The sequence below is a fragment of the Salarias fasciatus genome (assembly GCF_902148845.1).
Source record: "Salarias fasciatus chromosome 7 unlocalized genomic scaffold, fSalaFa1.1 super_scaffold_4, whole genome shotgun sequence".
Classification (NCBI taxonomy): domain Eukaryota; kingdom Metazoa; phylum Chordata; class Actinopteri; order Blenniiformes; family Blenniidae; genus Salarias; species Salarias fasciatus.
The window spans coordinates 4,939,226-5,081,690 of record NW_021941229.1 but is presented as its reverse complement, the minus strand read 5'-3'; the positions used below and the strand labels follow the sequence as shown (position 1 = coordinate 5,081,690).

At 46.2% G+C, this 142,465-nt stretch overlaps 5 protein-coding genes across 7 annotated transcripts; 2 read left to right on the top strand and 3 right to left on the bottom strand.

Moving 5' to 3' along the window:
* The first annotated feature begins 21,980 nt into the window (after positions 1 to 21,980).
* Positions 21,981 to 32,125, top strand: akna (AT-hook transcription factor). Its single transcript, XM_030085581.1, has 21 exons — positions 21,981 to 22,260; positions 22,707 to 23,370; positions 23,446 to 23,731; positions 24,616 to 24,705; positions 26,379 to 26,529; positions 26,571 to 26,680; positions 26,766 to 26,825; positions 26,900 to 27,018; positions 27,098 to 27,263; positions 27,337 to 27,484; positions 27,564 to 27,741; positions 27,856 to 28,090; positions 28,732 to 28,838; positions 29,020 to 29,141; positions 29,214 to 29,370; positions 30,287 to 30,430; positions 30,512 to 30,618; positions 30,889 to 30,998; positions 31,401 to 31,581; positions 31,681 to 31,801; positions 31,888 to 32,125. The coding sequence occupies exons 1-21, from the start codon at positions 22,041 to 22,043 to the stop codon at positions 32,123 to 32,125; spliced, it is 3,714 nt and encodes a 1,237-aa protein (XP_029941441.1). The 5' UTR covers positions 21,981 to 22,040.
* Positions 32,126 to 34,593: 2,468 nt separating this feature from the next.
* Positions 34,594 to 62,059, bottom strand: stxbp1a (syntaxin binding protein 1a). Of its 3 annotated transcripts, none has more exons than XM_030084713.1 (20): positions 61,922 to 62,059; positions 49,499 to 49,548; positions 49,265 to 49,346; positions 49,098 to 49,174; positions 48,808 to 48,886; positions 48,016 to 48,122; positions 45,458 to 45,603; positions 45,293 to 45,377; positions 45,081 to 45,211; positions 44,833 to 44,940; positions 44,679 to 44,739; positions 44,069 to 44,134; positions 43,863 to 43,943; positions 43,515 to 43,653; positions 42,449 to 42,558; positions 42,060 to 42,161; positions 41,504 to 41,589; positions 41,241 to 41,395; positions 39,528 to 39,685; positions 34,594 to 34,824 (listed from the first exon to the last, which is right to left on the bottom strand). In XM_030084713.1, the coding sequence occupies exons 1-19, from the start codon at positions 61,956 to 61,958 to the stop codon at positions 39,576 to 39,578; spliced, it is 1,812 nt and encodes a 603-aa protein (XP_029940573.1). In that variant the 5' UTR covers positions 61,959 to 62,059; the 3' UTR covers positions 34,594 to 34,824; positions 39,528 to 39,575. The 3 variants fall into 3 exon arrangements, with proteins under 3 accessions (XP_029940573.1, XP_029940572.1, XP_029940574.1); XM_030084712.1 differs by having other exon boundaries at positions 45,458 to 45,606; positions 48,019 to 48,122; XM_030084714.1 differs by lacking the exon at positions 39,528 to 39,685 and having other exon boundaries at positions 45,458 to 45,606; positions 48,019 to 48,122.
* Positions 62,060 to 64,163: 2,104 nt separating this feature from the next.
* Positions 64,164 to 92,566, top strand: niban2a (niban apoptosis regulator 2a). The gene is made up of 14 exons (XM_030084696.1): positions 64,164 to 64,387; positions 71,916 to 72,046; positions 73,518 to 73,646; positions 73,720 to 73,825; positions 73,995 to 74,162; positions 82,786 to 82,904; positions 84,905 to 85,009; positions 85,093 to 85,255; positions 87,156 to 87,343; positions 87,451 to 87,606; positions 87,712 to 87,825; positions 88,296 to 88,403; positions 88,561 to 88,672; positions 88,815 to 92,566. The coding sequence occupies exons 1-14, from the start codon at positions 64,333 to 64,335 to the stop codon at positions 90,107 to 90,109; spliced, it is 2,949 nt and encodes a 982-aa protein (XP_029940556.1). The 5' UTR covers positions 64,164 to 64,332; the 3' UTR covers positions 90,110 to 92,566.
* Positions 92,218 to 99,036, bottom strand: slc31a2 (solute carrier family 31 member 2). The gene is made up of 4 exons (XM_030084752.1): positions 98,695 to 99,036; positions 95,443 to 95,509; positions 94,011 to 94,239; positions 92,218 to 93,297 (listed from the first exon to the last, which is right to left on the bottom strand). Exons 1-4 carry the CDS (start codon positions 98,698 to 98,700, stop codon positions 93,117 to 93,119), a joined length of 483 nt encoding a protein of 160 aa, XP_029940612.1. The 5' UTR covers positions 98,701 to 99,036; the 3' UTR covers positions 92,218 to 93,116.
* A 1,595-nt stretch (positions 99,037 to 100,631) lies between these two features.
* Positions 100,632 to 128,485, bottom strand: arrdc1b (arrestin domain containing 1b). The gene is made up of 8 exons (XM_030084727.1): positions 128,317 to 128,485; positions 112,958 to 113,068; positions 108,246 to 108,296; positions 105,633 to 105,787; positions 105,341 to 105,523; positions 104,975 to 105,151; positions 104,379 to 104,823; positions 100,632 to 103,605 (listed from the first exon to the last, which is right to left on the bottom strand). The coding sequence occupies exons 1-8, from the start codon at positions 128,432 to 128,434 to the stop codon at positions 103,541 to 103,543; spliced, it is 1,305 nt and encodes a 434-aa protein (XP_029940587.1). The 5' UTR covers positions 128,435 to 128,485; the 3' UTR covers positions 100,632 to 103,540.
* Positions 128,486 to 142,465: the final 13,980 nt, after the last annotated feature.

Genomic DNA, 142,465 nt, shown 5'->3' with positions numbered 1-142,465 from the left:
AGCCTTCCTCTGCCACGGGCCCCTCGGAGGCTGCGCTCCCGGCGGGGCCTGGGGTGCAGGCTGAGGTTTGGGCACCCTGGGGATCTTGAAAGCGGGTGGTGGTGGCTGAGCCACTGCCTTGGCATAGGATTGGCGGGGAGCTGGAGGCGTGGAGGACGGCACCCTCCTCGGCTCCTCCCACTTTTTCTCCTCACACCTCTTCTGCATGGAGGCTACTGCCGAGCCGAAGAGACCCTGGGGCGAAATAGGAGTATCGAGGAGATCTTCCTTCTCCTTTGTCGTCAGGGTGGTGAGGTTTAGCCAGCGCGCCCTCTCCTGCAGAACCATCAGCCCCATTGCTCTGCCCTGTGCCTGGATCGCCACCTTCTGCAGGTGGAGGCAGTGGTCGGTGATGATGCACAGTGTCGGGTCTGGCGCGGCTGTCTTCTCCTCCTCCAGCTCCGCTTGATAAGCCGAGCTGAGGTTGCATTAGCAGCCCGGGCTGTCAGTGCCGCCGCTCTGTACGCCTTCTCTGTGAGGCTGGACTGGAAGCGGTCTGCACTGTTTGGGAGTGTGCACCCCGGCGAGGACAGTGATGTTCGGGTGGAGATGAGCCACCACGACGGGCTCCACCGGAGGGATGTTACGGAGACCGTGACTCTCCATTCCCTCGCAGTCGAGCACGGAGCTGCCTGCCATGGGGTGTTTCTCCCTGTACGGCTTGTTGCGCCACGAGACAGTGAGTTCATCCAGCATCTCTGGAAAAATCAGCAGCAGCTGCTTGCCTGACCTTTTCACCTTCGGCAACCTTTTCCCATCAAAACGGGAGCGCGTCACCTCAGGCTGCACTTCAGGCCACTGGATGTGGAGCTTAGCCGCGCCGCGTTTGCACATGTCCTGCAGGTCCAAGTCCATCACCGGGGAAGTGGAATCCCCGTCTCCTGCCGGAGCTGTCATCATGGTTTGGGGTTTTGCAACCCGGCCCGACAGAGCCAGTGAGGAATCGTCCTCTTCCTCATCTGTCACGAGGAGATCCGATCCTACGTCTGAGCCGCTGTCTGCCGCTTCAACGACGTAACCCAGCAGACCTGCCGTGAGGTTGGAGTTGTCAATGGGCAGTGGATCTATAAAGTCGAGCTGGTCCCCCCAGCTGGGTCCAGCCTCAGCTTCGGGGGCCACCTCCATGAGATCCGTCGGCTCTTGCCCTGCTGCGGTGGAAGCCATTACCAGGTCGCTACCGGACAAATTCGTTAAACGAGCGAGGCGGCGACGAAGCACTTTGAGGGGGAGGCGAACACAGTGGATGCACTCTTCCGAGGACTCAAAGGTGGCTTGGGCATGTTTGAAGCCAAGACACACAACACACATCGGGTGAGTGTCCCAGCTCGATATTTTATTACCGCAGGGGCAGGCTTGCGCCTTTGGTTTAGCCTCGGCTTCCGTGGCGGCTAAGGCATTAGCCATTCTCACCTGCAGCTGCAAAGCTGTGAAGCGGGCTATGCTGCACCGGCTAACGCTAACCTGGCTAGGCTAGTGGGTAGCTGGAGCAAGCTGGAAGTGTTGTGACTTCCAGGGGCTTATAGCGGGAGTGTTGCTACTCTTCGCCAGCGTCAGCTGGTAAAGCTAATGCCCCTGAATATTGCTACTCGGGAGTGTTGCCACTCGGTTGTTTTTGCCATTGAAAATATTGCTATTTTCGTCAGCCAGCGACTCAGACTACTGTTTGGAGACAGGCTAGTCTGAGCAGTATCACTCGGCTTCTGTGTCAGGCCGAGAACCCAGCGCCCAGCGACCGAGTCTTTCGCTCATGTCTGTGGACTGTTAAGCTAGGTCCTGGTGAAATAGCTAGCGCAAGTGAGGAGGTACGGAACTTCTGCTCTTAGCAAGAAGATGTTTTAGAATGACGGAAAGTGCAGTGTCAGGACTATTTATAGGGGGAGGGTCTACACCCTCTCTGACACTGACGTGCTTGACTCCAGCCAATGGTGGCTGGCGGAGTGCAAGAGGAGCTTCTGATGAGATCACACTGCAGGCGTTCCCAGTGTGAGACACGAAACGAATGCTATGAAAGAGAACCTTCTATTGTGGCCCCCGAACCCTCGTGCGCTCTCCCACAGCTCCCCCCTGCTGAACAACAGTCCATCATTGTATTTTTGTATTTTAGAATTTCATAGTTTTAATTATACTCGCCCCCGGGGGGGCCGCGCTCAGCGTGGCAATTACACCCAAGGAGGGGAGTAATGAGACATTTAGAGGGCGACACTGCCACAGAGTTTTGAAACGCTCCTTCTGCACGTGGGACTCGTGCTCACGCACACTCCCGCCTCATCCATTTATAGAAAAGCAATTAAGAGATAAGCGGCGAGGAGGAGGGAGAGAACGGGTGAGAGGGAACGGCAGTGACTGGAAACGGGCTGCGATGGCTGAGGTGGAGATGCTGAGAGATGCAGGAACACACTCGTCAGAGTGAGTAGGTTCATTAATGGAAGCTCGGCGTGAGCGGAGTGCATCTGAGAAGGTTCAGAGCAAATAAAGACGAATGTGAACGTCTTCAAGGGAGGGATGAGTTGTGTGGAGGTGCAGCTCTGAGAGGAATCACCATCAAAGACTCCTGAATCATCCGGCTGACAAGCGGGAGAAGAAAAGCGCCGCGTCCCGACTTTGTTTTTACAGCAAACCCACTGCTGCCGCCTCCTGCCAAAATGTCAACCTCTAATAAAGAAAACAGAAATGCCGGGGAGGGAGGTTTGGTTTTTTGTTTTCGTCTTTTTCTTCTTCCTATTAAAGGTCAGACCCATACCTGGTGTGTTTGGATCGCTGATGTCCACTTGTGGTCTAAAACACACAGTGAAGAATGAGAAACCTCATTCATGTGTTTCATCTTTCATTTGTTGAAGAAAGCTTGTTTGCATTATGATTTATTTATTCATTCATTCATTCATTTAGAGCTGTATGAATACATTAGTCACAGACAAGTGAAAATCTTTCTTATTAATACTCCATTGATGATTTTGTCTGCCTGTATCTCATCGAGTTGCAGGTACCATACCCTGAATTTTCATATCTTTCAAGATTTTATTGTTAATTTGAAAAGCAGAGTGCAGCAGCACCATATCCTGAAATGCTTCAAACTTTACACCTCGAATGAATGCCGATCGTCGTTTGGCTGCCGCTGTTGGCACAGTGTTTTGTGATCCGCTGTTTGTTTCCCGATACGACCCTCAGTTCGTCCACCTCTCTTCCACATCGCTGCATCCAGTCCACCGTCTGGAGTGTGAGGGAGAACATGCATATTCACACACAGAAAGTCCAACCTGGACTCAAATTGAAAGCATCCTTGCTTTTAAGAGGCAGGAGTGTGAACTACTAAACCATTGTTCCACTGTGACGTCTCCTGGATCTGCTCCTGGATACAGATTCCCGCGCTGAAGCAGAAAGCGGATGTTTCTGCCGGCAGGAAGCTGGACTGGGCGACCCGTCTTTGAGGACGGTGGCGAGGATTTAAGTTGACTCCATCACGCCTGTCAGTCACAGGAAGAGGAGCCGACGCCGCCTCTCCAGCTCGTCAGATCAGGGCTGCCAGATCCGAGCACCGGACGGACGAAAGTCGGATTTATCTGTTGTAAAACACATCATGGAGATGACTGACCCTGACAGAGACCGGCGATGGCCGTCCCGAGACGGATCGGATGAAATCAAAACACCACGGCAGTTAGAAGCCTCTGCTCGTGATTAAACTGGAGGGGGTGGGAGGGGCTGGCATCGATTATCATGACCTTCATCTTATCTCCCTATGAAGTCCTGGACGCTCTGGATCAGCCTGGTAAGCAGCTCAGAGGTAGTGAGATACTTTAACATTTTAACAACATCGTCCACTGTCCATTGGCTTCAGCACCCCTGAACAGGATTAAAGGGTTACAGAAGATGGACAGAAGCATGTGGAAGAAGCATCTTGTACACACTAGAGAAGACAGCATGCATCTGTGGGTTCAAACAATAACTCTCTCTCTCTCTCTCTCTCTCTCTCTCTCTCTCTCTCTCTCTCTCTCTCTCTCTCCCTCTCTCTCTCTCTCTCTCTCTCTCTCTCTCTCTCTCTGTGACAGTGGAATTGGAAGTAAGTCCGGGGTCTGAGCCTCCATCACGTCTGGATTTATAGCTGTTTTCCTGTCGCTCTCTGTCTCTGTCCTCTCCTTCTCCCTCCTTCTGTCACCTAATTCCAACCAGAAAGACAGAGATTCTCCCCTTCTGAGTCTGGTTCTGCAGGCGCCGCCTGTTTAAAGGATTTTTATCTTTCCACTGTCTCGTCTGCTTGTTGATTTTTCTCTGTTAAAGAATCTTGAAGTGACTTTGTTGTTTTGGACACGAGGAATAAATTGAACTGACCTAAAAGATGAAGAAATGCAGTTTTTTTCAGATCAGTGTTTAGTCGCATGTATGGATAGTTTCTGTGTTAAATTGTGAATATCATGAAGTTAAAAACCAAAAAGGAAAACAACACATGACTGATTCATTTGCATTTTTTTGACTCGCTTTCCCCTCATTGATAGACGACACAATCCCAGTAAAATCACATTTCCTGCAAGATACAGAAGCTGTTATTAGTGTGTAGTTTGCAGGTAACAGACTTGCCTTTGAGCACAGTTATTTATCTCATTAAGATGGAATTACTGATCCATGCAGCCTAAAGCTGGACAAACTCTGCAGACGTGCTATTTCCTGCTCGCCATATGAGAATTATGAATGCTGTTGAGCTGAGCATTCATCATTTTTCCTGTGACGCCTTTAATGTTCAGCAGCCTCGAAGCAATGCGGTGCCGGAAACAGCAGAATCATTTTAGAGGTGGGTTTTCTCTATGTTGTTTTTTTGCAGATATGTATGTTGTACTTTGAAATGATTTTCACTTTTAAATTGACTCCCACTGTTTTGACCTTTATTTGCCACAGCAGCACCAAAAACAACCCAGAAAGAAGATCAGTGTTTGCGATTTCTTTCCTTCTCCGTTGTGACGTCTGTGTGTTCGGATCACTGCTGCCATCAGGTCTCTGGAGTTTCTGTCTCAGAGACGATTCAGTCTTGTTAATCCGCTCCGATTTAAGGTTACTCGCTCATAGAAACTCGTTATCGTCCTTTTTTTATTGCGATTGTCCAGAAGAAGAGCTCCATTTAAAGAAAAAAAAAAGAAAAGCTCTACTATTTCCCGTACCCTTTTCAAAAAGATAATGAGCTCCTAATGAAAGCCAGAAAATGAAGGTTAGCTTTTACCCCGGCGGTTAAACTTTCAGGAGGAGCGTTCTCCATTAAACCTCCAGCCCTCGTTATGCCTCCTGCTGTGTGTGGGCTCATCCGGGGCTGCTGGGAGAAAACCCATTACAGCCTGCCTCGGCGCGGCCCGCTGACATTAAAGATTTATCCCACAACACACGCCGGGGCGGGGGCCGTGGTCGGCGGCCGCTCGAGCCGCTCACGACGGCGTCCGTCTCCAGAAAAGCGATCGGGAGCCTCAGCTGGGACGGCCGTAATGCGGCCCTTTGCTCCTCTGTGATATTTAACTCTGAACGAAGCCGCTCGTATGTCGGCTGTCCTCCCTGGTCCGGGAACGTTTTAATTGTATTGATTAAAGGCTCCCTCGGAGGCCGTAGACATTTTAAAGAGATATAGTTAAACTACAGAAAGACGATCGGGACGACGAGACCGTAATGGAATCAACCGAATGAAACCGGATCAGTGAGCCAGACTCTTAAAAGTCGTGTTAGATGGGAACACAGTTCAATACCTATAAGCCAAAATGTATTTACTGAAAGCCTGAAATCCAGTTTTCTCATTGAGAACTTTCTCCAGAGCGACGCGGTGGTTAATCCACCACTGTGGACGGAGGAAATGGACCCTCTGGGAAAGTGATGCATCACTCTGTGTTCCTCCAGCGCCGTGCCAAACAACTTCAGCTCCACTCTCTGCACCGATCGCTGCGGCCAGGAGAGTGAGAGCAGTGGAATGAGTTCTCTCTTTGTCCGTGTGTGTGTGTGTGTGTGTGTGTGTGTGTCATCTTAAAAGAGGAAGGGGTCGAGCACACACGCCTGTCCCGGCTCTGCTGGCCATGAAGGAGAAGGCCGCCGTCGGAATGCTTTCATCCTGATTAAGTCGCATGAGGTGTAAAAGACAATCTCCTACGCTTAAAATTCAGACTGCATCTGTGCATGCGTGTGTGTGTGTGTGTGTGTGTGTGTGTGTGTGTGTGTGTGTGTGCCTGTGCACGGTGACACAGTGAGATAGAAGGGAAGACGGAGACGCGATGGAGAGAAATGAGGCAGATAAGAGCCGGAGAGTGTCGTCTCGGAGGAATTACTCTGTAAAACAATTGAATGTGGAAACAGTCACGGCGGCACAGATGACACCTCACGTCAGGAGGAGGAGGAGGAGGAGGAGGAGGAGGAGGAGAAGGAGAGTGTCCATTCCCAAAGGCTACAGAGAAATCCAGCTGTTTCTCACCATAAATGTTTCCTTGAATTGGATTTTTATGACTGATTTTATTGCATTTATTAAATTAAATAAGCTTTAGTGTAAAAACTTAACACTTCTTTGATGCATTTGATTTTTACCACTGCTTTAGCTCTGATGCTCGTGCTCCTCCAATCAGGTCCTCAGATTAATGTGACCCCTGACCCCTGCAGCTGCCTCTGCTGTCCAAAAATCCAACAAAACCTCAGTGCCTCTTCACAGATGGCACAACCAAGGTGCACATGTTGAATATTATCAATGATTCATAAAGTCAAATGAAAACTAGCTGAGTTTTGGGGATAAAAGAGTATTTCTGCTATGATATCTTTATTGACTCAGGATCATCACTGATGATATCTTTTGATGGGACTGCATGAGTAAATCCCATTTCCAGCCTAAAATTCATCGGGATTAGACAAAGGATGAGCAACATTAAGGCACATTTCAAGATTAATTCAAAGTTCTTTACATCAACAAACCTTTTCATCGTGATGAATGCAGAACAAACACTGATGGTCTCCGGTCTGCTCCGAAAACAAACTCATTTATCTGCAGTACATCATGTGATTCTATGGATTTTTTTTAAACAATATTAGCCGTCCTATTTGAAATGCTTGGATATATTAGATTAGATAAGTTCTTGAACCAAACCTTTGTATAAAAGTCTTGTTCATGTCAGGATTGAGGTTCATCTCATTCTTTGACCTCGTCGTCGTCAATAAATCCATGAAACACTGATTCCAGTCCACACTGTCAGTCAGGGACTACAGACCACTTTAAACAAGACAGGCAGGGAAATTTATTATTATACTACCTCTCATCTTACAGATATTATAATGGATTTCTATTCAAAAGACTTTGATTTTGAGAACCTCCGAGCAGAAAACGGCCCTGGTGTCCCTCCAGTGGGGTCTGGCACCACAGTATGAGAACCACTGGAGCACTATCCTCCATTATTCATCCTTTCATATGGGCTGTGTCACTTCCTGGAGTGAATTAACACAGACAGAAATGATTCAACTTCACATGTGAGTTAGCTGAATAACAGCAGCTATTGTCCAAATACAGTCACCCAAAATTCACCCACCGTGTCTTTTTTTCATGTTTTTGGCTTTCCTTGTGCTCTGAAAACTGAAAAATAGAATTCTATTCAGCTCATATTAAATGAGATTTTTCTGCCACACAGATAGGAGCTAATATATGAAGGGCACAACATAACATGCCAGAATGTAAAAATAATTGCAGGCGTGTGGAATTGTGAAGGTGGACAATGGCTGCGCTGCAACAAAAGCAAAGTCTGTTTTACAGACCTGCAGCCAGACAGAGCCTGAGTTCTAATAATGTTAACTCAGTTTTTTCAAAGTTAGCTTAGCAGAGGCGATCCGGAGATATTTGGTGAAAACTGCAGTCCCAATTATAATTTCTCATTCGTAAATCCGTACTTAATAGCAGACGTAAACAGTCTCCAGTGACTGAACGCTTGAAACAGCTGCTGTGAGTAATGCTGAACGTCGCTCAGATTAATCCGCCCTGCAGCCGGCAGGTGAAACGCAGATGGATGCAAATGTGTGCAGAAGTGGAAGCAGCTGAACGAAGCTCCCAGAGAACCGCTGCAGCCGGGATTCATCTGTCTGGACGGCTATAGAGCGCAGATCCGCCGCAGCACCGCTCCTCCTCGTCACAGAAACTCTCCGTGACTTGACTCCACGATGACCCCTGCCTCACCCGCCATCCAGCCTCCTCTTCGGTCAGGTATTAGCGGGCCGTCCGTGAGGGAGGGATGATGGAGCGGGACGACGGCGGCGGCTGACAGCCTCATTAATCAGGGGCTGAGACGGAGAGGTGCCGGCCTTGACTCTGACATGAGATGCTGCGGCTCCGACCTGTTGCTGGGCTCGTAGCGGCAGCGGAATGCCAACCTCGACGCGTCGTTCCGCCTTCTTCCTTCCCCCGCTGCAGACGAACGTCCACTTGTTGCTCAGACTGGAAGTGTGTTTATTTCAACCTAACTCAACATGCCGGCTTGTCAGAGGCTGGAATCATGACCGTTGTGTTGATGGATGAATAAAGTTATGCTGAGCTACGCTCCCAATAGTTTTCTCACTAACTCTTTAATGGGAGGAAACATTACAACAACAGCTGCACAAAAGGAGGGACGCCATGTTTTTTCGTATCACCACGAGTGGAAGACGTTATGAAAGGATTTCAGGCTAAACATGTGTCAGAGGTAATTGATGGCTGAAAGGCCCGAGAGTGTGTGTGCATGAGTTCCTCTGTGTTGGACTCCTCGTCTGTACAGGTTGTACCTTGTGGATGTGAAGCAACACTGAGATGGATTCCCTCATGATAGCTAGCTACCTTGTTGCTACCACGCTAGCACTAACCTCAAAGCCGTGCTGCATGCTGTCTGTCTGTGAAATGCAACCGTTTTTGGACCTTTCACTGTGTTCTGAATCATTACAACTGACCTAATGTTGAGATGCAGCAATTTTTGGCTCTAATTGTTCAGATTTTGATCAAGACTTTTTCATAACAAATGTTCTGTGCCACAGTTATAGCAGTCCGGTCCACTTTAAGATGACTTGTACTGTATGTGGCCTCTGAACTAAAGTGCATTAAACACCCCTGATCTTGATCTATGTCCTATAGAAGACGGATGGATTGATTAAACATTTTCTAGAGACTGGAGCAGACCTTTAAAGCTTTTTTTTTCCTTTTTAATTGTCTGATTTTGCTAACCTCCAAGCAGGCAAAGCCTCAGGCTCCCCGTCATCTTTTGCACTCCTCTCATGGGGTCGCAATATTCAGGTCCAGTCTAAAACCACTGAGCGCTCATCCAACACCGTCCAACACTCCCTCCACCTCCCCGAACAAATTCATCATGTTTCACCCACTCAAAATATGATTCTGTATTTGAATAAATAACCTTCTCTCTGACCTAAATCTATTACACCTCCTCTGTGTTGCTCAAAAAGGCGCAGAGAGAGCAGCAAATTGCTGGTCAGAATGATGTGAACCTGCTCCAGGCTCTGCTCTGAAGCTTCTCTCACCACCTCTTCTTTGACCTCCGGGTTATGAGACATAATTCCCTCTGTATTCATCAGCAAACCGCTCTCATTTATCAACTCATTTCACTTCAAAGTCCTCACTTATTGCTGTTATTAATTTTTCTCACTGTGGCAAAGCTGAGAAATCACCGAGGAAAACATAATTATCTGTGTAACGAGTGCCAGCAGGGTCAACAGCTCCGTCCTGTGATGCTTGTCCAGGAAAGCCCGGCTCACATGCTGTCACTGGAATATACTGTATTAAACTGCATGGATGCAAAAGAAACTCACAAAGTCTCTGACTGCATCTGATGAGTCCTCTAAGCTACAGGACAGCCTGCGCGATGCACTGGAGACCTCTTCAGGGCGTGCACTGCCTTCACCCATACTCAGCCGGGATCTGCACCGGTGCACTGCATGTTGTTATTTACAGATTCAAACAAACCCAAAAAACAAGAATATGGAAGCTGAGGTGACTAAAAACAGATGCGATTATGCAGGAATGAAGTTACTGCAAATGTTCCGGAGCTGCAACTCCACCATAAAAAAATGAGAAACTCGATAATACCGTAAATAAAATGTAGAAATGCTAAGCTGGTTTAGGGCGGAATGGCTGCAGAGTTTAGATAATTTGAGGAGATACTGAAGTTATGCTCCTCCGGGGTGTGACACAAATCCAATCCAGTGTCTGATTCAGAGTCATATGAGGGTTTTATTGCAAACATATTTGCTTTGTTTTGTTTTCTCTCCAGCAGAAATCACGTCACATAAACGACAAGGCCGAAAAACTGCAACAGATAATGAGAATCTTCAGCTCATCGGGCGGGACCGCTGTGCTCAGGAACACCTGCAGAGACCGTGAGCGCAGATGTGCAATGCATCCACAGTAATGCACCTCAGGAATCCCTTAATTTGCAAGAAATTACCAACAAATGGAGGTTAAAACTTACAGTAACGACTCAAAGAGAAAAGCAGATATGAACAACCTGCAGAAACACTGATGTTCTGACAGTGTCTGTTTTAACGTACTCTCAAGAAATGGGAAAGCTGCAGTCCGATTCCAGCCTCTGATTTCGACTCCTGTGGTTTTGATAAGATTTGATTTATATCATCTGAAGAACACAGTTTTACTGTAATTCAAGAGCATATAATTCAGAGAAATCATGAGAAGTGAAGAATTATGGGTTATTTTTGCATGTTCTCAACTCCCCAGTCTCATTCATTGTTGAAACTTCCATACATGACGTCTGACGGCAGCGTCGCCCTGGAAATGTTTCCAGCCCCACCAGTCATTTCGGAGGCTGCTCAGCTGATTGTGAGTCTCCTGACTCCATCCTGGTGTCAGCAGCTCGTCTGCCACCTGCTGAGGAGGCGATTACAGTCTTCTGACGCCATGTTTTTATTATAAGAATCCACACACATCGCCTGAAAGCAGTAAACATAGAGTAAATCCCTCTGAAGAATGAGCTGAATATGTGCCAGTGATCATTTCACTCTGAGCCATAGTCGGTTTTAGATTTTTCTTTTTAATCTACTGACTGTGGTTTGGCTTTTGTTGTTGCCTCTTACCTGAATGGATTACTGTTCCCTTTGTGAAAATAAGGTCTGAGTGAGACCAATTACTTTAGATCAGTGGTTTTCAAAATGTAGCGGCGGGACTCCTTTCAGTGAGCACCAGAATCCCTCAGCGGGGAATATAAATCTGTTGGTCCAGGGGAGGATTTTTTTGTTTTATTATTATTTCATTGGTGGGATCCAGCGTGGTTGAAGATCTGTGAGTTTCAAGATGTCAGTTCAGCCTCGTGGTTTCACTGATGCTGTTCACACAATATGCATAACAGCATCGCCAAATCATGCTTTGATGTATTCACCTCATCTTTTTCCAATGTGATGCAAAAGCCTCAACTTTGCATTACCGTGCAGCCCAGAATATTTCCTTAAATAACATTGTTATGAAAAGAAAGACAAGTCTTTCTATGCAGAGTTTCAATTTTCTCCCTTGTGTGTATGGGTTTTCCTCTCTCAGTCCAAAAACTTGTGTGTGAGGTTAATTGTTGACCCTAAGTTGCCTCTAGATGTGAAAGTGTGTGTGTGTGTGGTTGTCTGTCTGTCTCTCTCTGTTTGTCCTGTGTTGGACTGGAGCTCTGCCCTTGCCCAGAGGAAGCACGGATTGGCTCCAGCACCCGCAACCTCACACAGCAGCAGTATCTAGATGGACAGATAACTGGATAAAGTCACAAGGTTATTCAAAGTGCTTTCATATGCGAATGAATACATTGCGATAAAAAAATGATATTAATACATCAAGTTTAAATTACATTTAAAATGAATAAGACAATGCAGTAAGAGACACCAACATTAAACAACGAAAAATATCATCATATGCCATTTCATTGTTGGGGAACAATCAACAGGGATGTTTTCAGGGATATCATTAAGTAGATAGATAGATAGATAGATAGATAGATAGATAGATAGATATGTTCACACGTTCGCTATTGACAGAAACCTTGTGTTTTGGCGCCCTCTGGTGGACATCTGGTTGAACTACACCCACCGGGCACACCTACGTCACGCCCTCCAATAAGCGCCTTAACCAATCAGCGTCCGGAAATCCGATTCAAGCCGGTTATTAGTGTGGTTTCTTTTTAACCCTCTGTACAGTCTGTCAGGTAATAAAATCCTCACTAAGCTCCCGGAAAAAAAATAATTTTCATAATATTTATGTAAGTTATTTTTCCTGTCGTATTCACTTCAGATAAACTATTTAGAGTTGCACACGGTGGTGCAATGAGGCCTAAAAAAATGCCTGAAATACTAAACTCGGGACGCAATTTCGCCCACCAAATGACTCCCGCAGCCTGAATCAGTGCCACACACTCCTCAAGACGTGAAATTAACCTCCAAAACATGACGAACTGCGGCTTTATTTGGAGAAAACACCATGTGGAACAGCTTCGGGAAAAAGGTACCGTGTAGTAGATAGAATCCGGTGCTGTAAAAGTTTGTTTTAATGTTGATAAACTCAGTGAGAGCTCATAATGGTAAAGTTTTCAAAGTCGCTGCAGATGGCTTACAGCGAGTTACTTTAAACTGAGGAGAAACTGGGAAAAGGACGACACTTTCTGTGGAGTTTGGGGCTTTTTGAAGATGTTTTTGGGGCGGATTTGGTAAAGTGCTCCCTGTGGGAGGTTTGTTGTGGCGTGTGTGTCATGGTGACACGGGGGTGGGCCTTTCTTTCTGCCGCTTAGTTTAGTGGTTTTCAAGGCAACCGACCTCCCATTGAGACGTGTTCTGGGTCTGTGTGTCTGCTGCAGTCAGGGTGTGTGCATGTGGTTTAGGTAAGTCCTCTGCATCCAGGGTGTGCATGTGACTCAAGGTAAATCTGGTTCTTACCTGTCTTATCTGAGCTCCTTCTGATTCATGTGAGTCTCATCATCAGAAATGTAAAATTCCGCATGTCTCATCTTTCACCTTCACATCACCAGCATGACTGCTAAAAGTTGCAAGAGTCTAATGTTTGATTTCCTTGTTGCAAAGCAAGAAAGATGCAATGAAACTTTGCACACAATCTGCAGCAGTAGCTTCTCCTCCTACTTCTTGGATTGCTGGAAACTGTGGATCATAGAAAGTCTGTGAGTCTTTGATGATAATTTTATGAGTCCCAGATCCTGACATAGCTTTCATGTCATGAGAATATGTTTTTACACGGATCCGTGTAGGAAAAGGCTTCCCCAAAGGCTCGGCAGAACCATTTCCAGGACGCAGCGAAGAAGTCTGATGGATATTTAATGACCAGTAAAAGAGAGAGACAACTTGCTGTCAAAATGCATTTAGTGAACAGGCTTAGTGGAATTCCCCTCACAGCCGAGCAGTCGCTCTGTGATGCTGCAAACTTCTAATCCTGCTCCTACACCACAAGAAGAGGTTTGCTGTAATCCACTGTTTACATTTACTATTTGTTCTGGGGGAACTTGGAACTCTGGGTAGATACCAGCTGGACGTGTCATTTCCCAGGTGGAAATGAAGGACAGAAAAATGTATACAACAGTCATGCCTGATGTGAATCTGCAGAAAAATAGCAAATAATGTCTTTACCTGTGTTATACAGCAGATGAAATTATACTTACAAAGTCAATGATATTGACATTAAACACTTGTAGCAGTAGTATGCATATATTTACAAGCTTCTCGCGCCTGCATCTCACACTCTGCCCCTCAGTTTCCAAAAAATAGTCAAAGTTTGACAGGAATTGTTTTTCCAGTAAACAGATTTCAGCTGTTTTTCTCATGACTGATCTCAAGCTGTTGGTGGATACTTGAAAACAGGACTGCTGAATGTGAGCTTTAGCTCATTGTTTTGCTAAATAATCAAACGGTTTCATCTTTTCCTCGTCATTTGGAGACTTTCAGTCCCTCCAGTACCACAGACAGCGGTAAGGGAATGAACATCATTCATCAAAAGTTTGATTTGGCTTCTTCTTTCAGTGGAATCTTCAAGATTGACAGTTTGCTTTAGGCGTGCATCTTTAGATTCAATAATACCGACGTGGTTTTCAGGCATGTTATGAAACATTGTCTTCATTTCTGAATCATTTTCTGATGGAGATGTATTCTGCGTGGTGTAGAACGGCCTGTGAGAGATTCTTGGAGGCGTCGGGCCTGCGTAATGCACGGCGTGCGCTCAGCTCCTCACTCTCCTTCCTAAGGAGATTAGCTGTCATATCTGAGTCGCTGAGACTCGCTGGAGAGGTCGGTGCAGCTCTCGGACGCCGCTCCGGCTGCACCCTGTGAACACTCCGGTGGGCTCCCTTCCCTGAGCTCCGTCTCGAACATGACAGATTTGTGGCGAGTAGGAAATCTGTTTCTTCCTCTCTCGCTTCGTTTTCAAACCTGCAGCCCACCTGTCCGTTGCACACAGACTGCCTACCTGACAGTGAGCTGATTAGACTGCTGTCTGTCGTTGTGTGTGCTGGGAGTCCTCCGCAGACCACTGATCATTGTCTGTTTACTAATGCTGAAGCCCCCTGTGAGGGATTAAAAGAAGCCTAATTCTGTCCATCTGGTAAACCAGATAAAGCCGCAGTTCTCAGAGGAAGGAGCAGGACAACAGGTGAGACTCCTCTTTGCATTGTTCTGACTGACTTCAGCAAAATGCACAACATGCAAGGTCGTTAACTGTTAATTTGATGAGACACGTCCTGTGTGTTTGCTGGTTCGATCAGACTTCTAACGCAGCTGAAGGTAGCAGAGCTGAAACGGCTGCTTACGAGCTCCGACGAGCTCATAATCAGTTCTTCAGACAACAGTGCATTAGAAGAAAATAACTTTGCTCCAAAGCTGACAGAGCAAACTAACAATCCTCTCTAGGTAGTAGCATCCTCACCTCCCGCCTTTTTATTGGTTTTTATTGTCTTTTTATGAAGCATCTACTGGGAAAAATCATCCTGGAGGCAATATGCTAACGTTCTTTTGCCCAAGATTAGATTTTTGCAGATGGCTTTCCATTAGAAATGAGTCTTGCAGTGCCTACCGCCGGGGAATTTTACCTAGATAATCAGAAAATATGAAAACATTCACAACACAATATCTGCAAATCCACCCAGACTGTTCTTTTTTTAGGTAATTGTAGTCTTCATTTCTGGACTACGACTCAGCTACGATACTGCTCATCCCACAAATGCATGCTTACAGATATTACAGAGGAAATGAGCCAGTTTAGCCAACAGTGAGCAAGAGACAGTCCTAAAAACACTAACTCCTAACATCCTGTGCCATCTCCAGGGTATTTAGAGCGTTTATTTCAAACAGTTGTGACATGCTGCAGTATTTTTCAAGATTCTATTTTCACTTTCCCAGAGAAAGTTGAAGTTAATGGCTATAAATGTTACGATGCCATCCTCTCCTGTGTGATTTCTGCGACTCTGAGATATTTACCTCAAGACTGCCATAGTTATGTACTGTTCACCACTGGCTGCAATTTTTTATATATATTTTTTTAACCAGACACTTGTATTCACTGTGATCTGCTGGTAGAGTCCCTTGAAATTCCCGTGTCTCCTAAAGAAGGCAGTACCGCAGCGGTAAATTGCACGCTGTAAACTGCTGTTCTGGACTCATTGTTTCCTAACCCCGCCTCTCTGCACTCTCCTCCCTCGCCGCCTTGTTTTAATGCACGGTGCATCTGCCACGGAGGCCAGCACGGAGAATCGCTCCTCATTTGTATCTGAAAGGGCCCAACACGATGAGCACCGCTCTGAGCCCCACGTTTGTCTCTGACACACACACACACACACACATACACACACGGAAGTTGTCTGTGGTTGGATTGCGAGTGTGTCCATGCAGAAAAACATGCTACTGAGGGATGTGTGTGAGGATTGTTTGTGTCAGATAATCTACTTGTGGTAATCTGGGATATCGATGAAAGCAGCAAAGGGCCACTTTTCTTAATGAGAATCTGACCACTGTTCAATAGAAGTAACTCATAGTCTGATGGAGATTATCATTTCAGAGAGGTTAGTGAGAGTCGTTTTAATCTTGATGTTTGGAAATGTCTGCGTTCAGCTGGCTCCACAGATCAATACAATCAATAAAGGAAAGAGTTCAGAGACGACCTGAAGCAACTGTTGAATTCTTTGCACTTATTAATTTATGGAAACAATAAAAATTTAACACCACTTAGCTCAGGTCAAGAAATTTTTAGAAATTTCATGAGAAAAATAAAAATGTCATAATCATTTGGTCACCTGTCCCTTTGGACTTCTTAAAGCGATACTTCAACATTTTGGCAAATTGGCCCATTCAGCGCAATTCCTTAGTCATTTCGAACAGCATACTTACTTTTTTTGTGAGGGCGAGCTGTTGTTTATTCAGAGGTGAGTCGGGGAAGGTTTTCGGGATGGACACAATGGAAGTGGATGGTATTTTGGTTCCCCCTCGTCAAACTCATCAAATACACAATCCAACAACCCCAAAACACTTTGGTGGACACGTTATAATCCGCACATTCACTACGCTGTGGAACACCAACAAATAATATTGTAGCGTTACGACACTGAAGCAAATACTGGGAACTACTTTTTCTTTTGAAATCACTACGCCCAGACGCCATGTTTAGTAAGTAGTTCCGTCTTTGCAATCTTCGCATAAACAACTCAATCTGGTAATTTTGCATTAATATTTCACAGTGTAGTGAATGTGCGGATTATAACATGTCCACCAAAGTGTTTTGGGGTTGTTGGATTGTGTATTTGATGAGTTTGACGAGGAGGAACAAAAATGCCGTTCACCTCCATTGTGTCCATCCCGAAAACCTTCCCCGACTCACCTCTGAATAAACAACAGCTCGCCCTCACAAAAAAAGTAAGTATGCTGTTCGAAATGACTAAGGAATTGCGCTGAATGGGCCAATTTGCCAAAATGTTGAAGTATTGCTTCAATATGTGACCAATCCAACTTTTAACAATTCATCATTCTTCACTTGGCTTCCTAATCCGCAGGTTGCACCTCAGACGTTTTGACTTTTGCAACTACGTTTCCCTTCTCTTGGTAAACCTCCAGCGTTGCAGTTGGTCACAGAGACGTTGGTGTCTGCGTTGTGAAAGTCTTTCTGCTCTCCCAGTGCATGACTTGAACTTCACCCGTTCTATTTATCGGCTCACATGGGAAGGAATCATCAATACCGTAATTGGTGATCAGCTTTGTTACGGTCTCATTGATCTTAAGGCCCAGCATTACCCTCTGTTTCTCCAAAACTCCCTTCTTGTGCCTTATTTCATGGGATTATTTGTCTATTTGCATTCTGTAGCTACACCATATATTTCTAAGAGTTGCTTTGCAGAAGATTCATGATAAACTTTCATTGAACCCCCTCAGTCTTGAAATAATATCTTTTAAGTTTGAATTAGCTGTCGATGCCGTCCCTTCCTCCTGCTGTTGTGGCAGCAGTCAGATTTCAGGGTGAAACAGGACGCTGGGACTTGTCAGAGATGTTTTATTGCAGACGCAGCCTGACTCTGTGTTGTGGGGTTTCCATAGTGAGCAGCAGTTGCAGCTCTGGGTAAATACCCAGAGGACCCGGCGCTGCTTTGTGAACGGGCAGTTTAATCCCAGCCACTCGCGCTCTGTCCTGCTCAGAGCTGAGGTGGAGATATGAGAGCTGAATGCAGGGGCTGGATTACGAGCTGCTCTCCTCATTCAAGCTGGCTTTAATGAATGCGTGTTTGTCATTGGTGTTCGGGGTTGAGGTCACCCTGGAAACACGTCTCAACACGATGCCAAACCAAGTCTGGCACATCTGACTTACCGTGTTTCTTCTGGCAGACATTTTTTCTGTCTGAAATTTGAGATTCCTCCATGTTTTCTGTAATGTTGTGATTCTGTGAGGCTTCTGGTCTTTAACACACTGCAGGAAACTCATATTTAACCTTTTTAAGGTGGATCCCAGTTAAAAGCTTGATTATTGAACAAGGCAAGCTGCCCTGACTGCGTCTACAATGAGGATGAAATGAATTCATAATAATCCAGCCTTCAGCTTATTTTGAGAAATAACGCTGCATGGCAAACGTCCTTGGAATTATCTTGGTTGTTAAAACTGTTCTGTTAAAAAAAAAAAAAAAGGATCATTTTTTCTCCCCCTAGAACTGCCACCTTAACGTGGTGGGGGAGTTTGAGAGCCCGCATGATCCCAGGAGCTATGTTGCTGGGGGGCTTTATGCCCCCTAGTAGGGTCTCCCATGGCAAACAGGTCCTGGGTGACGGGCCAGACTGAGAGCAGTTCAAAACCCCCTATGAGTAGAAAAAGAACAAAGGTCGTTACGTCGCCCGGTATGGCGCAGCCGGGGCCCCACCCTGGAGCCAGGCCTGGGGTTGGGGCTCGTAAGCGAGCGCCTGGTGGCCGGGTCTTTGCCCACGGGGCCCGGCCGGGCTCAGCCCGAATGGACGACGTGGGCCTGACCTCCGGTGGGCTCACCACCCACCGAGGGAACCGTAGGGGCCGGGTGCAGTGTGGATTGGGTGGCAGCCGACGGCAGGGTGCCCGGCGACCCGATCCCCGGACACAGAGACTGGCTCTAGGGACATGGAATGTCACCTCGTTGGCGGGGAAGGAGCCCGAGCTTGTGAGGGAGGTTGAGAGGTACCGGCTAGATATAGTCGGGCTCACCTCCACACATAGCCTGGGCTCTGGAACCCAACCTCTCGAGAAGGGCTGGACTCTCCACTTCTCTGGCGTTGCCCGCGGTGAGAGGCGGCGGGCTGGTGTGGGTTTGCTTGTAGCCCCACAGCTCAGCCGCCATGTGTTGGAGTTCACCCCAGTGAACGAGAGGGTTGCATCCCTGTGCCTTCGGGTCGGGGATAGGTGCCTCACTGTTGTCTCGGCTTACGGGCCGAACAGCAGTGCAGAGTACCCGGCCTTCTTGGAGTCCCTGGGAGGGGTGCTGGACAGTGCTCCGACTGGGGACTCCATTGTTCTACTGGGGGACTTCAACGCCCACGTGGGCAGCGACAGTGAGACCTGGAAGGGGGTGATTGGATCGCACGGCCTCCCCGATCTGAACCCAAGTGGTGTTCTGTTATTGGACTTCTGTGCTAGTCACAGTTTGTCCATAACGAACACCATGTTCGAGCACAGGGGTGTCCATAAGTGCACTTGGCACCAGGACACCCTAGGTCGGAGGTCGATGATCGACTTTGTTGTCGTGTCATCTGACCTCCGGCCGCGTGTTTTGGACACTCGGGTGAAGAGAGGGGCAGAGCTGTCGACCGATCACCACCTGGTGGTGAGTTGGATTCGCTGGCGGAGGAGGAAACCGGACAGACTTGGCAGACCCAAACGTGTTGTGAGGGTCTGCTGGGAACGTCTGGCGGAACCCTCTGTCAGCATGGCTTTCAACTCCCACCTCCGGGAGAGCTTCTCTCATGTCCCGAGGGAGGCTGGGGACATTGAGTCCGAGTGGACCATGTTCTCCACCTCCATTGTCGAAGCAGCTGCTCGGAGCTGTGGTCGTAAGGTCTCTGGTGCCTGTCGTGGCGGCAACCCCCGAACCTGGTGGTGGACACCGGAAGTAAGGGCTGCCGTCAAGCTGAAGAAGGAGTCCTATCGAGCCTTGCTGGCTCATGGGACTCCCGAAGCAGCTGACGGGTACCGGCAGGCCAAGCGAACTGCAGCCTGAGCGGTTGTGGAGGCAAAAACTCGGGTCTGGGAGGAGTTCGGGGAGGCCATGGAGGAGGACTATCGGTCGGCCTCGAAGAAATTCTGGCAAACCGTCCAGCGCCTCAGGAGGGGAAAGCAGGTCTCCGCCAACACTGTTTACAGTGGAGGTGGGGAGCTGCTGACCTCAACTGGGGATATTGTTGGACGGTGGAAGGAATACTTTGAGGACCTCCTCAATCCCGTCGCCACGTCTTCCGTGGAGAAAGCAGAGGCTGAGGTCTCAGAGGTGGACTCGTCCATCACACAAGCTGAAGTCACTGAGGTGGTTGGCAAGCTCCTCGGTGGCAAGGCACCGGGGGTGGACAAGATTCGGTCTGAGTACCTTAAGTCTCTGGATGTGCAGGGACTGTCTTGGTTGACACGTCTCTGCAACATCGCGTGGCTGTCGGGGACGGTGCCTCTGGATTGGCAGACCGGGGTGGTGGTCCCCCTGTTTAAAAAGGGGGACCGGAGGGTGTGCTCCAACTATAGGGGGATTACACTCCTCAGCCTTCCCGGGAAAGTCTATTCCAGGGTACTGGAGAGGAGGATCCGACCGATAGTCGAACCTCAGATCCAGGAGGAACAATGCGGTTTTCGTCCTGGTCGTGGAACAGTGGACCAGCTCTATACCCTCCATAGGGTGCTCGAGGGTTCGTGGGAGTTTGCCCAACCAGTCCACATGTGTTTTGTGGATTTGGAGAAGGCATTCGACCGTGTCCCTCGTGGTGTCTTGTGGGGGGTGCTCCGGGAATGCGGAGTCCGGGGCCCCTTGTTAAGGGCCGTCCGGTCTTTGTATGACCGGAGTAGGAGTCTGGTCCGCATTGCCGGCAGTAAGTCGGACCTGTTCCCGGTGCATGTTGGACTCCGGCAGGGCTGCCCTTTGTCACCGGTTCTGTTCATAATCTTCATGGACAGAATTTCTAGGTGCAGCCAGGGGCCGGAGGGGGTCCGGTTTGGGAACCACAGGATTTCATCTCTGCTTTTTGCAGATGATGTTGTCCTGTTGACTTCATCGAACCCGGACCTACAGCATGCACTGGGGCGGTTCGCAGCCGAGTGTGAAACGGCAGGGATGAGGATCAGCACCTCCAAATCCGAGGCCATGGTCCTCGACCGGAGGAAGGTGGCTTGCCCCCTCCAGGTTGGTGGAGAGACCCTAGCCCAAGTGGAGGAGTTCAAGTATCTTGGGGTCTTGTTCACGAGTGGGGGACGGATGGAGCGTGACATTGACAGGCGGATCGGTGCAGCGGCTGCAGTGATGCAGTCGTTGTATCGGTCCGTCGTGGTGAAGAAGGAGCTGAGCCGAAAGGCGAAGCTCTCGATTTACCGGTCAATCTACGTTCCCACCCTCACCTATGGTCATGAGCTTTGGGTCATGACCGAAAGGACAAGATCCCGGATACAAGCGGCCGAAATGAGCTTCCTCCGTAGGGTGGCTGGGCGCTCCCTTAGAGACAGGGTGAGGAGCTCAGTCAAAAGGGAGGAGCTCGGAGTAGAGCCACTACTCCTCCACATCGAGAGGAACCAGCTGAGGTGGCTCGGACATCTGTTTAGGATGCCTCCTGGACGCCTCCCTAGGGAGGTGTTCCGGGCATGTCCCACTGGGAGGAGACCCCGGGGAAGACCTAGGACACGCTGGAGAGACTATGTCTCTCGGCTGGCCTGGGAACGCCTTGGAATCCTCCCAGAGGAGCTGGAGGAAGTGTCTGGGGACAGGGAAGTCTGGGCATCCCTGCTGAGACTGCTGCCCCTGCGACCCGGCCCCGGATAAGCGGTAGAAAATGGTTGGATGGATGGATGGATCATTTTTCACTTTAATCACTACGATCGCCCTTCCTTCAAATATTTAAGTGGAATAATTGCCCTCTCGAGACTAAACCCAGCAGAAAAACAATGATTAGAGATGCTGTGTGTGTGTGTGCGTGCGTGCGCGTGCGCGTGCGCCTGGGATATATAAACAGAGGATTGTGCAAACATCATCCACCCATAATACAGAAACCATCAAAAAGGGTCTCATCATTCTAAAACACAATACAGTGAAAACTAGAGTTCCATGGTTCTTCTCACTCATGTCTATATTCACCTTTTCTTCAGGTTATGCATCTCAAGGCTTCCTGTTCCTCCAGCGCTGCTGACTGACCGAGACGCTGGGAGCTCCTGCATGCTGGTTCTGCTCGGGACTTCAGGACATGTCCCGCTACCTGTAGCCTCTCTACGGCATGGCTTTGAAAATCCCCCTCGCTGCAGCACCAGGGAAACCGAAGAGCGTGCAGAAGGGTCCGGCGCCCGGCTGAGACCGTGACCGTTCGCCCCAGCTTCAATGGAAACCAGAAGGAACACCACAGCAGGGGTCCCGATCTGGACCCCGGCCCCAGTCCGCACCTCGCCCACCAGCACAGAAGCTTCCGACGACATCTGGGAGGAGGAAGAGGAGGAGGAGGAGGATAATGACGACTTTGAAAGCCAGATGGATGACAACGGCATCATTGGACTGGAGACGGTGGAGATGAGAGAAGCTCTCTCTGATGTGGATGTGGACGGTTTTCCTGGATCCGTCACACCGAGAGAGCGGTTGGAGGAAACGAGCTGCAAGCGTGTTAATTCACGAACAGCTGATCTACCAGCAGCGGCGTCGAGCTGTAAGTCAAACATCCAGGAAGCTTCTTGAACACATGACGAGCAGCTAACAGGTGTTTTATCATAACTGTCAATAATTTTAAAGTTTCCAAGACATACGTTAGGTCTGCTTCACTGAAGATAGATTCATTAATGTCATTGCTCAAGAGATTTTCTGTCAGTTTTACATGAAAAGAGAAGGTTATCTGCTTTCTGTGTTCACTAAAACACTGGAAACATTTCTTCTTCACTCTTCAAAGAAGTCAGATTATAGATTTTTCTTCCCTGTGCATCCCTAATATTTGCTTTACTGTTGAGCAGAAGCATGAAAATAGTTTTCCTGGATCCTCAAGATTCTCGTTTCTTCCAGGTAATAATATCGAAGCTGGCTTCAAATCTCAGTCTGAAGACGAGGACGTGAGGCAGAGGACGAAGCAGCTGGACATGACAGAGGAGGAGGAGGAGGAAGAGATCGAAACCAGTGGTACTTACAAAGATGAGCAATTCTGCACTTCCGGAGATCTCGGAGCTCCAGAGCGTGATGCGAGGATCGGCCTGACCCGGTCGTGTAGCGTCGTCCTGCCGGATGTGGAGCCTGCAGGTGTCCCAGAACACCAGCTGTCTCAGTCCGTCCCTGCTTTGACGCACCTGCTGCATTTCACCGCGGAAGAATTCGCTTCCGCCCCGGGAATAGATGCTGAAACGTTTCCAGAAATCAGCCTCCTAGAAAGTCTTCCTGACTCTCACAGCAGCCATAAAAGCTCCAGATCCTGCCGTCCCCGCCCAGAGCCAACGCCCAGGGCTTCTCCGCAGCCAGCTGCAATGTTTTCTGAGCGAGTTGCTTCAAATCGGGACAGCGAAGGCAGCAAAGGTCCTGGAAAAAGACCGGGAAACTCCAGTAGGCTTTACCAGCCGCCTCCTCTCACTGCCTCACCAAGAACCATGAAGACTTTCCACACCTCCACAGCCAGGACAGAGTCCGTCAAGTCCAGGCGGCACGCAGGCAGGTGTTCAGAGGAAGTGGATCCGTCCAGGTGAGCTGATTTCTCTTTTACATCCAGCCACGTTTCCGGTTTTACTTTAATAGGTCCTGATTTTCACACTTGTAGGAAAAGGAATGTGGCTCGCCACAATCCAGACCTGTCCAGGGTCGAGGCCAAGGTTCACTTCCCCAAAGCCGGGTACAAGCCCCCGAAGAGCCGGCTCCCCAAGAGGAAGGACTCCCTCGCTCCGGAGGCGCCGCTGGTCTTCAAATCTCCTGCTGACATCGTGAAAGAAGTTCTGCTGAACACCGCTGACGAGCCGGCCGCTCCAGCGGGCAGCGTCGCCGTCTCCACCACGCCTCAGGACTTCAGGAGCCGCCAGCAGGCCACCTCGCTGCTCCAGCAGCTCCAGGTACCCAGAGACACCTCTGATGCAGGTTGTTGCTGAAAGTACAACTTTTTGAAAACGCCTTCCAAGGTGGAACTTTTTGAAACAGGGGAAAATACTTTGCTCCCTGCAGGCATTCGTGTGGTTTTGTTACAAAAACAAGCAACTGCGCTAACTGGTGGTCTGGCATGCTACCTGGATCGCTTTACGCTGCTCTGCAGTTTCTGTGTGAACAAACATCGTCACAGTGTGAACGGGAAACTTTCTGAAACGCAAAACATTCCGTTCAATATTTATTGGATTTATTGACTGTTTCTGTAAAAAGTAAAATAGTGCAGGAATAAGTTAGCTTAAAGTATGAGTTTAAATGGGAAACAATCGCGCTCATAAGTTCAAATTTATCTTGTGAATTAGATCTTGAATAAGGAGTTGTGTTTTTACATCTGTTCTGCATCTATCACCCCACTGCACACACAGCAGGACTGAGTCTGTTTAAATCTGTGTGATGCTGTGAAGACACACAGGGATGTAAAAACCAACTGCCTCCTCTGAAAGCCACATATCTGACAGTTTTTCACTTCAGTCCAAAGAAAAAACTGAACCCAGCTAAAATACAGGTGCTGAAAAACTCAAATGTAAATACAGTGGCATTGCTTTCTGTGCTTTAGTAAAAACCTGTTTTTATTCCTCAAACAGTATCCGTTATTGAACCTGACTTAAGGGTTCATCCAACAACAGAACGCAAGTGAAGTGTGTGTAACATAAATAAACACAGATCACTTAATGAGACACAGATCATGTTAGATGACGTTTGAGTTTCCCTCTTTGTTTCGCTCTCGCAGTATAAACTAGTGAACCTTTTGTTTTCTTTCTCTCTTCACATTTCTTTTCCTCTCCTCTTCTCCTGCTCCCTCCGTCTGCAGGACGACTACAACAGACTGCTGACCAAGTACGCCGCTGCGGAGAACACCATCGATCGTCTCCGTTTGGAGGCCAAGGTAATTAATCTGGAGATCCAGCCGCGATTCATCACTCTCCAACGGCGAGCAGGAAAATAGCAGCCTCGTATTTATTGCCATTATAGCGAACAGTCACGTTAACATAGCTTGCCGGTATGTTAACGGGGAGCAGAGTGAAATCTAGGCTCTCTGGACGTGAAGCTCATATTCACCAATCAGCCGCGAGAGCGAAACCACCGGCAGGTGAAGTGAATAACTCTAATTACCTTCTAATGGCTCTGACAGTCAGCGGAGATGTATTAAGAGGAGAGCGAACTGCCAGTTGTTGGAGTTAATGAGCTGGAAGCTGGATAATGATCATCCCGGCAGACCTGAGTGACTTTGACAGACCCGTCCGTGAAGAGTGAATCGAATCCTCCCCAAAAAAAACTCCTCTGAAGCCTCGGAACCTTTCAAACACCCAGTGAACCCGGACCAGACTTGCGGTTCCCCAGGGGGCTGAAGTGACGTTAACAGCCCGATTCCCCAGAGAATCCGCTGTGGGAGTGTCGAAGGAGCTCTACACTGCTTTCACCGACTCCTCTTCATCTGGACTGCCAGCTGTGCCGAGCGCCCGGGGAGCCAGGCAGCTGGAGGCAGTCAAACGCTTTGGAGGAGCTCGAGAACCTTTTTAAAACGCTGGCCGGGCCTCCCAGTTCCCCAACTCTCTATCCAATGAAGCCTGTGTGAAACCTTAAAAACAAGTCTGATCCTCAGAAGCCCCCACCTCAGTCACAACTCACAGGACGCAGAGCTGCAGAATCTTAGAGAACGTTTACGTTATCGGGTGTTTAGCCAGATCTTGATGTTGTAGCTGATGTGAGGAAAACAGATCTGTAGAATGTGTGTGTTCATTTAGTAATCTTGACCGGCGTCAGTAATTCTCTGCAGCGTCGGCACACAGCCGGCAGAGCAGGACGAAGGTCTCACCTGAGAGGGAAGAGAAATAACTGGAAGAGATTGAGGAGGAGTGCTGGAGTGCCGCCTCTAAAGAGTAGTCGGGCCCCTTTACAATCACAGCCAATTAAAATCAGCTTATGGAGCGCCCTGCCTCTCCTCCTCTGAAGCACCATCTGTCTCCCCCCACGCCCGCCGCTCAGTCAAATCAAATCAAATCAAACTTTATTTGTGAAGCACTTTTTCATATTTATAAAAACAACACAAAGTGCTGAACAGTAAGAACAGTCATAAAAACAAAAGAATAAAAACCGTACCAACAGGGAGCTGCTGCTTCACACCGACACCGGACCACCGGAACGCTTCTTATCTTCTCTTGTCATTGTTCTTGTTGGTTATTTTATATATATTTTTATCAGTTCAGCCCAGAAACAGGGATAACTGAAGCCCTCGGTTGTCATGGTGAAGGATCTTATAAACCGGCTGCGTTGTTTTGATGATTGAGTCTCTGGTCTTTGATGTGATTCACTGCTGAAAACACTCAAATGGGACGGACGTCCATTTACTGTCATTACTGCTGAGAGTCCTCGAGGAGCGGAGCGCGCCTGACCTTATCCTCACGTGGTCCAGACACGCTTATAGCACAACCTCAGTATCAAGAGCGCTGGGATTTTTTTACCGATTCAGAATAAACCAAAAGAATTCAGACGAGCCAACGGTAAAGTTTGATAACAGCAGGAAAGACGGTTGATCTTCCGTCTCCCGTCTCTGACCAGGTGAGCCTGTACTCTGACCCGCCGAGCGCCGGCCGCTGTGTGCCGTCCGGACTGAACCACGACGCGCTGAAGCTCATCCAGCTGGAGTTTCCTCAGTCCAGCAGAGCCCAGATCGACTCGGCGTCTCCTGACGGACGCAGCACTCCTCAGGGTTTGTAATGTATTGAAATGTGTGTTTGTGTAAACGCACAGCTCCCTCACACACCTCATCTCTCCCGTGTCGACCAGGAGGTTCGGCTCCCTCCACCTCCCAGCAGCTCGCCGCCGTGCTCTTCAGCCAGGCCGACAGGTTCCTCCAGCAGGTGACCTCCGACCCCGCTGATTCTGCTGAGTGACGATGACGATGATGATGACAGTAATCCTAACAGTTCTGTTTTCTGTGCTCAGCTGCAGACTTTGGAGAATCTCCTCCGGAGTGGAAAACTCAAGCCTCTTGAAGAAGTCACGGTCAGCTGGTCTAGCGTATTATTTCGCTAACTCGCTGCCGGTTCTCGTTCTGACACGCCGACGCTTTCCTGCAGAGTCTCTCCCACCTCGCAGAGGGGCTGGACTCCCTGGAAAGAGGCTACCTGTTAGCAAGAGACGAGCACAGACTCCTGCAGCAGCCAGGAGCAGAGCTGAGCCGCTTCGACCCTGAACGGTAGGATCGGCCTCCAGGTTTCACCGCAGGCCTCAGCTGAGTGCCGATCGGTGCTGACCGGCTGGCTCTGCCTCGTCAGGGAGCTGGAGGGCCTGATCTTCCAGTGCGGCCTGCATTTAGACGAGATGAAGGAGCGGGTGGAGCAGAAGCTCCGGGAGGAGCCGGTCTGCGAGGCTCCTCCTCCTCCTCCTCCTCCTGAACCGGCACATTCAGCTGAGTGGAGAGGAACCCCGACCCCCCCACAGGTACTAACGGAGCACTTTAACCTGGCAGCAGAGACACAGAATGATAATTTAATGGATCTGGATCTTGGTCCAGACTTTACTGGTACCTTCTGTGGACGGTCCCGGTGAGGCAGCTGAGGGGGAGTCCAGCGCCGGCGGCGAAGAGAGCGACGAAGAGGAGGCACGGCGTGAAGAACCGTCCAGTTCGTTCTGCCTCAAACCTCCGGAAGACACAGACAGACGTACTGAAGCGGACTTCCTCCAGCCGTTTGATCCGTGAGGGGTGATCTATGTGAGAAACTCTCCCCCTCTTGATTCCAGGACGTCTCACTGCATGTTTTCCCTCGTGTCTGTCCAGGAACCAGAGCTTCAGGGAACTTCCCAGACTCCTCGTGCACGGCCTGAGGGAGCGAGTTCCTTTACAAAGAGACTTCCAGCCTGGAGACGAGGAAAGACAAGGACAGAGAAGCAAGGACGTCCAGAGCACTGTCCCTCAGAGGTTAGTCTTCAGAGGCATATCAACATGCTGTTTGTGTCTGATGAGTTAGTACACTGACCACCTGTCTTCTGTCATCAGGGAAGTCAGATCGGACCATGAGTCCTCTCCTATCAGGACCAGCAAACCGCACAGAGGAAGTCCTGCAGAGAGCTCGGCCCTCAGCCGGCCCTCCACGCCACCCCGGCCCGGAGCTCAGCCCGGCGGCAGCAGCAGCAGCAGCAGCAGCAGGAGGAGGCTGGAGCAGGGCGGAGCGCACAGCAGCAGCCTGAGCAGCCTGGGAGACGGGGCTGCATCGGAGAGGAGGAGGAGCTCCAAGACCGCAGCCGGGACCCGGAGACCGCTCCCCCAGGTCAGTTGTAGTTGACCCTGGAAATGTGGCGTGGAGCAGTCAAACCGCAAACTGTGAATATTGCTTGAAAACGAGTCAGACTGCAGCATGTTTGATTGTTTTTGATTCATTTTTCATCAGACCGGCTCTGAGCTGAAATGTGTACATTCGGCCGTTCGTTGGATAAATATTGCAGCTTTCTATATAAGTTTCAATAATTAGTAATTTAATGGACAATTAATTAAATAATATAATGCCTGCTTTAAAATTGAAAGACATTGATGGATTTAGGCATCTTAATTGTTTCCTGTAGGTCTCATTGTTCCGATCGAGCAGGGGCGTCAAACATAAGGCCCGTGGGCCAAAGACTGGCCCTCAAGAGGCTCCTAACTGACCGGCAATTAAAGAGCAAATTGATTTTTCTGCAAATTTTTTAAGAGTGTTGAACATAAAAACAGTAAAACAGGAATTGATTTATCTGTGATGCTGCCATGAAGGCTCTCCGCCTCACTGCTATCTAACTAGCAACCTTTAAATTCAAAGGTAATAATGTCACTGTTTTAGCGGTCCGGCCCACTCCAGATCAACTTGGACTGTTTGTGTGTTGTGAGTTAATTCCATACACGTGTCTGACTGTTGTGTGATCTGGACTGTGTTGGCAGGACGGGATTATTTCTCCGGAGACGGACAGCGGCTTCATCGGCTCGGAGAGCGGTCGTCCGACTGGCGCTGCAGCTCAGAGTCCCGTCCAGCAGAGGGCGCCAGAGAGGTGACGAGTCCTGCTCTGCATCTGTGATTTTTTTTTTTTTTTTTTAAACATTCACTGCACTTTATATTTACATGAAACGCACACACACACACACCGTCAGTGTTTCAGTGTCTCTGCTGGGAAACTCCGGCCGTCCACACGCAGCCTCCATCTTTACCTCCACTCCTTCCCGTGGCGGCAGCGCTCCACAGCCCGCCGCCGCCCGCCGCTTCGGCGTCCAGCCGCCCAGGAGGAGCGTGCAGGGACCCCGGCGGCGCTCTGACATCTCGCCGCAGCGCTGGACTCAGCGGACCGGGGTCAACAGTGAGTGTACCGAGACGCCGCCCGAGCCGAGCGTCCATTTCCTGACAGTCGCTGGTCGTTCTGCTCCCACAGCTCACGGCGAGTCTGACGGCGAGCGGAGCGAGCCGTACACACCGTCCGCCGACTCCCTCCACACCTCCCACATCAGCTCCTCCTCCTCCTCCTCGTCTCCAGCTGCACGCCGTCGCCATGGCGACTCACTGAGCTCCCCTCAGGTGGCGCACTGCAAGTGAGTGAGTGAGTGTGTGTGTGTGTGTGTGTGTGTGGCAGCAGCTGCCATGACGATGGCTGTGCAAACAGAGTGTGTGTCCCTGCAGAGGCTCCAGGAGGAATCCTGCCGCGGCGGTTCTCCTGCACAGCCTCGTTACCAGCTTCACTCTCATCGTCCTGTCATGTCATCCGTCACCCACCTTCCTTTTATTGGTGTTTGATTCCAGAGTCGCTGCAGCTCAGTGAGGGCGAGGTTCGGAGGTTTTCCCACGCGCTTCCTGCATGGAGTGGCGTTGCATGATGTGTGTGTGTGTAAACTCACACTCTCACTCTCTGATGGGTTCAGTGCAACAGCTCTGAGACCGATTCTGCAATAAAGATCATGTCAGAGAGATATTACTGCAACTGCATGGTTATTATTATGGGATGTCCCCCGGTTAATATAGGATGTGTTGAAATGCTCCAGCTACTGTGCTGCAGCCAGTGTCTCTGCCACTGCAACCTTTTGAAGAGTTTTTCTTCAACTATCAGGACTTTTGTGGCGCTAACAGATCTGCACAACTAGCAGATACTCAGGAAAGCTAATGCCTTGTCTCCTCCGTCCCTGATTGTCCTTCTGAGCTCTGATTAGACGTCATGCAGCTTCTCACAGGAACACGTTGCTCAGCACTTCACCAGTTTGTTTATTTGACCGTTCGGTTAAGTCTCTGCTCCTGATGCTGTTTCAGCACTCTGGATCCTCCCTCCTTCCTCTGGGAATATTTAAATGTTGTATGTGAAGAATGTTTGTGTGGGTTCTTTATATTTTGTACTTTGCACTAATTCCCTGACAGGGAATCTCGTTTCCTGGACTTGGCCTGAGTTTGAATTTGAACTTGGATTTGTTGTGATGGAGAAGCCGTTTGTGTTGGCTGACCTGTGTTTTCTGACCTCAGCGCCGCCATCCAGACGCTGCAGGCTGAAGTGTCCCGGCTGAGGGAGCGGCTGGAGAGCGAACTGAGGAGCCGGCAGCAGCCGGGCCCTCCGGCTGAGCCCCGCTCCTCCCGTCACAGCACGCCGGCGCCCACGCCGCGCATCAGGTGACTCGTCTTCACCGTGTCCAGAGCGGCGCGGAGGCAGGTACTCCGTGGTTGTTCTGATCTGATCGTCGCTCTGCTCAGGTCTGCAGAGCAGCAGGGGAGGACAGAGACGCCGACGCTGGACGAAGTGGACGAGTCTCCTCTGAGACCGACGGCCAGGAGGAAGTCTGCACTTAAACATGGCGTCTGTGAGTTCCCCTCAAAACTTTACATCAGGGTTGTCAAACGTAAGGTCCGTGGAACAAAAGCAGTCCGCCAGGGGCTGCAATGTGGCCAAACCACCAAATGAACTGAATGGAATTTTTCAACTCATTTGGGACGAATAGCCGACGCTAAACCCTGAACTAGTTTGAGTTTAACATGTAATAAATTCATTTGTCATTTTGAATCCTTCAGCAGTCCTGCAGCTGGGAGATCCGTCATGTTTGTCGCGTCTGATCGAATGTTTGTGTTTGCAGTGACCAGATCGGACCTGAGGTCGACCTCGGTTCAGTCTCAGACTCCGCAGACGCCTCACGTGTCCAGATACACTCAGACTCCGGCGGCGCCAGACGCCCTCTGCTCGCATGTGAGCGGCAGCAGGAGGAGGACGCACCGTAAGAACACCGCTCAGTGCCGTTTCTGACCTCCAGCGCCGTTCTGATGTGACAGCAGACGGTTGAAGACAGTTTAATGGAGCTTCAGGACAGTTTTCATGCAGCCTGCATGCTTGTATTTTATTGATTTGTTTTTTGTCGTGTGTGTGTTTTACTGTATGTTTATAGAGCGCTTCGTGTGTGTGTGTGTGTGTGTGTGTGTGTGTGTGTTGCAGGGCAGCCTCGTGTCGAGTCTGAAGCAGCAGATGAATCTGACGGCCGAAGCGTTGGAGTTCCTCCTCGCTCTCACCTTGTGTCTCGTCACAGACGGTCCGAACGTGAGAGCCCTCCTTTCATCCCCAGCGGCTCGTCTCAGCCCGTTTCCTGTCCTCCAGGTTAAATCCTGCTCAGCCGTCCCTCTGCAGCGGCTGACGTTCTCTTCTCTGTCCTGTCTGTACTCTCACGGCCAGATGGTGGCGACAGAGAGCCCGGCCGCGCCGCCGCTCCCTGTCCTCTCTGTGAAGGCCCTGAGCTGCAGCGGCGTCCTGAGCCAGGTCAGGGATCAGAAGCTGCTGTGTCATTCAGCGTCAGCAGTTTGACTCTGTGTTCTCATTCTGCAGTACAGGGACGGGTTTTAATTATCCGAAGTGTTAATGCGGCTCCTGCCTCTCTCAGACTGCCGCAGACACTCGCGCTCGGCCGTCCGCCAGCCCAGCCGATCCCCCGAGAAGGCGGCGAGGACCGCGGCGCCCCCTGCGCCGCTGCTCTGGCAGCCGGCGTGTCCGCATCAGCTGCTGTAAGGCGCCTCCTCCGGCCACACACACTCCCAAACGCCACAGCGACACGCTCTGCGTCTCACGGCCTCTCTGCCGCCCTCCTCAGGCTCTGCTCGTCGCCGCTCTACCTGACCCCTCCCGACAGCAGCTCCGGCGCACCGCCGGGGGTCAGAGGTCGCGTGGAGGCCAGGGCCAGGGCGAGGCGCTCCCCGTCCGTGGACGACTCCCTGGACCGAGCCATCCGGGCGGCTCGGCACATGAAGCAGACGTCCAGGCACATGGCCCGCTGTCTGTCCGCAGGCCTGCAGCACCAGGAGCTGCTGGCTCAGTCCTGCGGCTCCTAGACACCAGCAGGGGGCGCCGCCAAGCACGGATCTCTGGGTTTGAGGGAGAATCTGTCTGCTGATTCATTCAGTTTCTGTGTTTAAAGGTGATTTTTATGGATCTCAGGGATTCAAACATGAATTCTTTAGATATGTATACCAGAAGAGCTGCAATCCCGTCAGATGACTCTTAGATATTGAAGTACTGTAGATCACATTGATTGTCACCCTGGTACTGTGCAGAACTGTGCTCTTAAAGAATTGTTAGTTCTTTGATTGTCTGACTAGTTTTATAGCCGGGGTGTCAAACGCTCTTCAGTTCAGGGGCCACATACACACCGCAACGTCCTCCTGAGTGGGCCGGATCGGTAAAATAGCCTTTAAATTTAAATTGTAAGGATGAGTGATGAAAATGTTGATATTTTTGCAAAAAAAAAAAAACAGTTACTAGAGAAAATGACTAAAATCTCAACATGAATCCAATTTTCCCCGTTTGCCTGGTGGTTTGGATCGGAGCCTCCTGCGTGGTCATTTTGGTCCACTGGCCTTATGTTTGGCACCCTGGTCTATAGTTTCTAGAGATGTGAAAATGAAGTCCGGTGTGCTGCGGAAACCTTTGATCGGGCTGTAAATGAATTGCACCGACGATAACGGAGCGTCTGATCAGGAGGGAGATGACCCGAGACGCTGGATGAAGTCGCTCGGTTGTGTTTAGTGTGTGAAAAGCCGACAAGTGAGCCAAATATCCTCCAGACTGAACACAAAGGAAATCATGTTTTCCAAACTTAAACAGAGACGGAATCTGTTTCTGTTATTTCTAATGTTTTTTTTATTATTATTATTGTTTTCTACCATTTTGTCCTATTGAGCCAATTAAAACTGAAATGTTTATTTTAATAAACTGATGAAGCGTTCATCACTGCCAACCCAACTCTGTCTTTAATCTGTGTTTAGCTAAAACTTCCCAAACTCTTAAAACGCTGCTTACAAACAACGTGCGCAGCCTTTAACATAATGGAAGCCAATTTATTAGACAGCCTTAGTACATATTCGGTACACATGGAAGTATTGTTTGTGCTTCAACACTCGCAAACATACAATCCCAATAAGTTAAACAGGATCAGGACAGACTAATGTTGCAGTATTATTTTGCTCTTGATAAATAACTTTGATAGAAATCAAACGGGTCCGACGGAGGAAACTCTATACAACAGCAAATGATAATAGAAAAACTCGGTAAACACAAAGTCAAGCGTTTGCATCACAGAAAACGCGTCATAGTGCAATATACAACTTGTTTGGCCGGAAAAGAGGAAGGGAGGAAAGAAAAGTGGCTGCAGTTTGTCTTCAGTTTTTTTCTTCTTGTTTTTTGTTTTTTTTTTTGTCCCTTGCAAAGCCATTCACCATTTGAAGGGGTTTACATTGCACCAAAGGAGGAAACAGACAAAGAAAATATAGATATTAGTTCTTTTTTTCCAGTTGACCACTAACAGCTACGGCTAAAACATCACAAACACGGCGGCTTCACATTTTCAAAAGGAAAAAAAAAAAAAAAAAGATATATATATATAGATCACTACTTCACAGTCAGAAATATCACCAGTCAACAAGTGAGACGCTAAAACAGCAACGTATGGCAGATACACAACACTACTCAGTGCATGAAAAGTCCAATGAAACATCGTCACTAACCAATGAGGAGACTTAATCTGACAGGATACAATACTGAAATACAAGTGGCCCTTTTTAAGATTATCAGTAAATATCAGCAAGCAACGGCCTTTTCCACATTGAAACGTGAAGTCTCTCCAGAGAAAGGAAAAAAAAAGGAAATACTTTACAGTCAGTGCAGCCGGAGGAGGGACGACTCGGGCTTCTTTTGATTTTCATTTTTAACAGAGCTTATTCTCTTCTGCGCCTCAAAAAAACCGCAAAAGCACACACCACAGGGATCTCTGCACGTCACTCTCCTCGCCCGGCGGCGTCTTTGGGAGCGGATACACTCTGGATGTTGCATTCAGCACGTTTGATTGGATTGGATTGGATTTGATACTCGGCGTCGCTCTGCGGCTCTCGGGACACAAACACAGGAACAGTCCACACAAGTCCAAGCATGCATGAACACCAATGTAGGGGGGGGATAGATTTATACACACACACACATACACACACACACACACACACACACACACACACACACGTTGCATGGTGCCTGATGTATTGTACAGCGTGAAGCTCTCAGGCTGCTCGTCCCTCCTCCTGCCGCTTCCGGGAAAAACTCACACAGAGGAACAGATGAGAGAAAATTTCTACCTTTTACACATTCTAGCAGGTTTCAGAGCATACAGTGGTACATTTTGGTACTTTCCCTCGTAAATGGCCTTCTCTTCTCATATTTAAACCTTTCTTTTAAATAAGTTCATTTAGTTGCATCCATTGTAAAACATGAGAATACTTGCAACAGTTTTATTCTTTGATATAACATAGACTTTTTTTCTTTCATCTAATATTTTTTTATAACTTTTTTTTTTCTCAAGCAAGATGCATACACATTAATGGGGGGGTTAGCGGGGTGTGTGTGTGTGTGGGGGCGGGGCAGAGGTCAGGAGGAGAGAGAGACGTGACTGGAGGGGGTTTTTAGCTTGTCACTTCCTCGTCTGGTTTGTTCATGGCCTTGAGCTGCTCCAGCAGGCTGGTGGGAGTGAAGATGTGGGTCGATCCTGAATGCACGCACAGAGAAAACACACACACACACAGACAGCGTGTTAGATCTGCACTGTGTGAGACACACAGGTTTTTAAAAATGTGTTTTCAGCTCTTGCTATGGATGCGACTGCAGATGAGGACGGCCTGACGAGTAATGTGAGGTGGATGTGGAGACAACCCAGATGGGATCAGAATCGGTTAGTCAGCAGGTTAAAATGGATCACGAGTCAATAACTGAGAGCTTTTTTTTTTTTTTTTTTTACTGGACTGAGGTAGGAATTTCATGCTCAGATCATTTCCTATGTGAATCATCCGGACATCGGGGGAAGTTAGAGCCGAGTTTACAGATTGATGTTTTAGCTCCTGTAAATTCTCTCAGCTCGCTGTCAGATCATCAGAAGTCGAAACATCTTGGATTATTTCACTTTAGATTTTGACCCGTTGTCAATAATACCGCTCACGTACCCAAAAGCTACTGTTCAGTTCTCAGCTGGAGGCTGTTTTAGTTTAGCCGTCGTACAGCTTCCTCACTCGATAACCTCAGTCTTGGCTTTGCTTTCTCTTTGACTGGTTTACACGACAATATTTCAAATGGAAACACTGAAAATGGCGAAGTTTAAATGTTGGTTGAGTTTCTTTCAAACAATTCTTGCTAATCTAATGTATTCCTGTCCTTCCACCTCGTTCAAAGTATTTCTTGAGTTCTTTGTTCAGTTAAATTCGAGACTTCAATTGTTTTTAGAATTTTTATTTTATTGGTTTTGGTTGAGTTTTCTACGCACACAATTTGCTGATAAACCAGAGATCTGTTTTTGGTCAGCTCCAAATGACCAAACAGCTTGATCCAAACCATGGATTATAAACTAGGTTTACCTGAAGTTAACATATGCAAGTAAGTTTTCTTATTCTGAAGACCTGAAGTGGACTGACTAGACAGAATATCTTTTGAAATGTATCTTCTTTCTCCTTTATAATCGTCCTGAAGATCAGCGATATGTAACCTTTATTATCTTATTCTTGTGTATTTTCAAAATTGCAGGTTGCAAATGTTGATCTACAGATTTGATTAGTTTAAGGTACAAACTATACAGTTGATTCATTTAATGCACGGAACATGTTCAGTTTTTTGGCCTCACTGTCTTCATAACTCATAGTAATTTAAAGTTTCTTACATCTGATAACATTCTGAGTGACAGAATAAAAAATAGGATTTTCTACAGGTTTTAGCAGATTGTTTAAATTCACAATAACGTAACTTCAGTAGCTAAAGATATATGAATGTGTAAAAGGATCATCAAAGAGTCTGAAAAACAAAAGTTTTCTTCTTTTTTCCTTTAAATTGTTGCTCAGTAGCTGTTGGGTACATTTGCATGAAGAAGACGATCTGGCTGGAGGGTTCTGTTGAATTCTGGCAGACTGACGAGACTTTAATTGAAGCCGTAGTTTAGATTTCACTTCCACCGCTTGGTGTTTTAATCTGGACGAACCCATGCACCCTGTCGACTCCTGCATCTGGCTGACAGCCTTTCATTCCACAGACATCCAGTCGGGACTGCGCGTTCAGTCACATGCATCTGGCGTCATGGAAACACCGATCAGAGATGGTGGCACCACACAGCTGGTATGACCTGGAAGCAGTTAGGTGGGGGTGGCGGGAAAACCCGCCAAACACCGAAGCTGTACACACACAGCACAGCCATTCAGGGTGTGTGAGTCTGACGGGCATGCAAGCCTAGGAGGTACTACAGGAAAAACAAAAGAAGACAGAGGCGAGTCTCTACGGTGGTGAAACGCCAAACCGGGGTCTGTCGGTTCTCGTGTCGGTGTGAGTGGGAATGTAAAGCTTGTTAATCCTGGTGTGATGAGGAGGAGGATGAACTCTCGAGGCAGCTGAAGACACATTTCAGACATGGTAAACACTTGAAAGGCGGCGGACCGGAGTGAAGCAAACGCTCTGCCTCCTTTACGTCGCCACCTTACCCTGTTCGCCGACGACACCGCCGTGTTCGCTCCGGACCGTAAAGGAGGCAAAGAGCGGTTTGGTTCACTCCTCCGCACCTGTTCAACAGATCTCTACAGCATCGGACCTACAGAGGCTGGTTGGTTTCTGTTGCAAAGCTGCGTGTTTCTTCCAGTTTGGCTTGTTTGCTTTCGCCCACGATTCAGACCCGATCGTATGAGGAGGAAGGAGCCGGAGGCGACAACAGGAGAGAAAGAGGCGAGCCCATGGCGGGTCGGGGTGTCAAGGTGCTGAACGGTCAGTAGGGTGGAGGGTCTAGAGGGGTTAGTGGAGTTTTTTTGGAGAGGGACTGGCCTGGCCTGCTTTCTCTGCTGCTCCCCAAACACACAGCTTCGTGGGCTGCTGGAGCCCCAGAAACACAACGCGACGTCGGTCTCCTAAAGCACAAAACTACCCGATACATGACCAGGTTGGAGCAAAAACAAAGGCTTGTTTCAGTTAGTGATGGCCATTTTGCTCGGGAGGTGTTGAGCGCAGCAGTATGCGGGGAGGAGGCGGTCATACTGCTGCCGGTGAGAAAACCGCCGAGGAAACCACAGAGTTCGGCTCGTAAACGATATCGCTTTAGCAGATTAGTCAGGAATGAGATGGATGCCTGGGAGGGGGGGGGTCGCTTTACGTCACAGAAAGAGATTTGTTTTAAAAACATATCCTGTTATTATAGTCGTGTGTGTCTGAAAGACTTTTCAGACGGCTGATGAAAGCTAACTGCATTAAGGATGACATTTTCTCCAGTTTAGACGGTAAGTAAAAGAAAAAAAGAGTCTTTGGTAAATTTCTGAGGCACTTGGGTTTTTCAGTGGATTATAGCAGGAATGAAGCCTTAAATCTAAACTGAAACAAATTACTCAATTATACAATCATAGACTCACTGTGTTCATACATTTAGTTCAGAAATACGATTCTTAACCAAACTTGGCTTCACAAAGTCATCAGTTCATATTCTGTGTGAATAAAGACCCTGGTATAGATAACAAATATCATGCTTTAGCCAATGTTAACGTTTTATGTCTGTCAGTTGTTTTTCCAATTAAAAGATAAATGTTGTGTTGAATTAGATTTCTTTGGTGAGCAAATGAGTAATAGAAATGTCACAGGATTTATTGTAATTAGGCCTGAAAGGATGTGCTTTACTTGCAAAACACCAGCGATTGTGGTGCAAACCAATTATTTCATAAATTCCTACTTATACACAGATATTTGCCACACATTCTATTGCAGGGGTGTCAGACTCATTTTAGTCCAGGAACTACATCCAGTCCTGGGTTTTATCTAGAAATCTACTTAAAATTGGTACATCCAAGTTTGAAATCAATCCTTTCATTAACTTTACTACTACTTAAATGTTGTCAATAAACTGCTTTTTCAAAGGTTTTTCAAAGTTCATGAGGATGAATTTCACCTCACTGAACTTGTTTCAATTTCCTGACCAAACCTCAGGTTGAATATCATATTCATTATTTATTGTTTTCCTCATTAACAGATATTAGACATTAAAAAGCACAACTCTTCTCCTGATAGACGTTTCTAATATTTATATATAATCTGCAACAGCTGTGACTGATCTTATTTTACCTTATCAAACCATCAATCTCTCTACATTTTAAATGAGAAGTGTGTCAGGATCTGGAGTAAAGGGTGGAATCAGGAAGAAAGGGAGGATTAGTGTTTGTTTGAGGCGCAAGGCATCTTGGGTTTTTGGTTAGGTTGCTAAAGCATATCAGGTGGACCAATGCTACATTCTCAGACTGAGTCGGCACAGAGGAGGCGGTGATACAGAGGGCAGAGCTCTGCTGAATTTGTTCTTCTTCTTCTGTTGCTTCCTGCCGCGGCTCCTGCCCTCTGTGTCAGCAGCCCGGCAGCGCCGCCGCGGTGACGCTGCGTTCACGACCGGCGCCCTCTGCAGACGAGTCGTGAGCCATGTGAGCATGTGATGGTGGGCTGAGTGGAAAAAGTCAAAGGACCGGGAGGCCGAAAGCAAAGAATAATATTTAAAACACACAAAAAAAAAAAAAAAAAAGCTCGGGAAAAGAAAAAAAGAAACAAACAAAAAAGTATAAAATGTTTCTTTAAAATCCAACATTAACTCAAGGATCTGTCCTGAAAGAAACAAATCAAGGAGGCTGAGTTTTCAAAGAGCTGATCAGGAAGAAAAATAACCGACAGCAAAGAACGGATAAATAAGGATGTGTTGGAGGGGGGGGGGGGGTAGATTAAATCAGGAGTGAGTCTTACAATCTGGCTCAAAAGGGCCTTTTGGGTGGAGGCAAAACGGGGCGATTTAATCCACCCAGCGGGGATGATGGGAGGAGGCAGCAGGGATGGGGTCACGACCTCCTCAGGCATGGCCGCGGATCGGCACGGCGACAGGTGAAGCTTCGGGGGGAGGGGGGGCGGGGTTTCTTCTAATGTATCTTCTCATAGATTTACTGCTTGAATTATTGACCGTGGCAGGAGAACGACCTGCGGTTTGGATGTTTTCGGCTCTGAGGGCGGCCGGATGGAGCGGGCCATGCAGTGAGGAGAAGGTCGGGCTGTCCATCCCTGAAGGACACGGGGGGGGAGGGGGAGGAGGAGGAGGGTGGCGGAGTCACATAGAAACAGTACTGCGTGTTCAGAGAAGAAGAAGGAGGAGTGAGGAGGAAGCCCTTGTGCTGTGGAGGTTCAGAAAGGGCTTCTTTGTGCGGCTGCCTTTACTTTTTTCTGTGTGATTTCTCTCTCCCTCCCTCCCAATCTGCCTCTGCCTCACTCGGCTGAGGGGTCTGCGTCCTCAAAGGACACCCTAGTGGACTCTCGGAAGTCGGGGTGCTGGAGGTCCGATAAGAATTTGGTGGGGGTGAGCATGTGGGTGGAACCTGCGGAGGAACAGAAGTGGCTTCACCACTCGTCTCACAGCACATGCCACGCCCCCCACCTTCCCCCACTCGCTCCAAGAGAACAAAGGAAGAGGGTCAACACACACACACGCACACGCACACACACACACACACACACACACACACACACACACACGCTCGCCATGTTGCACAAACAGGGGAAAAGAAAAAGAGACGTGGACGCACAGATACAGAAAAAGACATGGCGTGGCTGCAATTTAAAGACAAGAGTTGTTTTTAAAGACAACAGCTGAAGCAGAGCACAACAGAAACTAACAGACACTTTTCCAGAGATAAGACAGACTGGCCGGCAAAGCTTTGACACGTCCGATCGACAGCACAGAGGGACAGAACACACAATAGGTAGGTTGGAACAGCTCGCTGTGAGCACACCTTCAAAATAAAAGGTTCACCTGCTGGTTGGACTGACGTCCTTCTGAATTACAACAAACTGGATGTATGTTGAAAGTTCTTGATTTGCAAGTTTTCACAGGGGAAAAGTTAAATGTCACTTAAAGAATGAAACTGCAGGCTTCACTGAGTTTCGTCACTCACTCAGGAAAAATGTGGGTAATTTGCATTCGAACCATTTCAACCTTTGGTAAAAATTGTTCTTATTTTTCTCTTTAAATACAAGCTAGACTCACTAAGCTACTGTGGCACAAAGTGGTATTATAAAGCTGGAATATACAGAATTCAGCACGTCAACATGTGCAGTCGTTGCGGTATCAATTCTCCATCCTGTGGTATGAAGTGGAAATGCCAGACTCCACAGAATGGAGCAAGCGCCTTAACTTTAATACATATATAAGCAATCAAGGTGTGCAAAGATCTTGAAGTTGTTGTTTACAAGCTGTCTGTTTGCAATTGGTAACTGAAAATGCCACTGCTAGAATATTTCCCAAACACAATAAGTTAACCAGAAAACTCTGGCTTCTCTATTTGTGTAATACCACTTGGTGCCACAAGGTGGCAGTGAGTCCTTCTACAGAAGAAGAAGCTACAGGTAGTCAATCAACAGAAGAGAAGCCAGCTGATTGTTTTTTTTCTGTTATGTCAGCCATTTTCTCCTGTAATTCCAGCTTTTGCCACAAGGTGGTACAAAGAGTCACTTTAGAGTGTCATCTGCTAAAAGAGTGAAGAAGACACAACACTGCAGGACTGAACAGTAAACAAAACTATAGCTGCTCAAAGGTAAAACCATCGAGTTAAAGAGACTCACCGTCACCACCTAGTGGATGGAAGAAGTATTACATACAATTTTATCAATTTTAAGCCGTGTCCTGATTCAGAAGCTTCAGAAAACCGGGAGGCTGGAATGAATTTGCAGCTCCAGCCTCCAGAAGTCTTCCTCACATCTTCCTGACGACGTGGCGCCTGAAGCAGGACGCCGGCTTCACGCCTCTTCTCGGACGTTTCCACTCAGAGACTCGCCCACGCCGCGTCCCGGCGGCCTCGGTCGGCGTGTATCTGAGTGGAAACGCCGGTTTCAGCCTCCCCGGCGAGTCCCCGCCCCCCCCGGGTCTCTACTCACCGATGACGGCCTCCCACTTCCCGTTGGCCTGCGTCACTTCGTAGGCGCAGCGCATCTCGCTGAACGACACGCCGCCGATGATGAAGACCATGACGCGGGGGCCGGTGCGGTACTCCCCGGGGGTCTTGTTCTTGTGCCAGTGGCCGTACCGAGCACTGTCCGGGGAGAGCGCACGGGGGGAGCGCACGGGGGGAGCGCACGGTCACGCCACTGGTTTAAGGCTTGAATTTAAAGTTACCGTGCCAATGAATGGGCTGCGTTACCTGACTGCAGTGGTGCTGAACGAGGCCGAGGAGCGGGTGGAGATGTAGGGGTAGTGCTTGGTGTCCAGCTTATCGTCGATGGCATCCTGCAGGAGGAGAAAACACACAGCAAGGCCTTTGTGAGCATTACACACACACACACATACAGAGAACACACATTAAACAGACTTCAATGGCAGCTTCATCTCTTAGCAACCCGGTGGACGTCCGTGAGAGAATCAGCTCCACACAAACACCGGGCTAAATATAGTCCTGGAAAAGCTGACGGGGAAGCCTGGGGGGGCGGAGCCTCACCGTCTCTGGGAAAACCAGGTTTGCCTGAAAACGCCGCAGGTTAAACTGGGTAAAATGTTCAACTTCAGAAATGGGATTAGTGGAAGATCATTTAGGTGAAGAAGTTTGATCCCATCATACTGAAGGGATCCAAACTGAAAGAAACAATTCAACAAAAATGTGTCCAGCTAAAATGAGCATTCTATAAAGAATTGTGAGGTCTTTGCTTCTCTCCCTCTGTCCTGTAAAGGCTTCCTGTCATGGTCAGGCGTCCTGAACGCACCTCGATGATGTCCTTGACCAGCGGTGTCCAGCGGGACAGCTGGTAGGTCTGCTCGCTCACGCGCTCCTTCCTGTCCAGCTTCTTCCCTCTGCGCAGGGTGGACTGCTCGAGAGGACAGGAGGAGACGTTCAGCTCTGACACGAAAAACAAACGCTCCGTGGACAATGAAGATATGTGTTCAAATCCAGAGACTGGATCAAGATCTAGTCTGGCTGGTTTATAGATCTGAGCTGGTTTCTTCACCATCGCTGAGTGTTTCTTATGCTAGTCACACAAACAGGAGGTTGTGATCGTGACAGTGATGGAGAGCTCAGAAGAAGAGGAGGAAGAGGAGGAGGAGGAGGAGGAGGAGGAGGAGGAGGAGGAGGAGGAGGAGGACGAAGGCTCACGTCTGTGACGATGGGGACACCCAGGTGAGCCATGTTGGTGATAATCTCACTGTCCTCAGGAGGAATCTGAGCGTGCTGGATCAGCTTGTTCAGGTTCTCCTCCGTGATGCCTGCACACACACACACACACACACACACACACACACACACACACACACACACACTTATTCTACTTTTCCAAACTCATAATACATCAACTATATTTTTTTTTCTAAATTTTAATTTACAATATTATGGTCTCTAGTAAAAAAAAATTGAAATAATCTGATTTAGTCAAATATTTTCAGAATGTAAAGTAGAGAATTTACAGATTTTCATGATTTATACACCAAGAATATTAAGAACCAAACAAAAAAGGCTCAAATGGTTCCTGTTCAGCTGTAATAACTGTACAAATCATGGAAATGGAAACTGAGAAACTATCCTTCCCATTGCGAGTTAACATTAAAACGAAAACATGTTTAATAATCTGGCATATTTACTGTGGAAAAATGTCTTTTTGTCACTTCATTTAAAGTGAATACAGTATATTTAAAGTTTTCTATATTTGAACTCAGCATCACGTGAAACATCAATTTCTGTTTTGGTGATCAGATTCAATCTGACGAGATTCAAACAGATTCAAATAATAAACATCACGGAAACTGATTTTCAGAGCTTATTTAAGCTACATCATATCTTTTATTATAATTTCGCTCTCATGTACTTTAAATACTTGTTGATACTCGACAGTCTCCACATCTGAACAAAGAAATCAGTGATCAGGAGACGCAACAGCAGAGCAGAAATGAGCTAAAGGTAGCATCAGGAATATTATATCATTCATTATTTTTAAAGACAATCTATTCTGGAATGGTGCTGTGTTGTACGCTGATGTACTGAAATGAGAGAGATAACCAGCGAGCCCAGCACGTTCAGAGATAAAAGAAAATACTAATGTAATCAGAAAAAAGTCATATTGATGAATAAGTCTGGAGCTCTGGATCAATGTCTCTAAAATAATCCGCAGTGAGGATGAGAGAACAGCAGGCCGGAGGAGTTCTGCGGACGCCGGTCCTCCTCTTACCGTTCTTGAGGAAGATGTAGAGCAGGATGATGCGGATCTTGTCGTACGTGCTCACGTTGGCGTCCAGCAGGATGGGCACGATGGCCCTCATGGGGTCTTTGATCTTCTCGCCCTCGGCGTCGGTGCCCATGGCCAGATCCTGCGGCAGAAACCAGGTTTCATGAAGGCAGACCACAAACCAAAGCTGTCACTGATCGACTCAGTCCTGCTCTCTTTGAATAAGTCTCTCAATTAAACAGATTTCTCTGTAAATAACATTATATTTCAGACCTACATTTGTTTGTTTAGTGGCTTGTCGACTGGTTCCCCCCTCAACACACACACACACACACACACACCCATCCTCACCTGCTCCACACGGCACAGCTTGTCCACCGTCCCCTGGTAATGCTTCATGCAGTCCTCAGCCAGCTGCAGGTGAGTGGAGTACTGAAACAGAACACACACAGCAGGTCAGAGTGGGAACACACACACACGTATGCACACAAACACACACACACACACACACACACACACACACACACACACACACACACACACACACACACACACACCTTGCTGAGCTCCTTCTGGTACTGAGGCATCTTCTTCAGCATCTGGGACAGGTCCCTCATCGTGGTCTGTGGAAATAATGTTTTTGCATTTTTATTCAATATCCAAAAACAGGAAACACATTTCCATCGATCAGAACTGTTGCCACTACTTTCCAGGTGTTTTTTGACAAATACTAAACATTTGTTGCCTTTAATTGATTGAATTGGTTAAAAATAACATTTTATTTTTGTTAAAAATAAATAAAAGCAAATCTTAACAAACTAGCTGGCAATTCTGATATTACTTTAATATAATGTTTCAAGTAGAATTTACAATGAACAACACTTAAATATAGTCAATATTATTTAAACAAATAGACATGATTTTAATACATAAATCAATAATTATTATTAAACAGTGAGTATTTTGTAAAAGAAATTCTTATTAACATAATTTAAGAATATTTTATAGATAAAAAATGAGTGTTAAGAATTATGAATTGAATCATGTAATCCAACTGTCATCAAAAAAGGAATGTGTCAGTTGTTGTTTCTCAGTTTACACAGTAACACAACACACAACATGCGTTGTGTGAATCTAGAAAGCGTTTCCCGCCCTGCCTCCGCTCACCTTCTCTCCGGTGTTCATCCTCTTGCTGGCGGAGAAGTCCTTCAGCTGGCGCGTCACCTCCCTGGCGGACAGACCCAGAGGCGGACGTGAGGACGGACAGACGGCCGAGCGGCCCGGCGGATCAGAGACGTGCGGCAGACGGAGCGGTACTCACTGGGACACCTCGGCTATGTGTTTGTGTCTCAGGCTCACCCACAGGTCATCGTCCTCATGCAGCAGCACCTCCTTCTCACGGGAGTCTCCGATGCCGCTGGTCTCGTACCTGGAAAACAGTTTTGAGTTTTATTTTGAAAGACGCGTCACTTTCGTCATTTTTTTTTTTTTTTTTTTTTTTTCTTAATTCATGGTTGCTTTGAGACTGAAATGACAGCAGCTCATTAAAGATGGCCGCCCGGTTCCTACTTGTAGACGTCGTTCTCGATGGGCAGCAGGTCGTAGCCCATGGCCTGGAAGGTCAGCTCGTGCAGGACGGGGGACACGGGGTCAAACGCCCGGTCCAGGATGATCAGCTGGGAGCGAGCCTTGTCGGGACCCTGCAGGGCGTCAGGAGGACACACGGTCAGATTATAACCCCCCCCCCGGCATCAGGAGGACGTCCGGACACCACCGCTCACCTCTCCCATGGTGGGGTCGTCGGCCTTGTAGGCGTCCAGTTTGTCCTGAACCAGCTGGGCCAGGGTGGCGTTGTCCTTATACTCTCTGGAAGCACAGAGATCGTTATAGGAAAACAGGAAGAAACTGGAACACCGGTAGCGAACACCCCCGTCACGGCGGCTCACCCTCGGTATCTGACGGCGGGATACTCCTTCAGGGTGGCGCACAGCGTGGCCAGCTGCTCCGCCAGCCGCTCCATCACCGGGTTCTTCAGCTGGGTCTTGTGGGGGCTGTAGAAACTGTGGAAGGCGTCTGGATTGTCCAAAGAGTACACCTGCACACACACACACACACACACACACACACACACACACACACACACACACAGATGTCAGGTTTTGGCAGAAAATATCTGCAGAACTCTCTCAGATGAAGCTGTTTTTCAGTAGAAAATACAGAAAGCTGAAAACCCTCCAGAGGTTCATGTAAAGGGCTGAAACTGAATCTTGGTTTCAAAGTGAGAACACTGCAGAGTTTTATTAGTTTGGGGAATTTCAGCCCACAGTGTTTTAATGCTGCTCTGGTATCTCAATTACTTCTCTGATATTGGTGTCAATGTCTGAAATAAAAGAGTCTTTAATTCATTAAATTAATGTCAACTGTTCAATATTTTTCAGAAAAAGCTGATAGGAGATGCTTTTAAGATTTCATTGTTGGTAAATATCGGATATCAGCCATAAAAAGTGCACTATGAATATTGGTATTAGTCAAATTTTTCATTTCCTGTTCATAATGTGATTGTTTGTGATGTAATGTGATGGTTTCTACTGAACTGTGATGATTTGTAATGTTTTGAAATGTAATGCAGTCTGAAGTCTCGGTCTGTTCACTGCAAACAAGGGAAGCCCAAATACAAGATATCAACACTAAATGAATCTAAAAACCAGTGAAATGATCTGTCCATGCAGCAAGTACATTTTACTTTAAAAGTGATCTTGATATAAGAATTTTAAATAAAGAAATGAGTCTCTCTATCTTAAATTCATCCTAAATCAAGTGAGATGAGACATTTTGACTGAAAACAAGACGAATGAACTCGGTGAGATTTTGAATTTTAGTAGTTTCTGCGGTGTTTGAAGCATTGAGTGAATTCTCTCTCTCTTTTCACTCATTCATCTGATCACTGACATGTCGCTTCATCCTTTGACTTCCCCTCCTGCCCTCCTCCTCCCTGCTTCCTCCTCCTGTTTCCTTATTTCACCCTCTCTCTCTCCCATCCTCCTCCATTCACTCCCCTCTCCTCCTCTGTCCTTGGCTCTTTGCCCCCCCCCCCCCCTCCATCTGTGGTTGATCACATGACCACTGCTCAGTGCTGCAGAGGGGTCTCTGCATCCATCCCCGTTGCTATTGGCCACGGTCTGGTGTGTGTGTGTGTGTGTGTGTGTGTGTGTGTGTGTGTGTGTGTGTGTGTGTGTGTGTGTGTGTGTGTGTGTGTGAGTGTGGGCGGGGCTATGAGACAGCGTTTGGCCCCGGAGCAGAAAACCACTGACTCTGAATTAATCATGGTAGACAGGAGGGAAGCAATGCATTGTGGGCCGAAGCAGCATCTCTAGACAGGAGGGATGGACAGAGGTGAAGATGTGGGGGATGGAGGGAGGGTTGGGAAGATGGAGGGTGGGGGAATTTGGGAGAAAAAAATGGTTTGAGCTGGAGAAAGACTAAATAAAAATTGAAAAAAAAAAAGGGAAAACTGAAAGAGCGGAGCGGCGAGCAGACTGAGAGCGACGTGCAGAAGCAGGGATGGAGGAATGGCGGCGAGAGAAACACAAAGCGAGGGGACGGAGGGTGAGGGAGAGGGTGGGGCTGGGGTGGCAGGTGTTCCAGATGTTTCTGGAACGATCCGGCTGTAAACAGAGCGGCCGGTGACTCAGCAGAACGCCGCCGCCGAGCCGCCACACGGCAACGAGTCTGTCCTCCTCCGTCCCGCCGCCAACAACCAATAACCTGACTGTTACTATTCCTGTCTGCGTCCATCGATCCCTCCTCCTCGCCTCACAGCTTCAGCAGAAACCAGAGCTCAGCAGCTCCGGTTCCAGAGAAAATACTGAGATTGTTCTAACGCTTCTCTCCGCTGTAGCTGCAGCGTCTCAATACAGACGGTCTGGTGGCCAGATCACACTGGGAACCGCTTCTCTACATCAAACAACGGCGAAGCCTCGTCACACAAAAGAGGAAGACTTCACGAGTGTTTTTCTCAAAACTCCCATTTCACCTTGAACAGGAAGTCTTTGCCAAGTCGTCAACCGAATGAACGAATATCGGCTTTAGAGCTCTTCCTCAGAGTGACACAGCTGCTGTTAGAAGTAACCCGTTCATTTTAAAGTGTGTATTCAGATCCTCTGTGCTGTTCAGGTTTGAGAGTCCTTACAGGCTTTAACGTTGTTTCTGAAGCACAGAGGCGGTTCACTCTCTCTGCCTGTTCAGATTGAGTTACACCGTCGCTGTGAACGTAAAGAAAAATAACGTTTCTGTTCAGTTGGAGCAAAGCGGCTGCATCAGACGCATCAATCCTGTTTTCTGACTTGCAGTGTTGAGTTTTAAAACGCTAATTTCCGAGGAAACGGCATCGAGCAAAGGTAGAGGTTTCAGTAGAAGCAGCGGGAAAGTTCCTGCTGTTAGATATAAACTGAAGCTCTTGTTTCTACGTCTCTATTAGATTGTTTAAAAAGAGCATGAAAATGTTCACCTGAGACTCGTAGGGCAAGAAGGCGATGTTGATCTCCGTCAGAGTCTTTGTGGCTTTGGAAGCGCGGCTTTTCACCAGCTCGTTGAAGAGAGGATCCGGGCAGGCTGGGAAGGACACAAGCAACAGGTACTGAGCAATCTTTATAGGAACTAACAGGTGGAATACACACTTCATCTTATAACTGTGTCTCCATACAACTTCTTTTCCCAGCTTCTGTTTCATTTCTACAACCTTTCGGTTGTATCTCTTCATATTTCATCTTCTTTTTTTAGCTTTTCAGAGCAAAGCTTGCGTTTAGCCATAGAGAGGTCAAATTCAACAATTAAAATGTTTATAAATAAAACTATGACTGCAGGTCATGTCAATTGTTATTCTGATTAAAAACTTGAATATTTCAGTGTTTATTACTTTAGACTGAGGTATTCGAAGACCTTCAGGATGGCAGCAGATCCAGAAAACGCCTCATGAGCCTTTTTTTCTGTGATTACAAGCAAGGCTACTTCATGAAAAATAGAAAATTATTCTCGTTAATATCTGATGCTCTCAGGTGAGGTGAAGGAGGATAAAAACTCTTTAATCTCCAAAAACATGAACAGAACGCCAAATCTTCAACATCTCAGGCAGAATGTAGATGACCAATTACACACGAGGCTGTAGAATCCCAATCCCAGAGCAGTTTTAGGTGCTCGAACAAAGATCCACAAACATCCAGTCAAAGACGGAGCAGAAATGAAGCTAAAACCACAGTGAAACAAAGAAAAGTGAGCGTCAGTGTGTCAGTCTACTCACAGTCAGTGAAGAAGACGTGGGCCGCCTTGTATTTGGCTGAATGAGGGTCTTTAAAGTCTGCGATGAGGGTGTGGACAGACTGCAGGGAGAACCGGCTCAGTTCAGGGTTTTCAGGTCACAAACTCAGAGTATTTCCATTAAAACCGAGTAAAAGATAACAGATGACAGCAAAAAATAAACCAGCTACATCATGTCAGTTCCATCCTGTATTTCACTAAACCATGATCAATATGTGTCTGGTAAAAATGTGGAAGTGAAACCGTTCGATATTGATCCCGTCTCTGCTTTACCTTCTCTGTGGGTGTAATCAGGTAAATGGCCTCCAGGCTGGGCAGAGGCTCTCGCCGCTTGTTGATGTCTTCCACAACTGGAAAAGTTTAAAACAAAAACAACAAGTGAAGGTGGAGTTTCCCAGTCAGACGGACAGAAACCTGCAGGAGGGGAAGAAGCAGCTCACTGGTGATTCCCTCCGTCATGATGTCCGTCATCTTACAGCAGGAGGACAACATCCTCATGCTCAGCTGGTCCACGATCAGCGCCTGACCACACACACACACGCACACACACACTCTTCATCAGTCCCATTAGGCTCGCGTCGGCCCGCCGTCATTAATGACTCCTGATCCTGTGACTGAACTCTCAGTTTCAGTCACGTTCAGGCTCAGGAGCGACTGAAATGAGGTGAACTCACCTTCCACTCGCCCTTCTTCTTCACCTTCTTGATCACGTCATTCATAATCTCTGTGGAAGAAAAGACATTGCAAACTTTTACACTGATGAATTTACTCAGACTGTGATCCAGGTGAAACAGCACTTTTCACAAAGAAAATCCAAACTGAACCCACTCATGATCCAGCTCTGTTATGAGCAAATACACTTTCATTGTTTTGAAAAATGCAGGAAAAAAAACACACAAGAGGGTTGTCAGATCTGTGTGTATGACTGTGACAAGCGACCACTGGCTATCCTCTTTCTGTAAGGGTCAAGGGTCGTGCTCAGGGATTGACAGTGGCACCACTATCCTGAGAATGCATCCAGTATAAATCCTGCGTGTTTCCTTCCAGAACGACCAGACGCTCATCCTGAACCATCGCCTGCGTGAGGACGACCTCCGGAGCTCGATACCTTTACCTCCACATCGTGCTGAACGGCCCGAAACAAGGTCACTGACCTCAGACCAGCAGAGAGAAACCTGCAGGATGAGACACCCAAACACAGCGGAGCGATTTGGCTTCTAAATAATCCCATCAGCGCCGTGATTGGCCCGATCGCCTCGCCCTCCAGCTGCTTATCCGTAACAACACGAACGCGTTTGGGGCGATTTGCTGGAAAAGCGCTGGTGGAAATAAAAGGCTCAACGCTGCAGCCGCACTGACACTGACGGATTACCACAGATTAAGAGATTACACACACACACACACACACACACACACACACACACACACACACACACACACACACACACACACACACACTCCACACAGATCAGGGATGTTTGCACTTCTTCACATAATAAATAACACATTTTACCCATTGAGATTATTTTTTTACTTCATCTTGAACTTTTCTCTCAGTAATATAAACAACACCATGAACTTTAGAGAAACTTCAGAAACAATAAATATTGACAATATTACTTATAAAAACATATTTTATATTATCAAATGCAATAACATAATAACTCAAAGTTAGTGAGCTGCACTGATCGATATTTAATATTTACGTCCTACGTCCGGTCACTTCAGAAGCTTTATCTGTTTTCATTATACTTTTGAAATAGCAATCACTTTTACAGCTTTACAGATGAAATAACTGAAAGAGATAAAAACCTGAGTTAAATTAAGCTCACTGCTGAGATCAAACACACTAAAAACCATCATATATGCTAATATATATTGAGAAAGAAACAAGACAGGAAGATAAAGTTGCACTTCTGAGTCACAAGAGTGAAAACGACATGAAGAGGTCTGCTGGTCTGTTGCAGGTTAAATTCAGATTAAAGTCTTTCCACTTGTTAATCCCACAAATTTTATGTGATTATAATGTATTTTACTCAAAGAGGAACAAAACGGGATAAACAAAGCAGCTGAATTACAGTGTGGCTAAAAGCTAAAGGCTAAAAATGATCCATCGGCGTTGCTGTTCCAGGACGCTGCAGATGGATTCATGTTCGCTCACACTCACACGTTCACAATCTGTCCTCAGCCAGTCGATCAAACTTCAACGTTTTAAGTTTATAATATTTTTTGAGGTTCAGCTAACAGACTGCAATCGCTGCAGAGGTGAGAACATAAAATCAAATTACGTCTGTGAAGCTCAAAGGTGGAAATTTTGAAGTTACTGAACTGTGACGAAGTTCGTCCCAACATTTACTGACTTTGTTTAACGGCTGCAGCAATAATCCTGTTTTCAGCGTCAACACTGACTCCGTTATAAAGATTAGTTTGGCTGTTTGACAGGACTGAGGAAAACTTCAGGTTCTGCTCTGCAGCAGCATCAGTAGGACTGACAGACCGAACAGAGGAAAAGGTGAAGCGGGAATAAAATAAAAGGACAAAAAGACGAAACAGCAAAATGAAAACTGTCCCTGAAAACATACAGCACGAGTCCAGAAAGGCAGAAAGACCCCAGACGGCCTCTTCTGCGAGTCAGATGACCCTGCTCTGACCTCCTGAGGGACACATGATCTGGGAAAAGCAGGAAATGTTCTCACTGAACGGCGGAGAGGCTCCGGGATTCGCTTCACTGCTGCTAATCCAGCAAGTCGGCAAAAACACAACAAAAAATTCAGCTATTTTATTGAAACCCAGGATCATCTTCGACTACGTACAAAATAAAACAGGTTTAACTTTAATTCCTAAAAATCAGCTTTATGTTCCATCCCGGAGGGACCTTTGACCCCAGGATGTCCGCCGCTCCTTTCTCTTTTCCTCTGCTGCAGCTGAAGTTTCCTCCTCTTCTGTTCTCCTCTCAGATAAAAGTCAGTGAACTGATCGTTTCTGAGGGTTTCCATGGCTTTGAGAATCTGCCCCTCACTACATTTCATTAAAAAATAAAGCCACGACTTTCCTGTGGCTAGTCGAGCTGCTCAGTGACGGAAAAAACAGTGGTATAATTCATAGATATGGAAAAATATAAATATATTTACAGAATGGGTTCTGCTGAACTACCAGAATCTGCTGGGTAGTTTTACTGTTTCTGTTCACACAATGACTGAAGTGAAAACTCACTGTTTCAGAGAAGTTTCACATTTATACGGCAACATTTTAAAAATGGTGTCAATTTCAATGGAAATGACAAAAATACTGAAAACGACACAGTTTAATGTCAGGCCAGGAGTTCTTGTTGTTTGTTTTTGAAATGAAACCTCTCAACCAAAGAACTTTTTACTGCTGCCGTGGTGCACATGAGCTTTTTCAGAGAATGGGGTTTTCACAAAGACGGAGCATTGTCAAAAGGACTAAGTGGACGCATTACCACTTCTATTGTTCAATCAATCTGGAGTCAAAAACTTGACATGAACTCCTAAAATGAGAACAGTTTTACTTTATTTAGTCCCATGAAGAATTCTCTTTTGCTTCTTTTGTAATCTGCACAGCCACTAGAGGGCACTGTGTTCTGATTGCACTGCATCTACTGGAAATATAGAGGGTTTTCTCGACACGTCATCGAGTCGCCATCTTGGAGGTACTCCGTATCACAGCGAAGCACGAGTCCTATGGAAGATCCAGAGCGTTATCAAGAAAAATGGTAAATTATTGCCGTGTCATTGGTTGTGCCAATAGGTCAGACCGAGAAAAACATTTGGAATTATACAGACGTCGCCCTGCGACAGACTGGCGACCTGTCCAGGGTGACCCCGCCTTCGCCCACAGCAGCTGGGATCGGCTCCAGCCACCCGCGACCCCGATAAGCGGTAGAAAATGAATGAATGAATAGAATTCCAAAAATTATAAAAACCCTGGGAGAGGAATGCCAAAAACTGTCAGAGGAACGGAGCCTCTTGTGGTTAGCAAAGCATAACCAAGATCAACGAGGGAAAAATCTGGACAACATCCGAATTTGTTCGGCACATTTCTTGTCAGGTAAGTGAAACAGAGCGCAACAGTTTAAGCTCATCAATGACTTCATATGTTACTTTGATCATTCATAAATGTTTAGCTTCTACAGAAACTTGAATTTTTCTGTCCCTAGCCTTAAGAGATGTATTGCTCCTGAAAAAAACAGTTTGTGCTCGATTTTTAAAGTATTTTATGTAAAAAAAAAAAAAAACACATATTTCAGCTATCACACTATTTGTAGCCATCAGCTTGGTAATATTTGCGTTTTAATCAATTATTTAGAACCCCAACCCCTACGAAAGTGCTGGTCCCCAGTGAGGGTCCAGGAGGTGGGAGCCAACTCCTACGGATCTTCACCACCAATAAACCGTAGCTTCTCGAAATATCGGGCTTTCTCTTTTAACCCAAGGCCTTCCCGATATTCCTTTGCTTCTTCAGTCCGTTTTGACGAGCTTTCTACATGGCTGAACGCACTCAAATTGTTCCATAACACACAATCGCGACTACTGTCAGTATGATTGTTTACACTGAGTATCTCCAATATGGCGGCGCAGCGAGGGTACCGCCCAAGTCGTGACGTCGGTGAAAACCCTCTATACTGTATGTACGGAAACGAAAAACTCACAGGAGATATTCATGTGTCCTGCTTAACTAAGTGTCAGTATCCCTGCTAATCATTTGACACTGAAAGTCCAGAGATGTGGCTTCAGTGAAAAACTTCTTTCACATCACACTGTTGTGTTTGGAGCTTTTAATCCGAGCAGCAGTTCAGGAAACAAGTTCTCCGGAAGTTTTTAAAGAGAAAATCTACATATTGGCTAAAACACTTCGTGAAACGAGGTAAACGCGAAAACGTTTTGCAGCCACAGGAAGGTTTCTGAGCCGTCCTCCAGGAGGACGTTTCCTCTCCGGCCTTCTGAACGAGGCGGAACAAAACACAGCAGCTCAGACAGAAGGGAAGGGACCTGAACAAACACCGAGCGGCAGCTGTGTCAACCAAACAGGCACGGTGGCTGGCACACACACACACACACACACACACACACACACACACACACACACACACACACACACACACCGCACAGGCCTTTCCGCAGCCACTTCAACAGGATACAACATCCTCATAGTGGGACTTGGAGTCTGGGGCTACAGGAGTGGAAAACCTGTAGATAAATGATAATGAAAGCATTTATTTTGAAATTCTTTTCAAATACAGGTGTTCTTCCCTCCTGGATGCTGTTGAATCCCCACTACAGGTTTCTGAATAAAGTCAGTGAGAGACATCATTAATAACGTTGATCGGTGCTTGAGGGGACTTTTCATTAGTAAAGATGAGTATTGATTATTGACACACAAAACAGGAAGTTGTTGCACAAGTCCTTTAACGCTGATCACTCTAAAGACTCTATAGACTCATGCTGGGTTTGATTAAGAGCGATCGACTGAATATTGATCCCAGTGTATGGTACGAAGTATGAAGTCAGTGACTTTCCCAGTTTGTTCGAAGGGCACAAATGATCCTTGGTATGAAAATCAAGCATTAGAGACCATCTATCTGTTTGCTCGACTCTTCTGTCCTACACACAGAGCTGTTCACAGACAGCTACAAGCTACAAGCTAAATGTTTTATGCTGAAAGCTGAAGAGACAGTCCTTAACTCTATAGAGTGACTGAACTGCAGATCACTGTCACACCGAACCATCATCACAGAAGTCTTATTCCTGAAACCTCAGACTAATGATAAATTAATTTTTGTTTTCATTTCTGTACTTTCTCTCATTCTACATCTTAATCTGTTTCTTATATATTTGTTGTTTTTCCATCTAGGATTTTGTGATATTTTGTTAAGAACTGTGGGTATGATATATATTTACTGAAATGTTTTCCTATATTGTTTAATTGCTTAAAAAAGGTAATAACACTTTTCTACAGAAAGCAGAAGAACTCGATATGCAGAACAGTTTCAGAAAAATAAATTGCGCTGCATTAACTTCAGTCAGACAGTGATCCGTGACGTGCCGCCCCCCCCCCCCACCGCCCCCCATCAGGTGAGGAGCTGGGCTGTTTGTTCTCCGGCTGATGTAACCTCGGCTTTCTCCCTGCGCCGCCCGCCCGCCGGTCCTCCCCCTTCAGGGACCTTCACCTATGAGTACATGACCCATTTTTTTCTTCCTCTGGATCTCCACTTCACAGCAGCGTCACTCCCGAGAGGATCTGACACTCCTGAGCTTAAAGAGACAGGCGCACACATCACACACACTCCTCTGCTCCACCATGAAAGACGCCGTCTCCCTGTCCTCCATGACTCACTGACATGATGAACTCGAGGCACGAGATAAGAGGTTTTGAAATACACTGATCCAAATCTGAACAATTAGCACCAAAAAATTAGTGCAATCGCAGCTTAAAGTCAATTTTATTGATGCAAAATGTGCATAAAACATTGATAAACTGGTGAATTTTGCAGCCTTTTGCATGCATGTTTTTATATTTTCCTTGGTGGTTTGTTCAGACCGGATTGGAGCCTCTTGTGGGTCAATTTTGGTTCAGGGGCCTCATGTTTGACACCCCTTCTTTAATAGATTTCTGATATTAAAGACACTCAGTGCCTGGTAAATATTTCCAGGAACCAGGGATACGATCTTCTGTGCTCGTCTTAAACGGTGCGCAAATCTAAAATAATAACTTTAACTCCATGAATGTCGCGGAGGCTAACAGCAGCTAGCAGGCGGATGAGGCTGGTGTCAAACTACGAAGTACGACAGTAGAGTGGAATGGAAAAGAGTAAATGCGCAATGAGGAATAAAGACAGTAGAGCTGGATCGAGTTCGGGTTTGATAAATGGCTGCAGCGCGTCACGACTCCTGGAGGCATCGCTGGTGAAAATCAATAATCCCTTCAACTGCCAACAAGCAGTCAGATCGGCAAACAGCACAAGACTCAAACCGGGAACCACAAGTTTCCAGACGTCGCTTTGTGACAACGGAAAGCTGCTGCAGCAGCAACGAAAAGCCTCCATGACGCCTGAGTTCAGCTGAGGTCAGAGTTCAGAGTGTGTGAGAGACTTGGGAGCGTTTCACAGGAAGACGACACCTGAAAATATTGATTAGTCGCCTGCTTTAATAAAACAGGAAGAAGAAATAAGGCAGTTTTATGTCCTTCAGACAACTCTAGATTTTGGACAAACTGGGAGGAAAGCAGATCGAGAGTTTGATGTTATAGTTGGACTCCGGCGTCCATTGAAGCCAGAGGTCAGAGCTAAAGGTCAAAGGCTGCGGAGGCCGATAAGGACTGTGGCTCATGAAGCCAGGAATAGAAAACTTGAGCTCGTGACGACTCTTTTCCACGACCCGCTCTGATTCACTCTGCTGGAGTCTGACCGAGGAACCGTCTCCGTTCACCTCTGAATGACAGAACTTTATTAGTCCAACAGACTTAAGTTCTCTCAACGTTTGAAGCAGATGCTTTATTTACGGTCTTCTGGTCTCCGGGTGAAAACACTTCAGATCAGTGCCATGAGTCCTGAAACCTGGAGATGAGATTCCTTCGTACTGAGACTGATGCTTGGTCCAGATACTTCTATAGTTATATATCAAACCAGACTTTCCTGGAAACCTGAATTCACCCAACATAAAAAAAAAACAATGTTTGTGTATATGTACAGTATATGTTATCTGTTCTATTTTTAAATTCTATATTTTTTTCGAATTCAAACATTAAAACTTGGAATTGTAGATAGTAAAAATCATCATCATGTTGATAAAACATACCCGTATGCCAGAAAATAGGCACTGAAATGTTCAAAAACATTGTTTACTCTGATGGAAACGTTTAAAATTCACCAAACAGCGAGACATGACATTCACTGGACTTTTTCTGATATTTATTCTAACTCCAACATCCAAACATTTAACAGATTTTTTAAATTTCTATATGACTTTTGACTCAGTATGGATCCAACAGACAGATTGATGAGCTCCACTTTTAGCCTAAAATGTGCTTTTTAATTCAATTCAGTTTTATTTCTACAGCAGCGAATACAAAAGGGTCAAATCCAGGCACTTTTATAGAGACTGATTTTTTTACATCTCATGATTGTTTCGTATATTTGTTGAGCAGGTATTCATTTCTTGTGTCGTCGTCAACAATCAGACCGACCGACAGAATCAATGAATGGAAATAAAGCACAACGGATCACGATCAGACGATAATGTGCACGTTTCTTGGCTCCAGACAGTCGGTCTGTCACTCAGGAAGTGTTTGTGCCACACGTCCGGCGCTCTCAGTTCTCAGTTTAACTCAGCAAGTCCACCAAGTGGCTTCAGGATCATCAAACCACAGCACCGTCCCGAAACTCTCAGGATTACGATTTCAACAATATATCAACAGTAAGGTGAAACTGACATTAGTATAAAATAAAGGGATGGTTTTTTTTTCTTCATTTCTTTAAAGAGGCAAAGAGAGATGAGGATCTAACTGGGTCATTTAATGTGTTACATGAATGAAAATGAACATAACATGTCGCTTTATCTGCACCATTGAGCACAGGCTTCAGTCTGTCCTTTTTCTTCTTTTTTTTCCAAATAGAAACCATCCAGAGCAGAAAGTCACGGGGAAATAACTCACAGAATGACAGGGCACTAAAAACGGCGGACAGTAAATAGACGGCGATGAAAGCAGCAACGCCGCAGGCTGCAGAGACCTGGCTTCAGGGCCCGTCTGCAGCGCCGCATCCAGCCAAAAACAAACAGCATTCTGAAGATTAACACTCATTTTAAATTCAACAATCTGACCCGTACTCTGTTCTTCCATCAGATCTTTCTGCATTTCCTATTTTTCTGTTAAAGCACAGATTGGAGAGCATGATGGCGACACAGTTTCTTCTTCTGTAAGTAGGTATTTGTGTAGCGTTGGATATGTCAGTGCTGTATGTGTGTGTGCGTGTGTGTGTGTGTGTGTGTGTGTGTGTGTGTGTGAGTGTGTGAGGGGGGGGCGGTCACGTGATGCAGAGAGGAGTGGGAGGAAGAGGATGCCTGCCAGCTCTGACACAGCACTCTTCCTCCGTGAAAGAGAAAAGGGAATTCATTAAAACTACGAGCCTCCGTAACCCTGCGTTAGAGGGCTCCTCGTGCACTGTAACCACGGCGACAAGACATCTCAGCACGGACTTATTGGGAATTGAGTGTATGTGTGCCTATGTGTGTGTGTGTGTGTGTGTGTGTGTGTGTGTGTGTGTGTGTGTGTTTAACGGCGGCCCGCGGCTGCAGGCACTGCGTCAGAGACGCCGGGTCCAGACGAGGGCGTGCAACGCTCCGGTTCAGCGACGTTTCCAAGGTCATGTGTTTATGTGTGTGCGTGCGTGTGTGTGTGTGTGTGTATGTGTGCAGCCAAACACATGCTTTCATCCTTTCACATTCACAAAAAAATTAAAAAATTAAAAAAAAAACCCATGCAAACTGAGACACGCTCAGTTGCTTCTGGAAATTTCAACAGAGCAGCAAACCGAGTGTGTGCTGTAAATTTGGGGAGTGTGTTTATTTACTGTGGTCAATAGATCAGAATAGAAATACTTTATGAATCCCAGGAGGAGAATTCTCGATCTCCACGGTTCCACTCTGGTGTGGAGCAGGTCTGATGCGGGTCTACACTGGTCTCCTCAAGTCTGTACTGGTTTGATCTGGTCCACACTGGTCTGAACGATTCTGTGCCGGATTGTTGTTGGTTTAAGCCGGTCTGGGTGACTCCATGGTCTAAGCAGTTTTATGTTGGTTGCAGCCGCAGTTTTCCAGGTAGATACAAAACCTTCTGAAGTTAATTGGTGACATGAAATAGTTTGGGGGGAGTTTTTTCTGACCCATATAATCATTACATTCACAACACTCTCTCTCAAGCATACAGGTACAAAACCATACCACCGAAACAAAATGAAATCTGTGGCACACAGGAGAGTGTCCAGCACAGCGTCACCTCCTCAGAGGAAACGTCTGGCCTCGGTTCGGATTTAATAACTTCATATGTAGCTTTGCAAACTGGAAAACTGTTTCCACGCCCCATCGGCCGGAGACTGACGACGGCACGGCACAGCAATAAATTCCAAAAACTGCAGTTTCACAGCATCGCTGTCAGACAGGCGGAACACTGTGAGGAGAATATTGCTTTTACTATAATTGATAGAACACAGAGATGGATGGATAGACACACACTGCACGCTTCAGCCAGTCAGCAAAAAAAAAAACAAACAGCAACAAAGGCTAATCATTGATTCCAGTAACATTTAATGCTCGTGTGCTGAGTTAATGTTAGTTTAACTCCCATGACTGTGTGTAATACTGCATCTATTCAGTGTGTTCGGTCCAGGAGGAAGAAACTGCTCCCCTTCCTGTGATAAGAATAATAATTGAGGTGGAGAGGAGACCAGAGGTGGGATATTTGTTCCGAATCCTCTCCTGTTCTCGTCTCTCCTCCAGCTTCCGGACCGTCGCTCCACTCCTGCAGAGCCGTTCAGAGACCTGCCTGTCGATCCCTCGTCCTTCGCCCTTATTTCCCTCCTTCTGTTGCACTCTGGGATTGATGCTCGTACGCAGGCGATAAAGCTCAGCTCGCCGCCCATCCCCCTTCCTCTCCACCACCACCTTCTTCTTCTTCTCCTGCCGCTGCTGCAGAGAGAACCCATAACCAGCCCCCTCCCTCCCTCCCTCCCTCCCGCCTCCACCAATCCCATCCCGGCTTCACCTCCAGCCGAGCCGAGTGCAGGTGTCCTGCCGGCTGTTTACACCGTTTCTGGAACAGTCGACGGCGAGCGCGGGCCTACAGGCCGTCGCTCTTACAAAGTGGGTTATGTAATTTTCCAGGATTAAATAATTAAAGCACGCGAGGGGTAATTGGCATGTGGAGCTGTTGTTGTGTAACGGAGTAGGTGTGCAGATGATATCATTTCTACTAAGTGTCGGCTTTGGGAAGCAGTGAAAATGTGGAAACACACTGTGAACGGCTCAATTTACACATCGGATCTGGCTTCACTTTCAGTTTGAGGAAACTCCTTCAATCCTGAAAAATACAAACACCTGAAAACTTCCTGTTATATTATTTACAAATATTAATCAATGAGTCTTACATTCAGTCAATTTCAACATTTACAGAAAAAATATCAGCTTTTTTTTTATTTAAATCTGAAGAAAATATCTTTTGTCGCAGAATAAGATCACGGTTTTAAACACTATGAGGTCCAACTCCATTAGAAGGCAGAAATAGTCCAGTATTTGTGGGATAATATCTTCATGGCGTGTTACACTTTCATTTATGCATGAGTGCATTGAATATGAGGGTTAGCACAGAAGAAAGAAAACGTATAATCAGTACATTTTGTGAGTTTCAATAGCTCCACACTTGTTTATTAAATAATATCATAGTTCATATGTATTTAATAAATATTATGCCATGTCATCATGTTATCTTAGCTTTTTATTGCATTCATATTAGATATAATAAATTGTAACCATAATGTCTCTTTGTATTATCATATATGTCTTTAATAATGTAGAACCTTATAATGAAATTTGGGCACATTTTAGATTATCTATTCTTCATTTTCATAGCAAATTTATTCTGTACTGGATTTCTGTGAAGCAGCTTTGTTTCTTAAAATAAGTTTTTCAATTAATACTCATTTGTAAGATGGGGCTTTTGCTTGTGTGTGTTTTTCTGCAAACAATCTAGATTTTTTGGAGAATCTGTGCCAAATATGGTCTCAGGCCATTTAGAAGACTGTTGAGCCTTATCAGCACTAAGAGAGGCCATGCAGTCCACCTGCTACAACCAGAGCCATGTGGATTTATGTTTGAGAAACATGAAACCAAATCAATACTGAAGAACAGAGATGAAGCAGAAGAGGCGCGTCCTGCAGCAGGAGAACGGCCCGAAAGAAAAAAATCAGAGCAGAAAAGATGAGCAGAATGAGGCTCAGACACCTGACTGCACATTTAGACCAGCTCTCTGTGCGCCCCGCGTCCCGCGCGCCGCACAGGCCGCCCGATGCACCCGGTTGACCCTGCTGAGGAGGATGGAGCTGCGCCTCCATGTTCGGGCCCGCATCAGCCCCGCACCGCCTCCCATCCACACTGCTGGAGGCTCCTGCTGCGGATACGTGATCCCCAGTGACAGACGAGGCGCTGGACGGCGGAGTCCAGCGCGTCGTCCTCATGATGCGGGATTACGCGGGGCTGGGTCTGGCAGTGCCGCACCGCACCGCACCGCACCGCGGCCAAAGGGCGCGATGAGGAGACAAGGACGCGCTGACACGGTTGTAATGCGGAATTTTCAGTATTTGTCAGAACAAGTTTTGCGACTTGCCCACAGTCCGCCATTAACGCGGGAAGGAGCGGGCGGCCGCTCCGCTCTGCTGGAGGAAGGCGGTTTTACGCAGCTCCATCAGAGGGGTGAGGCACTGCTCCGGCGAGAGGATCCCACGGATGGAGGCTGCTCATCTCCACGAATCTGATCACACGCAGCATTTCCCTTCATGTTTGCCATGATTAGCTCGTGAGCGGCAGTGAAGGCTGTCCTGAACCTTTACAGCACGTATTCCGCGGATGATGCAGCGAATATTTCTCTGGAATAAAACGCTGATTGCAGCTCTGAAAAAGGGCGTGAATAGACTGCATTTGACTCCAGGCTTCCTGCCCGCGGAAGAAGAAAGCCTGCGTTTTGAAGCAGGAGGCTAATCATTGCCTGTTAAAAGCCATTTTCAGGTCTCGGCCTCTTATTGCGCATCCGCGCCGCAGGAGCGCAGAGCGGCAGCGCGAGCAGCCTCGCTGCGCGGCTCCGCTTCCCAGCGCAAAACAATGGAGCTGTCACAGCAGCGCCTTCATCACCACCACCACCACAACCATCATCATCACCCAGATGCACGAGCGGCCATCCGCATCCTGCATTACACCAAAAAAAATACAAAAAAACAAAAAACGCACTCTCTCCATCACAGGAGCGCAGCATGCAGGAGCGCGCATGCAGCCAGACCCCGGGGATTAAAATGCCAAAAAAAAAAAAAATCTTACTTTCGCCGACCACCGCCTTTAATCCGATAGGTGCCATGATGCTGCTGAGTGTTGGACCGAGTGATCGCCCTCTGCTTCCTCCCTCTCTCTCTCTCTCCCTCCTCTCTGATCATCTCACGCGCTGCGGACGGAGGAGCCTCCAGTTGGAAACGTCACCGCGTATCCTTCCGCATCGGCCCCGTTGGAGGGCTTCCAGCGGCTCTGCTTCCCTCAGCCCACCGCATCCAGGCTCTCGTTAAGTTCCTAATTAACCCACATAATATTCAGAGTGACCGCGACCTCGCCACAGGTGCTTTATTATTTATTACAGGCATCACTGAAACTGACTGCAGTGAAAATGTGTTTCTTTAGAGAGTACTGAAGTAACGAGTCCAATTATGATTTATTAGAATAGATTTGAATAATAAATGATAGAGTAGAATATTTTTATTTTTGTTTTAACAAGTACAACAGAATTTGAAAGTGTCATTCGATCTGCGCATCATATAAATTCCACTAAAAGCAAACTAATATCTACTAAAACCGCTATAACATTTACAAATCTACAAAAATCAGTATCAGATTCAATAAATTCACTGTAAGATTAATGTAAAAGTACTATAAAATCTACAAATCTACAAAAATCACGATAAAATTGACGAAAAGCACAAGAAGAGCCTCTAAAAACAAAGGAAAATCCATTAAAACAACTATAACATCGACTATAAAGGTCACAGTAAGAGCCACTAAATGCTCTATAAAATCGTCAAATCTGCAAAAATCACTACATAATCCACTAAAACAACTTTAAGATCTACTAAAGCCACTATAGGATTCACTGAAAGTAGTGTAAAATCCATTAAGACACCCATCACTCAGTGTGAAGTATGCATTCAGTCATTGTGTTGATTCACCATCAAACATACTGAGATGTTCAGTTTCTATTTTGAGTGGTGGTTACTGTTGGATAAAAACTGTTCTTGAATCTGGTTTTCACAGTTTTTTAATGCCTGACCTGATCTTGAACTCAGATAAGACTCTTGTGAATGTGAGTCAACAGTTTTTCTGAGCGGATGAGACTTTTCTCCTCAGAGAAGATAATGAGACAGGTGACCTTTGTCCTTCCAAAATGTGCAAATTAATTTCAGAATCAGTTTAATTGTCTTTCTTACCAAATGAACACAGAACAAAACACACTTCTTCAGGTTTGATATCAATAAAATAGTTATATTTTATTTGGCAGAGTACAAACACAGCCAGACTCCGAACTGTGGAAGTTTGAAGACCCTGTGACCCTAAAATGGATAAAACATCATCAGCATTTCAAAAGTGTAGAATTGAAATAAATACGTCAAATATTGAATTTTAAGACCAATATTTGTCTCAATCTTGTTATTTAACTGGCGATAACCTCTTGATATTTTTCCTGCTGATTGTATGAGGGAGTGACAAACACTCTGTTTCTTGTTATCGTGTAAAAACTTTGACTTTCCCAGCTCATTGCTTTCCAGTCCGTTCCGAGTTCTCTGAAATCTATTTCTATCACACTTTCCCTGTGATGAAGGGAAATACTTTATTTGTTATTCATCTTTTTGTATTTGATAATAGAATAGTGGACAAAAGGGATATTACACAAATTATCTGCCTTCTTCTGTGTTTTTAACAGCTGGAACAGTAGAACTTTCGAATATTGTCTCTGACAAATAATACTATGAAACTATTGAAAAAATAAATTATGTCAAATAAAAAAAAAAAAGAGTTGTCGATGAAAAAGGAGAAGGAAGAAGGGGGGAACAAAAAGAACGACCAGAAAGGGAAATACTTCAGCCTGACTGTCATGACGCTAATTGTCCACAAGAGGGCAGCAGGTTTCTTAGTGTCTGAAAAAGGGAAAACGAGTGGAACAAAAGCCTCTTTTTTTCCCTCAAAATGTGAACAATCTCTTGATAAATTCAGATGAATTTGGACTTTTAGAGGATTGGTTTGTCAGTTTTGGAGGGGCTTGTCAGTGAACACGCAGAGGTCGTGTTTTATGAGCAGGTTTCCAGTGAAATGCTGCAGAGACGCCTGCGTGCTGCTGAACGTGCAGCCGCGGCTCCATTACGCGCCTGGATCCGACCCGGCGGCCACACCCTGTCAGGGCCGACTGAACACGTTGAACCAGTGATGACTCCCGGAGGGTGTGTCCTGCCTCCGTGAAGCACGGCACATTTCACCTCCTCCTCCTCCTCCTCCTCCTCGCGCTCCGCTCCACAGAGAGACGGAGACGCACCGCAGCGCCGGATCAGTGCGCGTCTCAGGGGCTGAAAGTCAAGTACACTCCCAGCGGGTTTTCCCGGAGACTGCTGGAAATATTACAAAAAAAGCCCAGTTCCCACCAGGAGAAGCTACAACCCCGGATACCTGCGGGATTTGAGAGACTCTCGTGCGCCATGGGGGACGTGGTTTCCTCTCACCTGGATGAGAGCAGGCGGGAGATGATTACAGGTAAGGGGCGCGCGCCGCATTCTCACAGATACTCCACACAAGAATCCTTATTTACCAACCAGACATGTAGGGAAACGTGTGCACCTTCCCCTCCACTCCTGGAACCACAATACTATCAGCGATTTCTTTCTCTCTTTGTTTCGCTTTTGTTAAAATCCGACCCAATAAGTGCAAAACGCACGAAGGCTTCTCTCTCTTATGTCACTGCATATTTCTTCTGCTTTTTTTTTTTTTTTTTTCACTCGAACGCCAGCCGCCGCCGGCCTGTTTCTCAGAGATAATAAGCGGGTTTGCCAGAAGGGATCGTGTTAGTGTAAGTTTGGGGACTGGGTGCTATTTAGGTCTCAGATTGCTCTGTGGCGCTCTGTGCACGCTGAGCCGTGCAGGTCCGGGCCATTGTCTCAGCAGCGGATCCTCTGGATCTGAGCACAGCTTGAGGAGGACTGGTAGCTTTTGTGGTTTGCATGGAGCAAATCTCCAGAAAACGTCCTCTTTTTGTTTGTTTGTTTGCCTGAGTTGGCTCCAGGATCGCGCTGGCAGCAGATGTCCTCACATCAGGAAACCAGAGATTATGTTGCTGAGGTCCAGACACTTGACTCTGTTTGTTGCTGCTTTGAGTGAAGCAGACCGAAAAAGTACTCCAGAAATTCAAAATCATCTCACACGCAACTCTGTTTGTAGTTTTATGTCACTGAAAATTCTATATATTTGACATTTGAGTTGATTATTTTCATGTTTTCATTCATGTGATCTCTGTTGCTTTCTTCAATTCTGACATGATTGTGCCACAGCCCTTAAACTAACCTCACACCACAACACAGCTTTGGTTGTAGGATCACAAAAGCCACAAGAAAGGGGGGGGGGGGGTATTTAAAAGCCATAGCTTAACATGTGACGCTCATGTTGGATGTAAATGTCTTGTTTAAATGCAGGATAAAGAGAGGCACTTGGTGCAACCCTGCTTTTTTCATTTCAACAGTGTCACATTAATAACACCTGATTAACGACAGCGTGATTACCCACCCAGAGGAGATCTCTGCACCCTTGTTTGATGGTACAGTTTTAATACTGACATGTTTGGATTGTATCAGGGAGGGGCAGCTTTGTTTCTTATGATAGATTCTAGAATGTCTCCCTCAGAGGGTTAAATTGTGACTAAATTCGTCCAACACATGGGTTTCTGAGAGCTATTTTAATAAAGATGACTAAAAATATGTGATTATCAGTCTGAGTCCACCTGTATTGTCTTATCTTGAGGTGGGGGTGGGGGTGTGGGCATCCAGCAGCTTCTGGGAGGCTTCAGAAGGAAAAAAACTCATCAAACAATAAACAGGAGCGATTTGATGCACACATTTGTTTCCAGATAATTGCAGTGAAAGTGAAGTAATTAGGTGAAATTACCACATTATAACGCTGCCTCCTCATTACTGTGACGACTCCCGGTAGGAGCCAGAGCTTTCAAACTTCCAAACTTTTAAACGGGCAGTTAGTGCTATTGAAGCTGGTCTTTGTCCACTAATGACCAACAGGCCTTTCGGGTAGATGATCCAGAGCTGGAAATAGGATATGGAAACTGAAATGAGGCTTTTTCTTCTTTGCAACCAGTATATCAACATTTTGCATCTGAATTTAAAAAAGCGAGGGTGACTGACATTTCCAGTGCGATACGTTGCAATTCAATACAAGAAGCCGTGCAGCAAATAAAAACCTGAACTGAAGCCTCATAAAGCTGCCTTCATTTGAAGTTTCCTGCTATTTTCTGCTGCGGAGAGAAAAGGAGGAGATAATGAGCGGCGGTGCTGGAGTGAAGCAGGTAGAAACATGTCACGGGGTTAATAGCTGGAGCTGCTGTCTGCCTCTCACACGCCCTCCTTCTGGATCGTCTCTGCCTCAGAGCCTCCCTGCAGACAGCGGAACACACTCCTGGAGAGACAGTGGAGGCTTTCGGTGTGTTGTTGTTGGTGGAACATCACTCCCCCACATGTCGATGTCTTCATCACTGCTGCTGAAGCATGACCACAGAGAGAGGTCTTCACACGAGTGTGTTAAAGCAGACTGCACACACACACTCTCACACAGATACAAAGCAGTCTGAGAGTCAGTGTTTTTTTAACTTAAGGAAGAAAAAATATAACATAAATTTATAGAAGAAGTACATAGAGGGTTCATTTTGTCATAATCTAATTGAAAAGCTAAAACTTACATTTGGAACACATTATAGATGGATTTGTATTTCACTAAGGAGGTCCAATATGTGGTGAGAGGGCCTAATTTGGCCTGTGGGAGTCTTTGATCAGGCTAGTGATGAGGGTTTGATTGTTTGAGAGAAAGCAACATAGAGTCTAAACTAAACAGCGCGTGATCAATGGTAGCGTGAGACTTCTTGTAGCATTAGCTTCAGTTTCAGTGTTTAAAAAAGCACGATGGCATCAAACTCGTGACTGCAGGAATCCTGTTGTTCAGAGAAATGACATTAATCTGAGCAGAATCACTCATATTATTATTTTCAAGTGAAAACGCAAAACTTTCATTGTGTTTTGAGGGTCTGTTCACGTGACAGCGGTGCTCAGAGCCACTACATCACAAAAACAGCCACCATCGCCCACTAGTGGCCCAACATGCTAACAACGTTGCTTTCAACATTTCTGCTGCGTGAAACTTTTCTGAAGCAAAAAATGCAAAAACGATATGTTGTCACCTGAAACGCCATCGTGTGAACTGGGCCTCGATGTAACTGTGAAAGTGAAATGATTTTGCCTCCTCAGATGAAGACCGTTCAGTCTTTCTATTTATATGTAAATGAGGAACAGCAGTCACTGCACACACCTTTACTTAAAAGGAAGCACGCCTCAAAGAGATGTTTCACTTTCCAGGCATATTTGGACCGTCCTCACTGAAACTGTGCCTATAAATAACTCTGGACCCTGCCGCTCCTTTCTTTTGTCTCATCGTGCCGAAATCTGAAGAGCTGTCAGAAAAAAGGATGTGAGGGTCTAAAAACAGCTCAGCTGTCAGGAAAGTTATGCGCAAACTGCTGATCTGTCCTGGGTTTACATTTCAAGAAAGTCAGCCAGGGATCAGAATTTAGCAAAAGGAAGCTGAACAAAGCCTGAAACGTGTCTGCATTGCTCTGTGTTTACATTGAGAGGGCGAGCGGCTCTAATCTGACCTGCCCTGGAGGAAAACTGCATGTAGGTCAAATCAGAGCGGCGTCTGACTGCGGACGCTAATATCTGAACAGGCGCTGCAGCGAACAACACCCATTCGGTGATCCACCACACCTTCCTCTGTCCGACACAGCAGGATTACCTCAAGGCCGCTTTCCCTGCTTTTAATCTCAAGACAAATTCATTCAATAGTTCACGAATTTCTGGTAAATACAGTTGATTTTGTTTGTTTTTTTTTAACACTAAGACACATTTCTGGTGTTTTTCTCATCATACATGTCTTCTATTGTGTTAATAGCTGTAAATATATGTATTATAGAGATGTTGAGAGACAATAGATGCAGGCGTGAGATTAAAAGCCTTCCTTTCGAAATTAGACGGCTACGCAACCGCCTTCTTATTTCAATAATCTAAAAAATTCTCTGACTCATAAATCCTATTATGAGTGGGAAAGTTATTTTTATAATATGATGTGTGGATTCAAAAAGCTCGTCTTATCCAGAAATCAAACACGCTATACCTGTTTTCTTTGGAGAAAAAAAACGTTTAAAATCAATTTTATGTTTTCTGGCCCCTTCCTAATATTTTGTGAAATTATCTTTATAGATATTATAATTGAGGTCTCGTTTACACAACAATCAACTGGAAGCTGCGTTGCTTTTGTTTCAGTAAAGCTTCCCTCCAAACGGAAACAGTTTGAAAAGAATCGCTTTACGTTCTGAAACGCTGTGTAATGGCATGCTAGGCCACTAGTTGGCGCTGTGTTTTTCTATTACACCCAGTCACGCTGAAGACAGTACGATGAACACACGCAGGCTGCTTTAAACCGTCGTTCTTCGCTGTACCGGCCCACTCTGGAGCTGCTGTTTGTGAAAAAGTGTCCCTGTATGCAGATGATGGTGTGATAAATCTACACTTTACTGCAGAAGCAATGTTAAAGTTAAAAGAGTGAGAAGCACAAACACGCTTGACTCTTCCATTGTTATTATTGTTGATTTACTGTTTTTAATTTCTACATGTGCAGAAAAACTATTGCCTGTGACTGTTTTGTGATATACAGTGACTCCCAGTGCCACAACCGTTTTTTGCATATTTTTGCATACCTTCAAGCTTAAGTGTCTCTCAATCATTTATTGGATTGAAGGATCCAAAGAAACATCAGTTTTTTTCACCACATGTTCAAAATCAATGAAACTGTGTTCTAACATGTTTTTTCATGAATCTGTCCTGTTTTCTACCTGTCACTCTCACTGTGTCTGTTTCCACCTGTACATTTATGTTAATGACTGACACACAGTCAGCTATTTCAATTTTAAAGGCATGGAATTAAGGGGAGGGACGCTGCATGAGGCCAACATGGGTGGCTCGAATCTGAGAGTTAATATAAGCAGAAAAATGTTCGGTATTTGTCAGTCAGCGCTGAAAGCACCGCTTCACTGACAGCGTTTCAAGACAAGAAAGCAGGAGAGGGCACCAGGCGAGGGACCGAAGAGCGGTGGGAGATGTGTTCAGGGACCAAACCTCGGGGCTGAGTGGAGGTTAAAATGTGCTCTTTGTTCCCAAAATTCTTATTTCCATGTGCTGAGAAAGGCTCGGTCCATTTGCAGCATCTCGCTCTGCTGACTGCGGCCCAGCGAGACCAAGAGCCTGCTGGTCTGGATCGGACACCGAGCAGCACTTATTCAGGGGAGACGAATAGAACTTCTGCACAAAATGGTTTTGGAACGGCATTTGGATTTTTACAAGTGAGAATCTCAAATTAAATAAAAGTTGAACCAGTCTGGTCAACACTGCCAGATAAACAAAGGGAAACTGAGACCGTTGGTATATCACATAAATTATAGTATATACAGTATATATTTTTTCACATTTCTGTCAGTATTTTTGTGGCAAACCATAATATAACAATGGACATTAATGCAAAACCTGCTAATAACATGATGATGCCATTTTAAAGGCAATTTGTAACATCAGTAATTACATTCAAAGCATGATAAAGGCTAAAATGTTGTTAAAAATGGGACATATCATGTGACTGTGCTTCAAAGTTAAAGCTGCAGTGAATATTCTGAATTTATTTTATAGGATAGTATACGATAATGTCAATATATCCTTTTACCGATTCAAACTGTGCATCAGTCTCTCAATCGATGGTAGTAATTTTATCACATTACACTTTCTTCAACACAGACTGAGTCTGTGTGTGTGTGTGTGTGTGTGTGTGTGTGTGTGTGTGTTTCTATAAACCAGTTACTTAAACAGATGAGACTTGCATGTGGGTTTCTTGGAGTGTGTGACACGAGGAAATCCATTGTTGAAAATCAGTCATTGTTATCACAAAAGCAAGATATGTAAAAACAACCAAATCGGACTCAAAAGTTCCCACTTCCCACTGGGAAAAACATGGGAACGTGGGAAGTTTCTCCCAGGAAATAGTACGTCTCTGTAGTTAAACTTCATTGCAGCTCATGTAAAAACCACCAGAATTCATTAGTATAGAGTACGTAACATACCAGGAACTGTAAAAGTGGGAAAGATCTCTTCATCAACTGGTAACTTTTTAAATTTAAAACTGGACGAACACGTCATTTTGCGTTTTTATTCTAAAACTGGAGACACATGTTGTTGAATGATACTCGTGGAAAACATCGGGCTTGTTTACATTGGATAAGGCGATTTAAAATCTTTCTTGAGAAATTCTTGTGTGAGTGTGTGAGTGTGTGTCACAGCTGACTCATGTTACTATTGTCGCAGGTCTCTTTACCGTTCAGACTGAAGGTAATTTAATCTGAGGACGATCAGACTGATCTGATGTCACATTCAGAGTCACGGCGTTCAGCGTGACTCTTGACCTTTCCGTCCTCCAAGCTGCTTCACTCCCGTCTCATGGCGGTGTTTTTAATAAAGAGTGTGTCCCCCGTCCCCCGTCCCCCGTCCCCTCCTCCTCACTGCGTCCCTGTCCATCCTGCCCTGTCAGCTCTTTCCTTCCTGCCCTCCCACCGCTGGACGGCTCCCTCCTTCCTCTGTCGCTCCTTCCATAAACAGATGGACGCCGTCCGTCGCTGGCTGAGCCCCGACGGGCTGGAAGATCCGGGGAATGTCTGAAAACCTGGCGTACCTTTGTCTTTCTTGAAGGGTTTCTTTGGATGCTGAGTCAGGAAAAACGTGACTCAGCCTCACTGGGAGGTTCTCGCTCTTTCTCAACCACCTAATCATTACCTCCATTATTCAATTCTGGGCGAGTTTCAAAGGAGTGAAAGTTCAGAGCCCGAGGTGAAGATGTGAAGGTCTGGGTTTGTCCGGCCATTAGTCCAAAGATTATAATTAAATAGCAAATCTTCACCGTTTTTCATTGTAGTGTTGATGATTGGAAGGTGTTTTGCTCATTTTCAAGTAGTCATTAGTCAATATCTGTTGCCTCCGGAGTGAAGTGTTGTTTCTTTGAAGTTTAAAGACTCAATTCTATTCAAAATCAGAGAACAACAATCTGTCTTAAATCTTTGATTCCTCAGTGATTCAATAAATTCAATTTAGATCAGAAAGGAGATTCCCTTTTAAAAAGAAGAAATCTGCAGCATGCTGGGGGAATAAGTTCAGTGCACTAAAGTTTCCCAGCAGTCTAAACCTGCAGCAGCTTCACTCAGAAAATGGTTGACGGCTTTTTTTTTTTTTTTTTTGCACCAGACCCTGTTTTAATGAGCGTGATCTTCTGGATCATCTGGCTTTCATTTTCATTGTTGAACCATTGATTACCACCTGTGTTCTGTGTTAAAGTGTCAGTAAAATCTTGTTAAAGAAAAAAAAACCCTCTGGATTCAGTCTAGAAAATATCTCTCCATAAGTCTGTAAATAAAAGTTGTGGTGGGCTGTAATCTTTGCTGAACACAAAATTACATTTAAATGTTGAAAATTTGACAGCAACCAAACATCTCTCTTTAGGGAGCAAATATCTCTAATATTTTGAATTTTATAATATAGCAGTGATAATGAGGCGGTGACGCTGAAGGCTGTGTCTTTACACAAGAAGTTAATATTTAATGAAGGAATGTAAATTACACAGAGAAGAAGAAGAAGAAATATCATCATGCAGCCAATGTTCAGTGAAATTCCTTCTTGGCATTTCATCTCCTTGATTAGCAGAGTGGAGACACTGCGGGAGCATTAGGTTAAAGGTTAAAGGTTAAAGGTTAAAGGTCATGATCAGAGACCAGCAGTTCAAACTCCCACCATAGTTTGTAACGTGAATCACTGTGGAACTTTCCTGACCTGTGTGTGTGTGTGTGTGTGTGTGTGTGTGTGTGTGTGTGTGTGTGTGTGTGTGTGTGTGCGCGTGTGTGTGTGTGTGCGTGTGTCCCTTGCAGGTCGAACCGGCGACGTGATGAGGGAGTTCAGCGCCGTGTACGAGCAGCAGTACGCCGTCGCCCTCTTCAACAGCGTCCGCTACGAGATCGAGGGAGGAGGCGGGACGCAGCCGCAGCTGCTGCACAGAAAGGTCAGCCGGCGAGACGCGTCGAACCTTTCCCGATAGAAGTACGGCTCCTCCCGGCCTCTGGTTCCCCGCGCCGCCACGCCACGCCAGAGGTCACTGCAGGGGTCACGACTCGACCCGATCGGAGGTTGTTCAGATCAAACGAGCATGTGTCGAAGAGCAAACAGACCTGGAGAGCTGGCCGTGGCTTTTATTGTGAAGCCTCCTGCTTTTGTTCGTCCGCCAGCGTTTGGCTTCGTTGTGATGTTTCAGCAAGTTAAAGATGAGAGTGTCTGGGCGAGCTCAGGAAAGGTCGGGAAATGGAACCTGTGTCCGTCACTTTTTGTTGGATTTCAGGTAGTTTTCACTATTCCTGGAACAAAACAATCATTTTTACTTTATTACTAAGGAACTGAGATAACTAAATAAACCCTTAACTAAAATAGAATAAGCCAGTGCTTTAGGCTCTCTCGTATTGTTTTCCTGCTTCGGCATCACAACTCTCCTCCATCAATGCAGCCTTTGTCTGAGGTGGAGATGAGAGAGTCCGCCGTCGGGTCGGCGTGTTGGGGCCCAGCGTGAAGCTCCCAGCTTCAGCTTCTCGTTTCGGTCACAGTGAAGGTCGCACTTTGTCCACGGCGGCGGCCGCCGGGGGGAAAGTGGAGCACGTTTCACACATGAACAGAGACGCCGTTTCTGTTGGCGGCGGTTCGTCGGCTCTGGGCGCCGTGCGGAGGACAGCCGCTTGTGTGTGGCACAAATACAGCAGCACTTAAAACACAGATCAAAAGCTTTTTAGCATCAGAGAAGATATTACCAAACCAAGGTTAATATTCTGTTGCACAAATTAATTAAACTCCGTGATCATGTGGCATGATGAAGTTGTAAAAACTATATAAAGTTACCGTTGTTTGGACATTTTCTGTCAGTTGAGAGTCAGTAAATGCTCAAATGTCTTAAGACAAAATGTGTTTCTGCTGCAGTGCTGTGATAACCCGCTCCTCTTCTGTTCACATTGGGCTGAAGCAGTGCTAATCCCGCCCATTCCTCCTGGTTCTACGATGATCGAACTGGGCTGCGACACACTTCCTGAGCTGTGGATCACTCCGATTAATATAGTGACAGGTTTATTAATTGAGGTTATCTAATGTTAGAAACACTTAGCGGTGGGATGAATGAACATTTCCCCAAAGAAACGTGAATTTCCTGAGCTGTTGATCTAACGACACTTTAACTACTGACTGACACTCACGTGTCTTTAATGTTAGTTTTAAGAGAACTGTTTGAACTCGCAACCTCAAATTCTACATATATTCTCCTGAAAACAAACAAAGCAGAGGGTGTGTGTTGAGATACTCGCCACCTGTTTAATCTTCGTATTTGCATGTTTGGAAACATTTGCTAAGACTCCTGCATGGTTAATGCAAATGAAGTGAAGTGGTTAAGATAAGTGAAAATGTGTTGCTGGTACTGTGTTTGTGTTGTGGTTTCTCAGGACCCTCTGGCGGGACGCACCATCTTCTCAGGGAATCTGTTTCAGTACCTGGAGGAGAACCGCAAGTGGAGGAACCGCTTCGTGAACGTACCGAACAGCTACGCCATCCACCTCTACGAGACCAGGACCGTGAGTGAAAGCGCACGGCGAACCGGCGGGGGAATCGGACGCCTGTGTTCTAAACGGCCTTCTCTCCACACAGGCTCACGAGCGAGGGCTGCACCCCAAAGTGACCATCAACTGCGCCGGGTACAAAGCCCTGACCTCCCTGGACGAGTACATGGAGCTGATCAATAACAGCCTGCCAGGTCAGAACATGACGCTGCTGCGCTCTGGAAGCTGTTTTCACAGATTTAAAATATATTTCTTGTAAACAAACAACCGAAATGTGAAGAAAGTGAGCTGAGCCTTCGGGGTTAGCGCTCAAATCCAGCACTGCAGTCATTAGTTGTCTCTTGCTGTATGATGTTAATGCAGGCATCAAGGCTAAAGTGGGCAGTAACCCCTTCATCAAGTGTGCGACGCCGTTCCCCCTCATCCTGTGGCACCCGTACGCCCGCCACCACTACTTCTGCGTGATGACGGAGAAGGAGCAGAAGAAGTGGCACGCCGTGCTGCAGGACTGTGTGCGGCACAGCAACAACGGTCAGTACGACGCAGAAACCCCGGCAGTGTGAGTCGGGATTGAAGAGAGCGGGGAGAACGGCGATGAGTTGAGCCGAAACACACGCAGTAGTACAGTCCTTTTTATATTCATCAAAAAAAAAAAACCTCATCCTGTGATTAAAACCTGCGCTCTGATCTGGTCCATGACCGTCAGCAGGGTGACTGACGGATCTCCCTCCCTTCAGGGTGCGGTTGACCTGCGTCAGTCTGCTTCATCTTTTCAATATCCAGCCTTTTCTTTGAGCATCTCTCCATTATCTGGGCTGTTCCGCCTTTCAGAGCGATCCGCTGCTGATCTGTTTGGTCAGGGTGGAGACGGCCTGCATGCGTTCTGGAGGCTTCTTCTTCCTCTTCTGATGCCGTGACTCATGTGTTATTGTTGTAACGCAAAAAGGAGAGACACACACACTGCATAGTGTGCATAAACAAATGTCGTCATGCTGCACCTCCTGGCTTGGCAAGTCTTTGAGGGACACCTTCTCCTGTTGGTTTTGAGGAATTAGCAATAAATTACATGACGTGGACTGAATGCCAGTTACACTCATTTTAATTGGCAGGCATGACTGCACTGAATTTTTGCAGAGTGAAGGAGAATGTTTGTGGTATGCTTTTGGAGTGTGACCTTTCAAGGTGCTTTGTTAAGGACTGACAGTCCAAAGCGGTCTGCAGGTGTACAGAGAGCAGCGCTAAGCGACAGAGAATGAGCGATCAAAACCAAAACTCCAGCTGCGGTGAGCATGACGAGGCTTGTTCGGCTCCTCCTGAAGATCAAGACAGGATTATTTTAAGATTCTCATGCTAATTACTAATCAAGACGGTAAAAAATCTCCTTACTGTTCAGATTGTAACTCTTAAAATTCCAGAAAATACTCTTAGAAAATTCCGTCCATCCATGTTTTATCCAAAGAAAGCAGAAGCTGTGGCCAATACAAGCTGCAGGGCAGGATACACCCTCAGCAGATCACCACAGAGAAACACACAAACTCAGCAAGGCATGCTAAATTGCACAGTTGTGCAAATACTTTGAGCTTTCAGATTTGTCTGCGTTTTGTGGGAGATCAGAGTATGGACGGGCCTTACGTCCTGATCTGCTGGAAAGTATCGGCTCTGTGTTGGGTTTGCCACGGACATGTTGGCAGAAGACGTTATCAAACTTCTGGACGCTACAGAAAAATGGATCTGAATTTAGTCATTTAGAGGAAGAAAAAGAAAAGTTTAAAGTACAACCTGGAAAATATTTCAGAATAAAGTCCATGAAGAAAAGCCATGGAGAGCCAGGTGAGGACATGCCTCGAATGCCGATCTGGTAGACGTGATATTCCATATTCATAAAGGTCAACATGTTCAGTAGACTCGGTGTGTTTCAGATACAATTAGACTTCCAGATCAGGCACAAAGTGTCTCCTTCATGACTGTGTTGATGAATCTTCCACAGACTTCAAGGCAGCACAGTGTTGTTTTGGTTCGCATTCAGAGACCTGGGTTTGGTTCTGGGAATTTGCATATTCTCCCTGAGTAGGTTTAGTGACTCTCGACTAATGACTTTCTGTCTTTCTGCTACACGGTGACGGACTGGTGACCCATCCAGGATTCACCCGGCCTTTCACTGCACGTCTGCTGCGATCGGCTTCAGGCCTGTTGACCCTCAGCTGGACAGATCCTGGGTCCAGGATCGAGAATGGATTGATGATCTTTTCTTCAGTTAACCCTGATTGTCACACTGCCCGTGGGTTTCTTCAGCCCCATTTATACGACAGTGTTTCCAGTCAAAATGCTTGCTGTGTAAATCACTCGTCAGACTCCAGTAGTTTTCTTTACGTGGGATCTTACTGATCTGGATCTGTAATCGTTCTTTAAATGGGTGTCAGAAAGGAGTCAGTGTTATCGCCGAGTCAGGGGTATCGGATGACTCCACGGCTACAGAAAGGTGAACTCGCTTGTGCTCAGGTCGTCCGGCGTGAAGCCTGAATAGCCCTGTGTCTTAAACAATGCGAGCGAGCTTCACACAGAGACTGACAGATGAGTGAAACAACACTGAGCTCATCGCCAGCGCAACAAAGTGGCCCAACCTGATCCAGCCTCAGCCTCCTGTCATAGTAACCAACTGTTCTGCTTACGTTCACTGCATTGCGTGTCGGAAAGCATGCAGCGTTTTGACTTAACTCAGAATCTCAAACCGGCTTTTTCTTAACCGGTATAATTCATTCTGGCTGCCTGTGTTTCCCTCTCACTGCTTGCTCTGACGGCCTGTCCGGGCACGCTCCGTCGGAGTCGGAGTCCCTGCCGCACATTCCAGCTGCAGAGGTTTCGTAAGAAACAGGAGCCGTGTTTCTTTCTGGTCGTCACAGCGGCTGGTGGAGGTAACCGGCGTTGCTCTCTGCGTGCTTCGAGCGGGCCGAACACACCCAGTCTCACCTCAGTCACCCCCTCAGAGAAAAGCTAAACTAGTAAAAAAAAAAAAAAGAAATGTCCTCCCGAGGGAGTGCAGATGGAACTGGCATTCAGGTAAACAGCTGCAACTCATTTCAGAGCTCATAAATCAGCGATTGCATGTTCTTCAGGATGAAGCGTCAGCTCCACTACAGCTACATGCAAAGCAGCTCTTCAGGCGAGTCGATCGGTCAAAACCACAAGTTGAACATCCACATCTGAACATCTGTATCAGGGACCATCAACCAAGTCTCTATGGGACTGAGGTGTGGACAGAACGAAACAAAAGCTCTGTGGTTTTACAGCCATGCTGAACATGTTACACCATCTCTACTACTTTACATCGGACTCAGTAAACACCTATGAATGGATGAAGGGATTGACTTGACTTTATGGCCATGTACAGTGACTTCTGATGACTTCTTCGTTTTAGTCATGAACTCTTCAGGAGCCAGTGGACATAAATGGTCAGTGTGTTTGCTCATCTGTTAATATCTATTTTTTGGTCCTTCTGCATGTAAATAATTCATTTAGAAACGGTCTCCCTGCTTCGTTTTCAATTATTCATTCTGTCTCTTCGTGTTGTCCTTTTGGAGGTAAAGCTGGAAGTGGTGGGAATGTTGAAGATGGAAGGATGGATTCTGATTGAAATTAAATGTTTGGGTTTTTTTTCTTTTTCATCGATGACAGAAAACAGTACGCTATAAACACAAGCAATGGAAGTGGACTGACAGACGAACAAGTTGGATTGTTTTTACATTCAACTCTAAAACTACCAGGTTCCAGGAGAATCTAGACTGAGAGTCAAGTACACGTTATTTTCCATCAACTGAGCGTGTGCAGAACAGCTCTGACCACTGTTGACGTGTAAACGAATCAAAAAATCACGACGACGCTTCTGCGTCTTCACTTGAAAACGTCGTCGTCTAAACAGGCCCTGAAACGACGCTCAAAACATCAAATAAAATCCATTTCCATGTGATCACGTGACTCGCAGCTTGACAAAGGAATCACCGCTATTGTCTCCAAATGCATTCTGACTGGAGAAAACCTCCGGACCAGAGGGGCTTTAGCAAGCGGGGGGAGGGTCGGATGTTTCAGTCCTGAGGGGAGTGAGGAGACCTACATGCACAGTGTGCGTGAAGCAAACCGGTTCGATCCCAGTGTGTGAGATGCTGGAGGGACTTGGCGCGGTGGTGCAGAGGTCAGCTCTGTCAGCCTCCGGATCGGGCTCGCTCTGTGTGGAGTTTGGTTGATCGGAACCCGGTGTCTTCCACCTGTCAGGGTCCTCAGCTGGAGGAAGCAGGAGCAGAGGATGAATGAAGGTGTCGGAACAGTCGGTTGCGTTCTCGCTGTTCTCCACGCAGCCTGTCTGAGGCGGGCTGCCCGGAGCCGTCGGCTGCTCCGAGCTGTCACCAACCCTCCGGAGAGCCGTCAGTCATGTCCGACTCTCCTCCCCCTCAGCCCTGAACCCGGTCACCGACCCTGGGCTCACATCCACAGACCTGAGACTCACTCCTCCCAGCATGACGGCAAATCCCAACCAGCGCTCTCTCACAATCAGAATTCAGATGTTATTTGCTGTTTAGCATTTTTCATTATAGAAAGCAAATCGATGCAGCTGGCTGTGTTCGCTCCCTCGCAGCATGTGAGCACCGAGATGTGAAGCTGCACGCTATTCTGTGTCGTTTGCGGCGTCTGCAGCTGATGGCGCAGTGTTTACGCTGCTGTGGTTCCATAGGGCTGCACCATATGGGCAGATCCTACTCATGCATGTCAGCATGTGTGTGTGTGTGTGTGTGTGTGTGTGTGTGCCAGAGTGAGCCAGAGTGTTAGTGAGGATCGCTATGAAGCCTGGAAGGCAGGTGAGGTCTGATGCCCGCCGAGGTCCCGTCACACCAAAGCCCGCATCCAAGGAGGTCAAACACGCATTGAAAAATAAAAAAAACCCAGAGACGTTTGAGAGCTAACACACACACACAGACTCACACACACACACACACACACACACACACACACCACACCCCCTCACCCCTCCGCCCCTCCCAGCAGCGAGCATCCCTGCAACCAGAGCGCGGTGAGAAAGGCAGGGAGGGAAATGCCTTAAATAAAACCACCGTGGTAAGTGCTGCCACATGTGCTATTTATACACTGCATGCGCACACACACACACACACACACACACACACACACAGGCAGTGCACAAAAAACTGTAATCTGCTCTTTGATCTGACTCCGTTCAGACACAAGGAGAATGTGTGTGTAGCGGTTCACAAACACTGAATATATATAAAATATATTTCCTTTTTGTCTCAGCACCGAGAGGAAATGCTTATTGCCGGGGAGATAGAAGGAATTTTCACATGATCCTAATGGATCCTCAATCATTTCTGTTTATTCAGCTATCATTAAGGCTAAATCGTAGTTTTATTTATGGATTTCTAGTTTTGAAGTGAGAGAGAAATCCATTTCCCATCATCCATCTGTTACTTTAATCTTTCATTCATGTACGTGGGAAATTCCTACTCCCAAGTTGTATTTCTCCACAAATCAAACAAATCAACACATGACTGAAGTGATGAGCTTCACGTTAATCTTTGACCTTCATTTCATCTGCAGGAGCTCCACTCAGAACATCTGGCTGCTTTACTTTTCCTGTGTTTGTTTATTCCTGATCACGTTAGTCAGATGCAGTATTTCTCATCTCGATGCCAGGTTCTTGACTGACAGCAAATTTTTTCCTCGAAGCTCCTTGAAATTTCACACTCTCCCAGTTTTTTTGGCCCATTGCTCTTTTTCCTCTCTCTGGTTAGCAGTTTTCCAGTCGCTCCTGTGTGCACATTTCAGACGTTTCCCTGAAAGTCTTTCTTTTTTTTAGACAAATCTGGTTATTTCTGCCTCTCTCTGTATTCAAATGAAGTTTTGGCTTCTTCAAATAATCTTAGGTGTGTACTCATTTTGCCATTTTTGCAGTTTTTTTCTTCTTTGTAATCATTTTCATCTCTATTTATTAGTTTTCTCCATTTGTCCCCTTCTTTTAGAATAGAATTCAATTAATGATCGAACCAATTTCTTCAAGAAAAAAATCAAAAAGTGCTTCTCCTGACTCACTGTGGAGGGTTTCTCTTAAATTTCTGTTTTTGGAGATTTGTGCTGCTTTCATCTGGTATCCGGTTTGTTTCCTTCCTTACTACATGCTTAAATATAGCAGGTCTATACTGTGTTCCAAGTTCTTCTCCATAAATGGCCAACTCTGTCGAGTGTCCTCGAACGCCTCTTGAGCAGACACAAAAAAGCTTTTGCAGATTTTTTTCCAACAGTGCTGCTCCGGTCAAATGACACCAACACACACATCCGTACATCCTCTAAATGTGGCGCCTGGAGTGGATCTCAGATGATTTTAGGTGAAGGCAGACGACAGTCTGGACAGTTTTCAAGGTTTTTCTTTTCATTTGGTGAATCACATCGGAAACTCCCTGATGATTTCCACATTTTGGGGAATTCACTGATCTGGCTGAAGCCACTTTCAGCCGTGCTGGTTGTTCTGCACATGCGAGGCCACGCAATGTACTGTCAAGACTTCAGCAAACACTGTTGATACTGTGTGTATTAGATTGTAGCTAAATGAGAAAGATCTGCTGGAAATGTTATCTTTGTTTGATTGTGCTCATCATGGACTGATCGGGTTGAACACCACGAGCACCAAAAATTGGAGTTGGAAGTTTTAAATAATCCAAATTCTGAAACGAAAACTGTCATAAAGTCAATTTGAGGTAAAACAGATGTTGTTGTGTCAAAGTCAGCGAAGGAAAGCTGTGGTGGGCCAGGAGAAGAAGTGCTTTAACAAACTAACAGTTTTACTGTGCTTCCTCATCAAGCAAGGTCAAAATAGACACAATTCTTAATGTTTTCAGAGACAGAGGCTCCTCTCATTACATCGGAGTGTGTTATTTTGCACGTCTTACGGACACGATCGCCTCCAGCTGCAGGTTTTATCAACGTGGCCGTTTGAGTTGCCGGAGCCCTCGACGGCTGCTGTGGACAGGATGACCTGTCCAGTCTGTCTTGGGAACACTTCCACACACCCCCCTCTGCCGGCTGTGAACCACAGCAGCCTCGACTTTCCCTCCGCGCCTCCAAACTTCCAGGGAATTCTCACGGAACTGCTCGCCAAGACAAGCTAACAAGCCCCCCCCCCCCCTCGCCACTGCTCTTCCTGTCTGGCTCTGCCCTTCCCCTCCTCCTCCTCCTCCTCCTCCTCCTCCTCCTGAGTGACTTCCCGTCTTTGTCAGCGTCCTGTGAGTCACAGACGAAACAACCTGACGGGCGCTCACGCGCACGCCGCCGATGGCGCGGCGGCTCGCCGGCTCGGGGCCGCCGCGGCCGGCGCAGGGCAGGAAGGCCGTACGTGTCGGCAGGCCCGGTTCTACCGGCCGCTCACCTCACAGCCAGAACGTCCCGCACAGACCTCGCCGTTGTTGGGCCCGCCGGCCGCCTGTTTTCTGTACAGTTACAGAAGTAAACGACGCGACTTCCCTTAACGCTCAGCAGCTTTGTCATGTTTCAGAGGCTGGAATGCCTGAAATGAAACAATCTGCCAACGTAAACACTGCTGTGAATTCAGTGTTTAATGTTCACAGTGGACACGGAGCTCCTTGGGCTTCGTTGCTGTAGATTTTCTGGAAAAATGCAAACTATAAATGTTTTAGTGCGTTCGCTGTAACGTCTTTGAGTCTATTTAGCAGCACGTTAAGAGTCGAATTTGTGTTCTTGCACATATTTTTGTTGTAGCTTTCTATGCTGTTGTTCCTGTTTTCTTCTCTGTGATTTTTGGTGTTTTGCATTTAATTACAGTCATTAATCACATCCTGCTTGTTGTTTGCTCTCGCTGCTCATCTATTTAGTACCATATGTGATCTCTTGGTCCTTTTTAGTCATTTTCTTTTTATTTTGTTGTGATTTTAAATCTTTCTGTCTGATTTCAGAGATTTTTTTAGTGATGTGCCATTCTTCATCTGTTTACATTCTCCTAGTGCTTGTGATGAGAGTACTGCATCTCATTGTGGTTTGTTTTTCTGTGTGTTGCCAGTTCACCTCCTGTTTGCAGTTACTGTCACTTTTTTTGTCTGTCTGTGATTGCTTGCTTGTCACTTGATTGCTGTTTAAGATCATTTGAAACATGTTTTTTTTGTTTTTTTGGTTTCATTGTGGTGGATTTTAATCCATGTGCATCAGTCTGGGGCGTTTTGTCTTCGCCTAAACCTTCTTTGTGCTCATTGTCAGTGTCTTTCTGTGTTTTTATGTCGACTTGAGTTGATTTTCATTCTTTTCTGGTGATGTTGAAACCCTCTCTGCCAGTAAATAATCTCCTAATTTTGGGTAATTTTGCTTATTTTCGTTGGTGACTCCTGTAAACGAGAGCAGCTTCACACACACTTCTCTGACTTTCTGTCTCTTTGTGATCACGCAAACAATTCATGAGCAATGACACTGTCAAATTAAATGTGTCTTTAAGCCAAACATCTCAGCTGAAATTGGCTGTATGTATCTTTTTTATTTAGAAATGTCCGTGTGGCTCCAGGAGAGGAAACCACTGAAGCTTCAGTGTCTAATTTCAGGCGTGTTTGTTTCGTTCACCTGTTTACACACACTTCGGTGTGTGTTCTGTGCCGCTCTGGATTCCCAGCTCTCCGCTGTGACCACACGATGAGGGCCAGCTTCCTCAAAAGCACGTGTGAGCGTTTTCTGCTATTGTGCTGCGGACTGGGAGGGGCCGTAACCACGGCGACGGCGTGAAATCTGTCCTCCTATAAACTCCCAGCTTCCTGTTTTGAGGGATGACACAGCCGGGCGTGACGGGGGGGCGGAAGGCCAGAATTATCCCGTCAGAGCGTCACGCTGCCGCTGTGTCTCTCTGTGTTACTATGGCACCGAACTCCTGTTTACTGGAGGAGTTTTTCTCAGTCGTTAAGATCATAATTCCCCATCGCTCATCTACTGGAGTGCTCACTGTTGAGGGCTTTTAATTTCCTGTATGATGGATTTTTATAGTAACTTTCACAAGAGTGACTCGTGTGTTATTGAAATTTTGGGGTTCTGCAAAAAAAAAAAAAAGTGCAAGAAAAAAGTGAAAATAATTTGTAAACTTCTGGTTTCGTTTCCTCCCCTGCAGCTGGACTGCCGGAGAACAACACGGTGCAGACGCCGGCCTTCACCGACGCCGTCAGGCTCTACAGACAGGCCAAGGGACACTACGGGACCTGGGACATGATGTGTGGAGAGCCGCCGCAGGTCAGACGGGCGCTCACAGGCCTCAAACGATTTCAATCGAATGACTCCACAAGTCCGTCCTCAACTTGAGAAGACGGTTTTTGCGTGACTACATGAGAACGATCTGCCGGATGTTTGTCTGCTTGGAGAGATCGGATGGAGCGACGAGCTCCATCAAAAAACACAGAATGAAACATGAGACCATCGAGCACAACAGTACGATATGATCACTCACAGAGTTAAAGCTGTGGGAAAACGATGAGCGACGAGTGAGGTTAAGAAAAGACCTGAGAAGGGTTACAGCAGAAAAGATATCTTATCATGAAGTCTGCAGATCCCACTTCCAAACGGGCTGTTGTTGCTTTTTTAATGGAAAGTTCCTGAAAATGCGGAACAAACCAGCACGTTTGAGTTTCTGTTAAAAAAAGAATCAACCTAAAAAAAAATATGAAAGGAAAACGTTTGGAAAAAGTAGGTGGAGTTAGAGTTTGCAGGATTCGCACAGCTCAAAGCCAAATAAAGATAAAAAGAGTTTCCACTGTCCAACTGGGATTACATGGTGATTATGCCGGGGGGTCAGTTATGCAGTCATATATAGAAAAACATACAGTTTTTGTGTCAAAATTTACTGATTGTAACCTCTGAACTAAAGTAATATTGACACTGCTGGATTCAGTTAAGCTGCAAAATGAGACGTTTAAGGACTGCAGGTCATTAATGTTTTTCCAAAACACTAAAAATCTGCTTCTGTTTGTGGCTTTAATCTCTAAAAGCAAGGAGAGAATTTCAATTTAGAGCAGAGCAACATTCAAATACTTTACTGGAGTCAGAAAAACAAGTCATTTGTACGTTTTTCTCTTCTATTTAGAGGAGTTGAGACTTTTTTCCTTTCATAAACATGAACTGTTCAGTCATCCGAAGTGTGAGTAGACTCTTTACATAAACGTCTGTGTATGAAATAAATTCAGGATTTAAATTCTTTGAAATTTTGAAGAGAAAATGATAAATCTAAATTAAATTACAGAAAAATTATTCTCAATAAAATATTTTAAAATTAAATAAAGTAAATTTATAGAAAACTCCTCAAAGTAGAATATTTTAAAATGAAAATAAATCTAAGAAAATTCTTCTAAACAAAATATTCTAAAATTTTAAAAAAAATGAAATTACAGAAAATTCCTCAAAATTAAATATATTAAAATTGAAATAAAATAAGATAAAATAAAATAAAATAAAATAAAATAAAATAAAATAAAATAAAATAAAATAAAATAAAATAAAATCGGAGAAAATTACTCAAACTTATTTTTTTAAATTAAAGTGAATCAATAACACACATAATTAAAATCAGACCAGCTCTAACGTTCTCTGCAGTGACAAGTCTTCTCGCAGAGTTCATTGCTCTTGAAAAAAACCCTCCCTGTACATTCTAAACAACACACACCCTCTCTTCACGCTGGGGAAGAAGAATACACCCTCACAACACCTTCAAAGAGCGGACCGCTCCGGCAGCGAGACCCCGAACATACCAGCAGTCACAAGGACAGCACCGTCTGAATGGGCCCTTTCAGCCGCCGCCGACAGCTTAATACCTGCTCTGTGCTCGAGGCTTTCACCTCCGCCTGCTGCCGCCAGCGCGCTCCTTACCACTCAAATTAACAGGAGCGAGGAGGAAAGAGGGAAAAGAATAGAAACGTAACACAAATCTGAGCGAGAGCACAACGAACAAAGAGCGATTCACCACTTCCAGACCAGAAAGCTCTGAATCAATAACGCGCTGTGTGTGTGTTTGTGTGTGGATATGAGTGTTCTGCCTTTGTCTGAGCCGTTCATTACCCAGCAACACCTTTAGCCAAATATTTAGTTTAGCTTTAGTGAGTCTGTGCATGTTTGTGTGTGTGTGTGTGTGTGTGAGTGTGTGTTGTGAGGCCAGTGCCACCCACTTCATATCAGTTGATTCTTCTACTGCCTGACGCAAAGCATTACATCAGAATCTTCTTCTTTTCCTTGTGTCGGTGCAGATTTTGGCCAATCTGGTGATGGAGAGCCTCCACCCCCAGGTCAGGAACGTGATTGGCCCCCGCCTGAAGGGGAAGCTGCAGCAGAGGCAGAGGCACTGGATGCTGGTGAGTTCGCCGTCGGTCTGCGCCGAAACTTTCGCAAGCGACAGTCCGTCGTGTCTGAAGCCTCCTCCCGCCTCCATCCCCAGATCTCCGACGCCGTGTACAGACAGGTGGCGTCTCAGACCGCCGGGCAGTACGGCGCCCTGGTGCAGGCCTGCGAGTCCCGCAAGGCTCCGCTGGACGCCCGTCTGCGCACCGACATGGACCAGGTCGTCACGTCCAAGGAGCACGTCAGCAACAAGATCAGAGGTGAGCCCGTCTGAAACGGTTCAACCTGCGGCTCTGGGGCCACATGTGGCCCTTTAGTCCCTCTGTAGCGGCTCCATGAAGCCTTCACCACATGATGCATGAATTGACTTATTTTTAAATTATTATATGATTTGTCACTCTTGGTTCAAAATGGATTCAAAAAAGGTAGAAATAAAATTGTGAAAAAATTAGCAAAAACCACAAGAAATGGGAAAAAATAAATCGTATAAAAGCTTAAAAAACCTGAAATGTCTACAATTTCTAACTAAATTTTACCTCTAAGAGGTAAAATGGCTAAAAAATCAAAAATTTCAAAACTGTCAACAAAAAAAAAAAAACTTGAAAAAAGGAACAAAACTGTTAAATAGGTTCAGCGTAATAAAATGTTCACTGTTCTGAACTGGAGTTAAAACTTCATGAATGCAAGATATAGTTTTTATTTGTGCATCAAAACCAAGCATGGAACTTTCTGAGCTGCATTCGCCTCATTTTAATGGTTAACTGAGCTTCCTGGCCCCAGAACAACTTGACGGAAAGTCACTGAAATGGTTCTTTTAGTCATAAAGCTTGCAGAAGCTTAAGATGTCACATCTACAAGTGTTTCATAATGAAGTTTGGGTTTTTTCCCATCACTGCTTCACTTTATGTAGGCTCGCTGCTGGGCTGCCGTTTGCACCAGGTGAGAGCGGGACTCTGATCTTCTGCTGGTTTCACTCGTGTGTGTGTGTGTGTGTGTGTGTACGTGTGTGTAGCGTGGCTGTGACTGAAGTGGACGGGCTGCATTCCTCCAGCAGTGCCTGCTGGGCCGTGTGCAGCTTCACCCTGCAGATAAGGCCGTGCGGCGCTCGTCACCTGAGCCCAGCAATGCAGCCCGGCCTCATCTGTCAGCCGTGCACACGTCCCACGGCTGCAACTGCAGCTGCAGCTGCAGCTGCAGTTATTCTTCATGGTCTTAAGTAACCAGGAATGTTCGGAGCGGGAGAAATCCAGCTGCGTTCCGGCCTTATCTGGGCTTCTATCTCGTGTTCACGCCATCCGCTTACATTAACATGAAGATCTCAGAGAGTTCAAAGACAACATTACGCTGCGGAGCTGGAGGCAGGTGTTTAAAAACTTTCACTTGAAATGTCAATTTCGAGAGCAGTGGAATGCACCAGTGCTCCTGAATGTAGTCGAACCTGGAACTGCAAGAGGAGAAACTACGAATGCACAATAAGAAACGAGTGTAATTTATCAAAATGAGTGAGAAAATCTATGCAAAAATACATGGGGATGCTGAAACTGCCTTTTAAGTGTGATTTCCTCAATTTTTATGGCTTCTGCAAAATTTGGCGGGAAGAACATCACAGACTCTGTAAAAATCCCACCTGGTGACTTTTCAGTTTTCAGCTGCAGGCATTTTTTTGTTATTTATGTTGCAGACATGAGTGACTGCGGGGCGAGAGAGTTATGATCTGCATTTATTTGCACTCTGACAATTTGTGATTTTCCTACAGGAAACGTGGGAAATTTCTGAAAGCTTGGAGAAGTTATTCTGAAGTTGTGCGTCTAAATGACGAAAAGTATATCTCAGTGGTGACGATATAAAAATATAGAGTATATATAAATATGATTAACTGAGCATATGCTCACTTCCTAAGGTTTCTGCAGTCTCCATTAACTTGAAAGGCAACATTTCATCAATGTGTTGGACTAATCTTTGAAGTTGCTCGCTACACAAACACCCGGTGGAGCTGGGTGGGTCCACAGGGTAATGACAGCTGGAGGTTTGTTCAGCGCGTTGGCATGCCCGGCGTCTCACGTCTCCTCGGCAGCGTTGTGACGGCAGACGCTGTAACGTCAGGGTGTTTGTTTTTCTCCTGGTTTGACCCACTCTTGGGTTTTGTTTCCTACCGCGCAGCCCTGGTGATGCCCAAGGCGGAGCAGCTCCTGCGGACCAGCGTCCAGCCGTACATCAGCTCCATCCTGGAGGCCCTGATGGAGCCCACCAGCCGGGGCTTCTCCGAGGTCCGGGAGGTCTTCTTCAGGGAGCTGGTGGAGATCAGCAAGAACTCGGCCAACGAGGGGGACAAGGAGAAGCTGGGAGACGTGAGTGGCTGCTGTGTCTGATTGGAAGGCAGGGAGTGTCTGCGGCCGCCTGATCCCCAGCATTCCTCTGGTTTTGGTGTTTCTCTTCATGAACGCTCCTCCCTCAGAACCTGGAGAGGCTGTCCATGCTGGCCTTCCACCCGGTGAAGATGCAGAGCTGCTACGAGAAGGTGGAGGAGCTGAACCTGGAGGGCCTGCAGCAGAGGTTCGAGGTGTCGGGCACCTCGGTGTTCATCAGCAGGGCTCAGATCCTCATGAGGGAGGTGAGCAACATGTAGGCTCCACCTCCACCTGCTGGACGGAAAGAGAACACACTCCTGCGGCCACCGTGAACCTGTGTGTGTGACTCTGGTTGTTTCTTCTGACAGCAAATGGACAACGCAGTGTACACGTTTGAGCAGCTTCTGCACCAGTCTCTAGAAAACCAAGGAGAGGAGGACATGGTCAAGACCATCCAGCGCTGCCAGGACAGGGTGCTCAAGGTGAAGTATGACGAACACATGACAAGAAAGTTCAGTGAATGTCACTTCACTGTTTCCACATGAGATCAGATGTGGTGGAAACAGGCCAGAAGTCTGAAATCAAGTAAAAAGAAAAAAATAAAGTGAAGAGCTGCTCCTTTTCTGAGGTTCTTCTGGTGAAAGCTGCAGACGAGCTTATCGTTTGAAAAGAACACAAGTTCAGATTTATATACTAAAGCAGGGGTGTCAAACATAAGGGATGTGGGCTAAAACTGGCCCGCAAGAGGCTCCAATCCGGCCCACTAAGGTTTCATTAAACTTGGCCATTTTTGATAGTATTGTGAAAATATCGACATTGTCCTCAGATCTACTGGCGCCCACTACGTCTCCACCCCTGAAGGAGAAGTACGACTGAGACTGAGTTATGAAATCAGTGGACGGACGGTCAGAGAGCTCGCTCACATCTCTCCTTCGTGTTTCTTTTCCGTCAGAAATTCGATTACGACAGCAGCACGGTGCGGAAGAAGTTCTTCAGAGAGGCTCTGCTGCAGATCATCATCCCCTACATGCTGCAGCAGCTCTCCCCATCCTGCTCCGCCGTGAGTATCCTCCCGACTCGCCGAGCGAGACCAGATCGAGGCGCAGCTTTCAGATGAAACGCAAAAAATAAACACCCACCGATCCAAGTCCCCTGCGTGAGGGCAGAGTTGAGAGGTTTTTGTAAAGCCGTCTCTCTCTCTCTCTCTCTCTCCACAGGAGCTGCCTCACTTCAAGGAGCTCATCTTTGAGGACTTCTCCCGCTTCCTGCTGGTGGACAACATGTTCGAGGAGGTGGTCCTGCAGTCCGTCACCAAGGACATCATGATGGGTGAGAAAAAGAAAAAACATTTGAGGAAGCTCTCCACTTTCCCTGTGACGGATAACTTACCGCCCTTCAGACAGTCATTGCGGCCTGCTGTCTCTCCCGGCTGATCTAAAGAAGCGTCCTCTCCTTTTCTTCTCGTCTCCAGCGGTGAAGGAGGCGGCGGTCCAGAGGAGACACAACCTCTACCGAGACAGCATCATCCTGACCAACAGCGACCCCAACCTGCACCTGCTGGAGGACTCGCCCTCCGTGGACTGGGCCACCAAGTTCGGGGGCGAGGACGCCAACGGCTCGGCCGTGGACGGCGTGGACGGCGTGGAAGGGAAAGCTGCCGGGCGGAAACGGAAGCAGGTGGTGTCCATGATCCAGCTGGACGGCGTCCCGCTCCCGTACGAGTCCTGCATGGAGGTCCCCGGCGTGGAGCTCATCCCCGAGGAGGACGGCGAGGCGGCGGAGAGCCGGAAGGAGGAGGACGAGGAGGAGGAGGATGACGACGAAGAGGAGGACGGCGCCGAGCCGCCGCCAGAGGACCCCAAGTCTCCCGACAGCGTCAACGAAATCCGGGGCCTGATCAACCCGGTGCTGGAGATGACGGTTCCCCTGAAGGAGGAGGGGCAGGGGGAGGGGGAGGGGGAGGGGCCCGACGGGGCGGAGCCCACCACCATCACGGCGGAGGACGGCGTGCAGGAGGAGGTCACGCACGTCACCACCGTCATCGAGGACGTCTCCAAGAAGTCGACGAAGAGGAAGAAGTCCCCGGGTTCTCCAACATCTGCGCCGTCCACAGCTCCGCCGGCGTCCTCGACTCCCCCGCCGTCCGCTGCACAAACAGAGCCCCCGGCGTCCCCGACTGCCCCGGCGTCCCCGACTGCTCCGGCGACCGAGGCGACTGAGGCGTCCCCGGCAGCCGAGGCGTCCCCGGCGGCCGAGGCGTCCCCGGCGACCAAGGCGTCCCCAGCGGCCGAGGCGTCCCCACCGTCCCCGACCTCCTCGCCGTCTCCTGCACGCCCAGAGCCGTCAGCATCCCCGCCGTCCCCGACTCCCTCGCCGTCCGCTGCGTCCCCGCCGTCCCCGACCTCCTCGGCGCCGGCCGCAGCTGTACCGACTTCCCCGAGGCCAGCGGCGTCCGCGGCGTCGCTGATGCAGCAGCTGGTGGGAAACAGGAAGCAGCCGCTGGACGAGGAGCGCCAGCGCGAGGCAGACATCAACAGCGCCATCCAGCAGATCGAGATGGCGGTGCGCGAGGACGACGGCGAGCCGCCGGCCGGGTCCTCCGTCGACGGGCCGTCGCCGCCGCCGGCCACAGACTGTGACGACGGCGGCCTCCAGTCGCCGGTTAAAGAGGGCCTGGAGGAGGGAGAGCGGCGGCCCGCCGCCAGCGGCCTGAATGGACAGGAAGCGTCGGTCGACCCCGAGGACGTACGAGTGGCCGTGGCGTAGGACGAGGCGAGGACGTGCGTCCCTCGCGTCCAGAGAAAGAACCGGGATTGTATTTAAGGGTTTAAACAGGCCTCTTTTTTCTATTTTGCTGTTGTTGTTGCACTCTGAAGCCAAGTCTGTCGTCCCCTCTGCGCTCGGTGGTCGCTTCTCTCTTAACTTCTAGCAGGTTTCCGATCCTTTCGGCGTGTCGGCTGTGAGCCGCTGTAGCGTCCAGTCTGTCCTCAGCCCTCTCAAAGAGAACTTATGGACAGGCTTTATCGGTTTGACACGACACTTTATCCAGTATTCTAATCTCGGTCTGGAAAAATGAGACTTCGCACTTCTTCTAACACAGATAATCCCTGCAGAGCGACACACACGTCGTCTCCGAGACACCGTTTGTTTTTATACTCACATTATGTTCGATGTAAATGTTGTGATTTTAACTTATATTTGAAAGCTTAAAAGTGACAGGTTGCTTAGAATTTTTTGAAACATGGAAATTTGGGAAATTTAACAATGTTATTGCTGACTTTATTTTTTTTTTTAACTTTAGATCTGGGTTGTGAAGCATTTCATTTCAGGGGCCACATACAGCAAAAACCACATCTTGAGTGGACCAGACAGGTAAAACAGTGCCATAATAATCTTTAAAGCGATGAAAAAACACTATATTTTCCCAAATTTGAACAATTAGTACCAAAAATGACCAATTAACCAATTTTAACAAAACATTTCACATGGAAAATTCAGTGAAATGCTAATATTTTCCATGAAATTCCTGCGATTTGCTTTGGTGGTTTGGCGGCCGGATCAGAGCCTGTTGTCGGCTGATTTTGGCCCACGGGCCTTAGGTTTGACCCCAGCTTCAGAGGCAGTGTGCCACACTACTTCACTGTCATTTGTGTCAGGGAATAAGTGCAGACACCAGTGATGATGACTTTCACATTAAAAGCCTGAAGAGACAGTTCGCATTCGGCTTCTAGAACAAGTTTGAAGAAGAGGAGAGTTTTTGGACTCATTCACTCTCAACTTACCTGACATTTGTCAAGTCAAAGAAGGGGGGAAAAAAAATAAGAAAATAAACACCATATCTGGCCAGCAGGGGGCGCTACAGTCAAACTCTTCATGCCTCTGTTTCTTTGAACTTCTTCACATTCAAATATTGCTTCCTGTTTTTGTAAAACTGTACAAATCTGTCATATTTTTAGTTTTATGTTTGAGCAGTTGTTTTATTTGCAAATGGCCTTCACGTTTCAACATAGCCCAGACCGCTCGGGGTCGCTCTCTTCACTTTCTGGGAAATAACTCGACTTTACTGTATCCTGTGACTTTATCTGTAACTTTAGAGATGACCAGGTTGCAAGAACAAAGATTTCGACTTTCAGCGACTCAGTGTTGGTTTACATCGAGTTCAGCTGTTAAGACAGTGAATCAAAGCCTATTTTCTCTTCTGAAATAGTTTTCCTACTTGATTTGACAGGTTTCTCAACCAAAACTCATTGGTGACGACATCAAGCTGTACAAACAAGATCTGACGATAACAATCATTGAAATGATCAATAAGTTGAACCTTTAGATTTCTTTAGTTTTCTGGAGCTGCAGCCACGAATGTCTCCTGTCTTCAAAAGATATCACATTTATGGATAGAAGGGTGAAATAAACTAAAAAACACTCACATTAATGAGGTTGTAATGAGAGGAAAGGAGCTTTTTCTTCATCGAACTGCTGATTTTCACTTACTGGCATCCACGTTTGTGTTCCAGGAGGCGAAGTTGTGTGAGGAGCTGTAAATATTTCAATCAGGAAAACACACGTTTGGTCAGCCTGTTGCGTAAACACTATTTAAAGAGTTGGTCTTATCTGTAAATACTGGAGGCTAACTGCACTTCCACAGCGCAGACACGCTTCAGGCCTCACGCTGCTCGGACGTCGTCGAGGCTGGTGTCAAATTACCAACAGCTGGAGAGGTTCACCAGAACCTGGGTAATAAAAGAGACGTGTTTTTATGGACGGAACCTTTAATGAGATGGGTGATTACACAGAAGAGGGAGTTTAAAGGAAATACAGGACGATGATTGACTGTGAATGATTAGTAAAGAGCACAAAAGGAAAATAAAGCACAAACATCAGTTTGATTCTCAGTTTTTATTCCAACACCTACATGTCCTGTACAATAAATAAGGTTTTTTTTGTTTTGTTTATTGTTGGCGCCACACACACTCCAAACATCTGATGTTAAACACAAAACAGAAGGTTAGATTTATCAAAGGCACGTCTGTCCGTACACAGATCTCCCACTCCTGTTTATTTATTATCAACCCTGTGAAGTGTGTGACATCCAGCTTGATTTGTTCATGTGTATACAGTTTTTTGCTCTTCCTCTAATAACGTATGTTAAAATGTCAAATAAAAACATCTCACAGCGATTCTCTGTAGTTTTGTCCAACCGACTTTCAAAAAAAAAAAAAAAAAAAATCAAATAGAAAGTAACTGCTGGGGAAATCCCATCATCCAGCAGTGATCTCGGTCCGATGGGATGAACACATTAACCGTAAGGCACAGTTCCTCATCCTTCAGCGCTGATTGCTGTGGCGTCATGTGACCCATCAGGAACGCCGACCGTCACATGAGTCAGTTCCTCAAACTGACCCAGAGTCCTCCACGACTCCAATCCCGATTTGAAAAGCTGCGACAGCAGCTGAGACATGTTGAAACAGGTTTCCTCTTGCTTTCAGTTTGGTCTGTGAGGCAGTGGTGAAGCTCCCATATTCAGTAGTGACTCCACAGGTTTCTCAGAACCTGCGTAGAAAATGATCTATACTGGTTCAGACGTTTTCTCAAGCCGGCAGTACGCCTCTGACAAAAGATAAAGTTCACATTACTTATTAATCGAGTGAGTTACACAACAGAAACTGACCTATTTAGTAAATCTCCTACAAAACAGTCCGTTTATTCGAGCACAAGCCGCTGTTGTCCATTAAAGTGTAAAAACACTGGAAGGGAAACTCTTGGTAACCGTTCCAGATCAGCTCTGACTCCACAGCATGTAGCCCAGCAGGGGGAAGGAGATGAAGTATCCCAGGACGGAGCCGGCCACCACTCCCAGGAAGATCCAGGTGTTGTAGGACATGACGCACAGCATCAGCATGTAGCCCAGGGTCACCTGCAGCACGTGCACCGCCGTCTGGATGACGTGCAGCAGCCACCTGGAGAGCAGAGCGGAGCGGCCTGTTAACCACTGACCGAGGCGGCGTCAGCGGAAACACAAACAGCGGTTTGCAAAGTGAACCTTTAACGTGAACGTGCGCTGATCGAGACTGGAAAACCTTGAATCTGCGAGCCGATAACCTGCTCGGTGCGGCTTATCGGGGCCGTTTGGGAAAGTCAGTCCAGGTCAGAGAGATATGGGGTGTGTGAAGCCTTCAGGCTTCAGGTCTAGCTTCACACACCCCCACTGGAGGAAGTTGTTGTCCTTCCTGATATTTTAATTTGACGACATTTCTCAGAATCTGTTGACAGACTTTGTGCTGATATTTTATTACAGCAGTAATAAGAGATTTTACGGCAGTTTATGAAACTGATATCATCAAACTAACTACTGTCACGGGATGTTTTTCTTCCTCCTCTGGTTTCAGATCAGGACTGTGGAATTAGCGGAACATGATTTACCAACAGCAGTGAGGAAACGCACCAACAAAAGCTGCTCGAGAGCCATCAAGCTTAATTTAGTGGAGATGTGATCAGTCATGTGATCTTGTGATCTTACTTCTATGAAAACAGTTCATTGGTTCTCAACTCTTCTGTTTGATCAACTTCCAGTCCTGCTGATGACGCCACACTGGTTACTCTCTATTGAAGATAATTACACCGTTCGAGAAGACGAGTGAGTGTGTAGAGGAGAGCGTGACTTCAGGCCAACCTGTTTCTGAGGCCGGCAGCGGGAGGCGGGAGGTCAATGGGCGTGAGGGAGGACTCGGACGGGCTGCCCTCCAGCACCGAGCCGCCGTCGCTGCGGCAGGACGGCGGCGACGAGTACGGCGTCTGACGCTGGGCCAGCCTGGAGCCGCTCGACAGCCACACCCGCCACACCTTCAGCACCTCGTAAAAGACCGTCAGCAGCAGAACCACAAAGACCGACAGCACCATGCCTGCAGGGAGCACACACACACACACACACACACAGAGTCAGATATGCAGCTGGAGCTGAAAACAAGTCAAACTGAGTTTTCGTTTCAGGAAAGTTTTGCATTTACACAGCAACATTTTGAAAACGATGTCCGTTTACATGGAAACAGCAAAAACACTGAAACTGATGTGGCGTTCATCACGGGCCATTAACAACGGGGGTAAAAACAGAAACTTTAGAATTCCCAAGGACTCAAGGAAAACTGTATTTACTCGTGCTGAACATCACTAAAACCAAGATAAATTCGAGATATCCGCGACTCGGTGGCTCAAATCTGCTAACCTGAAAAAACTAACAGCATTCTCAAATGACGACCCTGAACACCCTGGTCTTCATTCACCAATCCGCTTTACATGTGCAGGACTCTGAGTCACCAAACCAGACTGTTTGCCTCTATTGTAGTCATTATTATATCGGACTTCACCTTTGTCTTTGGTTTCTTTGTTTTCATTGTGACTGTTCCTTTCTCCACTGATTCCCTGAGACCCTGATGAGAGCTGTTGTTGTTGTTGTTGTTGTTGCTGCTGCTGTGAACAGCAGCAGCGTTTCTGCCGTCTGCGAGGAGGTGGAGCCTCCAGCGTTTCCACAAAGTGTCATTTTCGCCCGTTTACACGGAAACAGAGTTACAGCGTTCTTAAAAATCGGTTCATTTTCAGTGGCTCAAAGAACTGTTGTCGTGTAAACGGACACCAAAACACAGTGAGCGCTTTGTGTTTCCACTTTAAATCCTTGCCGTGGAAACAGGACCACCGCTGCTGCTTCAGTCTACAGTCCAAATAACTCGAAACATGCAGAATATGAGGGCAAAGTTCAGTGTTTTTTCTCTTATTTCCACACATCAGTGCTACGTAGCCGAAGCTTTATCCTCTCATGGCATATTTAGTCTATTTATTCTATATTTTTTTGGTTTTTATCTGATTTCATGACCTTCCACACAAGGTTGCCTCTTTTGCATGTGTAAATCTTGACATTGTTTTGTCTTGCTTTTAGTTTTATTATTGTTTGGTGCGGCTTGAGTCAGAGGACAATCAGCTGCTCCTATTTATAGTCTTGTCAACCGTACGATGACAATCAAACTATTCAGTGTGTCTGTGGGACAACTCAGCTCTGTAAAGTAAGAGAGAATTAAAGAAAGCAGAAGAACGTGTTGTGAGCGGGGCTTTACCTGCCGGCCCCTGCACAGCCCAGAAGTCAAACAGCAGCGTGACGCTGCTCGACGATTCGAATGTCATCTGAAACACACACACACACACACACACACACACACAAAAGAGAGTTCATTAAGACCTTTGAAGTTGCTGTGTGGTTTTCAAATTCAGGTGCAAAAACACTTGGGCTCATTTCTAGACGTCACACACACACACACACACGTTACTCCTTTTCAGCTGACCTGCCCCACAATTACAGTACGTACTGTACCACAAAAGCCTGCTCTGTTCTGCCCTGCTGCTGCGGATGTGTCACTCACAGGAATGCCGAGTGTGTGTGTGTGAGTGTGTTGTTCGAGCAGCAGCTCCAGCTCTGCGTCCGTCTTCCCCCGCTACGTCGCCACCCGTCCGGGCACGGGAGTCGCCAAGCGGCGTGAGAGCGACCCGCGGCGCTCCGCCGGGTTAATTGGCGATCGGGGAATACAGAGACGCCACGACCAGCAGCAAACAGAGCGGGGAGTAAACAAACACCTGAGGAGCTGCTCCGCTAATGAGACGGACTGATCAGAAAGTCTCTAAATGAGGTGAAGTGAAAGGCTGGATCAGCCTGCTGCTCATTCCCTGTTGAGTCCACCTTGCCTGACAACTGGTTAGTAAAGGTAGTCATTTGCCAGCGGTCTACCTGGTGACTGGACGCTTATTCATGGAAATGACGGCCATACGGCACAAAACAGGAGCAGCGCTGTGTGGCAACCCGGGTTTTTCTATGAAACAAAGCAAGTTGACTTCCTTTAAAACCGATTCATTTCCACTAAAATCCTTTTCTTTTAACAACAAGGAAACGAAAACGTTGATCCTTGAAATGACGTCAATTTGCCACAGTTGCTCAAGAAGGTGAAACTGCAACAGCAGACTGTGATAAAGCCGGAGAGACCCTGAACACATCGAATACAGACCGCACGAGTCAACAGAGCGGCTCAAAGCCTCGGAGAGTTATCATCGAGAGCTTATCTGCTGGTCAGGCCAGGCTGCAAGCTGTGCACACTAACACCTGGAGACAGAATTCACGCTTCCACAAGGCTTTGAGTTTAAAAAAAATGACGTGTTTTAGAAAACTAAACCTCACACAGCGGCTGTACCTTCCATTCTGCTGGCATGTGACGTACTTGGTTGTGTTCGTGATAGTGAATATCTGGGACTGAACATCCAAAGAGATAGAGACATGAACTCAGCACATATCAAACTGTAATAAACAAAACACTGCAGTCGAGATAATAACAAGGGATAAGATGCATTTCATACAAAGACAATAAAATAATGCATGAGACTTTCATCAAAACCTTTAAGCAAAACGTAGAGTCGTGACCATGAAAACGTAGAACTTCTGCTGTGCTTTAAATGTTTACAGGACGAGGATGCTGCGAGTTTCTGAAAATGTCACTTTTTGACAAAGGCGTCTCGAGAGCAATGCTTTTTGTTTTGCTTTTCGAACGCACTGAGCTGCATCTCTGTAAACAGGGAAATGTTTCTGCTCAGCGTCGTCGATCAGATCATCAATCATCTGATCCTTCGAGCGATCCAGCCAGTTTTTTTCCTTCTGTGACAGAATTCATTTCATGCCTGCTGCTGAAGCGACTCGGTGTGTTTGGCTGACAGCGCAGCACACACTTCATCATTTCATATTGTGAAGCAGAATTTGAAGAATGCACTGGGTTGTTTTATGCAATGAAGGCATAACTTGCTGAGTTTACTGCTGAGAAACAATCTTGTGGCAACAGAGTATTTGATTGTAGAGAAATAAAACATTTTTAAAGTAATTGTAAGATTTATAACTGTATTATTAGCTATTGATCTCAGTGCTCACATGAAAGCGCTCCTCAAAATGACATATTTTGCAGAGCAAGTGAAACCGCAATGAAGATAATTAACATAGTTCAAGTACAAAGAACTTCACATGCAAATAATTGTTCTGCTTTTTTTACAATAAGTGCAGTGCAGGGAGAGTTATTTACAGCTATGGAGGATCACTTTGTGTGTTATGAATGGAGGGTGTGGGAGTGTCAGACCCGGCTCCTGGAGGGCCGAGGCCAGGCCCTGCATGTTTTCCACGTCTCCCTGCTTCAACACGGCTCGATGAGTCTCAACCGTCACCTCCAGGATCTCAGATGGTTCAGGTCTACCAAACTGACAATGTGACGGTGAGAAGTGTTGCAGCAGCGTCCCAGAGAGAGCTGACACGATCAACACCACCTCTACAAGCTGACATCTCCCTCAGAGACACTGGGAAACTCCTGAATGCTTCCTCTTGTGAAACACTTGAAAAACTAAGTGCACCTGTTCCTCAAGGCACAAAAGAGGGAAGCAAAATTCAACCAATGGCCAGTGAAAGAATGTCTTTGAATAGCTAATCTCAGTTAAATAGTTAACCGAGGGCCGGCAACCACTTTAACATGGAGTGATTTAATTTATTATTTATTTTGTAGATGAGTGTTTCACCATCACTACCGGGCTACAAAGAAAGAAACCCCCTGTGAAACACTAAATTCAAAAACATTTCAAACACACCTGTCATTTTATTCCAAATAAAGAGGTAAAGCCAAACATATTTTAAAGATATTACTCCTGTTTTTCACAACAGAGGATCAAAAAGCAGGCATGGAATAAGAAAATGAAGACTGCATGAGAATAAAGACTACATTCTTGAAATATCCTCATGTTTAGACTACAAACAAAGGTAGGCTGAGGCTTGAACAAATATGAAAAAAATAGATGCTTAAATTCCTTTAGAAGGCAGTGGCACATATTGTAACGAGGACACAAACAAGACAAATAAATATAAAACTGCATTACATGAAATAACCACGAGTTATGGTGGAATGTTAAGGATTTAATAAAACATTTATATTAACTGTAATCACAATATCCAATCACAATTTTAACAATACACATTAAAGCCTAGTAATCTCTGTTATGTATGGTTTTGTGTCACATCTGGAGCACTGTATCTAATGTTGTTTAATAACAGCTTCACAGAGCAGATGATATAAGACCAACATGTTGAATAACCAGCCTGAATGTTTTCAGCAGGTTCTGCTTTGCGTCTGCAAACTGACTCGACCAGTTGCGTACATGCGGGTTGGAAGCACCGGAAAACCCCAAGATAGACCACAGACTTCCACACGACCCCCGAAGTACATGGACAGTAAGTTCAGCAGGGAACAAACACGAGGCTGCATGACAATAAAACAAACTGCAGGCTCGCAGCTCACCTGCATGCTGGCGGACTGGTTAAGCTAGCAGACTCCACACGTTCACCAGGGCCTGGCGGCTCTGTCCATGACACACGACCCGATCTGTCCAGCCTGGACTGGAAGTGCGACGAGGTTTCTCCTCTGTGACTGCAGCAGTGACCGAGTTCAAGCAGTGAAGCGAGTGACTGAGCCGCTCCGCTCCCATCTGATTCGATCTGGCTGCAGCAGCAAAAGCATTATGGGAAATTGAGTTTTCGCTGAAGCTAAGACGCACCGCGAACGACGACGCCGTGTCACTTTACAGTCAAAGAACCGCTTCGAAGCTCATTTTAGGAATCCAGAAAATAAATTATTCTGTTCAAAGTGATAAAAATTGCTAAAATTGACCAGTATTTTGTGTTTAACCCACTGAATATAGCCGCCATCGATTGATGAGAACTACGCATGCGTGAGGTGAGCGCTTCGATCACGTGATAGCCGGAAAAAGCCGAAAGTAGCCGAACTATGCGTGTTTTTTTTTTTTTTTTACTAAACAGGGCCTTCTTTCTTTCTGTCTTATTTTCTTTGATTTAATATTTCAAAACCAAGTTTATTTGTTGTGGACAGGCTTCATATTTTGCCTCTGCACCCTCTTTATGACTTATTTCCTATGTTCTTTTTCTTTCTTTTTTGTGGTGCTGAAAACAAAACGTTTTACCACAATATTAATATTCTCTGTTTATACTGTTGATATTCATCAGATGTAAATAGTCGTGTTCATACACCCAAGCTTCGACCTCTGCACTGGCTGCCTGTGTGTCAAAGGATCCACGACAGAATCTCATCTGTGAAGTTTCGGATGGTCTTCTTCCTGAATACATCTCAGATTTACCAGTCACCAACACCCAGACCTCTGTGGCCCTCAGGAAAAGATTTACTGTGTTTTCAGAGCCAGAACAAGCAGCTTTTAGTTCCTCTGCTCCTCAACTGGGGAGCAAACTTCCTGCTGATATAGACACTTCTTTTAAAATGTGCTGCCATTTGCTCAATCTCTCCAATAAACAAAATATTTCACAAATTTTTTTCAACTTTTTTTTCCCCTTAATAAAGCCTTTAGTTGCAGGATATGATTAAACTCTGATTGATTTGATCGATTGATTCTCCTTTTAATGCTCTTTTTTATTTCTTTGTAAATAATTCTTTGTGGTGGGTGCTTTAGCGCTGTGAATTGTCTTGTGTCTGAATGGTGCTACGGAAGTAAATTTATATTGCATTGCCCTTCTACAAGTAAATTTTAATATCATATTTTATTCTTACTTAGCGATCCAATGTTATTCCTACTTTATCTCTCTGTATTTTGCATCACAACTGTTACCCTTATTCTCACTGACATGCTTATATATTTTGCTCAGATGCAAATGGAATTCCATGCAAATGGAAAAACGAAAATAAATTTGATCATCTACCAGAAATCTGTGATCGGTAGCAGAATGAGGAAACTGAACTGGTGCATGTGAGGGATAGTTTCCCCCACTTGAGTCTTACGATGCCGGCCTTCAGCTCTAAAAACAAGTTCTTCATGTTCCTAACTGAGATAAAACATTCGCACAAACACGATCCAAACACATCCTTATCGGAATTCCACCTGTTTCATGAGCGTTGGGTCTCTTCATGAATCTGTTTCCTTGAAGGTTGACTCCTCAGAATTGGGATAAGGAGGTTTCTGTTTAGCACGGTTCTCTTGACCTCGTCTAATTTCACAGATTCTCTCACGGGACGGCTGCAGAGCTGCAGGCTATAAAGGTCAACTTAACTTTAATTTTTGATCTTTCTGAGAAATTACAGGCTGTTATTTCAAAAATAAATTAAAAAAAGTTAGATTCTCCAAATATTTTCCAGGAAATTCACATTACCCTTGGAATGGTTTATCCTTCTTACAGTGCATTTCATAAGTAAGTAAAGCTTAAACCCACAAAGCTGGCAAAACACACGCCATATAGTTTTATTGTTATGCTGTACAGTACAACTCCGATTCTGCACTGCGAGTTGAAATATTACATGTACTGGTTTGAGGTGCGACTGTTAGTATGCTCATACTGCACCTGTAAACAGTTTTACAAGTAGAAAAATACAAAACCAGACACCACTCATCAGTATGTGAGGGGGAAGGGGAAAATGAGAGCATGGAACAGGAGGAGGGAGGCTCGGTAAAGCTATAGTACCTTTTGGTGAAGAGGAGGACAGATAAAGGCAGCGTGAAATGACTTCAGGGAGCTGCGGCAGTCTGGGGAGATAACAGGAATTGCACATATTTTCTAAATCCAAAATACCAACGGTAAAAGTCCAGTGTGCCGTCATTTTAAGAAGCTACATCTCAAAGGTCCAGTGTACTTTGAACAGTTCGCAGGAGGGGAAGAGCGGAGGGGAGAGTCCGCCGTGAAGCCGTGGGAGTCCCGGCTGCTTTAAGGCATGCACTCACTGTAATGTGGAGCCACAACATTGCTATTGGGATGGCAGTCGAAGCTTGTGCTCGATCCTGGAGTTACGTGCCAACGAGATTTGGAGTGCTGTTCATGAGCATTGACAATAATAATAATAATAATAAAGAAAAAACATTCAGCACAAATTGTCATATTTTGGATTTTCAGCTTAGGTTTCCCTCAAAAAGTCAATAATCAATGAGAACTGAAGGTTTTCACCCAAGATGTGGCAATAGACACATGGTAACAAATATCAGGTCAGTGTGGTTTCTGGATGACTTCCAGACAAACTTGAGGAGTGATAAGAAGAGGAAACCCTGACGCTGATCATAAATATGTTTCACCCAGCTGTTGTACAAAGATGTAAAACAAAAAACGACTCCAATATATAATCTGAACACAGAAGCATGAAAAGTGGGACATCTGAAGAAAACGCCTGGAAAACAGTCCAAATAATCAAATAATCTATTCTCTATTCACACGGCCACGCCTTCACACACGAGCGTGGAGCCGTGCACTCACACCATCGAAAAGTGCTGTGCTGTGCACATCCGTGTCAACGTGCAGCGCCACAAAAATAAGAGTTTAAGGCAACAAAGAGAGCAAAAACGGCACACAGTCTCATTTTCAGATTCAGATAAAGGCTCACCGATGACAACCAGAGTCTGATAACCTCAGTGTGTCAAGTCTGCGAGAACAAAAGGATGTAAAACACACAGCAGATGAACAAACACCACAGAGCGCTGGAACCAGGAAGCTCCACAAGAGGGCAGAGTTGAGTTATCAGAGTTCAAATCCTCACATCCAGCTGCAGATGAACTGCCATGTTGGGACAAACCTGTGGTTTCATAGCAGCAGACTCTCTGCCTCTCGGCCTGTGTGTGCTACATGACATGTGTGTATCAGTGTGTGTGTGTGTGTGAGTGTGTGTGTGTGCATCACTCAACTTGCATGTGCATAGTGAGATCTGTGCAGAGGCCTTCACACACCTGTACATGTCTTCTGTCGGCCTCTCATTCTGCTCCATGCAGAGATGGATTCTGCACCCTGCAGTTTGTAACTTTGGGTTTTTGTTGCCTTAAATTCAACCTAACAGGCCCACTCTTGTCAAATGTTACTCTCATGTCACGTTATACCAGCTGCAGCTCTCCTTCATGGTAAGAAGGTTGTTTACAGACAAGCCTGAGCCTGCCAGTGCATAATGAGGGCAAACAAAACCCTTTGTTAGGAGCAAATCAATGTCGTGGCAGGAGATCGTGAAGACGCATCGAGACAGGAGACGCTTACAGGAACCATCCACATCCAGATCTCAGTGACACAAACTGACACGAATCTATGCAAACACAAGTTCAGCTACTCGCACACACACACACACACACACACACTCACATTTTGTTGAGCACATTCAGTTCTGGGGATACACACAGACACAGAATCACAGGATCTAAGTGAAACCTCTCAGAAACAAAACAAGCTGGCAGTGCCGACGTTCCTGAAAGAAACCGATGAAAAAAGGAAACGTTTCAATAATGTGAATAAATTTCACTTTCTTGCACAGTCCAATAATTACTAATTTTTTTACTTCTTCTGATGAAGCCTATTGAAATCTAAGCTATTAAAAACAGTATACATGCTGAAGACACTGTTCTGACATACTTGGAATTCTTTTTTTCTACTTTATGAGTTTTGATAAAAGGGCCTAACAGTGCACAAAATTTCACCCCAATCTTTCTCATAAAATAAATGTGTGATCGCAACACAGCTGTGAGGTTTCCCTTTGACCCTTTAAGCAGGATTTTAATTAAAAAAGAAAAAAAAAAAACATGGAATAAACATAGTGAGAGCAGACACAGAGGTTTTCACCTAAGACGTGCAGGTCAGCCTGGACACACACACACACACACACACACACACACACACACACACACACACACACACACACACACACACACACACACACACAGGCGTGGACGACATGTTTGGAATGACACATACACCCAAAAGGCCAGAGTGAGATGACCTGACGTGGCCAAACCTGTTCTCAAGGCATCACAGATGCAGCAGTTTGTTGAAAAAAAAAAAGAAAAAAAAAAAGGGGGGGGGGGGGGGGGGGGGGGTTCAGTTCCCTCCTCCTCCTCCAAGAATCAGTTGCGTTCACTCACTGAACTAAATGCTATACAACAATCTGAAACTGGTGTTTTAGGCACAGTGTTGTTCACCCGTTCTGTCTGACACGACCTGCTGGAACCGGAGGTGAAATCAAAGTTCGTTCGTTCACTTTTAGACACGATCCCTTTTTTTTTTCTTCAGTAGAAAAACAAAACATCTTCCTTCACCCAGGTGGACTGAAAGGCGGACGCAGACAGGTGTGGGTGGGCGTGGCCACGGCTCGTGACCCCAAGTCTCTACTGTCTGCTGTTAAAGCTGGAGTTGGCGCTGCTGCAGCTCTCCTCGTAGGTGGGCGGAGGCTCTGCAACACAGACACAACGGAGTCAAAGACGGAGGGCTGGGAAAAGGAGGAGGGCGAAGGAACCCAGACAGAGAGGAATAACGACAAAGCTGTAAATGAAACCATATTAGAATAAAATTCAATGAATATGCAGGAAAATTATATTTCCTCAAAGCTTTAGTTCCTCCTTGTCTGTTCAGACTGTTAGACATGTAGCAGTCTGACTCCATTCCTCTCAGTGCTTCTAGTGAGACTGTTGCCATTACGCCTCCCTCTGCTGGACGTACCGCTGAAGAGCCAGGCCGGCGCGAGGCGTGGCAACACTGGAAACGCCAGGAGCCATTATGGTGTGTAAAGAGAGCATAAATGGGCCTATAAAAAGACCAGTGAGTGAAATCGCTTTATTTGACGCTGCGTGTCCTGCTCAGGGGAGCTGATACTTCTAATATACAGAGCCTTGCGAAAGTATTCGGCCCCCTTGAACCTTTCAAAACTTTGCCACATTTCAGGCTCCAAACACTTTTCAGTTTTTCATTTGTTTAAAAAGTTTAAAAATCCCATAAATTTCGTTCCACTTCATGACTGTGTCCCACTTGTTGTTGATTCTTGACAAAAAATGAAATAAGGAGTAATGAGCTGTTAGTTCCTTTTACTTGACTAATCATTTTGAGCAGTTCATTGTTGTTGTTGTTTTTTTTTTTTCATTTTAAATTTTGTCATTTTAAATTAATTCCCTGGCGATATTGCATGTGTGTGTTTCTGTGTGAGGACGGAGGGTTTCCTGTTCCACCCACCGTGAGGGTAGTCCCAGCTGCTGTACTCTGGGGGGAGGATGAGGGAACAGGAAGTGGGCACGGGCGTCACGTTCCCCTCGGTGAAGAACGGGATGGTGGCTCCGGTGGAGACGCAGAACAGCGGCGCCGAGGCGTCGGGCCGCCGGTGGCCGGGCGGCACGGCGGCGCCGGGGGCGTGGCTGAAGGCGCTGGGGGACATGGTGACCGGCTGACCCGAGGGGTCCTGCTGGGAGTGGCTCTTGGTGGGGATCGCCTCGCTGGCGAGGCCTCCGGCGCACAGCTCCTCCTCCGGCTCGTCCTCGGCCGGCGGGGCGCTCGGCGTCACGCCCGCCGCCCCGCAGGGGTCCGGGCTGGAGGGCACGGTCCTCGAGGGAGACAGGTTCACAGCGATGTTGCCGATGTAGATGGGCAGGGTGACGACGGCGTCCGGAGACTTTAGCGACACCTGCAGCACAAGGTGAGAGGAGAAGAACGTGATATTCCCACTTCACAGAGAGAATATCCCGGTTCTTCATTTTGGACCATATTTCTCCCTGTTTTTCTACAGCTGAGTTGCACAAACTAATTGCAGTTGCGGCGCCAACGTAGACGCAGACCTGGATGAAGTAGTCGATGTCTATGAGGCTGCAGCCGGCCAGAGCCGACTGAGGAAGAGGAGGGACGATGATCTGCTCCCTCCACTCGGCGTGCTTCCCGGCCTTCACCCCGGCTCCCTCCACCTCGGCGATGGTCCGGAGGTCGTACACAGGCCGCTTGGTCTTATAGGTCACTTTCTGGGGAGGAGCAAGGCAGACGGGTTGGGACTGTGTGTGGATTTCCGAGTTCTGATTACTGAGTATAAAAGGTGAACGGTCATCAGCTATCATGGAAATAATGTTGATTCTGATAGAAAAGTGTCAACAAAACAACAGGACATTACAGTTTCTCATGAACTGGGAGCAAGAGGAAACAGTGAACTGTACCTGAATGAGGCTGGCCAGGACGCAGCCCGTGTCTTTGCCCGACTTGTTGTGGATCTCGGTGGCCAGCTTGATGACCTGCCCGGGGATGTAGCCCCTCAGCTCGCTGCGCGCCTTCAGCATCAGCGTCCCGCTCTTCACCAGCAGGTAGCTGAACTTCTTGGTGGTCACGGCGTGGCTGGGGTGCTGCCGGGACAGACACGCAGGGCAGAGGCATGTTTGTGCCATCTCTAAAGGATCGGGGAACTCCTGAAAACCGACTGTATTGAAGCCAAGAGACTCTGCAGCGACTCACCTCGATGTCGGGCACCTCGTTGAGGTTGAGGAGGTTGAGCAGATAGAAAGGTTTCTGAGCTTTGTAGTCTTTGGAGAAGCGGGGCGTGTCGATCACGGCCCTGACGCGGTAAGCGATCTTCCCGAAGGGTCCCTCGAAGGACGTCGGCGCCGCGACTGAAGACAAGAGGACAGAACAGGCGTGACTTCGAGATCAGACTGATCGGCTGGTCGATCTGGCAACGGATGCGAAAAACAGAACATGTGGCTGTTTTCACAAACAATCAAGAGGCAGATTTCATCCAGAATGGAAGGAGACCAGTGCCTCTGATGAGTAATGGACGGCAGGCGGATGGAAAAAGCTACAGGGCAGGAAATTTAAGGAGGAGAGGATAAAAATAAGCATTTGGAAGGAAAGCAGCCAGACAGATGGAAGGAGGGAGCATCCCTCCGGCCTGACACTGTCCTACACACAAACAGCCTGCATCTAAATTTCCAATCACGGTTTTTACACCGCGGTGATTAAAGCCATTCTTCGCTCTCCTGATCGTGTTTCTTGTTTCCTGTGATCCTCATTCAGACGTTAATGTCAGCGAGGACGGCGGACGCTCCGGGGACAATCTGCCTGCGCTGCTGCCGCCGTCAATAAGAATTAACCAGGAGAGGAGCGTTGTTTTCTCTCAGACAGCTTGGCTGAAAGTGGCTGAAGATTGCATGTCTGGATTTGGTCATTGCAGCTCAGATGAAGCCCCGAAAAAAAAGGAGAATAATAATAATAATTACAGCAGAAAATCGGCTGGGAAATTTAGAATAGAATGCCTGATCATCAGTGAAGTATCGATCGTTTAAAAGTCCATTATGGAACATTTGTAAACAGAAACAAGAAAATAACACAATCCGCACAAACCCAAAGCCCCAAAATAACAGCAGTGTCAACACTGTCTCCTCACGTTTCCATGGAAACGAGGAAACAATGCGTGGCGCTCTGAGTCACTGCATCGTAAAGAGTTGTAAACATTGAGCCTGTAATTTGAATTACAGCCACATGAACGCTCCTGTGGATGGAGATGAATTGATTATGTCCAGTGCAATAAATTCTGCTAATTTGATTTCTCTCTGGCCAGTCGCCTGCAGAGGCGTTCTCATTTATGTGGTTCTGTTTAAGTTGTGTTTTGTTTCTCATCTATGGTCATTTATGTTTCCATCTTCTGTATACTTTTGCAATTATTTAAGCAAAAGCATATCAGTATGTAGATTAATTTCTTGTTCATCCATGTCCAAGTGGATATATTTAAAGAGAATCAGTGTTGAACAGACCCAGACTTCCCCTGTTTCCACGTTTTGGCTGCACGGCTGCTGCTGGTGTGAAGAAATGCCCAGAATAGCGAGAAGAGGCAGTCTGGCTCCACGCAGGAGTGAAGTCCTGATGTGTCCGTCTCATTAATGAACGATCCAGCCATTCAGAGAAGACGCAGCCTCGTCTTTCATCTCGTGTCTCTCCTCTGCTTTCAGCCTCTGCAGCTCTCCAGGTAAACACATCCAGTGTGAAGTCATTTAATAACCTTCTTTAAACTGTTTTTCTGCTTTTATTTTGTCTCTGTTGTGTATACTTCTGTGCACTTGTCCTCAGATTTGGATAAATCCTCAGTAAGAAAACAAACAAACCTTGACCTGAGAAAGAGCACATCCACCGTTTGACTCAGCCTTATCCGTTCCCTGAAGTGTCCTTGTTCGGTGTTTTTCTCCACCTACGTCTTCCTCCTCTGTCTGAATTTCATTGTTCCCACAGTGAGAGACAATCAGACCACAGCCAGACGCGAAGCGTCTCGGCTCCAGACGACCGGGCAGGGCTCGCCACAGGAAGCCGTGTTTGCTCACGGCATCGTCGATACACGGACGAAAACACCGGCAATGTGCAAAGATCATCCTCTCATGAGAGACATCTTCTGTTGTCTCTCTGAAGTCGTCACAGCAAACATTCTTTATTCTGTTATCATTCCAACAGCGCAAAGGAAACATATTCAGCCAATATAAAAGTGACATTATGTAACTTATCCAAACTTATTCTTTATCTACTTGTCATAAATCGTGTTGAGTCAAATTAAACAACATTGACGCTCATTCTATAAACCCACCAGCAGGGGGCAGTAAGACACACCAGCCCCTTCCTACATGATGGTTAATAAGCCCAGTGTTGATGTTCTGAAGTGATGGGGGCCTGTCGAGAGGGGAGGGCGAAGCATGGAGGCATGAAGACCAATTAAACAGTGACTGCACAACAGGAGAGGGCACTAAAAATAACCTCGACCCCCCCCTCGGCGCTCCCGCCCACGGCTGAGGGAGCGCCAGATAGCAGCCAGACGCCGCTCGGCGAGCCGCCTGCCAGGTGCCGAGTGTGTTCAGCTCGTGTTTCTACTGTCAGCGTGCCTCTGGTTTGGTAATTACACACGAAATAAACCATCAGAATGTGAATTTAATGTGTTACACGTCACACGCGCCTCCCACTCCGTGATGTTTGTCCACATTCAGATGTGAGTCAATGCTTTCAACTACAGACGAAACCAGTGAAACTCTTATGAATTGGAGAAACTTCGTCATGAGGGGTGGAAGAAACAGACGTAACCGTCACACTCACCTGGAATGAGAAACTGGAAGGGGAAGCTGTGTTCACCGGGCCCCAGAGTCCCTGTAAAAACAGGAGAATCTGTCAACACAGCAACATTTACACCCAGTCTCTCACATTTCTCATCGTTTGCGCGTTTATTTCGATTTCACACACCCTTCTGAGAGCACTGGGCGTCCCAGCGAGGCCCCGGGCCTGCGGGGCTCGCCCAGCGGGATGGAGTTTCTCACACAAACAAGCTCTGCTGTTCGAAGACAGCTGAGCCAATACGTCTTTTGTGGAGAAGAAAACCTGCAGCCGATCGCCTCCAGACACAGGAAGTGACGACCAGCTGGATGCAGACACCTGTGGCCCGCCGAGTTCCAGCTTCTCTCAGGAAAGGTAAACAGCAATTTACCTGCTTTGGTTCTGTTTTCGAGAGGATGCATTTGGTATTTTACATTTAGTGCTTCAAAGACAGATGTGATTTTACACGATTAAAAACTCAAAGTAAATATAAACAGGCCTGTAATTGAGCTTTTTTTTCCCTTCACGTTTCCTCCAACGGTTGTTGATTTTTAACAATTTTCCTTCATTTTTGTGCTGTTCACTCCCAGGTTTGACAGGCCAAAGGTCAAAGTATCCTCTGCTGTAGAACACTGTGTGTTTATGCAGAGTGGAACCAGTCAGGGTCTTTCTGCGCCTGTCCAGCTGAGAGAACCTTAACAGCTTCATCTTCATCATCCTCCAGATGATCTGACGCCGCAATTAAATTCTTCCAGACAGCAACATGTCTCACTTCATTAGGGACGGGTTCTATCTCCCCCTCGCTGTGTGTGTGTGTGTGTGTGTGTGTGTGTGTGTGTGTGTGTGTGTGTGTGTGTGTGTGTGTGTGTGTGTGTTCTCGTATTTCTATCCTTGTCGGGGCCAAATGTCCCCACAAGGATAGCAAAACGTGGAACGACGTGCCTTGTGGGGACCTTTTTCCGGTCCTAAGTAGGAGAAACAGTGTTTTCTTGACCATGTTGTTGTTACTGAAAAAAGTAAAAGTGCAAAAACATTTCTTTAGGGTTAGGCTTTGTTGTGGTGTGGGTTAGGGTTAGGGTAAGGGTCAGGGTTAGGGGCTAGACATGAATGGGAGTCAATGGACGGTCCCCACAAGGATAGAAATACAAGACTGTGTGTGTGTGTGTGTGTGTGTGTGTGTGTGTGTGTGTGTGTGTGTGTTCTCGTATTTCTATCCTAGTTGGGGCCAAATGTCCCCACAAGGATAGCAAAACGTGAAACGACGTGCCTTGTGGGGACCTTTTTCCGGTCCTAAGTAGGAGAAACAGTGTTTTCTTGACCATGTTGTTGTTACTGAAAAAAGTAAAAGTGCAAAAACATTTCTTTAGGGTTAGGCTTTATTGTGGTGTGGGTTAGGGTTAGGGTAAGGGTCAGGGTTAGGGGCTAGACATGAATGGGAGTCAATGGACGGTCCCCACAAGGATAGAAATACAAGACTGAGCGTGTGTGTGTGTGTGTGTGTGTGTGTGTGTGTGTGTGTGTGTGTGTGTGTGTGTGTGTGTGTGTCAGCTCCGGTGTTGACATAATCAATTTATTTGCATCACAAATGAGGAAAATCATCAAACTAACAAAGTTACATTTATTGGACTTTCTGTGAAATCATATTTATTTCATCAGCTGCAAATGAAAACATTTACAGAGCTGCTGTCTCTCTCTCTCTCTCTCTCTCTCTCTCTCTCTCTCTCTCTCTCTGCTCTTCTCAACCTGAATGGTCAAGCTATTGTTCAAACTGTTACTATATCTCCAAGCTCCTGTTGACTGGAAGAGGAAATCCTGAAATAACATCAGTATCATTCAGTCCTGTCAGCGAGGGCAGTCTGCAGCTTAGTAGTTTGTCTCAAACGTGTTTTTGCTGCTTTTCTCACCATTTGTTCAGACGTTTCTCTCAGGAACCGCAAAAATCCAGATCGTAAATCATCCCAAACAGCTAGAAAGTAGCTAGCTTTTCTTTGTTGAGGTGCAGAGTATTCACGAACATGTCTATTGTCACAAAACCAATTATTACTGAAAAGGACTACAAACTCAACATAAAGCCAGTTTTAATGAAACCTTCGGTGACAAAATACAGTGAAATGTCCAGAGATAAAACACCTTCTCCTGCAGCTGCTGGATTCTGCAAGTTTTTCCAAACTCACCCTGACAGCGCTGAGGCTAAAGCTAGTTTGCTAGCTTTAATGGCGGCATCGGCGTCACTGATATTTCAGCTCTGGTCTCAGTGTGGTGTTGTGTCTGCTACTCGGAAAAAAAATTGCTTTAAAGAAAAATGATAGAATTTGTTTTAATAAAAACAACACTTTCGTTAAAAATGTTCCATTTGTTTGGTCGTTTAGGACCAAATTGGAGCCTCCTGCAAGTTGGTTTTGGCCCACGGACCTTATGCTTGACACCGCTGATGGAAATATCTTCTTCAAAGAGCTATAAGATCTACAGTTTTACAAAAAAATGTTATGCATTGCATGGTTGTGTTTTTTCTTCGTAAATATGGAATAACTATTATCAGAGCAAAGCATGAAGTAAATGTGAATTTATTACTTATTAGTTAAAAAGTTGTACAGACACTATTTGTATGGGAATGCCATTAGACAAATCCACTAATTTAACAGCGCAGTGACACAATCAATAATGTAATAATACATTGTTATGGCTTCCCCATCCACTGACTATCTTTGATAAGTAAATTGCAAAAAACTGTTTAAAAAAAAGAGAAAAACCTTTATTTTCAACAAATGCAGTTTTATTTATATGATATTATATTACTGACTACAGTTAATACATTTTATATGACTTTTTTTTAGAACTAATTACATTAATGGATCAAATATATCATTACACTATTGTCATATTGACACTATGAGCTTTATTAGGCTGAAAAAGGCCGACGCTGTTACATTACTGGCTGATATTACAGTCTGCTCATAACTGCGTCGTTTATATTCTGCCCGTAACGCGGCCGAAATATAAAGCAGTCAGTCTCTGAAGCAGGAATCCAGCAGTCCCGCCGCCGCCGCAGCGGAGGGGAGACCCCCGTTCTCTGAAGGTCATTATCCCGGGATGAAGAGCGGACGCTGTCTTCACTCCGTTAACCGTCCAGCGTCTGTGACATACCACATTATCAGTCAGCCACAGGGGCCGTCGCTGGCTTTGTCTCACACTGGGCGTGTGTGTGTGTGTGTGTGTGTGTGTGTGTGTGTGTGTGTGTGTGTGTGTGTGTGTGTGTCACCCTTCCTGTCTCGGCTCTCGGGAGCGGGGGAAATCGGTCCATTTTCGGAGGAGAATGAGAAAGGAAAAAGTGTCAGCGATAAAGATGAGTGTGTGGAGAGAGAGAGAGTGTGTGTGTGTGTGTGTGTGTGTGTGTGTGTGTGTGTGTGTGTGTGTGTGTGTGTGTGTGTGTGTGTGATGAATTATTTATGTCCTTGGCCGTATGCTGCGCCGCTCCACACTAGATTGTGTGGGCAGCGAGGTGTTGAATAAGTTTGACTTTTTGCTTTTGAGATAAACCCTCCTTCAGTGTTCTGCGAATGTGATGAAAGTTTTACTTTACAGTTTGAGATAAATTACTGAGCGTTTCTACGCTTTTATTTAACGCGACATTCAAAGAATCGACGGTTTCGTGGGGTGGAAAAACGAACGGTGTACAGCTGACACGCCTTCCTCTGCTCTGAACGGCTGGCAGACGACGCCGCGGCTGACGGGACGGTGAGTCGGCAGGCCTTCATGTTTCAGCCTGTCGCTTCATTCTGAGCGATCTGAGGCCTGTTCCCGACCTGGAGACTCAGCTCTCAGTCAGTTAACCGTCCCAGAGGAAAACACCTCATGCAACACATTCAACTTGCTTTACAGTCGTCACTGTCGGAGCAGAATGGAAACAGGTACACGCTGACTGCACGGCGTGCGTCGCTGGTATGTGTGTGTACCGCACGCTGACGACCCGCGTTAAACATTGACCGCTGAGATTAGCCGCTCTGGCGGCCGCCCGCTCCTTCCACTGCGCGATCTGCATCTCCCACACTTTTCATGCATGCGCGGCACATTTCACCTTGCGGCCGCGGCCGGCACAAGCCGTACATACAAAACGCGGAAGGTCACGCTCACAACAAAGGGGTCCGGTAAGCCCTCGCTTCCGCCGCTGCGCGGGCGGCGAGCTGGGTGCAGCGGGGCAGCGTGGGTAAAACTGCAGTGAGTTCCACTGATCAGACGCCTGGAACAGGCGTGGTGGGGTTCCCTCAGACTGTAACTCTTGCCTCCACCTGCTGCCGCTGGGAGACCAAAGCTGGAAGGATTTTAGTTTTTCTGTTAAATTTATCTTTTTTTGATCTGGAATGTTAGGTCAAGGGTCATGAGCTGCCCATCTTCACACTACAATAACAGAATGCAACCACTCAAACAAAAAAAGCCAAACCAAAAACTGTGACAACGTGGGATCCCAACTTTGCAAAAAAGAAACTTGAAGTAACGACTTGTGTCACGCTGATCAGTAAGATATTTCACATAGCATTTCCGAAACCAAAGCTGTCTCCACCATTCTCTCATGATGCCTATCTTTCACTTGGGTCAGGCGAACAAATCTACTTACCAATCCTTCAAACTTAAGATAAAACTATTAGCAACCCTGGTCTTCCTTTATGTGAACAGTCTAACTTGATACTGTGTAAGCGTCGGCAGAGTTCTGCCGTCATTACCTTTGTCGGCGACAGACAGCGTGCTGTTGAAGTACTGCTCCTCCAGAATCCACGAGGCGTCGTTCACTTTGTTGGAGATCCCACATGAGCCCTGGCAGTTCACCTTGATGGCTGCGGACGGAAGAGAGCGAACGCAACGGTCAGCCGTGTGCATGAGGAAGAGTCAGCCAGTAAGGTCAGGAGAAAATACATTTCAAATGAAACTGTAATAAATGGATTAAATGTTTATGCTTAAAAGCATTGCACACAGTTTTAATCGATACAAACTGACATGGTATTAATACAACATAAATTATTCGACTAGTTTATTTTAAATTTGTTTTTTTTTTTTTTAGGTTTTGGACTTTCACACAATTTGTGGTGAAATTTCACACTTGTATATTCAGAATAACTTATTTCATCTTGAGTACAAAAGCTGTTGTCACATCTAATCATTTTCTTTGGAGTAAAAATCCCATCATAACAACAAAACAGCTGTAAATTAAAATTTTCTATGAAATTATTGACTTTAAACCGTTAAACACAAGAACTAGAGATGCGCGGATGGCTCATTTTTTCATCCGCAACCGCTTCTTAAAATCTCCATCCGCCCGCTATCCGCCCGCACCAAAGATTTTTTATCAGTTTTCAAAACCGAACCCGCCCGCCACCCGCAGAATAGTGTTTTGGCTAATAAAATGTTGCTTTTTTTATTTGAGTGCTTCAACTGCAACCCGCCCGAATGTAATTAAAATCTTAATTTTTCGACACGTCATCCGCCCGATCCGCGGTTATCCGCGGGTGCAACCGCAGTCCTCGCATCTCTAACAAGAACTAAACACTTGGCATGGTGAGTTTCCGGGAGCTGAAACGTCTAGTTTGTCATGTACGGTGTCTAAAGCGGGTAAAGAAGACGGATGAATGAATGAATGGAAATGTCTCGTCCAGCTAATAATAGCAGTCTGAAGATTAGAATTCTGAGTGATGAATTTCCCTTCCAGATTTCAACCTCGGACAAGTTTGTGCTCAGAGTATAAAGATCAGCTGAGAATTTAATTGAAATCTTACTTTTTTTTGCTTTATGTGAGACCAAAAGTTCTTTAAATAGTTTTGATAGTTTATCATTCATTCATTCATTCACTATTGACCAAAAAATGTCCTTTACTGTAATACCTATTTATAATTCACCCTCATTTCTCAGTTGGGTCAACACAGCCTGGAAAACAAGCCGAGCAGCGCGACACCCTGATTAGCATGAGAAAGACCCAGAAAGCAGGACACCATCGCCCAGGGCCTCCGCCGCTTGTTTATGTGCGCTCCTCCGCGGCGGTAAACAATCTGGCAGGACGGGCGGCGAGCGGAGCCCGCGTCAACAGACGGACACGAGGAGGAGACGTCTCATCAGAGGATGAAGGGGCTGCTGGGAATAAGAGTCCGGACACCGACGCTGAAACAGGTTCAAGGCTTCAGGACCCTGAACGCATCTTGGTTCGGCCTTAATTACAACATGAGAAAAAGCCTGTGCTGCATGGGAGGGCCTTTTCTTGGAGTTTATCTACTAAAAGTAATAAAACTTGTTTGGTTTACATCTGACAGAATTCATCATAAAATCCAAGCAAAGCCCTGGATTGCAGGGAATCGGCCACTTCTTACACCTAATGAATGAGTGAATGAATGATGGGTAGAATAAAAGGGTCTTTCACAGAAAAAGGTTGAATCAGCAAAACATAATTATCTGTTTAATAAAGCTTAACATTCAGCATCATCTGCAGAATCCACACAAAACACTAGAACGAGGACGCCAAAGCATTTCTGGTTTAACGAAGGACATTTCCCATGAAGACTGACTGATATTTAAACCACGGTGCTTCAGACTGTGCTCGGCCCATCATACACACACACACACACACACACTGGCAGTGGCAGATGGCTGAGCTCTCCACACTCGCAGGGCTGCTGGCACCGTTTTTGGGTAAGAGGAGGGACCTTCGCTGCTGGAGAGAACAGCCACGGCTCACAAAGCGGGGCGCGGCGCTTCAGCCACGCACAACAACTTTCACTTATTTGGTCGTTAATTAAACACCGCAATCTGCTCCTGCAGCCATCTGCCTCCTTCATGGAGAATAATGCCTTTAAACTCCGCACCGGATCACCACGGGGGCTTTATGGAGCCGCGGCTCGTCACGCAGCTCGCAAACTGGACAGAAAAGAAGCTTCCATTTCAACAATAACTGTTTACATCAGCCTGTCATGGAAAGGCAAAGCGCTCAGCCTATGAAAGGTCAGCGGCGGGGTAATCTGTTAATATCCCAGCAGCAGCAGCAGGAGGAGGAGGAGGAGGAGGAGGAGGAGGAGGAGGAGGAGAGGAGCGGATGGATGTCTGCAGCTGAATAATGGACAGGCATCTCCACGGGCGCCGCCAGCCGGATGGACCCGAAGAGGCGATGATGAGGCACGCACATGAAGATGATCCATTTCACCACAATCCACCACAGGAATCCCCCCCCCCCCCATCCCGCCCTGAGAAGAAGACAGCGGATTTTTGTTTCATGATCAAAGTCCTGCTTTAGTCCTGTTTAAATTTAAAAAGAAACGGTCTGGGATTATAGAGACGACTGAGAGTTAGTTACATAAGATTAGATTGATGGCTGCATGTGTTTTTAGTTCTAATTAATTCATCAGATTATTTGATATGAAGTAAGTAGAGTGTGTGGATGCATTATTTTAATATTGTTTGAATCATTTTCTGCTGATTTTCTGTTGATTGTTACGATCTGTAGCAGATGCACAGGTTCACAGGTTCGATTCCCACAGTGTGGGACCCCGAGGAAGACCTTTGACCCCCGTCGACTCCCCAGAGCGTCGTAATGTGGCCGCATATCGACGGGTCAATTAGGGAAAAAAGCTCCGGTCTCTGTGGCCCCCGTGTTGATGTGAAACATCAGACCGTCACAGAAGCCGCCGTGCTGAACTCACACAGTTGCAGCTTGGTCGTTCCGGGGCGGGAAGCTCCGCCAGGGGCCACTTCTGTAAAGACCAAGCAGCCGGGAGAGAAACCCACACTGGGCAGAGGGAGGGGAGGGGGGAAGCCCAGCGGACTCTGACTCAGCAGCTGCCAGCTGGTGTCCGTCCAGCCCAGGCCTTCATCGGCACAGGGCGCAAGACGTCACTGCTGTGTTTGACAGCGTCGGAGTGGGCGTGGACGGGGCCTGGCAGGATGCGGGAGGAAGGCGTGGCGCGACAAATCAAAGGATTCTTCACAATCCCCTGCCAACAACTGGTGAGAACGTTTCAAATGTCTGCGCAGGAAACTCAATTTACCCTTTCTGCATTTGAGCATGCGTTTGATTTTTTTGAAGGAATAAAAAAAGGAAGTTGAGCAGCCTCTTTAACCGCTTCAGCAGCCTCAGCGCACTTTGCATGATCAGTGACCTTGACGCACACACACACACACACACACACACACACACACAGACACACACACTCTAATACTGAAAACAAGAGCGGCCACGAAGGGCGTTTTCACACTGCCAGGTGCAAAACACAAAGTACAAAGCTGAAACACTGACAGTAAATTACATGTGTGAACAATACAGCTGGACATGTATGTATACAAGTAAAGCTGGGATGATGAGAGCAAATCTGAAAGTAAAAACATACAATAAAAAAACTGAGAGTGGAAAATCAAGTTGAAAATGTCAGGATTAAAGTTACAATTTTGAAAATAAGACGGAATGGCTCGGAGCTGATATGTTAAAATAAGGTCAGATCACTTTGTCGCTTTAGGTAAGCTGGTTACAGCTGAATCGATGAAAACAAGTCGTAACAGGAAGAAGGAAGACAAAGTGAGGACAGAGCTCGAGGCTGAGGACCAAAGAGGAAAGCTCCCAAAGCAGAAAGAGCAACAGGAAATATCATAAAAAAAACTTAATAATCTGGTAAAATACCAAATAAAGTGGTTAAAGTGTGCCATCGGTTCAGGAAAAAATCAAAAAAATGAAATGAAATTTCATGAACCTGTATCGGCTCCAATTAATCGTATTTCTCATCCCTCGTTCCTGGATGGTGTCTTTTGTCTCTTTCTCAGGAATTCTGCCCTTCAGGCCAAACCTTCCTGAGGAATACGAAGAACTTCTGCAGCCCTGCTGTTTGCTCAGCTTCAGGTTTCCTCAAGGCAGCGCCGCTTTTATCGCGACTGACGGGGACAGACTGCCGACTCAGACAAAACAGAGCGAGGAAAGCCATTTCGGCAGCGACTCTTCACCCTTTCCGGGGTGAAGCCTTCAGGTGGGAGTTGGCCGGCCGTTGCGTCAGCGGCGTGGGAACAGAAAACAGGGAAGCAGGGAAGCGGCGCTGATAATGTCAGTTCCCTATTTACAGCGATCACGGAGGGTCTGGTTTCAGTCCGGCACTGCCAAGCACAAAGCAGCCTCAGTCAGCCCGTTCCAGGCCCGGGATTTGAAAAGAGGCAGGCCGAGAAGAGCCGAGTCTCCGCCGGGACTCGGGTTTCACCCTGAAGTGGGTCGGCCGAGTGTGAATGAGACCAGGAAATCATCTGAATTGATCACAAACAGCCTCGACCGGCGTCATTTACACATTCCAGCATAATGAGGTGTGGAAACTCCCAAAGCCACGTCTGTGTGAGCGATAACAGGGCTGCTGCTGCAGATCAAAACCTTGAAAAAACACAACAGAACAGACAAAACAGCGAAGATAGAGCATCGCTTTCATTGTACATATATTATTTGCAGCGTTAAGTACCTACAAGTCTGAAAAGGAGAACTAGGTACTTTTTTGTGAAGTTGTGAAATAATAATCCCCAAACTATGAACACCTGGTCAGAATCTTTGAACTTCTGAATCCAGAATGTTTTTTTCCACGTCCTCATTTCCCATCAAGCACAACCCTGGAGGAGGTCAGAGGTCACACTGGGTTATGGTGCTGCACACTTCACTCCCATTCAAGGTCGAATTAGCATAATTAAGTGAGATAAGGCGTTAATGTGAGTAAAACATTCGATATAGACAAGTGGATTATACTGAAATGGTTAAACCGTCTCCTCTAATACATTAGAAATGAGGAACATCTCCCTTAAAGAAGTTCCTATATTGCAAAAACCCCTAAAAAGCTACTGAATTTAGAGTTCTGTGGTAATAGCAGTCATGACCTTATGAGATCTTTAAACTATCCAGTCGAAAAGCTCTTTTCTAAGTGATGCACAGTCAGACCTCCGGCATTCTTTAACATCTGCACATTATCGGGAAGTCGTTAGGAGAAAAAAGTCCAAACATATTATTTATAGACACCGTGTTCAATCCACAAGTTAAAACAATCAGAACTGAATACTAATGATATATTTTTACAGCATCTTTCACAGCAAAACGTTCATGACTGTACGAATTTAGTTTCCTCGCCAGAGCTCAGACGTCGCGCCCTCATTCAGCGGGACGGCCCAGTAATCCGACGCCACACTTTAATGCCTTCATTAAATCTTTAGGCGCTGTAACAATTAGTCCCTCTCACTTTTCCGGCACCGTCCCCCGTCTCCTCTCGGAGGCCTCCTCGGTGGGACATGTCAAACACGGCCAGCTGATCTCCTGCTCTGTCGGCCCTGAGTGTAAGGGAATCCCGCAGCAGAACAGAGCCCCCGCTGTTCGCTCGGACTCAATTACAGGTTTCTGCTGCTGCGGTGAGGCGGAGGTGAAACGACTGCTCTGTTACATAACGGCTCTGTCCTCCAAATCCAGCTGTTTGGCGAATATGTACAACTCTGCAATCTCCAGGCGCCAGTGCTCCCTCCACTACTCCGATTCATGACGGGCTTTGCGCACTTGGCCACCGCTAATCAGTTTATGGTGTTTGCACGTATTCCGGCTCGGCTGCGAGCACATCTGCCTGGGGTGCACTCCCGCCCCCGCCCATGTTTGCACGCATGTGTAAGAGGCTTATCCCTGCACAAGTTACATCATGGAACCACAAGACATGTAATCTGCACACTCGCAAACTCCCAAATCTCACTGCGTTTGGGTCCAAATGTGTGAGGCCTGATGCACATTTCAGGGTATGTTGAACATTTTAGGGGTTTATTGAATGGCACATTGTAAAATTTGAGAGTATACTGCACAATTCAGAATCATATTCCACATTTTAAGGGTCTATTGTATTGTATATTGCATATTCCAAGGATATATTGCACATTTTGAGAGTTTATTGTATTGTATAACGTATCTTTCAAGAAAAAATTGCATATTTCAGAGCTATATTTTACATTTTGAGAGTTTATTTTATTGTATATAGCATATTTTAAAGGTATATTGCACATTTTGAGAGTTTATTATATTGTATAATGTATATTTCAAGGATAAATTGCACATTTCAGAGCTATATTCTACATTTTGACGGTTTATTGTATTGTATGTTGCACACTTCAAGGATATATTGCTCATTTCAGAGGTATATTGAAAACTTTGAGAGTCTATTGTATTGCATATTGCACATTTCATTGTGATATATTACACAGTTCGGTTGTATATCACACATTTTAGCCTTTTTTTTTTGCTTCTATGTTCAAATTCTCATTAAATTCTTTTTCTGAGCTATTTTTCTTATTTTATTCCTATTTTTAGGTGAAATATTTTGTCTATATCCTCTGTTTTTGTTATTATATATTATGATATTGCGATGCTGTCCTCTATGTGGAGCAGAAGTGGTGATAAAGCCCACTTTTACTTTTATTTTGAGCGCAACACAGCAACGTTCAGCAGCTCCTGCTTGGTCCCAGGATTATTTATTTCCCGTTATCAGCCTGAAATGTGTGTGTTCTGGGTCTGGCAGCTGCCTCAGATGTGTAAACACCACATTTCTACCAGCTTAGCACCTCTTCCAAACAGTTGTTGTCCTCGTCTGGCCCGGTGTCGTTTTACAGCCTGCTTCCAGACACGGCCGTCTTCGAGCACTCCTGAATCACTCCACATCTCAACGGGAGTGTTTTCCTCTGTTTCCATCCGATGTTTCCAGCCGAGCGGAGCAGCGATTTAATGGTTTAATGCAAATGCAACACTCAGTATTTCAACGCACGCCGTGCTGTTTAAAGTAAAGCCGATCTTCAGAGCCAGGGCGACGCAATGATTCAAAAGGAATGCAGATCAGCGATATGAGCATCTAATTACCTTTAAAAATAGAATGAAAAGCAAACATTTACACAACAACGGGGTCAGAGCGGAAAGTTCCACCTTGAGAGCTGTTTTCAGAGTTCATCTTAAAAAGAATGACTGGCGGTTGATTATTAATGTACCTCTTGTGTAGATGACTTATTATTTCCAGGCATTCATGTGATATTTACTTGAAACTTAAAGCAAGCTGGGTTTCGATTGCTCATTAGTCATCAAGTATCTGCTTTGACGCCACAAACTGACCTTTGAACCTCATCAGTCCCATCCCAGCTGACGCCTGTGTGTGTGTGTTTGAGCTGCTTTCTCCCTGGAAGAGGTGTGTGACAATCTCTGATATCCAGACGTCTCGGGCTACTCGACCTTTAGAGAGACGACTTTGACTGTTTCCGTCCCGTCGTATGGGATCGTATGTTTCCAAAAATTCAACAGCATTTGCTCGAGGGCTTCTGGGAAAGTGAGTCGGGACGGCAGCTCTTATCTGAACCGCTGCAGCTTCTGCTCAGACACACACACACACACACACACACACAATTTAACAGCACTGGGAAGCGTGCAACTTATAGAAACCCAGCATCTTGTTTACAGGGAGGTTACTATGACAACCACAGCTCTGGCGCTGGAGAGACGGAGACGTCTGGATGAGATCCAAATGGAAGCAGCTGCATCGAATTAGGGAGAAATGTTCTGTTTGTGACAGACTAGAATACAAAATGCATTATTTGTTATAATATCATTGTCAAAGAAAGGATTAAAGCCTTTTTGCTCTTGAAAATATGGGAGCATCAAATTTCACTGATGTTCAAAATACATATTAAAACTCTAAATCAGCTTGTATCATATAAATAAAGAAGAAACTATATTTGAATTCCCTGTTCTCGACAGTACGGGTGTCAATCACGTTTAATACCAGCTCAATTTCACCTTCAGTAGTCTGGAACAGTGAAATTGTGTCATAATAAGATTTAACTTTAAAGTTTTTCTTTATGTGGAGCGGAGTTATACATGATGAAAATGAAAGCCAAGCAGACAGGAGAGTCTTGCGCTCCAGTTTTGGCTCACGGACCTTATGTTTGATACTGGTGGATTTTAATGTGCATATTTTTCACATTCGGAAAAATACTGCATTTCTCAAGACTATTCAGGAAATCGTTATTAACTTTTTCAAAGCTGAAAATCTTCAACAGTTCTTGTGTTGAATCAAATTTAAACTTATAAACCAGCCAGCCATACCTCAGAGGACTGAACCTGCTTCAGTAAAGAGCTAAAGCCGCACTAATGCCCGGTGGCCTCTGGGATCAGAAAATAATCCGCAGCTGGTGAAAACAAATCTTTGTGTCTGCCGTACTGTCATGTCGTCGGCCGGCGATCGATCGTGGAAAGGAGAAAGCGCTGAAGAGTCTGAAGGTGCCGCTTCCCCGCCGTCACACTGTGTTCTGGACCGAGCCGATCCATGTGGGCCTTCCTGTGACACTTCACTGATAACCACATACCAGCAGAGCCACACACCAACGTCTTATCAGCCGCCCCACGGCTTTTCTATCTTTAGTTTCTTTGTTATCTGGCGCGGATCGACATTTGGTTCCAGAGTGACGTCCGTCTCTGCGGACTGATTTTAGCGTTTTCCCTCGTTTCACATCACAGGAAGTGGGCCAGCGTTTCAGAATCGGGTCAGGGGAGGGGTCCATCAGACAGAATGACACACAATCCTCTTACAGTAGACTTTAAAAGAACCAGCTGTGGGGTGAGACAGTAATGGAGGTCAGGGAGCAGCTGTAATTAACATGAGTCAGTCTGAGGGGAGAGGGAGCAGCTGGTGACGAGACCTCCGCCCATGACGGAGCCGGAGCGCCGATCGATGCCGCCGAAGGGCAGAAGGGAGGACGCAGCCGCCTTCAATCACCGGTATTCTCACTGACTGATCATGCATCACGTTCTTAGTTTCAGGAAAAAGACGACAAAGTCTAAAATATTGAGTAAATGAAGTTCTTCTGTAGTTAAACTTCGTAGATTCAGTCATTTATAAAGAGCCATTGAAAACATTGTTGTGCAGACGGGGCCTTAAGAAATGCGCCCTTTTCAAAGACTTGCAGAGGCATTTTTGTGTGAACGAACACCTGAAATGAAACAGACGTTCATGAATTTTTACTTAAAAAACACTGTGAAGTCAATCTGAGCAGCAACAAGAGCTTCATGAGGCGTTCAGGTACCGCCTGGAGCAGGGAACAAATGAGCCTCGATTGTGCTCAAAGATCAATTATGAGTCAAAATAGAAGATTATTAAAAGACAACGATTTACTTGCAGGTAGAAGAAGTCCACACTGGACACATGATGGACTTTGACGAAGACTGACCTCATCCTTTGACTTTTTGTATTTATTTAAATATTTTCGTAAAATCCAAACCGAATGAGCACAGAACTCTTCAAGTAGGACTTGTTGCTTCTAATCATCATTAAATACGCAGCAGCAGTAACCACTGATTGATCTGCATTGAGAAATTCACATATCAAAACACAATCACCAAAACTGATGACTTATATGGAGTTTCTTTTTTTTTACTGCACTTTTTTTGAGTTGATCTGGAAAAAAGAGATATTGATTCCTGCTCTACTCATCTATTTTGTTTATTTCTCTTGTGCCTTCTTCAGAAACGGACGAAGGGACGCAGTCACAGCAGAGAGTCAGTAGTAAAAGGAATCCTGGAACTCATTGATCCTTCAGTTTTGGAACAAATGTGACTGAAACTGCTGGCAGTGACTCATTAGAGATAATATTATTAAAACAGCAGATTTGTGGTTACAATGGCGTTATCTCTGATCTCTGCGGTTCAAGTAAGGAGCGGTGTGTGTTCGAGACGTGTGAGACCGATGTGAAGATACACTCAGTCCCCTGAGGCGACGCAATCACACCGGCGCTGAAAGACCAGAGAAAACAGCTCAGATAGAGCCGGAAACAACAGACGTTGTGTCTGCAGAAACCAGTTCTGGCACATCACCAAGCCTCCAGTGAGGGTTAACATTCCCTCCTCTACCTCCTCTGCAGCCTCGACGATTCCTCGCTTTTTCTGCATCTCGCCCGGCGTACGCGGATCTCACAGCGGCCCACACTGATCACACACGCCCAGCGGCTCGCCCCGCTCTCGCCGCCGCCCCTGATAAATTCCACACTGAAGCGACCGCCGCCGTGCGAACAAGCGAGAACTCGTCCAGCGCAGAGGAGACAGCCTCCAATTATCTCATTTCGGTCGCATTAGGACTGAAAACAGAGAGACGGGTGGGTTATTAATGTAGCGTGACGGTGCAGCAAACGGTCTGTCGTCTGGAGAAGGGTTTTGTTGGGTTTGTAGGAATTCACAGAGCTTTCTGAGATCCTAAGTGTTTGGGACCTCAAAGCGAGGCTCTACGTCTAGAAAACAGCAACATGTAAATAATTCTGCCTGCTTTACACCACGTCTCACCTTGCGTTTCCTTTTCAGGAGAGTTACCTCCATGAGGAGTGACTCATTTCCTGATCAGCAGCTTCATCTCACACTTGTTTTTTCAGCGGCGAAGAGTCTCCAAACTTTGCTTTTTTTCAGTGTGAGAGCCGAGAGAGAGAAAACAAACCTCATAATAACAAACATAAACTGGCAAAATTCATCAGGTGTGAATTCAAACAGTCACAACACTGAAAAAGAAGAGGATCCAGTTCAGGAATACACATTATCAGCAGGTCCGCAGCTCCACTGGAGCGTTTTCACTGACATGATAAGCTGATAGGTTCAATCGTACACGGATGCTCAATGATTCAATGAATTGGTGGTTTTCAGTCCTTCTGTCTGGAGCCTCCTCCTCCACTGTCTGTCTGTCCGTCTGAACAAAGCTCCAGAGGTTCAGCTTCACACCCTCAAACATCAGAGTGAGCCGCTCACACTAATTTAACTTTCACTTCATGTCAAGTTCTGTCGACAGCCTGCTGTTAGTACCAGTCTTTCTTTACATCAGCCAACAATGTGAAAGTCAACCGCGAGTACAAATCTCACCGGCAGGATTGTTTCAGTTTGTTCTGGACTGAGGGAGGATTTATTTTGCTTTAACTTGGCGAACCTCACACCAGCTAACGCCCTGAGCACGCCGCAATATTGTACTTACTGTTTAAACTTTATATAACAGGCTTCATTCCGTTAGCGGGCCAAAGACCAGTTTTACGCCACAAAGTTTCAAGTAAAAACAGAGTTTTGTGCTTTTGTTTCAGAAGCATTTCCAGCAATCAAGGCAATGTTTTGAAAATGATGCCTGTTTACACGGAAATGGCACAACGGCTGAGAAAGGTGCAGTTCTCAGGCTGGGCCACTAGTGGGCGCTGTTGGTTGTTCTGTAATGAACACAGGCACGTGGACAGTAGCAGCATTTCAGGACCAAGTTGGATCGTTTTCCCCATTTCCTCGTGTCAATGTGGATTTTCCTGTTTTGCTATTTAACTCACACAGACCTCTGAAAGTTAAAAATAATATCTTGTTTTATTTTTCTTAAATAGCCTCAATTAAAGACATATCCTCCTTTCCACCAATTAAATCCCTTTTTTAAAAGAAACATAGATGCTGACAGTCTGTGTCTCTTACATGTAGTCATCCATAAAATGTAAATCTTGCGCCGGACCTTTTGTTGCGCCTGATTTAAACCATTTTAAACTCACTTTCCAGACAAACTGTGTCCCCCGTCAGCACTGCCACGTTTCCATTAGCCACTACATGCACCGGACAGTCTTCCACCGCGAGCGTCGTTTCAGGGTTTGCAGGTAAGGTCACGTCTAATGGCGAGCATAAGAGCCCGTCCATGTGATTCATTCACACGTGTGCCATTCTGCTTCCACGACCTTCTTCTTATGGAAGCCAATCAATGGAAACGCTGTCTAATGGTCTCCATCATCAATAATGGAGTGAGGCGAAGACTTTGGCCTCTGCAATATTCACCACTTTAGACGGCTTGCTTTTGATTCTTATTACCCTTTTGTGTTCATGCCATCGTGCTGCATGGTAACCGAACACACCCACACCAAGACAAAACCAGGATCCATACGGATCGTGTGGTGCCAGAATCTATGTAACGGAGAACATGAGCGGCTTATCGGCCCAGACACACTCCAAACGGTTAACTCTAACGTCGGGACAGCCGAAACAAAACCACCTGAACATTAAAGGACGTTCTGCACGTCAGTGACAGGATGCTCCCTCCGCCAGCAAGAATGACTCAACCAAGAGAAACGGCGCCACTAACTTAGCAGATGTTATCCTGAGTTTGATAACAGCTGCACTACATCCCAACGGTGAGACTTCGCACCGGAAAATCATCAAAAAACAGACAAATGCATGTTTTGATGAAGCTCATTCTTCACACTGCTGTAAATTTCCAGCAGAAAAAAATGGGGGCTTGTGGTTTGAATCTCCCCACTGGTCACTGAGGGTCCTTTGAGCAAAGGCTTTCACCCCAATCTGCTCCCTGGAAGCCACATATTGTCCTGTTCACCATGAGTATGAAATGTCTTTCAGCTACAATGGGTCAATCAAAAGTTAAGACACACGAGGATCCAGTACATCAAAAACCCATCATGAAGAAGAAATGCTTTGTCAGAAAAATCAGATTTGTCTTCTGCTCTTACAATAATTCTTAGATTGTCTCTTGGGGACGCATGAGGACAGAAATCCGCGGCGCTCCGACAGAGCGGAGCCGCTCACGTCTGCCGGCCTCAGCAGGATTCGGACCATCCGAGCGATGCTGAGAGGGGTTACGTCGCATAATGCAGCCTCGGCATTTACAGCACATTATCAGGCAGACTGAAAGCCCAGGATGGAGCCTGAGTCTCCTCAGACGGAGCGCCTGTGCTGACAGGTCACCGGAGGTCACCGACTCAACAAATGCAGCACGAAAAAAAAAAAAACGATAGAAACATTGCAAAGTCAATTTATGCATCAACATTTTAAAACAAATAGCCGCTCGACAGCCTCCAACCTCAACATTACATTTCTACAGACAGCTGTGGAGAATAAAGAAGCAGCAGAAGCGCCGTGGTCGTACCGTCATTTCAACTCCTACAAGATTCTTCCAATTCTCAGAAGAACAGTCCTCTGACTGTATATGAAAGTTATGAATATTTTAAAATAAAATTACTTGTACATTTTTCCTTTTGATAGAAAAGATGACATTTCGTTCCTCCCTACCAGCTGTTGATTGTTCATGATTTAAAAAAAAGACTCAATCTCTTTATGTAATAAATCTTTAAACACTGCATTAAAAGGCTGCTGACTGTGGAACAGCTTTCAAAGCATCAGCACTTTTTCTCAAATATTGCTTCAACTTTGTCCTGTTATAAATGTGTATGTGCCGTTTGAGCAGCTTTGATTGATCAGAACACTGAAACTGAAACGTGGTCTCAGGCCTGCGGGTGTGAATGATGTAAAATCTGATTTCAGAAAACAAAACAGGGCGGCGAATGCAACTGATACACCGAGGTCTGCCTCGCCGCTCGCTTCCCGGAGCTTTTATTGAGCTGTTGACTGCAGGAAGCTCTCCCATCGTCTGTAATAACTAGCAGGGGCGGCACGCACTTGCCCCGGCATTCAGGGTCGAATGTGGGAATAACGCCGGGTGTCAGGTAGAGGCAGGCTGCGGCCGGCGGCGGAGCGGAGCCGGGTGGGAGGCGTGACCTCTGCCGGGGCGCCATCTGCCTCAGGTCGGCCTGGGCATTATGGCAAATTAATCTCACCGTGTCGGACATGCCAGTGGAAAAACCATAACACAGAAATGAAAAAATACACATAAAAAGATGACATTTTGGGAAAATTCTGGTTTTCTCTTGTAGTGAGTCATGAAAACAAGCTGCTGTGTGATTCTTTTTCTCAGTGAAGACATAAAACCATCGACTGTCATGTCTGCAGTCTTCGTTGAGATGAGGGGATTTCACAAGATGCTCACCGCAGGGAAAAGCAGGCTGGTGTGTGTGTGTGTGTGTGTGTGTGTGTGTGTGTGTGTGTGTGTGTGTGTGTGTGTGTGTGCTTTGTGCAGGTTTGTTTGCACTGTGGATGTAATCTGTCAGAGGTGCTGCAGCTGTAAAACTCTCTGATGTTTTCCTGTTTTCTGCTTTCTCTATCCTCCTCCCAATCATCTGCAATGGGGTGTTTTTTTTTTCTTTCAAGAAACTTTTTTTTTTTTAAATGCAAACCCAGCTTTGTGGAGAACAATGAGTCACGTTTAGTCACTCAGGTGTAAAGCAGATAAAACACTCTGAATGGGCTCGACCACACATCAGAGTAAAAACTCACACCTGGCAAGTGTTTAACTTTCAGAATCAAAGCTACAATAACTCAGCTTTTGCAGCGTTCTTCTCCTACATTGGGTAAATCTCGTAAAAGTGCCTTGAAATAACGTGTTGCATTTAGTGCTATTTGACATTGAATTGAATTGAATCACAAATGAGTGAGTTGATTCATTTGCATGTCATGCATTTATAACACAGGCTTCCTGACATTTTGTCATCTTTTAGTTACTATCTCAACAGGCATAATATTGTGTCAAAGATGAAGGCAGACCTTTAATATGAGGGAACAAATCATCACTTATACAAAAGGATCTTTGTGTAATTCCATTCTAAGAGCTGCTCTCCCTTGTTTCACTCTATCAGCTGTGTGTGTGTGTGTGTGTGTGTGTGTGTGTTCTTCATGGATGTTTGCATGCAGTCCTCCCTGGGCTGTGCGCAAAGTGAGCTTTTAAAGGCAACATCACCTGTTGTTCTGCTTATTTCCTTTTTTTTTTAATTTGCGTTTCTGCCGAACTCAAACAGTTTCTCGGATTTGGCCTTGAGACAATAGGTGGAAGCAACGCGTTTAAAAAGAGGCAGGATGTGGGCCAAAACGGCACGATCGAGTGAAATAACGCAACAATCATCACCGGGAGGGTGGAAACTCGCGGTCCACTCCCAAAACGACATCCGCAACACACTCTGCGCAATGTCGACAGGCTGCGAGACCGCAAGACAGAAGAAAAGAGGACGAGGGGGGGAGGAGAGGGCTTAGCCGTGTTCTTCCGAGCCTCCGCCACCGGGGAGGAAAAAGTTTATTTACGCGGAGCCTGGCTGTGCGCTTCGCTGAGCGCGCGGCGGAGAGACGGAGACACGCTGGCAGCGGACGGAGAGAAAAACCCTCCTTTTTTCTAAAGAGTGTGACAGAAACGTTCACCTTTGTACTGCAGTGAATTCCCCGTCCGGATCTTCACAGTGCCGCTGATCGACTCCCCCGGGCCGTAGACCACCTTGTTGTTGGTAAAAGTGATGTCAAATTCTTGCAGCTTTCCCATGGCTCCGCTCCTGCGCTCTGCGCCGCTGATGCTGCGCGCGCGTCGCTCGCGCTCTCTCTCTCTCTCTCTCTCTCTCTCTCTCTCTCACCTGCTGTCTCGAGCAGCCCCCAGTGACGTCACCGCGACCGCTGAAACTGACGGCTGCTGCTCGAGGTGAGGAGGAGGAGGAGGAGGAGGAAGTGCACGTGGTTCCTGAAGGACCAGCTGCTAAACATCCGAAATGTCAGGGTTTTTGTTTTTTTTTTTTTTTTTGCATATTTTATTGTTTTCTTTAATTTTTTTAAAAATCAATTTTGTCTGTATTCCTTGTGCGAACTTCCAATAACCAGTTTGCCTACAGGCAGCTGCCATGCCAGACTCTGTCCGTCCAATGGGAGCAGTTTAGGGTTGAAGATGGGGAATTGAACCTGCAACCTGGGAATTGAAACTACAAGTTTAGACATTGAATGTTGAACATATAGTTTAGTTTTTTGAAAATAAAAAATAAAAAATAAAAAAAATAATCTATAAGTTTAAGAGGGTTTCCACTTTGGCTGACTGGGCCTTTCTGGGTGCAGTTTGCATGTTCTTCCTGTGTGTGGACGGTTCCGGGTACTGGATGGATGGACAGACAGATGAATGGATAGATGGATGATATGTAAGGATACATCCATCCATCTTCTCCACTACATCTACAGTCACTACAAATGCTAATATGGAGAACCTTTTCCTCTGGTGCTTGCTTTAATAACACCTTTATGAAGATCACACACCAAGATACACATATACAACATACATACAAGATACATACCTTGGTAAAACAGAAAGCTGCTGTCAGACAGCGTACTGGATGAAACCTCACACAAACCGCAACATGCTGTGTTTTGCATTCTCTCCATTTGCAAGAGGAATAAAACAAAGCGTCTGTCCATGAAGTCTGGCTTCACAAACATTTGAAAGGTCTTTCTGCAGAAGCGCTCGCTGAATTCAAGAGTGTCAAGCTAAACTCAACACACGGTCATGGCTCTCTGAGTTTGGTGTGAAGAATTCCACTGGAACAATGGAACGGAAACTTCTGGTTTGACCTTTAAGATAGTCTGAAACAGTGTCAAAAAAAAAGAAAAGAGTAGAAAAGACATAGATAAGATTCAATGAAGTAATTGACAAAGTAAGAGTTAAATGCAAATATTGGGATGAAAGTTTGAAATTGAAAATGTGACTTTTTTTTTCTTACAGGGTGCAACTTCACACTCTCTGAGAAATTACGTCCAGAGAGAAACACTTCCCACTGCCGTTTCAATTACAAGTATAATGTTGCAGAAGTAATTCACTTCAACAAAAAAACCCCTGCAGTTTCTGTTTTGTGCCAACGTCACATTAATCACCAAAAAGAGAACTGCTGTGTGCCTGCTGACTGCACAAAGGAACACACAAAAATAGAAGTCTGAATAAAAGCAGAATGACAGTAAGAAAAAAAAAACAAAAAACAAATTGACTTAAACTGTGATGATGTATAACAGGGGACTGGACAACGACTACAGATCTCAAACAGCTATCGAAGAAAACAGAGTGTCAACAACGACAAACAAAGTGGACTTATTATTATCATTTATAGGATTCTTATTTTGTGCTCATTGTGAAATTCATTGACTGAGACAGTAGTCAAGAGTAATTACAAATTCTAGTTCAAATGTACCTAAAATAGCTGTTTTGGGACTGAAGTTGTCAATATCTGATTTGCTGACAGTAATCATGATCTGCAGAGACACATTGAGCTGGAGACTTGATTTGCTTTGCTAATACTTAATTGTTTTCTCATTTTCTTTCAGGTTAATAATTTACAGCAGCGTCCTGTTTTGATGCTGACCGCATGTTGCTTCGACGATAATGGAGGCCTGATAATTGTCTTTCCAAAACAACATATTGGATTATAATGAAGAGGCCTCAAATGTCTCCCCAGTGCTCACAAGCTTCCTGCAGCTGCCTTCACTTCCTGTCTCTGACTGTACTTCCTGTCTTGCTGTGCAGCCTCAGTGATTAGAACTGCTGATTAAAATGCCTCTGCACTTGAATATTCTCGAATGGAAAAAAATGTGGGTGCATCGTCGTCACTTGCAGGTTGATCATTCGTGCTGCATTAATGTGCTATTTTCTTCAAAAATTCTTTTTTCTGTCCTCCTCTTTCTCTCTGTCATCATCTCAAAACGCTGCTACGGATGTTTCCATGACGACAGACCAACGCTGCGGTTGCCAAGTTACTGGCTGTATCCATGGAAATCTGGGATGTGCCGGCATCTGATCTGGTGCCATGAAACCGTGTAGTTTTTTTTTTTTCCTTCTTTTTTGGTGGCGTGTGTTTTGTTTGATAGTTTTGCAGAAATCTTCCCCTCGAACAGCTCGAATAATGAGCCATTTCCACACTGCAGGCCTGCAGTGGAAGCGACAGGATCGTGTGTCCGGGTGCAACGAAATGAGATTCTAGTGCCATACGTGAGGTGCGCCCTGCATCAGGCTGAGGTGGTTTTTAGCCAGCAGTGTGGTTCGTTCAATTTCTGCCGTCTCTAAAGGTTTAATGCTCATTTATTTGAAAGCACCCCTGGGATACAGTTTCACCTAAAAAGCACAAATAGGCTCTAGAGGTCTGTTGTGACTGACCTTTGACTGATGCTTCAAGAAGTCAGAGTGAGAACACATATATGACATCTGATCCACTGTTGCCCCCTGGTGGACAGCTTCAGGAAGCTGCAGGCGCAGAATTGCCGCACAGACCACTGACGGAACCTAACGCAGAATTTAACAGAGCGTAAAGTTCAAATAGTTTATTTTCAACAAAGCAGGTGAACCATAAACCAAGTGACAACATCAAGAAAAGGTTTCCAAGAGAGAAAAAGTCCAAAAACATGAGGGCAACTGAGGAGAGACGTGGCAGAAAACAGAAAGGAATTAAAAAAAAAGTTAAAAAGTTTAAATGAAATACAATAAAACGTACAAACATCAAACTGACTTAAAATAAAGTGGGAGCACAGTCTCGTGGTTTTGTCAGCTTCCTGGTTTTCAGCTGGAGATATAGATTCAAAATCCAATTTTTTTGTAAAGACACATAAACCAGGTTTTACTTCACCAAATTGACATTTCCTCTGACAGACAGACGGGCTGAAGCAGAGTTACCAGCTGGAGACTCAGCAACAGCAGGAAAGGAGCGCCAGTGAGCACATATACTGTTAAATACACAGCCATTCAAACTGAAAGAAGGAGAATCGTGTGAGAAAAGAGTGCTTCCTGAGCAGACCACGTGCTGGCCTCGAATGTAAACAAACCCGCGTCATCAACAGGCGCCTCTGGAGAAGAAGCTGCTGAGGGAGGAGCCCCACCATGGAGCACTACTTGTAATTATCTTACCTGGATAATAAAACACAGGACAAAGATTTTAACCAAATAAAAGAACAATTTTTATTAACTAACACAACAACACTACAACAATGTCAGCATTTTAATATAAAATCATTTCTTTTGCCATTTTCACATACAAAAAAATGACAATACTAAAAATCTAACAATATCAAAAATATCATGAAATTATGATGTAAATACCAAAAATCTTAACTTCACATCTGTTGAGGCTTGTGTTGAAAAGCCTCAGGCAGAGACGTCTCTGTGTTGCGCTTTCTCTCTGGACTCTCTCTCTCTCTCTCTCTCTCTCTCTCTCTCTCTCTCTCTCTCTCTCTCTCTCTCTCTCTCTCTCTCTCTCTCTCTCTCTCAATTAAATTCAGTTCAATTCAATTCAAAGAAGCTTTATCGGCATGACAAACATACATTCACATTGACAAAGCGTTACATAAAAACCACAAAATAAGCAGTTTAACATAATTCACTGGAATGCAAAACAGTGTAAGACAGTGTAAATACTATAAAATAACATAAAATATTCTCTCTCTCTCACTCTCTCTCTCTCCCTCTCTCTCTCTCTCTCTCTCTCAGAGCAGAGGCAGAAGGGGAGGGACACAGAGCGCTGAGCACCGGAGTGAGCAGAAAACCAAAAAATCGGTCTCAGCGCGCTACACAGCAGGGTTTGGAGGCTGGCTGGAGCTCGGTGGAAATATCTCTTTTCCTGCAGCAACAATGAGTTCAGTTCAGGCTTTGAGAGAGTTTATCAACCAGAGACTAACTGCTGCTGCTGGAGAAATCTTCACCGCGTTTGAAGCAACTATCGTCCACTACGAGGAGGAGCTGGCTCGTCAGCGCGAGCTGCTTCAGATCAGCTGCCAGCATGAAATCCAGATGCACAGAACAGGTACGGGAAAAATCTGAATGAACACATGAATCTGATTTCGGTTTGTCCACTGCTGACTATCAAATGAGCCCTGCTGATTATAGTACTGAAATTATTTTGACAAAAAGCAGACTTTTTCACAATTTTAATGAATTTTTATGAATAATGTTCAATAAATTCACTGTTATGTTCTGCAGATTAATGAATCTCCGTCCAACTATCTAGAGTGCTACTGATCATGCTACAGAAATTAGCTGGACAAAAAGAGACTTTTTCATATTTTTTTAATGAAACATAAACCAACAATTAAGCATTGAATTGATTTGAGTTGAATTATGCCTTTATTAGTCCCACAAGGGGAAATTTTTAAGATGCATCATGTCAGACTGTGCTTCCTAAGGGAAACAAAGTTAGGATGAGGAACCAAAAAAAAAAAAAAATAAATAAGAAAGAAACCTGCACACAAATACAGCAATGACATAAGACAGTTGCTTCAGTTCAGCAGACCAGCCGTCACAGCTTTCACCACTGTTCATCAGCAGAAGGGTGGGGGAGGTGCTGGAGTGGGGTAGGGAGCGTCATGGATGCAGCGTGTTTCATTCAGTTTATCGGTCTGTGTGTGTGTCTGGGGTAAGCCCGTCTCACTCCATGGTGTTCTGGTCACTGTGTCCCAGTAGCAGACGGTAGTTGCCTTGGGGTTCAGGGGGTTGTTTTGAATTCCAAGGCACGCCAGATGCAATCAGTAGGTATCTTGTTTTGGTGTGGAAGGAGACACACTCTCATGAACAAGGCCTCAGTCCCGCACTGACAGATAGAAGAAGCGTCCGCCTCCTCCGAGAGCCAAGCAAGAAAGGCATGATGAAAGCATGAAGGCAAAAGAAAAAAAAATTTGTTCACTACATCCGTGTACTTTATTTTATGTACGAGCACAACTCTATGCAGAAGCAAGAATGTGCAGAGCGAGGGTGAGCCAGATCAGTTTAGAATGTAATCAATTTAACTAATCTAATATATCGATCTAATATCAGCATTCTTTCCAAATAGAGAGAAAATACTTTTATTATTCCATCCATCCCTGCAGAATACCGTTTTATCCTGCGGGCTTAGATGGAGCCATATTGCACTTAATTCACTCATTTCTTCATTTCCTCATATAGTAAATCTCGTTGTCGACTTTAGGAGAACTCGAGCCAGCCACACACCACTGCTCATCAACAACACAGCGGTGGAAGTTGTCAAGAAGCATCAAGTTCCTGGGGGTGCACATCACAGACAACCTCAGCTGGTCTCTTCACACCACATCTCAGGCCAAGAAAGCACAGCAATGCCTGCACTTCCTGCACCGCTTGAGAAGAGCCTCCCTCCCCTCTCCCATCCTCTCCACCTTCGACAGAGGGACCAATGAGAGCCTGCTGACCAGCGGCATCTCCATCTGGTCCGGCGGCTGTAAGGCCGCGGACTGGAAACCTCTGCAGAGAGTGGTGAGGACGGCGGAGAAGACCATCGGGACTCCACTCCCCTCCATTCAGGACATCTGACACAGACGCTGCTTAGCCAGAGCTCATCAGATCTCCTCCGACTCCTCCCACCCTCACCATGGACTGTTCTCCCTGCTGGCGTCTGGCAAAAGGTTCCGCAGCATCCGCTAGAGTGCAAAATTTCCTCGTTTTAGTTAAAGGTGCCTTAAGGAGTTTGCACGTTTTATGCGAAACAGCGCCCCCTGCAGGCCTTGGGCGTAACGCAGCTTAGTGAAAAGCTCGTCCCTGTGGCTCCCGTGCACGGAAGAGGGGAACTCCTTCCTCGCTCGTTTAGAAGCGCTCAAGTAAGATTTAAGTTTCTTTTACCTGGTGGAGTCTGTGTGGAGCTGTGGCAGTGCTAGAAGCCAGTCTGTTCTTAATTTCTGGAAGCTCCTGCTCAGTTGTTGCTCACTAAGCATCTGGCCGAGTAATGGTGGACATAATGAAACCTAACCAGCCGGAGCGCGCATTACGTCATTCCTTTCAAATTCTCCCCAAAAAAATGCTGGTGCCGGACCGGCACTGCAACTTTCAAGTGACAGTTTAGCGCTGTTAGAGGTACTTGTAATGAATATGTCAGGGCACATTGTACACATCATTAAAAATGTGTAACATATTTATGGTGGAAAATAAGTATTTTTAAGGTTGTAAAACTCCTTAATGCACCTTTAAGGACTTATTTTCTAATTTCTAACAGTGCAATTTTTTTTATTCTTTGTTTTAGTTAATTAGTCATAGGTTATTTTTAACTGATAATGTTAATCAATGTTTTGTGCACAGCCCTGTCTTCATATTTATTTCTTGATACTATTTATTCTGGTGCTAAAAGCATTTTTTATCTTTATTCACTTATTTATTGACAATATCACTGTGTGTTGTTACAATTGTGAAAGCCAAATGCAACGAAATTTCATTCCTCAGGGCACTGCTGTGTATTTGTGAAATGACAATAAAGGAAGTCTAAGTCTAAGCCTTATGGGAATTTTATGTGTGCCACTTACAACTTTGGAGAAATGAAACGTTCAACAGAAATTGTCTTTGGCTTCTTATTGAAGCTTCCTGACTTAAATTGAATAGAAGGTTTTGCCATCTGATGAAAATGTGCACTCATGAGAAAAATTTTGCCAGTCTGTATTCTTACACAGACAGTGATGGAGGAAGAGAGGGTAGAGGTACATTGGAATGCATCTTATCAAACAGGGAGGGCGAGAAAGATAAGTTTACACACATACACACACACACACAGGTTTGTATTTCTATCCTTGTTAGGACACTCATTGACATAATGCATTTACTAGCCCCTTACCCTGACCCTAATCCTAACCCTAACCCAAACCACAACAAAGCCTAACCCTAAAGAAATGTTTTTGCACTTTTACTTTTTTCAGTAACAACATGGTCAAGAAAACACTTTCCCCTCATTAGGATAGGAAAAAGGTCCCCACAAGGCACATCGTGCCAGGTTTTCCTATCATTGTGGGGACATTTGGTCCCCACAATGATAGAAAAACGCATACACACACACACACACACACACACACACACACACACACACACACACACACACACACACACACACACACGACACACTGTTATCAGGAGGGCCCGGGAAAGACCTAGGACACGCTGGAGAGACTATGTCTCTCGGCTGGTCTGGGAACGCCTTGGGATCCTCCCGGAAGAGCTGGAGAAAGTGTCTGGGGACAGGGAAGTCTGGGCATCCCTGCTGAGACTGATGCCCCCGCAACCCGGTTCCGAATAAGTGGTGGAAAATGGATGGATGGATGGATGGGTTTACTTGCACTGATGAGCTTGCAGATGAATGCATCTGAAAAAAATGTCATTCATGATTTATTTAGCTTTAACTGTGTTTTAATTGTAGATTGTCCTGTTTCATCCATCCAACACTGTGAAATCATCATCCATCATTTCAGTGACTTTTGTCTTGTCTCCCTGCAGAGAGTCTACAGAAACACATTGGTAACCTGAAGACGGGCTCCTTTGTGGAGCAGGAGGAACATGAAGCTCTGCACATTAAAGAGGAGGATCTTGTTGAGACGACTGTTCCTGGTGGTGAAAGTGAGAATTCCCTGGACTCAGTGAGAGACTTGACCACCCAGCGACTCACTGCCGCTGCTGGAGAAATATTCAGAGTTTGAACAAACTATCCTCCAGTGCAAGGAGGAGGTGGACCGTCAGCGCAGATTGCTGGAAATCATCAGTAATCCTCAAATCAAGTTGCACAGAACAGGTATGGAGAAGTCTGAATGAACACATGAATCTGCCTGTTGGAAGATCTCCATGGTTGTGGCTGTGTTCGGTTTATCCACCTCAGACAGAAGCGGGATTTGGTTGTTTTTTTTGTTTTCTGTTTTCGGAGTCTAAGAATGGCTTGTCATGTTGCTCTCCTTAAAGCTCGTGTCCGGAGTTTTGAAAGAGAGAGGTTTTTTTTTTAATCCAACGTCTCAGGTTCCGCCCTCCCTCTGCTTTCATGAGCGACCAAGTCACGCCCCTTTAATTGTGCATGCGAATTATCTGTCGGGTGAAAATGAGAGCCTCCGAGTCCTACAGCATCCGACACGTTTAGCTGTTTACAGTGGATGTTCAGCAGACAGTGGATATATCCGAGGTAAGCGCGGCGGCTGCTGCGTTGCTAACTCACCTCTGACTGGGCGAGCGGCCGTGCTCTCTGGCTGCGTGCACACTTTGACTGATGGCACGAGAATGCGGAAGCTCGAAGTCTATTGGCTGACGCTGACCGGCACTTTTTCTGATAACATGGGGGTCTATGAGACGAAGGCGGGGCTCATAAATACATTTTTATATTGCTTTATGCTAATATTATATTGTAGTATCGAACCAGACTGACACATTTAAGCTCTGTTGAAAAATGATACATACATTGGAAACGAACGGAAACTCCGGACACGAGCTTTAAGGCCCGCCCATGCTTCTCATGTCGTGGGTGCGCGTTGTGCATTGGTCCGCGTGAAGTCGTCATGAATTCCTGTCCACTAGGATCCGCGCGGACTGATCCACGGACATCCACGCAGCAGACAGATTTTATGACCGCGTTGCGCGCAGGTCTACGCATGCGCCAGAGCGCCACAGCAAACAAAACATGACGGTAAAAGTGACGGTAGACGGAGCTACAAGACACCCAGAGAGTGAAAAACTCGTGGGTAGAGAGAGCAGACTCTGTTGGGACGGATGAGAAGGTCTGCCGACAGAAATGAAAGTATCTAATCGCTCTGGCGCCGCCCCCGCAATTCAGAAACAAAAAAAAAAGGCTAAATAAACTTTATTACTAAATGGTAATGTACTGACAATGTATGTGCTTCATTTTCTCTAAATAATCTGCAATAAAGGAGCAGATAAACAGTCTGTAGTGCCAGAAAAGCTTCTCGAGGATGCGTGGATCAGTGCGCCTGCATGGAACGCTCACAGTTGAGCCCAAAATGCAGCATGGGAGAAAGCGCGTGCGTATCGGTGGTACGCGGAGGCTTCAAAGCGGACACGGACACGCGGACATTGGGAGGATGGACGAGCCTTTAGACTGCATGTTGTCTTCACAGCAATATCATTCAAATACAACCACCACACCTCAAATCAACTCCAGGCCTTTCACTGCTTAGCTGATAATGACAGAGGGAAGGATATGCCCACACCAGTCCATGAAATAGGCTTTGAGTCAATTCTCCAATTCCCTTTGACAATGGGGCTGGGGGGAGGGGGGCTTCTTGCTAAGCCACTGGTTGTTGGTGTATATCAAGCAATGATGTTATGGCTGAATGATTTGAAATTTGAAGAGAGGTTCTCAATTTCACTCTTTGAATTCCAGTTTGTTTTTTGAAGCTAACTATTAAAAGTTTACTATTTATCTTGTTTTTGTTTTTCGTCCCTCCAGAGCTTCCACAGCAATGTGACTGTAGGGAGGAGCTGCTCCTTAAACAGAAAACAAACTACTGTCTGGAGCAGGGAGAACCAGAACCTCCACAGATCATAGAGGAACCAGAAGAACCAGAGCTTCCACAGATCAAAGAGGATCCAAAAGAACCAGAACTTCTACAGTTTAAAGAGGATCCAGAAGAACCAGAACTTCCACAGTTTAAAAAGCACCAGGAGGAACCAGAACCTTCACAAATTGACGAGCACAAGGAACTTGGTACCAGCCAGGAGGGAGAGGAAACATGTGGGACAATTATTCATAAAAAATGTAAATTATGTCCCAACTTAATAAGTGTCACTGAGAAGAACGTGATTTGTGAAATCTGTGGTACGAGTTGCAGCCAACAGAGTGAACTATTGGTCCACATGAAAATTCACACAGATAAGAAGCCGCATTTTTGTGAAACCTGTGGGAGACGTTTCAGTAAACAGAGTCATTCGTTGGGCCACATGAGAGTTCACACGGGTGAGAAGCTATATTCATGTGAGACATGTGCGAAAAGTTTCAGTATTTTTTCTGGTTTGACAAGTCACATGAGAACTCGCACAGGTGAGAAGCCGTATTCTTGTGAAACATGTAGCAAAGGTTTCAGCCGGCAGAGTAACTGTTTGAACCACAGGAGAATTCACACAGGTGAGAAGCTGTATTCTTGTGATACATGTGATAAAAGTTTCAGTTTAAAAAGCACTTTGCTGGTTCACATGAGAAACATTTCAGCCAACGGAGTAACTTGTTTTATCATATGAAAGTTCACAAATAGATGAAGCCATGAAACACTCGACAGGAGATCTCATTCAGGAAGTGCAGCATTTTCACCATGAAAACCCACCAGTGCTTTGGTTCAGACCAGGGGCGGCCGGTGTCATGGGGCGCAGGTGGCGAGGGACGCTTGTTTTGTCCGCCAACACCGCCAGCGGCAAGTGGTGCGGCGTTAATTCACTTCCGCATTGGCGGAAGCGCTCGTTTCCATACCTGCGCATTCCAGGCGGGCAGTGTTAAAGAAACCAGTTTATTAAAAATAATCGTTGCCTACCTGTTGTGTAGTTTGGAATGTGCCGTGAATGCGCGGGTGTGGAAACGAGCACCCCCGTCAATGCGGAAGTGAATTAACACTGCACCGCCTGCTGCTGGCGGTGCAGGCAGACAAAACAAGCGACCCTCGCCACCTGCGCCCCACGCCACCGGCCGCCACTGGTTCAGACCCTCACCTGAGCATTTCAGCTGACTTCTTTGCACCCGTTCTCAACATCAGTATCACTGACGTCCTCTTTATGGCAGCTGGTTCTAGACTTCTAACCATCCTCTTTTGAGTCCATCTGTCACAACAACCCTCCCCAATCGACTATCTTCCATTGGCATCACCCACACTCAATCAGATGGGTTCTCTTCCTGCCTCTCTCCTCATGCTCACTTCATTTAGCTCAAATCCTTAAAATGTGTCCCTTTCCCCATCACCACAGGTATGCCCCAGGCCTCTGTCCTGGGACTCCTCCTCTTCATCATTTACCTCATTCCACTTCGCAATATATTCTGAAAAATGGAACATTCATTTCCACTGCTACGTGGATGACGTCCAGCTCCAGTAAGCCCTCATCCAGTCTCCTATCCACCTCCCCCACCGACTGCATTACTGAAATATAAACCAGGTTTACCCTGAACTTCGTTAAACCGTAATTACACTCAGGTTAAAGAAGGCAAATTTCCTCCAGGTGCTTGATTTATCTAATCTTTGCCAATTCACCTGTCCAGTACTGAGAAATGCTCGGGCAAACCACAAAAACCTTTTCGCAGGGCTAAGTATATGCAAGATGAATTTCCTTGATAGAAATATATATATGATAATGTTCAAGTCAATCTTTTGATAACTTTGACTTACTTCATGAAGCAAGGCTGATCTACTGCGGGATGTACCTGAGCGGAAGCTCTTTAATGCTGATACTGAGTCAATGCAGATGATGACTTTGATTATCGTCCTTCCTCTGATCCACTTCAATGCCATCAAAATGGCATACATCTCCAGAGTACACACTGAGCTGGTTTGATGTTCTGCTGTTCATCTCCTCTCTGTGACCAGACATGACTACTGCAGCTCCTGTCGCTCCTGTTTCTGGCTCCTTCCATCCATCGATTTATACATGGAAGAATGTGTGGTACTTATCCTCCACATATGCATGAAATTCACACGCGACCTCTTGCCCTTTCCTCCTTCGAGATATTTCCAGCAGTTCACCACTCTTCTTTCCATCATCCACACAGGAACAACAGGCCAAATCACCGGCGAGCAGAACTCCAGATCTTCCACTCCCAGCTCTCAGGCAGATTCCTCTCCTGTCCAGCCAGAGCTGAATTTTTCCACTCTTCCTCTCTTCCAGTAGTTTTCTATTTCTTTGTTTGTTGGATGGAGCTCTCCGCATCAGGAATAAAAATTAATCAGGTCAAAAAAATAAAAAATCACCAAATAAATAAATGAAGTAACAATGATTTCAGTCACATTTTAGAGGTTTGTACATGAAAAAAAAAATAGTTCTACTTCGTGATATGCTAAGCCCACCTACGGGCTTCGCTATTGGTACTCCTCTTGGCGCCAGCCAATCCACTGAAACAAAAACTGAAAACCTGTGCACCAATCCTAGCCGCGTGCTGGCACATCACCACGCCCCTCCCCGTGGGTATATTACCAGGAGTCCAGGCGGCAGATCTCCTTTCTTCTTCCTCAGCCCTTGAGATTTACAAGAATCCAATTTCAAGTGATTGTGATTTTCAAGTGACAATTTCGTCGTGATCAAGACGACGACAAGATGGACAAACTGGCCCTCGACGAGTCACCATCGGGCGTCGGGCCTTTCACCTGCTGCTTCTGCGGCACCGCTCTCATGGAGCAGGATGACATTCAGGTCATCATCGAGCGCCTGGAGGCAGCGGTGCAAGGCTGCCAGTAGCTCGCCCCGCACCTGCAGCCCCGCCGTGAGTCCCACCCACAGCGACGGTGTCCGGCGGAGCAGCGGAGGCCAGCCCCTTGGAGTTCCCCAGTGTCCAACCAGACCAGACCATCTTTCCGCTGGCCCACCTAATGGGGCGCCGACCAGCCAAGATGGTCCCACGCTCCCGAGCCGCGGAGCGCCCCGTCCGCTCGTCCTGCATCTACTGTGAAAAATGTAAATAAAGGCAGTCTGGCCCGTTACATCTCTCAAAGAGCAACAATCCTCCTCTCTTCCCATGCTTGCATGACTGAAGCATGTCAAGCTCAGCTGGGCCTTTTCCCTCCCGTCTCCTGCTATGTGATAAAGCAGCCGAGAACGGTGAGTGGAGCGCCTGGATGCTACACGCCGTCACGGGCTCTCCCCCCACTATCTCCCCGTGCCGCGGCCGTGGAGATGGGGTGCGTCAGCGAGCTTGGGCCGCTGGCTCGCCCGTCATGCGCAACGTGCAAGCGGTGCACCACGGTGGTCCTGCCGGTACCTCGCAAATGCTCCAAGCTGCGTTTTCCACCGGCTTCCACATGTGTTAGCACAGCGAAGCGTCAAAGCAGCGGAGCTATGCTGGCCCAGGTCCCCACCAATGAGCGCCCCGGCCCCGGCTTCATCACCGAGGTCAGCAGCCCGAGAAGCCTCGGGAACACGCCGCCTAAGCCGGGGTTGTCCCCAACAAAGCGCTGGTCTTCGGCGCCACGGCGGCCGCCCGTGCTCTTTCATCAGATGCCCCTTCCACAGCCCTTTCGGCAGGGGCCTTCCCGTCTCCCAAGGCCGGGAGGACGGGAGGGCCGTCCCCTCAGGCCGTGGTGCAGCCACTGACGCTCCGTTTTCAGATGTGGCGTGCTATGTTGGGACCGCTTTCACCCTGGTTGTCCAGGACACTGAGAAGCGGTTATGCCCTGCAGTTCGCCTGTAGTCCGCCTCTCTTCAATGGGATCCTTCATACGCGGCTCGCATGCCCTGCGGGGGCGGCCGCTCTCGAAGCAGAAGTGTCCTCGCGGTGCCGCGGCGGATCTGCGCTCTATAGCCGTCCAGACAGATGAATCCCGGCTGCAGCGGTTCTCTGGGAGCTTCGTTCAGCTGCTTCCACTTCTGCACACATTTGCATCCATCTGCGTTTCACCTGCCAGCTGCAGGGCGGATTAATCTGAGCCAAGTTCAGCATTACTCACAGCAGCTGCTTCAAGCGTTCAGTCACTGGAGACTGTTTACGTATGCTCATTTAATATGAGCTGAATAGAATTCTATTTGTCAGTTTTCAGAGCACAAGGAAAGCCAAAAACATGAAAAAAAGACACGGTGGGTGAATTTTGGGTGACTGTATTTGGACAATAGCTGCTGTTA

Bases quoted from the DNA above. Each gene is read 5' to 3' on its own strand.
- akna (XM_030085581.1), top strand. From the start codon at position 22,041: ATGGAAACCAGAAGGAACACCACAGCAGGGGTCCCGATCTGGACCCCG. The intron at 23,732-24,615 runs GTACCCAGAGAC...CTCTTCTCCTGC, and splicing joins CGCTGCTCCAGCAGCTCCAG to TCCCTCCGTCTGCAGGACGA. The intron at 29,142-29,213 runs GTGAGTGTACCG...CTGCTCCCACAG, and splicing joins TCAGCGGACCGGGGTCAACA to CTCACGGCGAGTCTGACGGC.
- stxbp1a (XM_030084713.1), bottom strand. From the start codon at position 61,958: ATGGCACCTATCGGATTAAAGGCGGTGGTCGGCGAAA. The intron at 45,212-45,292 runs GTGAGCGGTGGT...GACGCCCTGCAG, and splicing joins ACGACCCCACCATGGGAGAG to GGTCCCGACAAGGCTCGCTC. The intron at 42,559-43,514 runs GTAAGAGGAGGA...GTGTGTGTGCAG, and splicing joins CTACATCTTCCTCAAGAACG to GCATCACGGAGGAGAACCTG.
- niban2a (XM_030084696.1), top strand. From the start codon at position 64,333: ATGGGGGACGTGGTTTCCTCTCACCTGGATGAGAGCAGGCGGGAGATG. The intron at 87,344-87,450 runs GTGAGTGGCTGC...CTCCTCCCTCAG, and splicing joins ACAAGGAGAAGCTGGGAGAC to AACCTGGAGAGGCTGTCCAT. The intron at 88,673-88,814 runs GTGAGAAAAAGA...TCTCGTCTCCAG, and splicing joins CACCAAGGACATCATGATGG to CGGTGAAGGAGGCGGCGGTC.
- slc31a2 (XM_030084752.1), bottom strand. The intron at 94,240-95,442 runs GTAAAGCCCCGC...TGCTCCCTGCAG, and splicing joins GGCTGTGCAGGGGCCGGCAG to GCATGGTGCTGTCGGTCTTT. The intron at 93,298-94,010 runs GTTGGCCTGAAG...TCTGCTCTCCAG, and splicing joins GCTGCCGGCCTCAGAAACAG to GTGGCTGCTGCACGTCATCC.
- arrdc1b (XM_030084727.1), bottom strand. From the start codon at position 128,434: ATGGGAAAGCTGCAAGAATTTGACATCACTTTTACCAACAACAAGGTG. The intron at 105,524-105,632 runs GTGAGTCGCTGC...CTGTCCCGGCAG, and splicing joins ACGAGGTGCCCGACATCGAG to CACCCCAGCCACGCCGTGAC. The intron at 105,152-105,340 runs GTACAGTTCACT...GCTCCTCCCCAG, and splicing joins TCCTGGCCAGCCTCATTCAG to AAAGTGACCTATAAGACCAA.